We start from the raw sequence: 144,179 nt of genomic DNA on the forward strand, positions 1-144,179 counted from the left end.
AATTGAATACTACTATTCAATTCCTTACTTCAGTTCAGTGACTGTGTTACGCTTAGGAACAATAATAGATGTGTGGTTTAGGAGAGATAAGAACTGCGGCTGAGATTGGCAAGAAAATGGTAGTACTACAACATAGTAATTTAGATGAAATGCACAAATTCATAGAAACATACAAACTACTTAAACAGACTCAAAAAGATAGGGAAAATCTGCACTGATTTGTAACAAGGAGATCCAGTTAGTGATTTAAAAACTTCCCACAAAGAAAAGCCCAGCCCCAAAGGTACGCATCAAATTCCTTTCCTAAAACACTGCCACCTCCCCGACGAGGATATATATACAGCATATTAGTCACCCAAAAAGCACAGCCAGGGATCTCAGCTTGACTGCTCTTTAATTAGAAAAAAGTACTTAGAGAAGTAGAAATAGCAATTAGGACTGTCTTACATACAGATAAAACAACCTGCAAGAAGTTAAGTTTAAGGAGGCTGTTCCAGGTAACTTTTACGGTCCCTTTCAGCTCTGAAAGTTCAAGACTACATTTATGGGCAGAAGGTGATCAATTACATACCTGACTGTCTCAGTGGGCTAGAAAACCTAATCTGGAGAGGTAACAAATTACTCATCAAATCTGACATAAATAAGGAAACATTTTGAAATGTTAAAGTTTCAACTTTAGTGAAACAATACCTAATTTAAAAAGTTCTCTGCTTCCTGCTAGACTATAAAGGGCACACCTCTTAGAGGGCTCCCCATTCAGAGCACAGATTGTAAACCAGTCTGTTTCAATCCAAGACACTCCTATGCTGAAACTCCTTCAGGCAGAGGCGGGAAACACACCGTGTGATCTTCTGCAACATGATCATCTCCTAAAGATTACACCAACGCTACAGCCGCATAGTTTGGAAGTCCTTCTCAAGCAGAAGTTGGAAAAGGCACACTTCAGTTCTAAGTCACTGTTAAAATCAGCTTCTCCCTCTTTTTCCTCTTTCTCTTCTTTTCTTCCAAGTGGCTGGTAGCATCAGCAAAAAACATAACCTCGCTTTTCGCTTCACATTCCCTCTTGAGATAATCGAGACCTGCCATGTTGAAGCCGATAACATCCTGAGGAAGAATAGAAGAGAGATTAAACGGCCTTCCCCTCACTTCAGTTCAGTGTCACAGCATATGAGTCAGAGGAACCAAAGCTTCATGTGTTGTTACCCATCCCTCCCGGAAGTCTTGTTTTTTTTCCTCATGTCTACCAGCGCCAACAGAAAACTCATCTTAAATATATATGTATGTCAGGTCAGTATCACCAAAGACTGGGTACAGCACACCGTGCTACTTGTAAGTCACACACACACTAGAACCTCCCCTTCTTCTTCTATGGCTACCTCTACAAAGATACTTACCCGGACTTGGCTGACTTTTGAAATGGTTGTTTCCTTTAATTTTTCAATCACTGGCACAAGCATTTGGTTGCTAGTGATCTGGCCAAAGTGAATCCTAATAGAAAAATAACACCAAGCATTGTCACAAAGAATAGTGGTTTTGGCTATACCTCCTAGAACCAGCAAAGAAACAAATGTCAAAGCAAAAAAAAAAAAAAAAAAAAAAAATCATTTCACCCATCATGGGAATATAGAAATGCTTCTAGCAAAAAAAGCTAAAGAAGTTTCTTCCCTACTATTTAGCTCTATCTAATAATTTTAAAAGCTAGTTTCCTAACATCTAAAAAGCTGACTTTTCCCAGCAATCTATCAAGTGGCCACAGATTTTTAACAACAGTATTCTATAGGGATTTCAGAGGGAAAATGAGCCTTCTAAGAAACACTAACTCAAAGATTTATATTTCAGCAAAAAAAAAAAAAGAGAGATGATCAAATTCTGACCAAAAGTATCAACATGCCCTGGATGACTTCATGGTTTTTAACTTCCATGCTCACCCTCATCCAAGTTGTGAACTGCCATATCTACCTGTGAGGTAGCACCCATCTACAATCCCAACATGCTAGAAATATTCAGTGTTTCTCTTAGAATCAGTAACCCTGATTCAACATATGCCACAGCAATAAGAAATACACTGTAAACGTGTATATCTTCATTTGCTAATATCCTGAAAGAAAGAAAAAGGAATGAAGGGTTAAGGCTCATGAAAAAATGCCAATTTACCAAGTACACCATTTTCTTTTAATTACTTGGTACTGGCTGAGCAGTTCCTGCTGTTTCCCTAACAGCATTTTAAGCAATGTCCAAATTTGCCAATATTCCTGTTCTCTTACACAACAGCTTGAGACTGGGGGGCAGAGTGGGAGATAAGAATGTATTGTGTGTGTGCGCTATTCACCCAGTCATGTCTGACTTTCCATGACCCCATGGAGTGCAGCCCACCAGGCTCCCCTCTCCCTGGGATTCTCCAGGCAAGAATACTGGAATGGGCTGCCATTTCCTTTACCAAGAATATACTAAGCCTTTGTAAATACATTTTTCCTCTGTTACATATTTAATACAAATTCTTCCTATTTAAGAATATAATGTAATGAACATTTTCTTTATGTTTCTTGAATGCTTAGTTGTTCAAATGTGTCTGACTCTTTGCGATTCCATGGACTGCAGCCTGCCAGGCCCCTCTGTCTGTGGGGTTTCCCAGGCAAGAATACTGGAATGTGTAGCCATTCCCTTCTCCAGGGCATCTTCACAACCCAGGGATTGAAGCCAGGTCTCCTGCATTGCAGGCAGATCCTTTACTGTCCAAGCTACTGGGGAAGCAGTTATGTTTCTTGGTTCCCTCCAAAAACGCCACTGCTCTTCCATTTGCATTTGTAGAGGCCTGGGAAATAAGCTGACTACTCCTTAAAACTCTCTTACGGAAACAAAACCAAACCATTTAGTTTAAATTCAATAGTTTACAAAGAAACACCACTGAAGGAGACTGGTCATTCAGGGATGGGCTTTCAGCACCCTACCCAGAATTGGGGCCACTGCCTTAGACTGGAACTCGGAGACCTCCGCCTGCCTGAGCATCCTGAGCAGCGTAGTACCTCCCTTCTTCAGGAGGTACCTTCCCCTACCTTCAGGAGGTGGGTCATCACTATCGGCACTTTACGAGCAAGACTGACACCAAAGGATAAGAAATAATCTGTGCTGGGCAGCACTGAAATTCCTAACAGTCTCTGAAACTGAAGTGTCACATTTCTTAATCACAAAGTATGGAGAAAGCTTCAGGTGAGGCAGTACTGGAGGAGTTATGCTCATGAGACATCCGATGTTCTCTTGGGAAAGGACGTTACCTGAGGAGAAAGAAGAGGCACCTACACAGGAGTTCAATGTCGGAGCCCTGCTGGATGAATTCATTAAAGAGCCTGAGAATGTCTGGGACGTAAGAGAAAGGCAGCACGAGGAGAGATTCTTCCAGCTCGCTGGAGAGGGAAAAACAAACATTAAAAACGTCACGTTTCTTTACATGGTCAATTTAAAAATCTTTTCCCCTCCAATTTTTTTCTTCTCCTTTTATATACTTCAATAGATCTTACCCGTCCAGAGCTATCATCTATATTATGGATGGCTCTCTCTTTTCATTGTTTTATTTTTCTTATATTTAGTATTTTAACCTAGTTGATGCATTTTGATCCATAGCAGTGTAGGAGAATCTTTTTTTCTTTCAGATAACTCAGTTCTTCAAAGCTTTTTATTGAGTATCCTATCTTTGTATGATACTTCTTTTACCATTTATTGAGTCCTTCTGTACGACAGAGCCTGCTTCAGGGCTTTAGAGTCTGTTTTGATGATTGATTCTGACAATCCTGTACTGTTTCAATTTTGTTATTTTTATAGTTCTTTAAATCTCTTTCTTGTTCTGGGTTGGTTTGCTTACTTTTCTTGAGCTAGTTCTATTATCATTCCATCAATTCCAATTAGAATTCTCAAGAGACTTTCAATTGGGATCACAAACCTATAGATTAGCTTAAGAAAAACTAAATCTTTAAACACAGAGTCTTTCCATCTATGAATGTACCCTACCTCCATTAATCTAAATTCTACTTTACATTTCTCTAGCAAAGTTTCATTATCTTGGGTTCTATTTAATTCTTATATGTGACATATTCAGATATTGTGATCTGTATAAAAATGATAACTAAGTAGGTCAAACTCAAATAAAACCAAAAGATAAATCACAAACAAGAAACATTATTCCAAAAATGACAAAAGATATAAAAAAAATTCTTAACCAGTAAGAAAAACATCTATAAAGCACAAGAATGAGAAAGTAAAAATTCACAGGAAAAAATACAAATGGCCAATAAATATAATAAAATTTTAACTTTGTTAATAAAAAAATGAAAATGATACCACTTTTTGCCTATCAAACCAGCAAAGAATTTTTAAAAGCCTGGTGAAAGTCATTACAGGCACTCTGGAAAGTAAGCAACATAAACATTTGAAAAGTTAATGTCCATTAATTAGTTAACAGACTGCTAGGACCGTTGAGAAAATAATCAATGAGGATGGCAAAGATTTATATGTAAGGGTGTTCACTGAAGCAGTATTAATAATAGCAAAACCCTTATGCAACACCTAATAATAACTATATGTACAATGGAATATTTTGAATTAATTCAATGATGTATTTCTGAAGAAAATTACTAACGTGAGCAAATGCTCAGAACTATCCTGTGAAAAAGGACAGGATATAAAAATGTATACATATGATTTCAACTCTGTACGTACACAGAAAACAATTCAAAGGAAATATACAACAAAAAATGTTAATAGTTGGTACCTCTGACTGAATTGCAAATAATCTCATTACCTATGATGTAAAGTGGCACTGCCCTTCATTTGTCCTTAAAAGTATCTCCCTTCATATTTTAGGAGGAGGCTTGTAGTTCTAATTCAAAAAGAACATTATAATGAATTATTTTCCATCCAAGTTTGACATAGTTAACCCTCTAAGGAATAACCATAAATTAATCATCAATTATAATGTTCTTATCCCATGTGCAGTAAATGGTGTTAGCTGCCGACTTACAATAATCCGTGCACTGACACTCACCTGGATTTGATTCCTTTAAAAATCTCCAACACATAAGCTGAAGGCTAGAATGGAAGTGTGACGGCATTAGTGATACTTCTACTTCTTAACTGAAGCTCTCTAATCTCTACCTCCTAAAAACCAGGGATCTCTCTCAGGACAAACCGTGTTCTAAAAATGGCAATACGTGCATGGGCTTAGACTGAGTCAGCTCTGGGTTCACAATCCCACTCTGCCGCTTGCCAACTATGTTCCCTTCAGTCTGTAAGTCAGGACAGTCTCCTGTCTATAAAATGAAGACACTGATGTGTATCACTATTGTGAAGGATGAAATGCGAAAGCAAAGTATTGAGTAATTAAAGATTACCAGAAGTATACATTGTCCTGTTATTCTCCCTTTCTCCTCTTTTATCTGACTGATTTATAACAACTTTCTGTCCAAAAACTTCAGCTTCAATGAACAGAATCTGAAGACAGCTCTTTGGATACTAAACATAAATAAGCACTAAAAGAATACAAAAACAAAAAAAAAACCAGTCCAGTCCAACCAGAAAAGGTGACTTGAAAGTTATAATTAAATGGTCCTTTTGAAATACAAAATATCCTAAAGGATTCCAACAGTCAACAGAGATTTTTAGCAACAAAGTATTTCCCAATATGTCAATTCTCAAATCTAATGCCTCTTCACTTCCTCTCTTGTGCCTGCCTTAATTTAACCTTAGAATGGTGGTTAAACCTTAAGGGGGAAACCATTAAACATTCTACTTACAGAGATATTGCCATAAGCCATCAGGATGGGGTTGATGGGAAGAGGAACCTATGAAGAAATGATTAAATCAAGTAATTAAAAAATAAGCCTTTGATAGTGCTTATCTCAGGCAGGGTCATAATAGTATTTTATAGTTCTGAAGGAGACCCTAAAAACTGACGCTAAAGAATTATTATTTAAGAATATATTTTTAGTTTCAATAGGGCTTATGAATGAGTCTGGGTAATACATTTCATTTAGCAATCCAAAATGGCTCACCAGCCTCCCAAACTAAATCAGGAACCTGAGTTTCCAACTCAATACAGTAATCACCTCGATTTCAAATCAACTATCCTTGGCTTTTTATTGAGATAGAGCTTTTCAATTCTTTCTTTCTAATGTTTGAATTAGAAAAGATTCTATCACATCCATACAAATGATGTTTTTTCCTCAGCAATTATCTCTATAAATAAATGTCACTCCGGATGTAACAGTAGTGAGCTGCCTCACCTCTTTCCCTGCAGCTTTACAGATAGCTTTGTGTTCTCTCCTTTTTGCAGTTTCTTCTCGGTACAGCTCAACAGCCTCCATGATCCTCTCAGCCTACACAGACGATGACAAAGAATGGAAGTCACCACAACACACTCATCATCCCACAACACTGCAAGTGGAAGGCCTGACGAAAAGCTATCAAATTAAACTGCTTGAATCAGTTTAATAAAGATGTGCCAAGAGCATCCCAAACCGCATTCACAGATGTCTTTGGCTTTTGTTTTTTCATTTACAAGACTAAGTGTTGTGAATTCAGGTGAGACTGTAAGTGGACACCTTGAGCAGGGCAGCTCCCAGGGACACCTGACAGGTGATCAAACCTTCCTTTCTTAGAAACCACACACTGATTAAACAGACTCAGCACTGCTCAGGTCCTTGGTTACAAGGGAGGAAAAGAGAGATTATGATCTCCATCTATACATTTCATCATTCTTTTTGCCACAAAAGGGCTATTTGGTTGGGACCTTTTTAAAAATGAGATATGGGGCAGTGATCAAGATGGCGGAGTAGAGGAACATGAAGCTCACCTCCTCCCACAAGTACATCAAAAATACATCTACATGTTGGACTGTTCTCACAGAATATCTACTGAACGCTGGTGGGAGACCTCAGGCCTCTGAAAGAACAAGAAAATCTCCACATAAGCATAACCGGGGAGAACAAAAGACAAAAGAAAGTGAGAAAGGAACTGGGTTGGGACCTGCACCCCAGGGAGGGAGCTGTGAAAGAGGAAAGGTTCCTGCACCCTGGGAAGTCCCCTCACTAGTAGGAGGTCAGCCAGGACAGACGAGCGCTTCAGAGCCTCAGAGGAGAATACAGCAACTGGTCTGCAGCAGCTCGAATAGAGACAGGCCTGCACAGTGGGTCAGTGCCACCCCTCTACACCCCCAGCCTGAGACGTGTGTGCACTGGTGCCTGTGAGGGCTAGGTGTGGAAGCTCGGGCTTCAGGTCATTCCCAGGAAGAAGACTGGGGTGGGCTGTGCAAAAACAGTCTGAAGGGTCTGGAGTCTAGTGCAACCACACCTGAAGGCACATGCAGAGGAAGCCTGGGCCACCTTAGAGGCCAGGTGCTGTTGTGCGGCAGTGTGCGACGGGAGGTACGGTGTCCACCCTACAGCCTTTTTCTCTGAGGGACCGCGCAGGCTGTAGGACGCTGCCTCCATGAGCTCCAGGAGTGGCAGTGAGCCGCCACAAGGCCCCAGGCTCCAGGAGTGGCCGCCAGCCGCCTCTGCTCCCACTGTGAGCGCCAGGCGGCACCGGAGCCGCCACTGCCGCTGAGCACCCGGCGCACCAGCTGCTCTATCTGCGCGCCCCCATCAGGGGGATGACAGCCAGCACACACCGAGGGAAGAGGCAACAGGCATCCGCACTGAAACAGTCCTTGCACCAAAAGTATTAAACCCACACAAGCCACACAGGGACGGGCCCACATATAAACAGCCCGGCAAGACCACAGTAATAGACCTCTTCAGTCTAACAGACACCAACTTAAAGGAACTACCAATTATAAAGAGGAACCAAGAAAAATAAGAAAACTCATTTTTTGAGACAAAACTGAACTAAACACAGTAAGAGCAGAATAAACAATGCAGGATAAGTGACCCGGAAAAAAGAAGATGGAAATCACCCAACCAAGACAACAGACAGCCAAATAAAAGAAATGAAAGCAATATAAGAGACCTATGGGATAATAATAAAATGTGCCAATCTATACATAATACAGCTCCAGAAGGGGAAGAAAGAGAAAAGGGGATTATGTATTTGAAGAAATTATGGTTGAAAACCTCCCAAACCTAGAGAAACAAATATGCATGTACAGGAAGCACAGAAGGGCCCAAATAAAAGTAAACCCAAACAGACCTAAACCAAGACGTACTATAATAAAAACGGCAAAATAAAGAGGATTCTCAATGCAGCAAGAAAAAAAAAGTTCATCACAAGGGAACTCCCATAAGGCAATCAGCTGATTACTCTACAGAAGCACTGCAGGCCAGAAGGGAGTGGCAAGATATATTGAAAGTCCTAAAAGGGAAAAATCTGCATCCTAGGATACTCTACCCAGCAAGATTATATTTAGAATAGAAGGACATACAAAGAATTTCTCAGATAAGCAAAAACTAAAAGAATTCAGCAATACTAAATCCATCCTAAAGCAAATATTAAAGGTTTTCTCTAAATAGAAAACTAGTAAGAATAGATAGCAAAGAGAAAAATCACAACTGGAAAGTAAGTCACTTCAATAAATTAATATACAGATTAAAGAAAAAAAAAGAAAACATTTTTGTGAAAGTGATGGTATAACTAAAATGAACAGCAAAAGGATGAAGATGTGAAAGAGGACATCAAAATCATAAACTGTGGGACAAGAGAGTAAGAAAATGCAGGGTTTTTTGTTTTTTTTTTTTTTCACTTCCTGGAATGGGTTTGACCTATATGACTACCAATTGAAGCAAGTAGATATAGGATGGGGTCCACATACTTGAAACACAGGGCAACTTCAAAGCATACACTAGATTCAGAAAAACCAAAAAGAGAACATAATCAAAAGGGAAACAAACCACAAAAGAACAACACAAAGAAAAAGAGACAAAGAAAAAATGTAAAATCAATATGAAAACATACTTAAAATGACCATAAATATGTATCAATAATTACCTTAATTGTCAAACGTTGGACTAAATGCTCCCATCAAAAGACAGAATGGAAGACTGGATTAAAAAAAAAAAAAAAGCTACAATATGCTGCCTGCAAGAGACCTACTTTAGGGCAAAGGACACATATAGATTGAAAGTGAGGGCATGTAAAAAAGACAGCCCGTGCAAACACAAACGAGAGGAAAAGTGTGGGTTGCGATACTCCTATCAGACAAAATAGACTTTAAAACAAAGGCTCACCAGCCCAGGTTGGATGCATCAGACAAGTGTTCAGGGCTGGTGCACTGGGAAGACCCAAAGGGATCGGATGGGGAGGGAGGCGGGAGGGGGGATCGGGACGGGGAACGCATGTAAATCCATGGCTGATTCATGTCAATGTATGGCAAAAACCACTACAATATTGTAATTAGCCTCCAACTAATAAAAATAAATGAAAAATAAATAATAAAACAAAGGCCATAAAGAAAAAGAAGGACACTGTATAATAATAAAAGGGTCAACACACACACACACAAAAAAAGGGTCAACACAAGAAAAGGATTTTATACTCATCAACACATATGCAGCCAATGTATGAGTTCAGTTCAGTTCAGTCGCTCAGTCGTGTCCGACTGCGACCCCATGAATCGCAGCATGCCAGGCCTCCCTGTCCATCACCAACTCCCGGAGTTTACTCAAACTCATGCCCATCAAGTCAGTGATGCCATCCAGCCATCTCATCCTGTTGTCCCCTTCTCCTCCTGCCCCCAATCCCTCCCAGCATCAGGGTCTTTTCCAGTGAGTCAACTCTTCGCATGAGGTGGCCAAAATATTGGAGTTTCAACTTCAGCATCAGTCCTTCCAATGAATACCCAGGACTGATCTCCTTAGGATCGACTGGTTGGATCTCCTTGCAGTCCAGGGGACTCTCAAGAGTCTTCTCCAACACCACAGTTCAAAAGCATCAATTTTTCGGCTCTAAGCTTTCTTCACAGTCCGACTCTCACATCCATGCATGACCACTGGAAAAACCATAGCCTTGACCAGACGGACCTTTGTATAGGTGCACCCAAATACAAAAAACAGGCACTGATAGACTTAAAAGGATAAACTGACAAGAATATAGTAGTAGTAGGAGACTTTAACACCCCACTCACATCAATGGACAGATCTTTTAAAAAGATCAATAAAGCAAGAGATTCTAAACTATACAATAGAATAGTTAGATTTAATTGATATTTTCAGGACATTACATCCAAAACAACCAGAACACCTTTCAAATTCTCAATCCAAAAATAAAGTACTTAGCAGTAGACCCAACCAAGGAAATTAAAGACTTATACACTGACAACCATAAACTGTTAATAAAGAAAACTGAAGAGGATTCAAAGAAATGGGAAGATATCCCGTGCTCCTAGATTGGAAGAATTCATATTGTTAAAATGGCCACACTACCTAAGGCAATCTACAGATTTGAAGTGATCCCTAACGTTTGTTTTTCACAGAACAAAGAATCCTAAAATTTATGTGAAACCATAAAGATCCAGAATTGCTAAAGCAATCCTGAAGAAAAAGAACAGAGCAGGAGGCAGACTTCAGACAATACTTTTTGCACAAAGCTACAGTAATCAAAACAGTGTGGTACTGGCACAAAAACTGTTCCATATGGATCAATGGAACAGAACAGAGACTCAGAAATAAACCCACACATACACAGTCAATTAATCTTCAACAAGAGGCAAGAACATATGAGAAAAAGTCTTCAGCAAGTATTGGGAAGTTGGACAATTGCATGTAAATCAAAGTTAGAACACACCCTCTCACCATACACAAAAATAAACTCAAGATGTCTTAAACACTTAAAACATAAGACATGACTCCATGGAATACCTGGAAAAGATTATAGGCAAAACATTCTCTGACATAAATTGTACCAATGTTTTCTTAGGTCAGTCTCCCAAGGCAATAGAAATAAAAAAACAAATGGGAAAAACTTTTGGATAGCAAAGGAAACCATAAAAAACAAAAAGACAACCTACAGAATGGGAGAACACATCTGCAAATGATGTGACCAACAAAGGCTTAATTTCCAAAATACACAAACAGCTCCTACAACTCAACAACAAACAACCCAATCAAAGAAGTGGACAGAAGCTCTAAAGAGACATTTCTCCAAAGAAATACGGATGGTCAATAGGCACAAGAAAAGATGCTAAACACTGCTAATTATCAATGAAATGCAAATCAAAACTACAATGAGGTACCACCTCACACTGGTCAGAATGGTCATCATTAAAAACTCTACAAATAACAATTACCAGAGAGGATGTGGAAAAAACGGAAACCTCCTACACTGTTGGTGGAAATGTAAATTGGTACAGCCACTACAGAAAACAGTATGGAGGTTCCTCAGAATACTAAAAATCAAATTACCATATGACCCAGCAATCCCACTCCTGGGCATACAATCAAACCAAACTCTAATCTAAATAGATATACACAACCCTATGTTCATAGCAGGACTACTCACAAAAGCCAAGACATGGTAACAACCTAAATGTCCATTGACAGATGAATGGATAAAGATGATGTGGTACATATATACAAGGGAATACTACTCGGTCATAAAAAAAGAAGGAAATAATGCCATGTGCAGCAACATGGATGCAATTAGGAATTATCACACTAGGTAAGTCAGAAAGAGAAAGATAAACACCATATAATATTACTTGTATGTGGAATCTAAAATATGACAAAAGAACCTATCTATGAAACAGACTCATGGACATGCAGAACAGATTCATAGTTACTTTGGGGGAGGGATGGAGTGGCAAACGGGGCTTGGCAGATGCAAGCTACTGCATATGGACTGGATAAACAACAAGGTCCTACTGTACAGCACAGAAAACTATATTCAGTTTCCTATGATAAACCATAATGGAACAGAATATGAAAAAGAATGTGTGTGTATAGATACATATATATGAACTGAATGTATATAACTGAATCACTTTGCTATACAGCAGAAATTAACACAACACTGTAAATCAACTATACTTCAATTTTAAAAAAGCCTATGATAAAAAAAAGCAAACAAAAAAGCCACACTTATTGCTAACCCCACCCCTGTGGTTCAGATTCAGTAGATCTGGGGGCTCTACTCTGAGAACTACTGCCATAAAGTAGAGAGATTAGATTAGGGGCTCTTAAAGCTTATTTGGTGGTTTTAGGGTCAAATATGGGAACAGGGCAATTTCATGCTGTTTTTATTTCTTGTAATTATTTCCTTTGTTTTTCTTTAGATTTTAATAAAATACTTTTTGAAAATAAAAAATTAAAATGAGATACAACATTCTATATCAACTTACTGCTTTGACCGTTTCAATAGTTTTCTTTCCAGTGAAGTAATTGTCACCTTGAGTCTCTCCTGGAACCTGCCAGAAACAAAGAGATCCTTTTAACATAACACTGACAGGTGTTAAAGAAGCAACAAATTAATTTTATGTCCAGAAAAGAATAGACATACTGTGTTATGATGATTGTTGTTACATTGTGTTATCAGCTACCATTAAATGAGAAATTAGTAAGTGCCAGTGAAAGAAAGTGAAAAGTGTTAGTCACTCAATCATGCCCGACTCTGCAACCTCTTCAACTGTAGCCCACCAGGCTCCTCTATCCATGGAATTCTCCAGAAAAGAATAATGGAGTGGGCTGCCATTCTCTTCTCCAGGAGTAAGTGCCAGCCACTATGTTAAATGTGTTACATGCATTATCATAAGAATACTCTGCTCTACAACACATGATTAAAGAGATTGCTTAATTTTGCAATTCTTTTCTGATTTTTGATTTACAGTGAAACAGTTCCCTAGAGCCTCCTTTGGGGGCGGGTGGGGAGCCAGAATGACAATCATTTAATACCAAGTCATTTGTCCCATAAAATCAGGATATACAGCTGAATTAAGAAGGACTACACAGATTCTTTCCCATATCAGCTGCAGATGATTTTGGCATCTAGCCCCAGTCCTAATTCCATTAGAAATTCTTGAAATTACAGTAAATGCCAATAAGATAATGACAGGGCACAGAATGAGGATCCCGAAAGATCTACTTACTGCTGGTTGGTCTTCTTTGGCCACACTCTCTTCATATTCTGCTTCCCTTTGCTGTCAAGAGATGGATATAAGTTAATTTCAAAGATAAAACATGATCACCATGTGAAGTGAGACAGTGAGAAGTTGCTTCTTTCACAATCTAACCCCCTCATGGGATCTTTATCTCCACTTGGCTGCCCAAGTGGTGTCGGCAGTCTTGGAAACATCTTCTGGAGGCCAATGGGCTAGCACTGCATGTGAGGTGTGACAGAACTAGACAGGAACCTTCAGCCGAGACAGCGTGGCAGGGACTGAAACCCAGCAAGCCTGAAGTCCTTACCATCTCCTTTTCCTCCTCAAGAATAAGAGGCTCCCTTGTTCTCTCCCAAAGTCTCAGAGATTTGTCATGGGATGATGATACAACATAGTCCCCACTGGGGCTTACGGCCAAGCACCATATTTCCTGGTGGTGCCCCTGCAGACAGTAAAGACAAAACCTGAGTAATACCTTATTCATAGACTGCTACACTGGTGGGAAATCAATGCTCAGCCTTAAAAGAAGTTAAGTACTGAGCATGTCAAAGCAGGCAAGAGGTTACCTCTAGAGTCTGTATGTGTTCAAATTTGTCTGCATCCCACTGTTTAATCTTATGGTCTTTCCCAGCAGTGAAGAAGAGGTGAGACTTGGGCACAAACCTTAGGTACATCACACTGAAAAGGAAGAGAAATAATCAAACGTCATCAACTTCCTCATTATTAAAGTTTTAAACACACATAAATAGCTTTTGGACAGTTAGTCCTAGAGTTTTATTAATAGAATTTTAAATTTCTAACTATCTGAGAACACTAAAAGATGTTCCCAGGAAACGACATTGATAGGTAACCCAACAGGAGGTCTTTGAAAAGACGACATCTACCTGTCATCATGCGCAAACAGAGACTTATGGCAGTCCCCAAAGTCCAGACCCCAGATTTTCACGTTCCTGTCTGCGGAGCCAGTTGCTATCAGTGCTCCATCCTAGAAAGAAGAGAAGTGAAACACTGCTAGATCATCTGAAACCCTGATTAGATAGAGAAAAGCTAACCAGAACATTTATTCCATTTCTTTCAAAAATGTCAAAGTCAGCACCAAAAAATTAATTTCATCTCTTTATCAAGAGCACCCACATCCTTGCTCCTACCTACAAATCTATTTAAAGCTTGTTAAGTGAGCAAGAACTGTGTGGTTTAGATGTTTTTGGTCCTGCCACAGGGCAGTGTTGTGCTTTGATGTAGGTTATCTGTTTACTTTGTTAAAATTGATAGAATAAAGACTCTCTAATTTCTGTCACAGTTTGACAGAGTTTGGGGGGAGAAAAGAGGAAAAGAGAAGAATGAGCCTGGGAAAGAAGCTACTAGAATGCTTACGACCTAGACATCTTTATGCCATGTCTCCTATCACTGCTTCTCTATTTTAGCACCTAGTTCAAATGGCTGTCAATGTAAGAAGAAAAATATTTTCTGACACCAATTTATGCGGTTCATGCCCTGAGTGCAGATAGGTAAGGCAAGGTGGCCAGTTCCTTTTACACAGACTAGATTTTTTTTTTTAATTGGAAGATAATTGCTTTACAATATTGTGTTGGTTTCTGCCATACATCAACATGAATCAGCCACAGGTATACACATGTCCCCTTCCTCCCACTTCCCACCCCATCCCACCCCTCCATACTGCCACTCCTAATCATAACTAGACACTGCAAAACATATGACTTTGGTCAAAAGACTAAAAGTATACACAGTGCAAAATATCATAAATATTGCAAAGTTCCATTTTCCTTATGAGCATTATTATACTTCGGAACAAAGCAGGGATGCCTTTCTGAAAGTCCTTCACAATTTAGGGTATTCTACCAATTATAGTACTTTAGATAAGAAAATACTATTTGGGGAATCCAAACCAGGTAGTTAGTTATGAGAATTAATTCAGGTATCTGTGAAAACATTCTAAAGGATTAAAGAGATATATATTTAAGATATGATTATAATAAATATTTTTATAATTTTTTGAGGGTAGTCAGTTATACACCAGACTGAAAAACACTAAAATGAAGCTATCAAGCCTAGAACAAAGAAAGTGTTTAGAAAAGATAACTTGTTACTGAGAAACTATTTAAATAAATTTTACTTACATAAGAGATGTCCATACATATGACAGGCAGTTTGTGTCCATATAGTGAGAGAAAAAACTAAATATTAAAAAAAAAAAGAATATAAGTAACTCATGTCTGTCTATAAAATGCAGGTGTAATTTATTATACGTCGATCTAAACTATAACTCTAAATACAGTGCTAAACACTGTCCTGGATTGCTTTATGTCTGTGCATCAAAGAAGACAACAAACCACTGAAGGTCACTTGTACCCATACAACTTAGCATACAAACCCTGCATGCTCTTGCCAAGAACAGTGCAGTATAGTGAAGCCCGTGATGCTGCTGAGGCCTGCTCCCTCAGTCAGCACCCAGCACAGAGATGTTCTCCGGATCTCTTAGCTGAAGAGTCTTGGGAGCACTTGGTTCATGACAGTACGTCCAGGCCTAATACAGTTCCACCGAGACTCTGGCTATAGAGCCCAGTGATCCATATTTTTAAAAGCAACCCAAATGATCCTGATGTACCGCCAAGTGTGGGATCACTGCCTAGGACAGCTAGCAATGCTCTTAAAACTACTGGCTACAACAGGATTTCCTGTCCACAGATTTTTCTGAATGTGTGAAATATAATTTTCTTTAAACAAAATTGATGAACCAAAGGATTCTTTCAGAAGTCCATCCTTACTAGTGCACTTGCAATGTTTGGATTCACAAACAAGTTTTCAATAAACTACTACTGCTGGAAACAGTCAAGGCCACATCTATAGTCTCAACCCAAGTTCAGTCAGAAAGAAAACACCCATAGGCATAACCATCATACCTTTAAAGTGTCAACATAGAAAACTTTCACAGTGCAGTCCAGCAAAGACACAGCCAACAGCTTTTGATTGGGAGAGTAACTGACACACAGGACTTCTTCATCTAGTTGCAAGGTTCGGGTTTGCTTCACAGAAAGCCTAGCATCACAGAAAGCATCGAGAAAAATGAGTACTCTACAAAGGCAGACATCCCAAGACCCTCTAGCTGCTGCTGCTGCTAAGTCACTTCAGTTGTGTCCGACTCTGCACGACCCCATAGACGGCAGCCCACCAGGCTCCCCCGTCCCTGGGATTCTCCAGGCAAGAACACTGGAGTGGGTTGCCATTCCCTTCTCCAAAGCATGAAAGTGAAAAGTAAAGTGAAGTCGCTCAGTCGTGTCCGTCTCAGCGACCCCATGGACTGCAGCCTACCAGGCTTCTCTGTCCATGGGATTTTCCAGGCAAGAATGCTAGAGTGGGGTGCCATTGCCTTCTCCCTCTAGAGCTCAAGAGAAATACATGTGTCAAAAACCCACTCAGTGGTGCCTCATTTTCACTCCAACAAATGGACACAAATTTAAAAAAAAAAAGTCTACTCACCTTTTCTGGGTACTGTTTTCATCTTTCACCAACTCAAAATCCCAGAACTTGACAGATTTATCTGCACCACCTGTCACAAAGCCACGCTGAAAATCAAAGGACATTTCTGTTAGGAAAGTATCTTAGTACAGAAACTTTGATAATACAAATAATAATAATACAATAATACAAATACAATAATACAAAAGACCATTTTTATTTAAGGCATGGGATAAGAATTAAGATGTGTGGTTTTTCCTTAACCCCCTTTCTTGTTCTTTCAGGGCTGCCTCCACAGGTCTCATTTGAGAACTAACTCCTGGCATTGCCTAATGTAGTCAGATGATAACTGATGTAAAGTTCTAGTTACACTTTCATCCGGTGTCAGGAAGAAAGACTCAACAATACTACAGAGTAACGCAACAGTCAAAAGAATTCGCTGTGAAGTATTAAACTGGTCTCATCACATTTTAGGGTTAGTGTAAAGTGTAAGGAACACGGAGTAAGAAAACTAGATCTCAAATGTCTATTCTGCCATTTCAGAGATCTATAACATAGAAAGGAAACCTTACAATGATCCTTAGTGTTGCTAAAGAGATAAAGACTACCTAGTTTATAAAACCATTGTGAAAATAATAGTAAATGACATGATGGATGTGAAAACACTTTGGAAAATAGAACACTCCACAAACCCAGATGTTAACTACTATTTACATTTTAAAAGCTGCTTTATTTCTGTCCCCAATGGCATTACTCAATCTAAATTCCAGGTTCCATTTTTCCCAAAAATATCTACTTTCAGGGAATGCAGGTTTGCCACTACTGAGGACATTCAAATAAATGGGCTACAATCCCTTCAGGTATTGTCAAAAAAAAAAAAATCTGAAAATGTTCTGAGCAACAAATAGCATCATTTCAGGCCTCCAGAGTGACTCCTTTGAAAGGAAACACACTGCTGTTGACTGGAAAAAGCTCACAAACTGACTAAAAACCACTAGACTTGTATAGTCATAGATATATAGACTGAAGGGGGAGCAGAAAAGACTGCTCTAACTTCTGCATTGTGTTGTCCAAGGAAATATTTCCTCTTAAGAAGTATCACAAATCACTGGTAATGTAGGAGGATAAGTATTTTGATGTCATGTAGCTCATTATCAAGAGCAGTTGAACAAGAATTCAGATCATAGTGACAGTTCTTCGTATTACCAGGTACAAAATATGGCACCATATATAGAGATTACACAAAGAGTGGGCTTTCTTTAAATCCCTGTTAGGCAGCAGCAGAACTTGATATAAGAGATGGGAGGTACAGCCGGAGTACTCAAGTCCAGATCGTCACATCTGGTTCAGTTACCTGATCTGGAGAGAGAGACAGGGACCATAAAGCTCCATCGTGTGCCTCTATTGTCTCCAGCAGATTTCCCGAGGCCAAGTCATAAAGCTGCAGCTTCCCTGTCTATGGAAGACACAAGATGAACACGCCCGCAACCTCCACGATGCACATCTACAGCTTCATAATCAAGCAGCAACAATGGGGCCAACTGCTCAGGAAACGGCTTCCATGGTCTACCTGCTGGACTTCCTCTGTGAATAAGTGCTGTTAAATCTCCTACAGACATACTGGTTTCATCTTGGCAGGGTCACTATACTCTGCAACTATGGAATGGTACAACCTTGTAGTACAGGACTACGGTCACTTCCACTGGTTCCCCCAACTTCAAATGGGAAATATCACAGCCAGAGGTGTATCAAGAGTAAACATCATAGCAAATGGGGGACTTAAAAACCTTCAAAAATGTAATCAATCCTTTAAGTGGACTAACAACTCCTCTCCATCTAGTTTTGGCTTCCCCTCTAGAATATATTGACAGGAAGAAATACCACCCACAATGCTAGGGAGGACAATGAACTTGAAAAAAAAATCGTGGTAGCTTAGAAAACTATCAGCCTCGCTTCCTGTTTAGACCCTGTATACACTGTGGTCTTGGGACCAGCATAGAACAGAACACACACAGTGGCCAAGCATGCTGTGTGGTGAGTCTATAAACATGTGGTGGAAAGAATGTAAGCAGAAGACTGGAGTCCCAGGGCTGCCCCTCTCTAACTCTGACTATGGGTAAATTCATCTCCATGAGCCCGTTTTTCCATCTGAAAAATGGAGTTTATATTAACAACCTCTCTAACCAGTTGTAGGGATTAAATGAGATAATGTATGTTAACAGCTTAGCACAGAGACGAGGCTAGGGATTCTAAGTCATACAAATAGTTTTTGAAATGATTAATAGTGGATGAACATTTGGGGAATGAATGAAAAATGAGGGTACTTTTAACTAAAATTTAAAGTTCCCTGACATTGACTCTTGAACTCTCTCCAGCTTACTTTATACTTTTTGGTGGGCAAAAAAAATATTCACTGTGATAACAGGTTTTCTAATAAAATGCACATATGGCATTGGTTTAAGGAGATAATGATAAATACTTGCAAAGCACTTTTCAAGATATCCCATAGGCCTCTTACACTTTATTCCCACTACAACCCCGCCTATCACCGTTCACGCTACTTCTACTGCCAGCTCCTATTAGTTATTTTCTGGGAGCCAGTCTCTGTGCTAAGTGCTTTGCAGACTGTGAGGCAGGTCATTTACATATTTTACATTTAGATATCAAGGCTTACAGGGTGGAGTAACTTGCCCAACTCAGAGCTAGTGAGTAGAAGAGCTGGGATTCAAACCCAGGCAATTTGGCGCAAAAGGCTCTGTCAAAAAGCAAGTGCCATCATCTCTTAATACAGATAAGAAAACATACTAGGAGTTTATGCAACTTGCTCCAAGTTACCCATTTTGTAGGGGGAAGAATCTGAATCCAAATCCATGTTTGTGCATTCCCTCATGATTCTCTCCCCATGTGATTACAGCTGAAGACTTGGTCACTTGGTCTCTCTTTACTGAATGCTTCTATCTGCCACACCTGATGCTGCTACTTAATGTATTTTATTAGCCTTTTCAAAACACAATTACACGTGTGCTCATAAAAATATGCATGAAAGGCTGGTTGCCAAATTGTTAATGATAGTTATCTTGGGTCATGATTTTAATTTTCTTCATAATTTAACATATGGTTTGGTTTACAAAAAAAAAAAAAGAAAACTTAAAAAAATAAAAACCTCAAAAAAAGGGCAATGAACTATCACACTCTCATATTATCCAGCTCTAATACATTTCCCATATGCTAACAAAGGAAGCAGGTTTCTTAAGCAACTTGAAGAACATTGAGCAGAAAAGTCCCCTAAATCCATGGAAAAGTCTGTTTACCTTTGTTCCTATGACCACCTGCCGATCACCAGGTACAAAGAATGAGCAGAGCGCATATTCACAGGTCATTGTGCGAATACACTGCAGTGTAGATCTGTGAGGAAGAAGGAATAAAGAACTCACATGTTAAGAGAACCTGCTTCTCCACCTGCAAAGTCAGCATGTACACTTAATATTAATACACACTTAGCCACACATGCGGAGAAGGCCATGGCACCCCACTCCAGTACTCTTGCCTGGAAAATCCCATGGATGGAGGAGCCTGGTAGGCTGCAGTCCGTGGGGTCGAGAAGAGTCAGACACGACTGAGTGACTTCACTTTCCCTTTTCATTTTTATGAATTGGAGAAGGAAATGGCAACCCACTCCAGTGTTCTTGCCTGGAGAATCCCAGGGATGGGGTCGCACAGAGTCGGACACGACTGAAGTGACTTAGCAGTAGCAGCAGCCACACACGATGATCAACATAAGACAGGACAAAGTCTGAATACATGCATGCTAAGTCACTTCAGTCATGTTCAACTCATGTGACCCCACGGACCGTACCCACCAGGCTCCTCTGTCCATGGGATTCTGCAGGCAAGAATACTGGAGAGCGCTGCAATGCCCTCCTCCAGGGGATCTTCCTGACCCAGGGATCGAACCTGAGTCTCTTATGTCTCCTTCACTGGCAGGCAGATTCTTGACTTAATTATAGTCAGGGAGAAAACAGTAAACAGTCCCTAACTTTGTTTTCTTTATAGGAGGTTCCCAATCCTAAGGAACAGATTCTACAAAAACAGAGCTGAAAAAGCCATCTGCTGGGTTCAACAGAACCCGATCTGCTGCTACAAAGAAGTGTGTGAGCCCAGAGGACTAAGTCAAATTAGCATATTATATCCCTACAAGTCAAGTTCATTTTAGCGGACCATTAACATTCACCCATTCAGCAAATACCCACTCCCTCCAATATGTACTGAATGCCAGGTCCTGGTCCAGGTGCTGGAGATGAGACAGTGAGTTAAACACAAGACGCCCTGAATTCCATAAAGCTTAACAGCCTCTGGAAGTGAGACATGTATGGGTGGCTCAGATGCTAGCAGGTGTTGTGGAGAAGAGAAACGCAGAGCTGGGGGAAGGGGACTCAGAGTGCAAGGGCAGGAAGGGGACAGCAGGATGGCCGCGTGACGACAAGAGGGAGGACGGCCTGTAGCCGAGGGGGAAGCTGGTTCCAGGAAGAAAGAAGAGGGAGCACAAAGGCCACAGCACGGGCACGTTCTTGCTGCCTGGAAGGGGTCATGAAAAGGCCAGGGGGCGGCAGTGGAGAAGGCAAGAGTGGAGAGAGACAGCGGCTGGAAGGACTGTGACGGAATCCAGTTAGCATTAGATGGAGCTCCGGGAAGTGATGGAACTTCCATGATAAAAAGATTACATTGGCTGCCATGCTGAGAACAGACCACAGGGAGCAAGTAAGGAAGCATGGACGCCAGTCAGGAAGCTATTACCATCCCGATGAGAGGCGGTGGTGGTCTGAACACAATCATGGCAGTGAAGGTGATGAGATGTGGTTGAAATTTCAGGTACATTTTGAAGGTGGAGCTGACAGGTTTTGTTAATGAATTGGACATGGGACATGAGAGAGAAAATCAAGAATGGCTACAAGGATTTGTGCTTTTAACAACTGCAGGAAGTAGTTATTTACTAAGATGGGGGAGTCTGTAGGAACAGAGGGTGAGGAGGCTATTGAAGAAACGAAGATCACAAATTATATGCGGTTTAGACATACAAAAGTTTGAGATGCCTAATTAGATATCCAAAGTGAAAATGAGGTCGCTCGGTTGTGTCTGACTCTTTGTGACCCCATGGACTGTAGCCAGCCAGGCTCCTCTGTCCAGGCAAAAGTACTGGAGTGAGTTGCCATTTCCTTCTCCAGGGGATCTTCCCAACCCAGGGATCGAACCCGGGTCTCCCTCATTGCACACAGATGCTTTATCCTCTGAGCCACCAGGGAACCCCTAGATATCCAAGGGGTGATACAAAAAGGATTTGGATATGAGTCTGAAGTTTAGGGAGAGGCTGAGGCTAGAGACACAAATTCATGCGTCATCAGCACAGACAGCCACCTGACTAAAGAGCACAGAAAGTAAGTGAAGACAGAGAAGAGGTTCAAAAACTTTGCTCTGAAGCATTTCAACATTTACAGGTCAGTAAAGTACAAAGGATTCAGCCAAGACTGAGGAGAAACAGCCAGCAGAAGAAGAGGAAGTAATGAAATTCTGTATTTCAAAGAGGAGAAAAGTTACCAATTCAAGCAGAGTGTCAGACAAAGCTTCTCGGTCACTGGATTTAAAAACACGAAGACCACTGATGAGATGACAAGACCTGCTTTGGTTAAATGGTGGGGATAAAGGCCCGATGAAGAAAGGGATCAGCAGATGGGAGAGATAACTGGAGGGAGAGGTAAGGATGTGACAGCATGTTCTTTTAAGATGGGAGATATTATAGTATGCACATATGCATGCTAAATCACTTCAGTTGTGTCTGACTCTTTGCGACCCTTTGGACTGTAGCCCACCAGGCTCCTCTGTCCACTGGATTCTCCAGGCAAGAAACCTGGAGTGGGTTGCCATGGCCTCCTCCAGGGGGTCTTCCCTACCCAAGGATTGAACCCAAGTCTGTTTAATGTCTCCTGCATTGGCAGGCAGGTTCCTGACCATTAGTGCCTCCTCAGATATCTTTATGCTGATAGGAATGACCCAACAGAAGGAAAATTAATGATACAAGAGAGGGAGGAAAACTGGTAGAAGTAGATATATATAGGTTGTGATTAACTTTTGGTTAGGAGCACCACCAGTCTGCAGCTAAATTGCCAGTTGTAATGGGAGCATGTGAATGTTTTTGGATGATTCCATTACTTTGGCCACCTGATGAGAAGAACTGACTCACTGGAAAAGACCCTGATGCTGGGAAAGACTGAGGCAGGAGGAGAAGGGAACGACAGAGGCTAAGATGGTTGGATGGCATCACCAACTCAACGAACATGAGTTTGAGCAAATTCCGGGAGTTGGCGATAGACAGGGAAGCCTGGTGTGCTGCAGTCCATGAGGTTGCGAAGAGTCGGACACAACAGAGAGACTGAAATGAACTGATTTCTTCAGTGAACTAGGAAACAAGGTCATCAGCTTAAAGGGGCAAGAGGTGTGAGGTATGAGAAGTAAGAAGGTGTGACAGTCATCTAGAAAAGTGAGGAATTAGAAATCAAGATAAAGTTATTGGAAAGGACTAAAAGCCTACTTGAATTTAGAGTAGGTGGTATGATTGTGTCTAACCAAGTACAGCAATAAGCTTTAAACTTGTAATAAACTTGCATTTTTTGCACCAAATCTAAAAAGGCAATGTTTCCTACTCTAAACTCCACAGGTCTACAGTCAAAATGCACTGAAAATACATTTTCAAGGGACTGTACGTAGGGCCCTAAGGAAAACTAATCAAGAGTACTAAAAACTAATTCAAAGGGAAGAAAACTTTACTGAGTAGAGCTACAGAAGGGCATCACTTCACAAACCTGTTCCATATCTTAATGGAATCAGCAGCTGCTGAAAGGATAGCAATATTGTCTGAGCTGAATGACAAAGTCCGCACGTCACTGCGATGACCTCCGATGGTAATTCTGTTTGTCCGGACAGGCTGAGGACCCGGCATGGAAGCATTCAGTGAATATAATTCCACCAAGTTGTTCTGCAGCAGGAAAACCGCCTTTAACTCTCCTTGAGGAGTATGAATCAAGTCAAAGGATCTGCATGAGAAAATATTCACAGATGTTCAAATGTTCCAGCAACCATCTTCATTTTCAGCGTTAACTTTTTTCCAGGAGAAAGGCTTTGCAATGCCCTCCACTTATAAGTTAACAAGTGTAAAGGATTTTACTTATAAGAGTGCTCTGAGTATTGGACAGTAGTCAAGTACAGGCTACGTCCAAGAATCCTGAGCTCAGATACTGGATCTGATTTGTTTCTGTGTGTGTTTTCTAAGTGACCTAAAATCCTTTTGGAACACGGGTTATCCATTTTTCTTAGTAATTAGCAGCAGTAAAGAACTATAAATGAAAAGATAAAAGGCTATCATAATGAAACAAATAGAAGACGATGAATAAGTGAGGCCATGGTGAGCAGGAGAAGCTGAGTCCCACAACCACTGTGTCCAGATATAATTTGTAGCGACTGCTTACAAATACCATGAAAAGCTGATACAACTTTGCATCTTACTATTTCTACAACACTCCAGATACTTCAGCTACTACATTTTCACTCACTTGATTTTGGCAGAAGTTTTGATATTAGCCACCCGTTGGATTTCATCTTGCAGAGTCATTTTGACATTGACTTCAAGGTCTTCCTCCTCCTCATTGCAAGAATTTAATCTAAAGGAGAAAAGAAAAAAAGAGTATCATCCTATCACTTTTTTAGAAGTTATGCTATTACTCGAGTCAAATTTTGGTCCGAGACCAACAACCCATGTGGGAAAGTCATTTGACCACATGGAATTACCATGAAAATTAAACAATGAAGTGTATGTAGAAATGTATTGTGAACCACAATGCAATTAATATAAAGTATTATTCCATCTAACAGGTACCCTTAATAAATGGATTCCAAATGTAGAAGTCCATAAAATTGCTAGGGATGAGTATTCATAGTTCAAACTATTTCACTGATGTGTTTCTGGTAAGCTTATCTATCTTTGGGACTTTTTAGAAAATCCATTAGCCTACACTTAGCAACTCAACCATGTCAAATAAACCAGAGGTCTCACAAGATCTGCTCCAGCAAATAAAAAATTTAAGAAAGGATGACTTTTTGAGACTTGATAAATTTCAACCACTGAGAAACTGATTTCTAAGTTATAATGACCTATATAAGGTGATACTGTTCTAAACTTCAATTACGTAACTGTCCAACCAGTCTTCCTTCTCACAGACCCACGGGTCAGCACCAAGCAACCCAGTCCCCTTCTGTATAGGCTGCTGTCATTGAAGACACACTGCTAGCCTCTCAGAATTAAATCCTTTAGAAAACTCAAAGTCACTCAGTCGTGTTCCACTCTTTGTGACCCCCATGGACTATACAGTCCATGGAATTCTCTAGGCCAGATTACTGGACTGGGTAGCCTTTCCCTTCTCCAGGAGATCTTTCCAACCCAGGGATCAAACCCAGGTCTCCCACCTTGCAGGCAGATTCTTTACCAGCTGAGCCACAAGGGAAGCCCAAGAATACTGGAGTAGGTAGCCTATTCCTTCTCCAGCATATCTTTCCGACCCAGGAATCAAACCAGGGTCTCCTGCATTGCAGGCAGATTCTTTACCAACTGAGCCATCAGGGAAACCAAATTATTATGGTAAGTTAAAAACTATACGTAGAAATTAAAACTTGGACTACCAGCACACCTTAAAACCTTCCCTAGCATTTAATGATAATTGGAAACAGAGTAAATATTCCTTTAAAGAAGCCCCAGTTTTTCTATCAGTATAATGTGGCCCACCCAGGGTACTTTATTGTAGTAAATATTAAGAAAACACACTTCGCTTTCTTTTTAGTTTTCTTCATCTTCTTGTCCATTTTCTTCTGAATTTCCTCTTTGGAAAGGATACAAAACACTTCTAGCACAGAATCGGTTCCCTAGGAAAGGAAAAGGCTGATGTGAGCCCGGGAGAGGCAACTTGTTAATTTAGCTTTTTCTCTGTAAGAACATTTCTTTTTCTTCCCTATTGGTATTACCATGGACAATTTAATCTCTCTGCAATTGTCGTCTCATCTGTAAAGCAGAAATATACCACTTTCTACAATGCTCCTCTGAAGACTAAATAAGAAGCTAATGCTTTTAAATTGTTTAGAAAAGCAGGGATTTAATCAGTGTTTGCTAATAATAACAGTGATAATAGCAATTACTGTTATGCTAACAGAAGCTAGAGAGTAGAGATCCACAAGGTACCATATAATGAAATCTTAAAAGGACCAAAGAAAAATTCTCGTCCACACCAAATACTAAATAAGTCTCTGAAAGGAACAGCGGAGTCCTTGTTATTTTGTCCTGAGCTTGATACTCACATGGCAAGCAAGAATCCTGCCTGTCCTGTCAACTGCAAGGTTCACAACTCGGTCCCTTCCTTCCCGCATGATGGATCCAGCTTTTCCGCATGTAAGGATGCGCTGCAGGAGAAGCAAGAGAAAAGGTGAAGCCTAACAGTTACTTCTGTTGACCCCTGAAAAGACAGGGTTCCAAGAAATGCAGGTGACAAAGATCATCCCTAAAATGAATATCTTCCCAGCATTCAACTCAACTGAAAGTAAGAAACAAAAATTAATTACATCCTCAGGAGCTTCATCCATCTCAAGGGTACCATCCTCTGCTTCATGTGAGTCCTGTATACCAGGAGAAGACTCTTTAATTTTCTTGGGTTCTGGTTCTTCTGGGTCTTCAATCTGTTTTTATAAAAATGGGAAAATAAGAAGTGAAATAATTAGTTCCAGGAGGTGACTCTTACCCCTAATGACTTAGAAACCTGTCTTCATAGCTACTGATAACTTCCATTTAGTGACCTTTCTGATCAAGCCTCTTTGATGGCAGCACACTTATCAGAATGTACTAAAAACAGACTACATCAAACACAAACAAAACATTATTCATCACACTAGTTTTAATAACTTCCCATAGTATAAGGACTATTGTTCCATGACAGAGTGAAAAAATGATGACCTCATTAATTTTAAAACTTTCTTAGGTGAAACATCTACCATATTCTAGAAGGAAGGATTCAAACTGGCATTACAAATTGCAAACGCACTGTATTGGAGATTACATTTTCTTCTCATATAAAGGAAAGATAAACTCTAGCCTACTAATGTCCAACCCATCAGAACGGCTACTGGATACACCAGCACATATCTCATCCCAGTGAAACCCTGGATAAAAGGTACACCACCTTTTATCCACACAAAATCTTTGAGGATCTGAGAAAAAGTTATAGATCTTCTCAGAATATACATATTTATATAAACATATAGAAATTCTACATAGATATTTGTTTGAGAGAAGAGGATCACAGATATCCAGAAGTCCATCCATGGACACCGGACAATCAAGGACTATCAAGCCGAGAGCCCTAAAAACTAAAACATTAACATTACCGAGAGCTGTAAGCCTAAAGCTATCCTTCTTCCAAGTGCAAATGAGCACAGAAATAAAACACAGAATGAAGGAAACAAAATTGTGTGCAAGTCACAGGTTATCAGTAAGAGAAAATTCCAATACAATGTGTAAGTACTCAGTAATTACATCTGATTCTAAATTCAACAAAACTATGTAAATGCTGAAATATGACCCTGCCCGTGATCAGAAAATAAGCAATTACCTCTTGTAGATAAGATATGTCCCAAGCCCTCAGTTCACTGTCAGAAGCCCCAGTGATGAGTCGCTTTTCTTCCGACACCAGAACCAACCCCCACACCTACAGAGCATAAAAAGATTCAAATAATATGATTTAAGGGAATCCAGGATATAGGACACAGCATCCCAAAAATCTAAGTACACTGTAGTCAAATCACTTTGGCACTGCAAAGTCTAATATACTGCAACCTTTTCAAAAGACACTAAAAGAAAGCTCACTTTTAGAAACGAAATGATCTAGGGTAGAATTGTTGTTTATGTGATAGCTAGCAGTTTCTCTGTAATTTCCTATCCTTAGATTTAGATAATGGCTGTTCAGAATAAATCCTAATTAGAAGCCACTCAAGTGATAATTTTAAGTCTGGCATTTCTTTGCTTTCAGCAGTGCTTACAAATAAAAGGTGCTCCATTAATGTCTATCAGAGTATCATTTTTAGACTCAAACATGCATGAATAAACAGTGAAAATAACAGTATTGTTGCAAATCAACAAAAAAGTCTAATTTGCTTTTCCTCCTCATTAATTCTAGGATGTGTATTTTCCTCATACATTCTAGGGTGTATATACACATGCACATACATATATATACACATATAAATCTATATAACTGAGTTATAATTAACATACATATTATATTAGCTAAAGGCATATAACACAGTGATTCAATTTTTATATATTCTGAAATGATCACCATAGTAAGAAGAGTTACCATTCCACTGACATACAAAATTGTTACAATATTATTGACTGTGTGCCCTGTATATGCATTACATCCCACAACTGGAAGTTTTTACCCCTAATTCACCTTCACCTCTGTCTAATATGAACAAAGCACAGAGGATACAAAGATGTAAAATATTCCTTGATCTCTATGGAACATATCTATGTTCAGGTAACTATTATAATGGCTACAATTTGCTATTTACATGTCACCAGGCCAGGCACTTGCTTGTAGGGAAGTATCACTATATTTCCCTACCATCATAAATGTGGACACTTATAATTTAAAGTGATGAAACCCATATTCATGGTTAAAAACCAATGTCAGGCCAATATTTACAAATGCCAGAGCAGCTCTATCTGCTCTGACGGTTGGCACTTTGTCTACCATACCAACTTCTCTCAAGACAATAGGTACCGATTATTGTTAGCAGTAAAGAAATCCGCTCTTCCTTTCTGCCTTGCCATTCTTTCCCTGGCCCCATAACCCCACACGTACCTCAGTTCGGTGGCCAACCATTGTTTTAAAACAGTGCTGGGTATCAAGGTCCCACCATTTCACCATGGTATCTTTCCCACTAAAAGAAGAAATAGGAAAAAAATCTTATTAGGAAGAATCAAATGAATATGAAGATCAAGGACTCATTTGTTGCCTTAAAAAAACATAATATACAGCAATGATGTCTAATGTTAATATTTACCTTTCTTTTAAAAAAAGAATCCTAACTCTCAAAACACTTCCCTTCTTTCCTGGCAAGAACCGAGTCAATGAAAAGCCATGGACTCGTCGCTGATTATAGCCACCCAACTTCCTTTCCCCTCTATAAAAGTGTTCTTTTTCCCTTGCTGAGTGGGAATGAAATCGCAATTCTCTGCTGACCCTAAATAAATCCATTTTTGCTGGGGGGTAAGAAAAAAAGAATCCTAATTCTCTATATGGCTATTCTCAAGTAGAAAAAATGTTCCAAAAATAACCTTGAATTCAGAGTGCTACAGAACATAAAACTTGGGCTGTGACACATCATTTCCATAGCCACAGCATCAATATTCCTTCATACTGTCTAACTCAGAAACAGCATAGCCTCTCTTGCTCCCTTGTCTTCCAATGTTCAGCTAATCTCCAGGTCCTGAAAATGCCTCCTCTGGGAAGTCTCTAAGCCTTGATTCCTTCCAATCCATTTCTGTACACAAATCTGAATCTAAGTCCTATTGCCTGAATTATATTTTAGTAACTTATGTGGTCTCTGTCTATTCCCATTGCCTCATCACATCCAATACACCACTGGCAGATAATCTCAATTTTCTAACTTTGCACTAACTCAAGATTCTCTATGAAATCAAAATCAAGCTCTTCGGCACCATTCCCCAAACCTCCCATTAACTGGCTCTTAATCTCCCTGCCAACAGGCTCTACTCTTCTTGCCTCAAATGCCTGTTCTCTGCTTCTTCACCAGTAGAAATCTATCATAATGCTGGTACCAGGATTAAAATTGGAAATACCCTAAAACCCGATTTACAAAACCTCTCCTATACAATCCTACCTCCCGGTGTCATTTCCTTTTCCTTACATCCCCTAAGCTATCAGGTGTATATATATTCTAGCAGAACTCTAGAGTCACTGCCTCATGTTATCTGAACAAGACACACCGCCACCCCTGTATCCTACCCCACAGGGACAAATCCACCACTTGGACAACATTTTGTGCTGCTCCTCTACACCGCTTCTGGTTCTTCTGTGGTTCTTACTAATTACTATGGTCCTTCTAATTACTGCCTGGCAAAACTTCGGATCTCAAACTTTCCTGGGTGGCTATTCCTTAGGAATGGTAACTATTACATTTAGGCTGAACTATATGAAATTGCTGGTATCTGACATATCACTTTTAACCCATACAAATGGTTCAACCTATTAGATGTTCGGGAGCCCTAAGTATGGGGTAAATAAGTCTCTTTTAAAGAGGCAGGCTAAAACAAACATTTAGTAGTCACATCTGCCCACTGTTCCATATTCGGTTTTCCTGACTTTCTAGGGATCCAGAAAGTAGATAGTTCATGCATCTGTCAAAGAGTTAAGGAACATGGAAAAGCTGATATCAGGGGAAAACAATGACAAATCAGAAAAGGGAATTAAAAAATGCTATAAAGAACTCTGCATAGCATCCATGATACTGTTGGGGAGGGAAGGACGGGGGAGAGGAAAGCAGAGAGAAATGGAAACTAGCACATGAGCTTGAGTGTAGTGTGAAGAAGTGAGTAAGGAATCAAGCAAATTCCTTCTGTGAAAGCCTGGCTGTGAATTCACCTAGAAAAAGAACTGGACACGAAACTGCTACTACTACCTTACCTCGTAACCAGCAGGTTCTTTTCTCGTAGAAACAATGCTTGTGTGATGGCATCCTTGTGTCCCTTTAGACGGTAGAGGCCACTTTCATTGATCACATCCCACACGATAACATCCGTGTCCTAAAGGAATCAAATCACATAGAAGAACTTTCTTTATCACACAACGCCTAACTTGACAAACAACAGGGTGTAATAGTCTTATTAGAAAGTTGACATGTAGTTCTTATAGAAAACTTGGGAAGCATACAGAAAAACAGAGAAGAAACAAACGCCAGCTGATTTCACCACCCAGACATGATCAACATAGACATGTTTTGTACACTGCTCCAGTCTTTATGTGTACACACATGCTGGTAACTGAGATCACGCCATTACTACCATTTTAGAACCTTCTTTTTCTCCTTTAATATATTTCTCTATTTCCACGTCATCAAAGACTCTTCTCATTTTTAATAGTCATGTAGTAACCAACCTTAAGGATATATCATTATTTATTTTAAATTTTTTCTATTTCAGCCGTTTAGGTAGTTACCAATTTCTGCTATTATAAATATGTGGAAACGACCATTTGTGTACATCAATCTTTTATATATCTCTGATCAGAATAAAGACTAAAAAGGGACATTCTTGGGTTAAAAGGTATTTTTTCTATTTTAATACCTTCAAATAGAATAATAATTTTAATGGATTTAATTTGCAATTCAGGGTGATCTCCAGAAAGGTTGCAGCAATCTAACGGTCCACAGGGACTATGTGTGACAAGGCCAGTTTTCTCTCCCTTCAGCACTGGGTATTATCAGTTGATCAAAACCACTGCCAATTTCACAAGTTGAAGCTACCTCAATATTTGGTCTGCATTTCTGAATACCAATGAGAAATTCTGTACATGCTCTGTGGTGATTACTGGCCTTTCTGTACCTCCTGTGAACTGTCAAGTCATGTCTTTCATCTTCCTTTGGGTCTGTCTTACTTGTTTATTGTTATTAAGACATGATATTAATATTTGCCTTTTACACCAGAACAATTAAATACTTTCCTTTCTTCATTGTCCTTTATTTTTTTCAATTTTACTTAAAAATGATTGACATATATCACTGTATAAGTTTAAGGCATACAGCATGATGGTTTAATTTACATATATTGTGAAATGATTACCATAATAGGTTCAGCTAATACCCATCTTCTTCTTTAAATCCATTAAAAAGAGAAAAAATTTCTCCATGTGATGAAAACTCTTAGGATTTACTCTTAACAACTTTCTTATACTGTTTTAATGTTTTAAAATACATTGTAAATATTCAAATATTAAGCATTTAAATTCTCCTTTCTAATATTTTTCCTTACCGATAGGCTTGAAGTCTTTTTATCAGATTGAGATCAGATATTTTATCACCTTGATATTAGATATTTATTTATGTATCTTCTAGTTTACTTAAAATACCATGATTTAATATTTAAGTCTTTGAGAATTCTGGTACATGGCATGAGGTGAAGTTTTAACTTAAAATTCCCCCCCACGTGGAGAGCCTATTGTTTAAGTACTACTTCAGAAGTGATCCATCATTTTTCTACTCAAAAATGTCACCTTTAAAATAAACTAATTAGGAAATATATATATACACACACACACTAAGTAGGTATATCAAGTGGATATGTTTCTAGTATTCCCATTTGGTTGCAATAATCTGACTATTTTGTATTAATGCCAGCTTGATATAACAGATTATAAATTATGACTTCATAATGCATTGTAGTATCTGAAACCTCTTAAAAAAAATCCAACCCTGAAAAAAAATCTGAAACCGTTTTATTAATTTTTCCCAAAACTCTGCTGTTTATCACTCATTTGTTTTTACACATGTGCTTTTAAATCATTTGGTCATATTAAAAAAAAAGACAAAAAAAATCTTTGATATATTTAATCTGTTTTATCTATATAAACTAATTAGAACATAAGAGTATCATCTCAACACTTTGTCTTGCCATTCAAGAACATGGCTTGTTTCTCTACTCATTCAAGTCTTTGTTACATTCTTCAGTAAAGTTTCACAGTATTTTTGTGTCCATTACTTAACACACAATTGTAAATGGAATCATTTACATTCTAACTGATGACTGAGATATAGGAAAGTGAGATATTTTACCAAAAGGAATGGCCAAGAAGCATCATTTTGACTCTGCCTTTCTAATATGTCTCATCCACCCACTTGTGTACTGTTTTGGGTAGGCAAATGTACAATGATGTCACATGGTAATTATCATGGACAGCCTCATCTTGTTCCTATATTTTACAGGCTTTAATCAGAGAATCTGATTAAAAAAATGGACTGCCCAATTCAAATCCGTCTCACTCTATACTACCTTTGATACTATTTTGTACACAGAGTGCCCACTGTTTCAGCCAACAATTTTTGTGAACAACCTGCTTCAGCATTAGTCTTATGCTCCTTTGGCAAATCAAAGTCTGGGCACCTAATTCAAGGTCTCACCTTGGATCCAGAAGCCAGCCTGCCTCCTAGCTGATCATACTTCAAGGATGTGATGGCTGCTTTATGTCCATTGAAGGTCACATTTCCTTCTCCACTCAGGAGACTGAAGATTCGGATAGATCCATCCTCATAACCAACAGCTAAGTGCAGCCCATCTGGGGAGGGACACAAGCAAGTGACTTCATGTTTAAGCCCCTGAAGGATGAGGATCTGAAATAATAAAAATTGAAAATAATGTAGAGGATGTAAGCATGTCATCAAGGAAAAAGTATGGGACTAATCAGGCATGGTAAAATTAAAAGCATCAATAATTCCAAATCACTCTTATGAATAATAATGAAACTCTGCATTCAGTTTCAAGTTCTTTAATACAGAAACTACTATTTGCACTAGGTAATGAAACATTCAAGAAAAGGTAAAGGTATACTACACTATTTCTCCAAAGCTCTACATTAGCATAATACATGCCAAAATTTCCCAGGCAAAAGAATAAATTACTAAGTCCTTATTCTATGTCAACACCAAATGATTTTCCATAAAGGCTTATAAACACATCCTTGCTTTAACTGAGCCCCATCTCAGAAACCAATGTGCATGGCACTAGAGTGCTACAGTGGTTTCTCCCCACGGGACTTTGAGGGACAATAGGGATCAAAGTATTAACCTCTTGGGAGTCTCAAAGAGAGTGGACAAGATCAAAATGTCTGTATTTGGTTTGGCAGAAGTGGTAGGCTTAGGAATTCAGAGTTATACAAAATATCAAAGGCTAGTTTAACAAGCCTTTGGCCTCATCTGCCTAAGAAGATTCAGTCAACATATTCCTTTTAAATGCCTAATATTCTATAACTGAGCTTTGCTGGTGGCTAAACGGTAAAGAATCCACCTGCAATGAAGAAGATGCAGGTTTGATTCCTGGGTTGGGAAGATCCCCTAGAAAAGGAAGTGGCAACCCATTCCAGTATTCTTGCCTGGAAAATCCCATGGACAGAGAAGCCTGGCAAGCTACAGTCTATGGAGTTGCAAAAGAATCAGACATGACTTAGCGACTAAAACAACTATAACAATTCTACAATTGGTTCTGAGGGCAAGTAGAACTTGAAAAGTGGAGAACTGGCAGAGAAAAACAAACATGCTGGGAATAATGATTACAAATAATTACCTATAAACATCACTACAAAGAAATACCTAAGAGGTAAGCTCCAATTTGGTTGTGCTTTTCACAGTTTAGTGTAGAAGAACACAATAGAATCTTCTCCACTGTGTAAGAACACAAAGAATCTTTTCTATTGTGTTCTATTTCACAACACAATACTTGGCTCCCTCGATCCAAAGATCAAAAAAAACAATTTCTAGAGACACACACATTAAACAAAAAAAATCTGTGCATAATAAAACAGACCCCTCCCACTTCTGCCTCCACCCTCAAATACCCATAAATCAGTATCAACCTGAATGACTGCTGGCTTACCTTCTCTCCTTTCCGTAAGTCCCAGATGAAAACATGTTCACAGGCTGGCACTGCCACATAGCGTCCTTTTTCACCACGAAGTGTCACAAAGACAATGTTACCTTTCTGGCTGCCAATAAGCCCAAAGACGGCACTGGCAACATAGCGCAGGTACTGCTTGGTGAGTCCCATGTTTTAACATCTGATACCGAAAGTGAGGCAGCTGCACCTACAAACAAAGAAGACTTAGTACTTCAGGCACCTTGGTTCTGCTGAGCTGGTGAACACCAGCTCTTCATCCGGAGAAGGCAATGCCAACCCACACTAGGACTCTTGCCTGGAAAATCCCATGGACAGAGGAGCCTGGCAGGCTGCAGTCCATGGGGTTGCTAGGAGTCAGAAACGACTGAGTGACTTCACTTTCATGAGTTGGAGAAGGAAATGGCAACCTACTCCAGTATTCTTGCCTGGAGAATCCAAGGGACGGGGAAGCCTGCTGGGCTGCCAGCTATGGGGTCGCACAGAGTGGAACACAACTGAAGTGACTTAGCAGCAGCAGTAACAGCTATTCATCATGTGCTTAAAAGCCTTTGACCCCGTGGCTGCTAAACCTTCATTTACTCTGAATATACCATTGACATAAAATACCTGAACAGCTTCATTTTTCTTTCACGGGTGACTCAACATGTCATCTCTCATTCCTCAAGTTTCAAAATGGTCACACCGTCATGCCCACCTCACAAATATCTGACAGTTGTTTAGGCTTCGATGCACCTGAACAATTTGCTTCTGCCCCCCAAGTTCAACTACCAAAGATTTTACACTGAGATTGATAGTCTCAGACTGAAAATATTTATCAATGAGCATTTATTGTAAACCTACTAATAATTAGACAAGCACTGATCTAGATGCTAGAGATATGGTGTTGAGTAAAACAAAAATGCCTCATCTCGTGTCACTTATCTTTGAGCACAGCAGCTCTCAAATTCCGGACGGTATCTAACTCACCCAAGTGGTTATGAAAACAGACAGTAGGAACCACCTCCACCTCACCTCCCTAGTGTCTATTTCTGTTTCAGTAGGTCTGGGGTGGGGCCTTTCAAGTCTGACAAGATCCCAGGTAATGCTGCTGCAGTTCCTCATTTTGAGAAGTACTATATGTGTAGGTTGATCCTTGATTTCTACATCAGGGCAGCCACCTTCCCTTGGCACAAAAAAATAATACAAATTGCACACTATTTTTGGCAGATGCCATCGTTCCTGTGTGACTGAGTGGGACACTATGTGTGTGCTGCATGCTAGCTGCTCAGTCATATCCGACTCCTTGCAACCCCATGGAGTGTAGCCCACCAGGCTTCTCTGTCCATGGTAATTCTCCAGGCAAGAATACTGAAGTGGATTGCCATGTTCCCCTCCAGGGGATCTTCCCAAACCAAGGATCAAACCCAGGTCTCCTGCAATGCATGTGGATTCTTTATGGAATGAGCCACCAGGGAAGCCCGAAATTGCTAAGTCAGACAATACTCCCCTCTATCTGCCTCCTAATAGAAAAACTTTAGCCTCCTAAAGTTCCCTGAGTTCCAAAGAGCAAATTTAATCAAAAGTGAGAAAATGCAGAAACAAAGAAATTAATCAAGACAATATATTAATAATTTAGCCATTAAACAAAATCAAGGACCTTTAGTTTCCTCTCAAGGGCTATACAGATGATATTGAGTCATGCTGCTACTGCTAAGTCGCGTCAGTCGTGTCCGACTCTGTGCGACCCCATAGATGGCAGCCCACCAGGCTCCCCCATCCCTGGGATTCTCCAGGCAAGAACACTGGGGTGGGTTGCCATTTCCTTCTCCAAGGCGTGAAAGTGAAGTTGCTCAGTCGTGTCCAACTCTTAGGGACCCCATGGACTGCAGCCTACCAGGCTCCTCCGTCCATGGGATTTTCCAGGCAAGAGTACTGGAGTGGGTTGCCATTGCCTTCTCCAATACTGAGTCATATCCTTGAGCTATTTTTCAGATATTGCTATCCCCACCAGGAGGAAGAAGTTAACTGCATGCTGACCACCAGCATTTACACCCAAAACTGGCTGGACCAGGTTGATGGTGTCGACTCCCAATTATCATGTCCACCAGCTGATTACACATCCCACCTCCTCTCCCTCATTTTGTCTTTAAAAACCTTTACCTGAAAGCCAATTGTGTGTGTGTGCACGCGGATTGCCTCCTTCCACTACCCTCCCCCAACCACACCGCACCCCACCCTACCCCACCTTCTCCTTGTTTGGGCTCGAAATATAAATGTTGCTCTCTCCCTCACCACAACCCCATGTCAGGAGATTAGCTTGAGTGCTCATGGGTGAGCGGATCCAAGTTTGGTTTGGTAACAACTGCACTAAATCAATGGAGAAGGCAATGGCACCCCACTCCAGTACTCTTGCCTGGAGAATCCCAGGGATGGAGGAGCCTGGTGGGCTGCAGTTCATGAGGTCACTAAGAGTCGGATATGACCGAGTGACTTCACTTTCACTTTTCACTTTCATGCATTGGAGAAGGAAATGGCAACCCACTCCAGTGTTCTTGCCTGGAGAATCCCAGGGACAGGGGAGCCTGGTGGGCTTCCAACTATGGGGTCGCACAGATCAGACACGACTGAACTGACTTAGCAGCAGCAGCACTAAATCAAATTCACTGGAAACACTTGATTATGGAGGAAAGAGACAACAGGTGAGGGAGATAACAAGCTTGTCTGTTGTATGGAAATATGAAAAGTATTCCCTGAAACACCTGTGCAACTAAAAACCACAATACTAAACAGTTTTTCAGAGCTGTTTTTTTTTGTTGTTGATGGTGGTTCAGTTTGGTTTAATGCTACAGGGTGTCTCTTTCAGAGTACAACCTCTTGTTTTAGTCTACTTTAACAGGGAAATAGTCAGTGCTTTTGCTAATATTCCTCTTCGCTATATTTTAATGACCACCCAGTGGCTTCATTTTTCTTCTAGGAACCAACATAAAGGCAGTTAAAAATTAAAGAAAGATAATATTAACATGGCAATAATGCTCTTAACCTAGGCCATTTGATCGATTCTTTCCCAATTCATCTATTCTCCTGACCCCAGCCTCTTAACTGTAATTGTTTCTTGGTAGTCTCTGGCCATCTACCACAGTACTTTCCCCGGAGACTTCATATAGCATGCCTAGGCCCAGGGACTCCCACATCTCTATTTCCAGTCCTGCCCAAAGACATAATATTAACTACAGAGCTCTGAGAACTTATCAGACATCTCCATCCAAATACCTTATAGTGTCACATTTAGTATGTATAAAAACAAAACTAACTTGCTTCCTGAGCCCTATTCATTTTTTTTCTGATTCTGAGACACACAACTCTCCAAGCCATTCAGATGCAAAACTCTGTAGTAACCTGTGGCTCGTTAATAATACTATTTAAGCAACCAATACTTTAAGAGTGCTTACTATCTGGTAACTAATACATAAAATGTATATAACTGAGTAAACGTGCAGATAATTACATATAGTAGTTGAGTTAATTAAATGGGTTAATACATGTAAAGTGAAAGCCACTTAGTTGTGTCCGACTTTTTGTGACCCCATGGACGATACAGTCCATAGAATTCTCCGCCAGAATACTGGAGTGGGTTGACTTTCCCGTCTCCTGGGGATCTTCCCAACCCAGGGATCGAACCCACGTCTCCCTCATTGCAGGCGGATCCTTCACCAGCTGAGCCACAAGAGAAGCCCAAGAAAAGCGGAGTGGGTAGCCTATCCCTTCTCCAGGGGATTTACCCAACCCAGGAATCAAACCAGGGTCTCCTGCATTGCAGGCAGATTCTTTACCAACTGAGCTATCAGGGAAGCCCTAATACATGTAAAGCACTTTTAAAAGTCCTTCACTATTACCTTGCACAGTACTATTCTTACCCCATTTTACAGACAAGGAATCTAGGTAGAGAGATGTGAAATAGCTAGCCCAACATCATTCAGTTGGTTTTAAATGCCAAAGCCAGGTTAGAATCTAAACTCCAACAAATTTCTTCTTTTAACCACTAAACTAACTTCTCTTTGCCTCTGTCCTCTCTCTTCAGAAACTTGTTTCTCTGAAATAGGATCCTTTCTCTCTTTCCACTTCTTTCTGTTTCAGCTCTTTATCACTGGGTTCCTGCACTAATTTTCTATGTAGCACTCCCACCTCCAAGGTTTTCATTCTTTCCTTTTTAAAAGTCATTAATACTACCTGACTAATCTTTTCAAACATGCTGTTCCTACCCCGAAGCCCTGTAAGGGCCAAACCGCAGTTCCCAAGAATTCATCCTACCTATTCCTCTTTACATCTCGCATAACCTTGTCTGTCAGGCTAGTTGGTTTCCCTCCTTGTCCTGTTACCTTGCCTTTCTTCACACTGTACTTAGAATAACGAACATTCTCCCGTCTCCCTAAGTGTTTTCCTCTGAGACCCACTTCCTTCGAGGCTAAAGTCTTTTGTATAATATCAATATTAGTGCTGGTCACTTGTGTCTCACATGCATATATTTCTACTCTTTTTTGAGAGAGTTCACAACTTAACCTTTCTCTATGCTTCTGCCACCCCTTCTTCCTAACCCACAGTACCCTAAAACATGCTTCTATGATGCGCTGCAAGGCTGGACCGCGGTAACAGAACTGTCAGACGTCCCTAAACCACGTCTTTAGACAGGAGAGTCTGAGGTGGGGGTTCCGGACACCCACCACGCTGCCAGAGCATCTTTTAAGCGAGCCCTGCAGGCGACGGTCAACCCGCTCTACATCTCACCGGTGAACCTTTGGCGTCCGGCCGCGTCCTCCCGGGACTCATAGTAATCCAGGTGCTCCTCTACCCTCAAGACCGGCCCCAAATCCCCCTGCCTCGTCTGCTGCTAGGACCACGAAGGCCTCTGCTGGGACCAAGCAAATCCAAAGAGCCGAGCAAAGGCGTTCGACCGCAGCGCACCTACGGTACCTACCTGGGCCTCCACGCGGCTCGGAGCAGATTAAACCCGCCCACCGAACCCACCCCTTCCGGGTCCGCTCACGGACCCTCTTCCGCCCAACGTTCCCTTTGCCTTCTGGGGGAAATGACGTAAGAGCCGGGCCCCGATTGGTGAGCACCAGCCGGGAGCGGAAGGCGGTGTTTCGCAGCTCACGGCTCCTGCAGCTGGCCATTCCAATCTCTTGGGACTTTGGCTCGTCTTACCCGCCTAACGCCTGGCAGGGGCTGTCCGGCGATGCAGCTCGGCCGCTTTCCACGAGGAACTTAGCCCGTCACGCTTGCCGCCCGGATGGAACCGCCGGAATGCTGTGAGAGGCGGGACGGAGGCCGGGAGGAAAGGCGGGGCGGAGCGGGCCGGGGGCGCGGCGGGCGGCGCGCGGGACTTGGCCCCGGCTGTGGGTGCGGGAGGAGAAGGCTGGTTCTGTCCGTTCTCTGCAAAAAAGAGCCTGCTGCTTTTCTTGCTGCTGTTGCTCGGGCTCGTCTCGCCTGAGGCGCTGTCAGGGACAGACGATAGAGGGTAGGCAGAGCCAGGCACGGGGAACAGTGCTGCTCGTTGCCCCCGGGGAGACACGCGCCCTGGGGTGCAGATGAAATTGGGCGTCCGGGCGCCCTGCTGGTTGTGGCCCCAGAGTCGAGTCTGTGTGGTCGTCCGTGTGGACTGGGCGTTCCACGAATCGAGAGCGGCTCGAATCAGGGCTGAGTAGGCACCGAGCCCAGGATGCTGAGTTGTCTGGATCCCCGCAGTCCCTGGAGTGACATTGGTCTGGCTTTCGGTTTCCGCTCCTTGGCCGCAGGAGAGGGAAGTGACCAGCGCTGACTCCTCCTTGCTTGGTAATTGAGGTTTTAGGTACTCTGTTACCAAGTGGGAATTAGCTTTTTTCTCTTGTAGTTTCGTCCGATTTATTCTTGGGCTGCCTAGAAGTGTTCTGCACAGGAAGGAGTTCTGATGTCTGTAGCTGTGGAAAATTAAAGTTAACATAGAGCTATATAAAATAAGACTGTCCCTTCACTTATTGTACAGGATAGCTTCAGCCAGCCTAGAAATTAGACTTTTACCTATATTATCTGATTTTCTTCAGGCGTCTCTTGAGTTTTTAAGACATGTTCACCTAGTCTGTCGTTTTCAAGAAAATTGCCATAGTAGAGAATGGATACGATCAGCCTGTAAATAGATGTAAAAGTGTAGATGTTTGAAAGAAGCTTACTGTGGGTTGGATGAATGAGAAGGGAAGTAATTGTAGCAATAGGCTATTATTTCAGTAAGTGTGATGAGGAATGGAGCCTTTAGGTGAACGTGTATGGGAACCTGGGCTTCCCAGGTGGCGCTAGTGGTAAAGAACCCGCCTGCCAGTGCAGGAGACTTAAGAGATGTGGGTTGGATCCCTGAGTGGTTAAGATCCCCTGGAGAAGGAAATGGCAACCCACTCCAGTGTTCTTGCCTGGAGAATCCCCATGGTCAGAGGAGCCTAGCGGGCTCCAGTCCACAGGGTCACAAAGAGGCGGACATGACTGAAGCGACCTAGGACGAATCGAGGTATGGTTAGTATGTCTTAAGGTGATGTGCATTATATTACATACATGAAAATGTATTTATATATATGAGAAATAAATGTGCTTCACTAGTCTAGATTCAGTCTCGATGATACCCTTTGGATTATCTGATTCTAAGAAATCTATTTTACAGTTGTGTAAACTGTTGATAACTAATGTAAATACTAAATAATTTTGTCTATAGACATGGAAATGTCTCTTAGATGTTTGGTTTTGCCTCATATACTTTGGGTTCAGTATTCTGAATCTATTAATGTACCTGATTTATGGGCCTCCCTTTATCAGCCATCTGGCAGGTTCCTTTGTGAGTTAAAAATCTTAAACCATGTTCATTTTTGTATATGAATGAGTCATGATTTTCTCTCTTAAAAATTGATGTTATTATATATTATGGGGAGGGACAACCACAAATAGAAAAAATAATTTTAATAAAAGTTGTTTTAAGATCAATTATGAATGAGTGCTAAGATAATGCATCTTATAAATTCCCAATACACCATTTCAAGAGCATAAACTTAGTTTTCAAAGTTTCAGAATTGCTCAATGTATTAATATTGTAACTGAAACACAGTAATGTTCTTTTAATATAAAGTTGGTAGTACTAACTCACCATTGGAGCTTGTGCTTTGGCTGGTTTTGAATGATGGTGTTAGATTTGACCTGGGTCACTGACACAGCTAGAAATATTTTTGTTATACTGTATTTATTGTTGACATAATTTGACTGCTTCCATTTGTTCTTTTGTCTAAAAAACTCATTCTTTCTATTTGCCTAGAATGATTCTCAAATATAATAGATTTGGTGCTGGAGTAGGGGTATTGTGCAGAAGTATCTAATGTATCTTGAAATTTTAAATATTGAAATACAAAGACATAAAGAATAGTAAACCTATAGTTTATGCAAAAACAGTGAAATGGAGCTGGTAACTAGTGGAGATCAAAAGCACGGACCAGCAACTCTTTGTACTTTTATACAGGCCTGTCTAATCAATGTAAGCATTTTGAAAAAAAAGAAGACAGATTTGGAGTTCTTTTCTCTTTTAAATGATATAGTTTTCTCCTTATTCAGGCAAAATACTGGGTTTTTTTGAGACAGTGATCTAAGATGTTCTGCCTGATTCTGCCCTGTCTTGAACATTAAAAATCTGATCTCTCTAGCCAATCCAGTTATTCTTATAAAGCTCTATTTAGAGGACTTCTTAAACTAGAAGATGACAAGATTTTGAGAAAAAAGACAAGCTACACTGTAATAAGAACTATTTATACTCATTACAAATGTGAATTATAAAAGATACATTGTGAGTTCTCTTTATCCTCATCTAGACAGGTACTGAAGACAACCCTTAAGATACTATGGCTAAGGAAGTAGGCCTGATTCTGGAGTCTTCTGTTTGTTCTAGGTAAACTTTCAGATTCTGGTACATAAAAGTCTTGCTTCAGGAGCCTTTTTACTAAGGTTTTGTGTTTGCTTATGAACCTGTTTAAAAGACAGAAATGATCAATTGATTTTCAGTAGAAAGTCCCGCTCTTCTTTAATGCTTTCCAAAATTCTTTGTATGTGTGCTCAGTCATGTCCAACTCTTTGAAACACTATGGACTGTAGCCCACCAGGCTCCTCTTTCCATGGAATTTTCCAGGTAAGAATACTAGAGTGGGTTGCCATTTCCTACTCCAGGGGATCTTCCTGACCCAGGGATCAAACCCATGTCTCCTGCACTGGCATATGGATTCTTTACCACTGCGCCAGCTGGGAAGCCCTCTGAAATTCTGTATACAGAATTTATAGATTATTATAGCCTTTCTCTCCTTTCCATCACCTGAGCACTCTGTATTCTTTTATCAGTGGGATTGCTCATTGAGTCTGGAAAACTCCTCAGGTTTATTTCCAGATCAGTGCTTGTATGAGCTCATGTACTCACAGTTTGGTAAAAGGGTGTTTATCTGTCTCAAAGGGGTCTGTGACCCCAAGAATGTTAAGAAGCCCTGTTCCTGCAGGATCAGGGATCAGTTTGTCCTGACTAGCTTGGCTTTGCTGCTTCTTTTGCTTTATTGCCAAGGTGTGTGTGTTGAGGGAAGGGGGATTTAAATCTCTTTTTAATGAGAAAAATATGTTTCTATTTAAAGATGGAACTGAAAAAGAATTTACCCTTTGTTAAATACCATGACAGTTTCGTATAATGCCATTAAACTTTGCCCTGCAGTAAGAGCTCTGAATATTTCTTACTACTCATTTATAGTATACTGACAAGATGTGGTTGGAGATATAGGAGAACCACCAAAGTGTACTATCAAAGAAGATAATAGAGTTTCAAGGAGGGAATAATAAATAGTAGATGCAGCTAAAATTTAATTAAATTAGCTCTTGGACTTGACATTTGGAGAATTACTGTTGACCTTGAAGAAGCAGGTTTAGTGTTATTACAAAGATGGAAGCAGAACTGCAGTGGGTTGAGTACATGGAGGAAAAGAAAGGAGAGCTGTGAAACAGATGACTCTTAAAAACTTAAATGGTGAAATGTGGAGTTTGTTGGTATTCTGAAGAAATAGGTAGGAAAAAAAAATTGGAGTAGGAGCCTCAGGGGAAGGAGAGATCAGATGTTGTGAAGGGAAACTCGATGTTATTACCTTCCCTTAGAGGAGATCTAGTCAGGTGCAGTAAAAGGCTTAAATGAAGGTGATTTGGCAAGCTTAAAAGTATGAAATACACTGAAAATCCCTTGCAAGTTGAAAAGAGTGAATGAAGATAGAGACATTTTGATTTGTAGAGAAGTTAATTTGAACAATGACTTATCTTTTCTCTGAGCATCAGGAAAAGAAGGGAGGCAATGTGATATGATGTAATGGAAATGGCATTGGTTTTATTGTCAGCTGGTCTTCCATCTGGATCTCAAGGTACTACTTACTAGTTCTGTTACCTTGAGCTGGTAATTGAATCTCTGGTTCTTGGGGCCCTCATTGTAAAATAAGAGTTCTAATATCTACTTTGTGGGATTATTGTAAAGATTAGAAAGTGTATTTCTAACAGATCTGATACCTCGTGGCTCACCATACCTTCCATAGTGGCCTTCTTTTGTTTATTTAGTGTCTTAGGCTTTTTGGTACCTTAGGGCTCCCAGATGTCTGCTTTCTGCTGACTCTAGAACTCTTCTGCTACTTTTGGTCTCAACTCTCACTTTCTGGAAGAGACATTCTCTGCTTCTTCAGAGCCTCCCCTTCTTTGTTGTAACAGTATGTATTTATTGCTATAATTATAAGTTTCTGTGATTTTTGTGGAGCTATCTTTTCCACTAGAGACTCAGCACTTAACAGTGCTTGAATGAATGAATGCCTGGGACATAATTGGCAAATAAGCATTTATTACCTCACAGTTTTTATGGGTCAGGAATTCAAAAGTTGCTTAGTCGTGTGGGTCTGGCTCAGGGTTTCTCATGAGGTTGTGGTCAGGATGTCAGCTGGGGCTGGAGGATGCAAGGTGATTCATTCCTGTGTCTGGCAGTTGATGGTGGTTGTTATCAGGAACTCAGTTTCTCCACACAGGGGCCTTTTCATGAGCTGTGTGAGTGTGTCCCCACATCACAAGGGCTCACTTCCCCAGAACAGGCAGTCCAAATGAGCATGGCGGAAGCCCCAATATCTTTTATGATCCATCCTTGAAAGTCACACACTGTTGTTTCTGCAATGTCCAGTTGGGTACATTGGCCAGCCTTATTCATAAGGAAGAGGTCTACACAGGGGCATTCATATCAGAAAGCAGGTATCATTGAAAGACATCTTGAAGGCTGTCTACCACGGATGCTGTGTGGAGTAGCATAGTCATCCAAGAATGACTCAGACAGTTTTCTCTCAGTGTTGATGGAGGGCCCAGCTGACACAAGAAAACATGCATTTGTTTTGACAGCAGAGAGAATAATTTCTGATTTTTCTTTCCCTAGTGGCACAGGAGCAGAATCAGAGAAAACAGATGTTGGGTTGATCTAGATGTTTCAGGGATTAACAAATCATTATAAGGGCAGATAAATAAGAGTGTATCTTAATTCAGCAGTTTGTGTCTGGTTTATCTGGTGCTCACTAGGGAATCTTTTGACAGCGTGTTGGTCTTTGCCACATGTGAAAACATCTGTATCTCAACAATGGTGCAGGTGATTTTCATATTGACTGACAAGGTTATAACACGTAGCATTTATTGCGCCTCACTTTGTGCCAGGTGGTCTGCTGTGCAATTTTACAGATGATAATCATTTAATCCTCAAAAAGAATTGTCATTCTAGCTCTTTTAGAAATAAAAAACTCTGGTTCAGAGTCAAGGATAATGTAATTATTAAGTGGTAGGTCTTAGACCCAAACTCAGGCCTTCTGATAAGAGAAGTGTGAAGTGTTAGTCAGTCATGTCCAACTCTTTGTGACCCTGTGGACTGTAGCCCACCAGGCTCCTCCATCCATGAAATTCTCTAGACAAGAATACTGGAGTGGGTAGCCATTCCCTTCTCCAAGGGATCTTCCCAGCCAAGGATCAAACCCAAGTCTCCCGCATTGCAGGCCGATTCTTTACCATCTGAGCCACTGGGGAAGCCCAGAGCCCAAGCTTTTACCAACCTACTTCTACCTCAGAGTGCAATTTCATGTGGAAATTTTTACCTTAAAGTACTAAATAAACTGGATTCAAAATTGTATTATATGTACTTATCATAGAAAAAGGTAGGAACTACATCAGATTTTGAAAGTTTTTTCTCCCCTTTTGGGTATTTTTCAAGTGTTCTATGAGTATTACTTAGAATTGGAGAAAAACGTTAAAGTAAGTGGTTTTGTCCTGTAATTTGACATTCAAGTTTGCAAAATGAAAGTAAATTTTTAATGAATTTTTTAATATTTTGGTTAAGTGTCAGCATGAGTCTGTCACCGAAAACCTGGATAATTTTTGGAAAATATGAATTTCTACAGAGTGTCATTGTGTTGAACTCAAGGCAGTTAAGCCATAGATGGTGAATATAGCCTCCACATTTCCTCTATTCAGTTGTCCAGTTCCAGGCTGAATACTTGTGAACAGATCAACAGGACTTGTGGTTGCCTCTAGTTTCCTCTGGAATAGGAAATGGCAACCTACTCCAGTATTCCTTCCTGGAAAATTCCATGTACAGCGGAGCCTGGCAGGCTACAGTCCATGGGGCTGCAAAGAGTTGGACATGACTGAACACATACATACAGGCACACATTCTAGTTTCAAAGGCTGATTGGACAGGACTGAACATCAACTTCCAGATAGAATTTTTTTCTTTATTTTAAAATAACATAAAAGCAGTACTTAATAACAAATGAGAATAATCCTCTGATACAAAATTGGGCTTCCCTGGTGGCTCAGACGGTAAAGAATCTGCCTGCAATGCAGGAGACCTGGGGTCAGTCCCTGAGTCAGGACGATGTACTGGAGAAGGGAATGGCTACCCACTCCAGTATTCTTACCTGGGGAATCCCCATGGACAGAGAACCCTATGGCAGGCTACAGTCCATGGGGTTGCAAAGAGTCGCACACAACTGAGCGACTAACACTTTCACTACTTTCATAATCGACAAGACCTTCCTGAAATTGTTATATAAATGAGCACATTTCCTCCCACACAGTGTTGGTACAGGAATTAGGACATTGTATCAGATCTGTAGTTCATTCCAATTAGTATCCCATGTCTCTCAGCAAGAAACACCAAGAAATTAGGTATAGAAGGGCATGCTTGTTTTCCTTGACTCTTAACAAACATTAGGATCATACAGAAAAACTTCTGAGGAAGTTCACACACCAGCTGTCATTCCCTAATCATCTGTCTGCTCCCCTGTATGTACAGTGTTACCAGCAATCTTTCACTTACCATATGCACTAATTTTTAGTCCTACTCCATCTTTCAGTAGCATTTAACCCTGGATGATCCTTCTTGAGCATTCCATCTAAAGTTGTTTTCTTCACTTAGCTTTTATGTTTCCACACTTTTCCAGATCTTCCTTCCATTCTTATGAATCCTTTTCTATCTCTCTCTCTCTCTTTTTTTTCTTTCGCTTTTCTTCTTTTCCAGCCTCCAGATTTTGCCTTAGGACTGAGTCCTTGGATCTTTTCTTTATTTGCATTCTCTATCTCTGTGGTCTTGCCCAGTTCCCATAGGTTTAAATAGCATCTATATGCTGAGACCTCCAGTTTTACAAATTTAACCTGATTTCTTCTTTGAGCTCTAGCCTCAGATAACCAATTGCATGTCTAATACAAATACTTGAGCATATAATGGGCATTTCAAACCTAACACATGCAGAAACATAAAGGAAAAAAGACCTTGATTATTACTCCACCTGCAGCCTACTCCAGTCTTCTTTTTCTCTGTAAATAGCATTACCATGTTTGACTGCTCAAGAAGGATATCTAAGAGCAATCTTTGTTCTTTTCCCTCACCCCTCAGGTGCTTTTAGAAGGTCTTGTTGACTCTATCTTCAAAATTCATCCAATTCTAACCATTCCTCACCACCTTCATCGCCGTCTCAGCTGGATCACTCCACTTGTTTTCTCATGGTCTCTGGTTTACTCTTGCCCCCACTCAGTTTCACTGTAGCTAGAGTAATCTTTTCAAATATTATTTACACTGTCATTATCTTTACAGGGATCTTCTAATAGCTTGCCCTTATTTGTGTTAAGATCTAAACCTCTTATCATGACTTACAGACTGATTCATCTGACCTTCCCTTGCTCACCAAGTTCATCACCTGCTACTCATTATCTAGCTCATTCTACTCTAGCCAGACCAGCCTCCACACTCTTCCTGGAACAGAGTACCTTCCCTCCTGCCCTTTTGCCCTTTGTACTTGCTATTGCCTTGGTCTGGCACACCCCCCTAGAGCTGTACCTGGCTTGCGGTCTCTCTCTCTCTGCTCAATGCCACCTTTTTCCTCGTAACACTTACTGCCGCCAGCCGTTCTGTTAGACACCTGCTGCCTGCTTGTTTTTCACGTCCTTTCAAGGAAAGATGAGCTCTCTAAGGGACTGCTTAGGGACTGCTCTATCTTATTCACCCGTGTGTCCCCAGTGACTGAAGCAAGGCTTGACACCTAACGGATGCTTCCACAGATTTATTGAATGAGTGAATCTACCATTTTATTGAAACAGCTGTTTGACTTACTGGCAAATGAAGTATCCTTTTCTCATGTTAAATTTCCCATGAGCTCTTTGTGGTACTTGACACTGTGTGTCTTCCTATCACTCTTCTTTTTTAATTTCTACATTTCTGGACAACCAGCCTCCTACCACATCAGTGTCTCATACCCTATATTCTCTAAATCATCAGATCCTGTTAAGGCTTCCTTTGTATGTTGCCTCACAAATCTATGCTTTCCTCTCCTCCTCCTTCTCTACATAGTTCAGACCTTTGTTATCTCTTACTTACCTGATTGCAGTAACCTCCCTTCTTCTCACCCTCCACATTAGACTGAACTCTTTAAGTTGTACATATTATTTGTCTTTGTATCTCTTGCAACATCTAACACTCCCCTCACCCTGCCAGTAGCAGACACTCAAAGAATGTTGAGTGAATAGTCCTGTGTTTCTGAAAAGTAGAACTGGTGGGCCATGTGATTATTTAAATGACTAATGCTTTGCAAATAATTATGTTTAAATAATCTCTCTTTCTTTCTGTTTTTAAGAAAACAGTAGTAATTCATTGTTGTACATTTGATTTTTTAATGGACTATGTAAGTGACTATAATCACACAATGTCCTATTGGAGCATTTCACAGTAGAGTTTTGTCTTTTGCTCTAGTAGAAGTAAAGTAGTATCTGTGCTTCTGTATTTAAATGATTCTTTCTTTTCTCTTAAGCTAAAGTCTCCAGTGAATATTGAATTGCTGAGAAATTTGGGAGAAGACAAGCTGAAGTTTCCATTCCATGGATCCCTTGGGTGCACCTTCCCAGTTTGTGGATGTGGACACACTGCCAAGCTGGGGGAACTCTTGTGAAGATCAATTAAATGCTTCTGAGATTGCAGCTGAAACATACCAGGAAGAGACTATTAGATCACCTTTTCTTTATGATAAGGATATCAATGGAAAAGTGGTTCTTTGGTAATTCCTTGTTTAAATCATATCATGATATAATACTCTCATAATTTCTTCTAAATTCTTTTTTTTTATAGTTTTTTCTAAACTCTTTTTGTAAAGCCTCTCATTATTAAAATATTACTTTTCGTATACATTTACAGCTTTACTGAGACATAAGTGATATACAATAAACTGCACTTAAAGTGTACAGTTTGTTAAATTTTGACATGCATACACCTGTGATCCAGTCATCAGAATCAAGATAGTGAATATATTTATCACTCCCAAAAGTTTTTTGTGTATCTCTTAGTAATCCCTTTCTCCTGCTCCTCCCTGCTTCTACATCCCCAAGCAACCATTCATCTTTCTGTCACTATAGATTAGTTTGCATTTTCTATAAATGGAATCACATACTTTTTTTTTTAGTCTCACCTCTTTCGTTCAGCATAATTATTTGAGAATTGAGCTATATTGTTGCATGTATTGGTAGTAGTAGTACACTTCTCTTTATAAAAAACTGTTTTTAAGAGCTCTTTTTAAAAAAGCTTCATTGAGATGGAATTCATATATCATACATGCGTGCTCAATCACTTCAGTCATGTCCAACTCTTTGCAATTCTATGGACTGTAGTCCACCAGGCTCTTCTGTTCATGGGATTTTCCAGGCAAGAATCCTGGAGTGGGTTGCCGTGCCCTCCTCCAGGGGATCTTCCCAACCCAGGGATCGAACTCACATCTCCTGCATCTGCTGCATTGCAGGTGCATTCTTTACCCACTGAGCCAACTGGGAAGCACCAATTCATATATTATACAATTCACCAATTTAGATTGTACAAGTTAGTGGTTTTCAGTACATTCACAAAGTTGTACAGCCATCACCATGGACAGTTTTCATCAACCCAAAGTCCTGTACCCATTAGCTATCACTCCCTTAAGAAAGGGAGTCACATCTCTTAAAAAAGAAGCAAAAGAATGGCATAATGGTTTTGTGAATTTCAAGGTTTTAGCACTTGTATTCAAGATCTGATATGGTATATTAGCCTTTCTGAGGAACAACTTTTTTTTTAATATTGCTCAATCTTGTGAGCTAATAAATAAATGTACCCATCCCCAACTTTCTGCTCCAGTCAACCACTAATCTACTTCTTATCTCTAGATTTGCCTGTTCTGGACATTTAATAAATGGAATCAATTGTGATGTAGCATAACGTTCATAAGATTCATCTGTGTTTTAGTATGAATCAGTAATTTATTCCTTTTTACGGCCAAGTAATATTCCATTGCATGGGTGTACCACATTTAGTTCATCAGTTAGGAGATGGACACCTGGGTTGTTTCCACTTTTTGGCTATTAGGAATAGTGTTGCTATGTTTAAACTCTTTAAAAACCACCTAGTTACAGCTCTATAAGACTTCTGTTACAATGTAACAGGCATATGGAAGAAGCCAGGGAGTGACATGATAGTTTCATGGGTTTCACAGTTGTAGCACTTTCCATTCAGGATCTGTCTGAGATGCCTTATTAGCCTTTCTGAATTAGGACAACTTTTTAATATTGCTTAAGTTTGTGAACTAGTAAAACCAATGTTGTGAAGGCAGTGAAGACAAAATGTTTTGAAAGAATCAGAAACTAACATTCTTATCTGCCTCCTCTTCCCCACACTTGCTTTTAATTATTGTTTCCTCAGGAAAGGAGATGTGGCATTACTGAACTGTACGGCTATTGTGAATACCAGCAATGAAAGTCTTACGGATAAGAATCCTGTGTCAGAAAGTATCTTCATGCTTGCAGGGCCTGATTTGAAGGAGGACCTCCAGAAACTTAGAGGTAAGTGAACTTTCTTAGGTCTGTTAGTGCTTAGGAAGCATATATTTTGATGTTTGAAGAAGTATGGTTTTCATTCTTTTGTTATTAAATTACGGCCTCTGATAAACCCACAATGTGTTAATGCTGGGACCTTTACTCAGTAAAACTCTGTCATGTTCCTGAATTTTAAAATGACAGTTGTCATAGCCAGTTAGATCTTTGGTAACATTTTCTTGGCTGTATATTGTCTTGCACTGATAAGCCTTATAAAACGACTGTGCTTTGTCTAAACTGAAGCTTTTTTTGTTGAGTTTTGATATTGATAGAGAAATTTTTACATACCTTCTGGACATAAGAGCATTGCACTTTTGTAATGAAATTGAATTACTGGCAAAAAACCAAAGTGCATTTTAAGAGCAAATACACTCTGGGTTAATTCTGTACTTGCTGTTTTTGTTTGTTTTAACCAGAATATTGTTCTTCTGGGAATATTTCTTTGGAATTGGAAACAGGAGGAATCTTGTTTACTTTATTTGCATTTATTTTCTTAGTTTGCCAACCTGGCAACTTTTTGTTGTTGTTATTTGAGTGCAAAGAATATTGTGAAATTTAGTCATCCCATTTTATAAAAAATATTTATGAAATAAAGCAATTTTTCTTAAAATATAAACAATAAATCCCATCTATATAAAAGTCTTCATTTCTTAGACCACTGCCATTTAACACTGACTATTGGTTTCTAACCTAACAAAGATATTAGAATTCGAACAGGAACATTTATAATATTGACCATGAAAGAAGGGATAGAGAGAGAAGAGTTAGATTATCTGATCAAGAAACTAAATTTTGACTGTGAGGGGGGAAGTGGGGGAAAAGCCCTCAGTTTAACTAAAAGCATGATGCCATGAGAAACATGCAGAAATTGCAAAATGTATTAGGGATAAAACTAAGTTCTTTGAAAAGAGTAACAGAAACTGGTCTGGAAAAATTCCTGATGGCCTCTGTGTGTGTGTGTGTGTGTGTGTGTGTGTGTGTGCGTATTCTCACTAGCATCTTAAATCTGGACTTATGACTTTTAAAAAAATAAAATAATGAAATTTAAGTTTACAAAATAAAAACTCAATTTTTAGCAGCATATCTTTGGAGAGTCTTAAAGCTGGGGTTCATATTATAACTCTGTCCTTGACTGACTATGTGACTTAAGACTAGTTACTCTGCCTCTGAGCATCAGTTTTCTTATCTCTAATATGGGGATGATGATAGTAGTTCCTGATAATAATCCTGACCTCAGTTCCTGACACATAACAAGAGCTCAATGAATACTTGAAAATGGAAAAAATTATTATCATGAAAAATAAATTATGTATTGGATATTAAATGCTAGGCATGTCCTAAGTGTTCAGTATTACATATGGTGCTAGCTACACTCCTCAGTTGTATTGCTTAATGAATCAGTGCCATCCTGGAGAAAGATTATCAGTGATGCTAAATACTTAAGTCTGTCCTCTTCTTAACATTTTTAATAACAACTCAGTAAATGATTACAAAGTATGACTTACCGAATCTGTAGATGATAAAAATGGTAAGAGGAGTAACAAAGGAGAGACGGTAGGTTATAGACTAAAGATTCTTAAATATCTGAACTGACTAGAAGTATGAGCCAAAAAATGGAAAAATTGACAGGGACGAATATAAAAGTGTTGCAGTAAGTTTAAAACATTAATTACCCAAGTTCAGAATGGGAAAACGCAATCTAACAGCTTTTCTTAGGTGAGAATTTGCTATCTCATTAAAATGGCACTATCATCATCCACTGCATTTTTCATGCAAAAGTCTTCAGGGTTAACACTTTGCTCTCTCTTTTTCCCCACATGTCTGTCATTAAGCCCTAAATCAATCTTGAATCCCTTGTGTTACCACTGCCTCATCCTAGCCTGTGCTGCCGTCATCCCCGTCTGGCTTATTGCCTTCCTCCCAACTGGTCTCCCTACATCCATTGTTTTCTTAAATCTGTTTCCCACATACAGGAAGTATTTTCTTTTAAAATTGTAAATCCCTTCTTATTGCTCCCCTGCTTCAGACCATTTAGTGGCCTCTCATTACACTTAAAATAAAATCCTGACTCCTTATACTGGTCTCCAGGGGCTTGCAAGATCTCACGCACTCACTTCCAGGGCCCCTTTTACCTTCCTCAGTGTGCTTGAACTAAACTGATCTCCTGCTGCCTTGTCATCCAGCTCCTTTTCATTTTTGCATGTACTATTGTTCTCTCTTAATTCTTAACGCTTATTCTTAAGTCTTTGCTTACATCTCTTCCTCAAAGCACTGTTTTCTTTTACTTCAGAATTGATCATTCTACCCATGGTATAACTTTCAGCCTGCAGTACTTCTCTTGGAGCTCTTAATTGTAATTTTATGAATTGTTCATGTAATGATTATGTCCCCATTAAACTTTGAACTCCATGAGGACAGGAACTGCGTATCTTACTGTCCTCTGTGTTCCCAGTCCCAAGAACAGTAAAGGCATCCTTTCAGTAGCTAATAAATAGATGAGTAGATGTTCCCTGGGATTTTAACTTAGACTCAGAGGTGATAATGCATCATTTCTACTGAAAACACTAACAGTATCAGATGCATCACTTTATAACATCACAAGTGAAGGTTTATTATCAGCTTAAAATAGACAATTATATCTATAAGATGTTTGATGTAATCCTCATGATAACTACAAAGAAGAAACCTATGATAGATACACAAAAGATAATGAAATCAAAGCATACTAGTTAAAAAAAAAAGCAATACAGTAAGAGAGGAATAAAGGATAAAGGACTTAAAAAGAAAACCCATAAAACGGTTAGCAAAATGACAATAATCACTTATTAATAATAATTTTAAATGCAGAAGGGCTGAATTCTCCAACTAAAAGACACAGAGTAGCTGAAGGATTTAAAAAAAAAAATTCCAACAATATACTGTTTACAAGAGATTCGCTGTAGCTTTAATGACACATATAGGCTGAAAGTGAAGAGACTAAAAAAAGATAATCCATGCAAATGGAAACCAAAAGAGAGTAGGAATGGCTATACTTATATCGGATAAAATAGACTTCCTGTCAGAGTTGATCAGAAGAGACAGAGGTCACTATATGGTGGTAAAAGGATCAATTCATCAAGAGGATATAAGAGTTGTAAATATGTGTGCATCCAGCATTGAAGCACCTATGTATCAAACAGAAATATTAATAGAACTGAATGGAAAAGTAAGACAGCAATAGAGTAATAATTGAGGACATCAGTACCCTAATTTAAACACTGGATGGATCATCCAGACAGAAAACTAGTAAGGAGACAGCAAGCCTGAATAACACTATGGTCCAAATGAACCTAACAGACATGTACAAAAAATATCAGAATACACATTCTTCTCAAGCATACATGAGACATTCTCTCTGGTAAATTATATTAGGCCACAAAGCAAATCTTACCAAATTTAAGAAGACTGAAATCATGCAAAGAATCTTTCCTGACAACAATGGTGTGAAACTAGAAATCAATAACAAAAGGAAAATGAAAAAAAAAAAATCCCAAGTATGTGGAAATTAAGCACCATACTTCTGAAAAACCATTGGATCAAAAGGGAAATCAGAAAACTATCTTGAGACAAAGAAAATAAAACATGCCAAACTTATGGAATGTAAAAAAAAATTTTTAAACCCAATTATAAGAGAAATTTATAGCAATAGATGCCTACATTAAGAGAAGAGAAGAAGCTGAAGTTGAACAGTTCTGTGAAGACCTACAAGACCTTTTAGAACTAGCACCAAAAAAAGATGTCCTTTTCATTATAGGGGACTGGAATGCAAAAGTAGGAAGTCAACAGGCAAATTTGGCCTTGGAGTACAGAATGAAGCAAGGCAAAGGCTAACAGAGTTTTGCCAAGAGAACGCACTGGTCACAGCAAACACCCTCTTTCAACAACACAAGAGAAGATGCTACACATGGACATCACCAGGTGGTCAACACCGAAATCAGATATTCTTTGCAGCCGAAGATGGAGAAGCTCTATACAGTCAGCAAAAACAAGACTGGGAGCTGACTGGGGCTCAGATCATGAACTCCTTATTGCCAAATTCAGTTCCTTGGACTGCAAAGAGATCCAGCCAGTCCATCCTAAAGGAGATCAGTCCTGGGTGTTCACTGGAAGGACTGATGTTGAAACTGAACCTCCAGTACTTTGGCCACCTGATGCGAAGAGCTGACTCATTTGAAAAGACCCTGATGCTGGGAAAGATTGAGGGCAGGAGGACAAGGGGATGACAGAGGATGAGATGGTTAGATGGCATCACCGACTCAACAGACATGAGTTTGGGTAAACTCTGGGAGTTGGTGATGGACAGGGAGGCCTGGCGTGCTGCAGTTCATAGGGTTACAAAGATTCGGACACAACTGGGAGACTGAACTGAACTGAAGAAAAGAAAACAATCTCAAACAGCCTAATTTTAAGCCTCAAGGAATTAGGGGGAAAAAAAAGATCAGTCTAAACCTATAATTATCAAAGGGGGATGGAAATAATCAATATTAGAGCAGAAATAAAAGTTAGAAAATAAAGTTGAAAAAAAGCAATAAAGAGTTGACTTTAAAACTAAAAAAATTAAAACAAGAAGAAATGTTTATCCAGACTAACCAAAGAGGGAAAAAGGACTCAAACAAAATTCTAAATGCAAGTGGAGATGAGTATCACAGCTAACACTATAGAAAGACAAAGGATTATAAACGACTAGTATGAACAGTTGTTTGCCAACATGTTGGATAACCTAGAAAAAACATAACTTCCTAGTGAACATGCAATTTACCAAGACTAAACCATGATGCAATAGAAAATCTGAATGGATGGAAAGAATAAGGAGTTTAAATCAGCAATCAAAAACCTCCCAACAAAGATTACCCATGACCTGGTGGCTTCCCTGGTGAATTATACCATGTATATATACATATAGAGAAGAATTAATTTCAGTTCTTTTCAAACTCGGTCAAAAAGTCGAGTGCATAGTTCCAAACTTGTTTTACGAGACCTGAAAACAAAGCCAGACAAAGAAACTACAAGAAAAGAAAAATACAGACCTATATCCCTGATAAGTATAGATACAAAAACTCTCAACAGGATAGTAGCAAACCAAACACAGCAGCAAATTAATTATATCATCCTTTCAACAGATGAAGAAAAAGCATTTGACAAAATTCAGCACCTCTTTGCTGATAAAAATTCTCAAAATATTTGATGTAGAGGAAACATACCTCAACATAGCCAGAACAGTTAGATAAGAAAATGAAACAAAAGGCATCCAAAGCCAAAAGAAGTAAAACTGTTGCTGTGATGTTGTTAATATCCACTCAAAGCCATCTATAGGTTCAGTACACTCCCCATCCAAACCCCCATGGTGTTTTTCACAGAAATAGATAAAACAATTCTAAAACCTTATGGGACTACAAATGACTCCAAATAGCCAAAGAAATCTTAAGAAAGAAGAGCAAAGGTCGAGGCAACACACTTCCTGATTTCAAACTATACTACAAAGCTGTAATAATAAAACCAGTAACATCACTTGCCTTCCTCTGATGTAGTCCTTCATTTTTGTGAATAAATCCACCATAAGATTTGTGAGAAAGGTGGAAGGGGGCAAAACTATTGAGATCTTACTTCTACCTTCAAACTTAATTGGTAGTTTGGGTGGAAATAAAATTCTGGGTTAGAAATTATTTTCCAGACTTTTGAAGGCATTGCTCCATTGTTTTGTTTTCATTATTGCTCTTGAAAAATGTGATGTTATTATTCCAGATTCTTTGTATGTTACTGGTTTCTTTTCTGGAAACTTTTATGATCTCATCTTTATTTCTGATGCTCTTTTATTGTAATTTAAGTGATGTGGTGTGGTCTAGTTTGGTTATTCCATACACTCTTTGAGTCTAGAAACTTATATCTTTCTATTATAGGAAATTTCTTGTTTTATTTGTTTAATAATTTCCTTCCCTCTGTATTCTCTGTTCTGTCTTTGAAGAAACCTGATTGAATCTGTAGCTCCCATTTCATCCTGCAAGTTTTATATCTGTTATCTCTTGTCTTCCATCTGTTTATCTTTTGGTAGATCCCCTTAACTTTAACTTTGACTTGCCTATTGAACTTTTTATGCCTGCTGTCATATTTTTCACTTAGCTATAACAATTAGATAAATGCCTTTTCCTGTTCTCTGAATATTTCTTTTTTTAAATATAACCTTCTGCTTTTGTTTCAGATGTACTGTTTTCTTTATCTCTCCAAGAGCAGTAATTATGGTGTTGGGAGTTTTTTTGCTCATTTTTAAATTTTCCTTCCCAATATTGTCTTTTTTTTTTTTTTTCTGGCTGCTCTGAGTCTTTGTCATGGTGCATGGGCTTTATCTAGTTGTGGTACAAGGGCTTCTCGCTGTGGCATGTGGGCATAGTTGCTCCATAGCATGTGGGATCTTAGTTCCCTGACCAGGGATCAGATCAACGTCCCTTGCATTGGAAAGCAGATTCTTAACTACTGAACCACCAAGGAAGTCCCAACATTGTCTATGAAAGAGGGAGAGTGAAAAAGCTGTCTTAAATCCAAGCATTAAAAAAAACTAAGATCATGGCATCTGGTTCCATCACTTCATGGCAAATAGAAGGGGAAAAGTGGAAGCAATGACAGATTTTATTTTCTTGGTCTCCAAAATCTCTGTGGACAATGACTGCAGCCATGAAAATAAAAGACATTTGCCCCTTGGAAGGAGAGCTGTGCAGACCTAGTCGGCATGTTAAGAAGCAGAGACATCACTTTGCCAACAAAGATCAGTATATTCAGAGCTATGGTTTTTCCAGTAGCATTGTACAGGGGTGAGAGTTGGACCCTAAAGAAGGCTGAGCAGCAAAGAATTTATGCTTTTGAATTGTGGTGCTGGAGAAGACTCTTGAGAGTCCCTTGGAGTGCAGGAACATCAGACCAGTCCATCCTAAAGGAAATCAGTCCTGAATGTTCATTGGAAGGACTAATGCTCAAGTTGAAACTCCAATGCTTTGGCCACCTGATGTGAAGAGCCAACTCGTTGGAAAAGACCCTGAGTCTGGGAAAGTTGAAGACAAAAAGAGAAGGGGACAGCAGAGGATGAGATAGTTAGATAGCAAGACTGATGCAGTGGACATGGATTTGAGCAAACTTCAGGAGATAGTGGGAGACAGAGGAGCCTGGCTTGCTGCAGTCCATGGGGTGGTGAAGAGTTGGACACGGCTTAATAACTGAACAACAACAGAAACAGTTCCTCACTTCTGGTGATCCTCAAGTGTCAGCTTACTCAGCATGGAAGAATTGAGAAGCTGCTGGGAAGCTTTGTGTGCACAGGCAGGGGTCATTAATTGCTTGGTGGATCTTAAAGCAGATGATGAGCAGGAACCCTGTTGTTTCATTGAGGAACCATCCCTAATTTATCAGAATCCGTAGGCCCTTTGGTTTGAGCCTCTTAGTTTCCTGAAAGAGAATCTTCCAGGGGTGTAAACATGAATGTCTGTGTTAGAAGCCAGTTAGGAGCAGAGATCTGGAGCTATTACTCTAAGTATAACACTTTAATGAAATCCCATCTTTTCAGCCGTGCCTGGGGTTCTGGAGTTCAGAAACTCTCTAGTTCAGTATCTCCTGAGAATAAACCTTCCTTTGTGGTGGTGGTAAAGAAATCATCACCTCGCTGTGCTGGCTGAGTGAGAGGTTGTTGCAGATTAAATGTTTTTATATTTTAACTCAGACTCTTTTTAGTCCCACTTCACATTATAGTCTTTAGAAGTCCTTAGGACCTCCAATTTCTGAGCCTTTCTAGTGTTCTTCAGTAATAACAGCGACAATAATATTAATAGCTAATTTCTGAATTCACTTTGCATATATTAATAACTCATTTAATCCTGAGAATTAAGTACCACTAGTATCTCTCTTATATAGAAAATTGGAGGCCAAACCTTTGTCCAACGTATCATAGCAGGAACATGGTAGATTCAGGATTTGAATCAGACCAGTCTGTCTTCCCTCCAACACTGCCTTGCAGAGCACACCAGTTTGCTTCATACTGGTCATCCCATTTCTGCAAGCAGTTAGATTTCTCTGCTTTGCTTAATCAGTTGCTTCTAGTCCACTGACTTTATTCCTTCCAAAATTTTGTTGGTGTTTTTTTTCTGCTTCATGTTCTCTCCCACCCCCTTTGTCTCCATTTTTATACCTATTATATCGCTTTACTGTCATTTGGTGATTAGAGACAAATGTTTGTGTTCAGTCCATATTTTTAACTGAAATTTCTCGAAGTTCTTAATACTTTCTCTGTGTCATGCATTGTTCTGTTGGTTGGTTGTTCTTGTTTTTCCGAACAACTCCGCGACTTACATATTCTCCATTATTCCCAGGTTGCCGGACCGGTGAAGCAAAATTGACCAAAGGATTTAATCTAGCCGCCCGGTTCATCATTCACACGGTGGGACCTAAATACAAGAGCCGCTATCGCACCGCCGCTGAGAGTTCCCTGTACAGCTGCTACAGAAACGTCCTCCAGCTGGCCAAGTACGGCTAACTCAGTCCCTAGGCGTAGCACGCCATGTGATGTTAAAATGAAACCTAGCTTTGAAAGTCACATTTTGAGGAATTTAGATAATTTAGGAGGACCCTGAAAGTAGAATTCATCATCTTCTCAAACTTGACAGAATAAAAGGAGTAGATTTTGGTGACTTGAGGATTTAACCTGTTCCCATTTCACTTAATTCCCATTTTACTCAGAATGTATTTCCCCCAAATGGTGCAGTTAAGTTATATATTAATATAATTATTACATAGTGCAATTGGGTTAACTATGGCAGATTTGTTGAAGGGACAGGGAAGGGGAAATAAAGCTGCATTTTTTGTTTAGTTATTCTGAAGGTTGGTAGTATAATTTTTGTGTTTTCTGTTTGATTGCAGAGAGCAGTCCATGTCCTCTGTTGGATTCTGTGTCATCAACTCTGCAAAACGAGGTTACCCTTTAGAGGATGCAACACACATAGCACTTCGTAAGTAATGTTGGAGAAACTATATAAATTAGCATAACATTTCCTAAGTAGGATGGGGAATGCTATACATAAATTGAATTTAAAAAGAAAAGCTTTTTATCACTAGTTAAATAGTTATAGCTAAAGAAGGTTTGTTGAGTAACTGATCATGGCACCCTGGAGGTTTGTATTGACAGATTGCAGAGCTCTCAGTTTACTTTCTAGGTTTGACATTTTAATCCATTTGAATAAAGGCTTAGAAAAGTTACCTATTAAGTTTGAAAAATGATACCAAGCTGAGACACATTTGGTATTCAAATCATAATTCAGAATAATCTTAGCAGATTGCAACAATGATGTCAAACAGATTTTATAATATCAGATTGATATAGCACTTTGCAGTTTAAACAGTATTTCACATGTGCTATTTAAATATAAAACCCTGCATTTAGGTTTTTAAAAGACTAGACTCAATCATTATGAGGCAGAATGTCATATATGTTAGGTGAAAATATGATACTCAACTCTAGGGAGTCCCTGATCTTACTGTCTTATACAGGTTCAGACCACATATCGAGTTTTGTATATGGTTCTCCATATCATATCTCATGAGTCTGACAAATTGGAGGGCAAACAACTTGACACATTAGTAGGTAAGATGTGCAACTTAACAGGATAGGTCTAAGACCAAGTAACGGGGAAGATTTGGTCCCACCTGAAATGGACTATCTGCAATAGAAAGGTATTTTAAAATGTCATTCAGAATGTTCACACCGAGGCTAAATGATCATTTTATTTGGGAAGGATACTATATGAGATCATTTTACAACCCCTTTCTATTTCTGGAATTTAAAGATGTATTATATTAAATTAAATATTAAAGTATTATATTCACCAAAAAATTACAGAAGTGTATGAATGTATGAAATTATTATTACTATTACTAGGTTATATGTCTAGAATTTAGAGTGAGAGCATGTTCAATCTTAAATGTATTTGATGATTAGTTATTTTGAAAACTAAAATTCTTCTTATTCAAGGATTTTATAGTAAATTGATATATTTTATAGTTACAGCTTATATACATTATACTTACATTAAGTTTCTTGAGGAGCAGAGATCGTTTCTTATCATCTGTGTGTTTCTAGTACTTTATAAATGGTCCTTGCTGAAGAAATACGTATCTTAAAAGGAGATAAAGAAATTCCATTTTATTTCTTCCATTAACCCTGAGCTTTAAATAGTGTAGTATCTGTTTTACAAATAAAGAGGCTCAGAAATTTATCATGTTCTTAGAGTTATGCAACTCTAAGATACATACTCCTGGATATATTGGAACATATATCCAGGCCTTCTGACTCCCAAGTCTAGTAACCTGTGTCTTATACTACATAATTCATTATGCTTGAGTTAGGACTGCTTTGGTGGGAAACTATGTTATGGCTAGCCTGCGTGTATTCTGAGTGATCCCTTACCAAAGCAGAGTTCCTGCCTCTGTGTAATTCTTCTTGGCAAGGCTTTTGGCAGGTTTCAACTGTCTCTGGTTTCACTTAACCTGTGCCCCGTATCTCATAGCTTGAGATAGGCCTTTTGTGTGTCCATTTTTTAGTGAAGTAATCATATGGATTAGAATTTAAAGAGGCACCATTATTTTGGAGAAAAGGCTCTGAAAAACAATTTAAGACTACTGGTTTTTGGTCCCAGTTCTGCTAATCTAATTCTAGCTCTGTGGCCCCCAGAAAAGTCACTTGATGCAGTACCATAAAGGAGTCAGCTTTGAACAGTAATTGTAGAAACAGCAGATAAAGATCAAAAATAGTCATAAGGGACTTTGGTGAAGCAATTTCCGGAAATTTAATTAGCACAAAGGAAATGTAAAGCTTTAAGATAAGCATGTTAACTTGTATTTTAGAAGACCTGCTTGACTTATTACACCTTAAATCTAATAGCAAAACTATACCATTTCATTAAAAAATACACACACACACACAAACACAATTGTGCCCTTTGCCCATATGCTTTCTGAGCATCAGGGAAATAAATGGCCTTTAGGTTTTTATAGCATATACAGGCCAAAAACAAATCTAAGGATGTTACTCTTAAGTTCCTAGTTCCAAAAGCTGTCTCACTTATTAAACTATTATTGAAATTTATTTCATCTGAAGTCTAAGTAATATCTTCTTGATAGTTGTACCAAGGCTCTTTATCTTTTTATTTTTCCTTAGTTCATGTGCAGCTTAGTTTTTCTCCAGAAGAAACCTTAAAGAACCATCTGCATTTAGATAAATTTATTGGGTTATTTACTCATTCAACAGAAGTCTGAGTGACTACTGTGCTGTAAGCCGTGCTGTTTAGTAGAGAATACAATGGTGAGAGAAAAAGGCAATGATATCTTTACTGTGTTCCCAGGTTGAAAATTGTCTACATGTCATTCTCACCCGTTGTGAATGGTGAAAGTGCAAGTTGCTCAGTCGTGTCCGACTCTTTACAACCCCATAGACTATACAGTCCATGGAGTTCTCCAGGCCAGAATACTTGAGTGGGTAGCCTTTCCCTTCTCCAGGGGCTCTTCCCAACCCAGGAATTGAACCCAGGTCTCCCACATTGCAGGTGGATTCTTTACCAGCTGAGCCACAAGGGAATCCCAAGAATGCTGGAGTGGGTAGCCTATCCCTTCTCCAGCAGATCTTCCCAACCCAGGAATTGAACCGGGGTCTCCCATTGAACAGTTTTTACTAGAAGTTAGGCACTTGGCATTATGATTGGTTGTAGAGTACTAAAACCATGTAGCCATGATAGCACTCTTTTTTTTTTTCTCCTTTTTGCAGAATTACTTTTCTGAATGAACTCTGCTATTGAAAGAATTCAATTTGGTTACTAGTTAGTGTTGTATTTTGCCTCCCAAAGGAAATCCCACAGTTTTATGCTGCGAAACTATTGTGTTTAAACTTTAAAACTTGGTGTCAAAGTGAATAGGATGGAAGAAATTCTTTAAAAAAATTTTTTTTAATTATTAGAACAGAGGGAAAGATGAGAAATTTGTCCCCAGTGGAGAAAGAATTAGGAAGTTTTGTTCAGTCCTTCAACAAATGGGTCTCCTCTGTTAGGTTCTCGAGGTACAGTAGTGAGCAAGACAGGCTATACTATGTCAATAACGAGAACCATAAAATATTCATTCAGTTATTAGTTATTCTTGAATGATTGCTTGCCATATTCCTGAGGTGTGGTAGGCCTTCGTAATATTAATGTTAAGTTTACTTGGCATTCAGAAAGCTCACAGTCTAGCTATAAACTGCTGTGAGAAGTTCACAAAAGGAGGACTGTTCAGACGATTATAGGGGTAACATAAGGACGGATCGCGTTCTCTGCGAAGGAGATGGTCTTTGATTGGGTAGAGAGAAATGAGCAGGCGTTCGCTAAGAGAGGGTCATGGTGGATAAAGGGTGTTCTCGTCAAAGGTAACCGTGAAAGCAGAGGTAGGGGAACATCACAGCAAGTGGCATGTTCTGAGTCCAGCAAAGAAGCCAGTGGACGAAGCATATGCTATAGTTGGAAATAGAACTGAGGGGTGAAGGTGGAAGGGTGGTTAGTGGTCAGTGTGGAGAGCCATGCTGGGGCCTTTGGATCTGAACGTGTAAGCTGTGTGGAGCCATCAAAAATGTTTAGCAAGGTGGATAACATAAGATAACTTAGGGGCGACAGTGAATGTGCGGGCTGGGGAAAGAAACAAGAGAGCAGTTGAGAGCTCATTGCCAAAGTGTCTGTAAGCGGTGAGGGCCTGAGAGCAGCTGGGAGAGAGCAGGCGTGGCTGTGAGACGTGCCAGCAGGAGAATGTGAAGTACATGAGAACCCACTGAAAGTACAGGGTGGAGGAAGACGCGGAGGAAGTGTCCAGAGAATTCAGGATCCTCGCTTAGGTGAGGGGTTGGATGTCGCTGTGTAACTGAAATAAGGAGCGCGGTAAAGGAGCAGCAGTGTGGGGAGAAGCGGAAGTCAGGTCTGGTCCTGCTGGGATCAGGTTTGGACATGTTGAGTTTGAGGTCTCGGTGGGGAGTGGGGAATTTCAGGGTTTTTTTGTTCATTGAACAGAGTATAGAGAACAAACATGGATACCACGGAGGAAATAGTGGTGGCGAGGGGGTAGAAAGGGATGAATTGGGAAATTGTTACTGACATATGTACACCACTATGTATAAAATAGATAACTAATGAGGACCTACTGTGTAACACTGGACTCACAGCTCTGTGGTAACCTAAGTGGGAAGGAAACCAAAAAAAGAAGGGGTTTATATATACACATGGCTGATTCACTTTGCCCTATAGCAGAAACTGACATAGCAGTGTGAAGCAGCTGTGCTCCAATTTAAAAAAGAAGAAGAAAACAGTGTAAAAATTTGGGAGCCTTCAGCATTTGGAGTACTATCTAAGCATCAAATTAGTGAGCTCAAGAGAATATATATATAAAGAAAACAAAAAACGTGGAGGACAGAACCTGGAGAGGACAACATTTTTACAAAGTTGGGGCGTGACCATCTAGAAAGAAATCGCTGGTAAGTTACGGACTGAGAAAAGGCTACTCGGTCTCATTATTACCAAGTTTAGAGAAAGAATAAGACAGAAGTGAAGAAAAAATAATTCAGTTTTGGTTTGATAGGATATTGAGAGGACCACCTGATGCAAAGAGCCGACTCACTGGAAAAGACCCTGATGCAGGGAAGGACTGAAGGCAAAGGAGAAGGGGGACGACAGAGGATGAGATGGTTGGATGGCATCACCAACTCGATGGACATGAGTTTGAGCAGACTGCAGGAGATGGTGATGGACAGGGAGGCCTGGCGTGCTGCAGTCCATGGGGTCTCAGAAAAGTCAGACGCGTTTTAGCGACTGAACAGCAACAATAAAAGCGCTGAGTAGGGCATCTAATACTGTAACAGATGAATGGGAAGGCACTTGTGCTAGACCATTCTGGTCAGAGAGGGAGGCCCCAGAGAACAGAAGGAATTTACTAGATAAGGGAGAATTGTCTGGAGTCAGCATCTTCTATGGCCAGCCGCTGTTTACTGGCAATAAAGCAGTAAATAAAACAAAACTCTTGCTGTTGTCTGGATTTTTCATTCTAATGGATAGGGCAGGGACAGAGGGGGAGGATATACAATAAATAGGAAGCATCACAAAATATCTAAAATAGTTGCTGTGGAGGAAAGCAAAATCAAGGAAGAGTTTTTAGATAGGGTGGCCTGGGCAGGCCTTACTGATAAGGTGTCATTGAGTTCAAGCCTGAACGAATGGAGGAGTGGTCCGTTACAAAAATAAAACTTGAAAGGGACAGATTTTTCTTCACACATAAGTAACTTCTCATTTATTATTATTTATTAATAATCTTTCTGTTATTTTCTTTAGGCACTGTAAGGAGATTCCTCGAAATTCATGGAGAGACTCTTGAAAAAGTAGTATTTGCTGTCTCTGAACTAGAAGAGGTATTTTGCTAATTATCTTGCATTAAGTCTTATTTTTACTTGGGCTTGCCTTTGTGTCTTCATTATCTGTTAACTGAATTGCCAGCAGGCAAATCCTCATTATCTATGCATATATCTGGCAGTGGGACTTACCATCATTGCCATGAAAGACTGTATTAGAGACTAGAAGCAAGTCACGAGGAAGCATTTTGTTCATATTTTTCACCGGTAAATTGTTATCACATAGTGAAACCTCACAAGGCGGAGCTGCTCTGATTTACTCACATGTTAGCTCTCAAGACATCTCAAGGCATTACCTTGTGACCTAAGCCCTGGGCCCTTGGGGAGCAGAGCTGGAAAACAACCTCTACTGGAAAAACCCTGGTGTCTGCCTGACCTGGAAGCAGGTGACAGCCTAGCCTAGTGGCGAGTATTGCGTAAGTTATGAGGTTTATGTTTCATTGTATGTGGTGAGGTTTATTATATTTCAACTTAATTTAGAGCTGTTTTAGGAAATTAGCTCTTTTTAAAATCTTACTAAGCTTTGTTCAGCTGTAGTGTTCTCTGTCCCATTCAGCTTGTATTATTTCTGAATTTTGTGTCCTTGGGCAAGTTTTTAACCTCTGTGTGCTTGGATAAAATATGAATACTGACAGTACTTATATCACAGGAGTTTTGTAATTAATGAATTAGTACATGTATTTCACATATTTCTGTATTTCCATTCAGAGTATATATAGGTATATATGTGAGATATAAACCATCTTGAATTTGCTGAAGACAGACACATTTACCATGTTTGCTGTATCTCTTCTTGTTTTACCTGGTTTACCTATTCATTCATTCTCTCAGTGACCTTTTATTTTTGAATGTCTGGTGTATATCAGGTTTACTAGTCCCAGAACCTGACTACACCAGTGAATGAATCACAGTCATTGTCCCCAAGGAACCCACTGTCTGTTGGTGGGGACAGACAAGTCAGATAAGTTACAGTAATTGTGACAAGTGCACCAGTGGAAGCATGGGAAGGATAGGGGCACACAGCTCCAGTCTGGCGTGGGGTTAGGAAACACTTCCTGGAGGAAGTGATACGTAAGTTGAAATCATTGTAAAAGATAACTAAGATTTTCCAGAGGAAGGGCAAATAATTGTAGTCATACAAGTACAGGCACACACGTAAGAAATAGCAGAAAGGGTGTAATGTATTGCATAAAATGTGAGGCTGCTGCTGCTGCTAAGTCGCTTCGGTTGTGTCCAACTCTTTGCAACCCCATGGACTGTAGCCTACCAGGTTCCTCCATCCATGGGCTTTTCCAGGCAAGAGTACTGGAGTGGGTTGCCATTTCCTTCTCCAAAATTTGAGGCTAGGAGTGGCAAAATGACAATCTGGCTGTTCCTCAGAAAGTTAGAGATGCCACTCTATATGCAGAATAAAATTGAAAACATAAGTAAGTATTAGTTGCTCAGTCATGTCCGAACCTTTGTGACCCCATGGACTTTCACCCGCCAGGCTCCGCTGCCCATGGGAATTCACAGGCAAGAATACTGGAGTGGGTTGCCGTTTCCTTCTCCAGGGGTCTTCCCCACCCAGGGATCGAACCTGGGTCTCCTCCATTGCAGGCAGTCTTTACTGTCTGAGCCACCAGGGGAGCCCGTTGGAAACACATGTCTGCACAAAAACTTGCACAGAGACATTCGTATCAGCAATATTCATGGTAACCAAAAAGTGGAACCACCTAAATGTCGTTAAGGGTAGGTAGAGGTGCTATATACAAACAGTGGAATCTTACTAACCTGTAAAGAAGTGTGGAGTGATGGTATATCCTAATGGATAGGTGGGTGTGGTATATACAAACAGTGGAGTATTACTAACCTATAAAAAAAGTGTGGGGTGATTTCAACTTAATTTAGCATGGGTGAGCCTCAGAAACATATGCCACATGAAAGAGACTGGACACAAAAATCCATACACCATAGTCCATTTTAATGCAACGTGTATTCTGAAATAGGCGAATCCACACAACAGAAAGGTTAGTGGTTGCCAGGGGCTGGGGGAGGGAGGGATGGAGAATGACCTAACTAATGAATTTAGATTTCCTCTTTGAGATGATGAAATGTTCTGGAATTAATTGTGATGATTCCACAACTTCGTGAATATACTAAAACCCAGTGAATCGTATACTTTAAAATGTGAATTTTATGGTATGTGAATTTTATTTCGATTTTTTAAAAACGCTACAAAGATGGTGTCTCCAGTCTTTTTTTTTAATTATTATTTTTTAAATTGAGGTACAATTTTTTTTTAAATTGACTTACAATCCAGTCTTCTTATATGCCTCATGAAATGAAAATGAAAGCCGCTCAGTTGTGTCCGACTCTTTGCGACCCCATGGACTACACAGTCCATGGAATTCTCCAGGCCAGAATACTAGAGTGGGTAGCCTTTCCCTTCTCCAGGGGATCTTCCCAACCAAGGTATCGAACCCAGGTCTCCCACATTGCAGGCAGATTCTTTACCAGCTGAGCCTATATGCCTCATATATATATTTATATGCATGAAAGATGATGCAGTGTTGTGGGTGACACAGTAAGGAGACTGATGAATAATGATTGCTTCAGTGATTTCACTGTCCTTCTAGGCAGTTCCATCATTCTTTTGGTTTCTTATTATTCTGTTTTAGTTTGTTATAGTTCGTGATAATTGATGAGTAATGATAAAATGACTCTAGGATGATGAGAAAAAGAAAAATGCTTCAAGACTGAGGAAAAATAAGAGCACTAAGTATCCATAATGTATCCTGGATTTAGAATGAGTCCAGTGGACCAACCTGTATGGAAATTATAAGACACAGTGAATTTTATTCTAATTTTTTTTAAGTAAGATATCTCTTTATTGTTTGGGAAACCTCTAAGAAAGAATAAAAGTCAGGAAATAGCGATCCTCTCAGAGAAAACTGTTTAAAAGCAAAAATGTCAAAAATCAAATCTACGTCTCCTGGACCCTGATGGCACACTGAGGATTAAGGAAGTAGCCTCTGTGTCAGAGCTGACTCTTGAAAGACGGATGTCATTAGTGAGGTGAAGAAGGGGTTGGGGATGGGGGTTATATCCAGGACATATCCACTCCAGGCTCAGTGGCCTGGAGCTGTCAGGATCAGGACTCATGGGTCTACTTGAGTGACTGACAAATCCTGGTCTTTGACACAAAAGCTGACTGAGGGTCCCAGGCAGCATCCAGTCTGAGCTTAGACGTGCTGAGGTCTTAGTTCGTGATGGAGGCTGTCTTCACAGTATGTGGAGTGGCATGCCCTGCTGATGCCTGTTTCATCACTCCGGTATTTTTCACAGAATGTTTGGCTTTTCTTACACAGGCTACTTACCAAAAGCTGCTACCTCTGTACTTCCCAAGGTCACTGAAGGAGGAGAGTCGTTCGTTGCCATACCTACCTGCAGATATTGGCAATGCCGAAGGGGAGCCTGTGGTACCTGAACGGCAGATTAGAATAAGTGAAAAACCTGGTGCCCCGGAGGGTGAGTTCTCTCCTTTTCTTAACTTCCCTCTTCAGGAAGCAGAGGCTCTGATAAACATCAGCCACCAAAGATGTAGCAGGTTCAGCCTGTACTTTAGGAAGCTTTTAGTGTGACACTAACATTAGGACCAACTTAAGTGTTTTTAGAGTCTTATTCTTTTTAAGATTTACTCTTTAAATTATATATGTGATGTGAAGTCTTGTGTTAGGCAGTAGAGATTCAGAGGTGGGTATGACAATATTCGTACCCTAGTGAAGTTTATGGTTTCACACAGGACACTGTTGAGGAAACAATATATTATCATTAAAATTTTCAGCAGATTCAGCTATGTCCTCTGAAAGCCATACCTAAAACAAGAGTGCTGTAACCATGTGTTTTGCTTCTTCTGATTACGTACCAATGTAGATTGAAGTGATGGTAGAGCAGGGCAGGATGGGAGCCCCTCTGAGCTGTTCTGTGTGACAGCTTGTACTGATCTTCATGGATACATGTTCAAGATCATAGTTGGGAGACATGCCTCACAAGCTTCATCGCTGGGGCCTGATCTGAAAATTAAGCGGTTTAAGAATTACTGTGAGATTTCTACTGTGAACACTTTTAAATGAGCATCAAGTTAAAATCTGTTGAAGGCTACTCATCTCTTTTGTTACCAATACACAAATTTAAATCAAATGCAAGGAATAATAAATGGTATAGCATCAGAAAATGTCTGGTAACCAAGCTGTGCTGGAGGAGTACTTTAGGGAGACTCTAGTAAAGTACAGCCTTGAAGTATGTCCAGCATCATTCGGAAATCCTCAGAATTGTGACTGCCATGATAGAATATCATTTTTCTTAAATGCACAAAATGCATTTTGTATGAAAATGGGTAGTGAAGAGCAAAACCAGTTGAGGTGGCAGTGCTGGGTTGTCATTAGCCACAAGGTTCCCTTCTGTCCACCATCCTCAAACACTGCTTGACTTCCATCTGTATCTCAAAAAATATTCTTACCTCATAGGCTATAGTTTTCATAAATATTTTCAGATAGAACATTGAATCTGTTAAAGGAGACATAAAATCAGCTTGAGGGATTGAAAGAAGATTCATTTAGTGGTATTTTTTAATAAAAGCGAACACTGAAAATCTTGCCTTTTACACTTTGAGGAACAGTGATACAGACGTGAAGTCCCAGCTGAACAGCTCAGATGGTGGCATTGCCTTGGGAAGCCTGCCCCCAAGGATTCTGTTTGTTTGCTTTTCTTTCTTGAAAAAAAAGTGTTTTGTCTTAGGTTGGTTTTTTTTTCCCCTCAAAAAGATCTGGTGAGGCAGTGGGGAACACATTAAGAGGTGATCCATTCCCAAAGGATTAGCTGCTAACAACACATAAAATGATCATATATGGATAAATAGCCATAAGCTATTGATAGCTTTTTTGTTACAGATAACCAGGAAGAAGAGGACGAAGGCTTGGGAGTTGATCTCTCTTTCATTGGCTCTCATGCTTTTGCCCGAATGGAAGGAGATATTGACAAGCAAAGAAGACTGATCCTTCAGGGGCAGTTATCAGAGGCAGCTCTGCAGAAGCAGCATCAGAGAAAGTAAGACAAACCCTTTGGATAGACAGACACATAAGGACTAGAGAAACAAGATAGGGGCCACCTCTACTCAATGGTCTACATATAATGTGGTCTCATTTATTCTTCCTGACAATCCAGTAAGGAAGATACTGTCCCCACTTAGTAGATGCAGAAATTCAAAGTTAATTCATCAGTGATCACAGTTAATATGTGATGAAGTCAGTGTTCAAATGCACCTCTGATTTCAGAGCTTCTACACTTTCTATTGCAGTTGTAGTACCTCTATAAAATTATATTATATTCTAACAGCAGAAAGGGAAAAGGGGAAGCCAAATTACAAAGTTTTTACTTAACATTTCTATATTTGTAATTAAAGCATAGTCTATGGTTGTTGTATTAATGGTTAAAGAGCTTATTTCCCCCTGATTTATCCCAAGGACTTTCTAAAGTCATTGCATTTCTTTTAGGTGTTTTCTAAAACAATTCTGAATAAACCCTTTTTGAAACATAAAGAAAAGCAGCTTTGGTATTTCTGGGTAAGTTTGTCCAAGGACTAACAGATTATCCTTGGAAAACAAGCTGCTTTTCAAAAAAATTTTAGAGGAAAGGAAAAATCATAAACCATAATTGGTTAATATTCACAATCTTTTAGGGTTGATTGAGAGGGTAACATCTCTTAGGGTTATTGTGAGTTTGTTAAATAAGATAGTGTAATGGACTTAGCACAGTACCTGGTAATTCTAGCAAGCTCTTAAATTGGCCACTGCTGTTCTCTTTAATACTGAGCAAAATTTGACCTATTATGTACCTTTGAGCTTGGGTACTTGCCACCCCTTTTGACTGCATTACTCTTGTCCTTCAATTCGTTCTCCAGGTTTCAGCTCAGACTTGATTGCCTCCAGAAACTTAGCTCCCTGGAGATAAGTTGGAGTAGATGGAGCAGAAGTCTGCCTCTCCCATATGCTTTTTTCTTTACACCCTATACTTAACCAACCAAGCATAGCCTAGCACTTACTACACTATGCTGTGATGATGTGCGGTTGTCAGTCTCCATATATAAAGTGGAAGTTGTACTAGATGATCTCCAAGTCCCTTATAGAATTAAAATTTTGTTTTTCCTGAGTTCCTGCCCTTCCCTTTATTATCTTCATAAAGAAAAGCAAATTAGCCACTAGGGGGCATCAATAAACAAGCTTTTCCAAAGGCACACACCATCAAATGATAGCTTCAGTGGTTTCTGAGCTTGACCATGCGTAAGAATCATCTGGCAAACATTTTTCTTTAAATACAGTGACTGGCCTCACATGTCTGGGACTTTGGCCTTTATGTACATTTTGAAACTTTCATATCACGATTCATGCACTGCTAGATTTGGATACCTTTGTTTGGATTAGAGCTGTAGTTCTCAAACTGTTTGGTCTCAGGTCCGCTTTGCGTGCTTAAAAATTGTTGAGGACCCCGAAGAGCTTTTATCTTTACAGCTTGTACCCCTTGACATTTATTACATGATAAATTACTTGTTTGGGCTTCCCTAGTTGCTCAATGATAAAGAATCCACCTGCCAATGCAGGAGACATGGGTTCAATCCCTAGGTCAAGAAGATCCCTTGGAGAAGGAAATGGCAACCCACTCCAGTATTCTTTCCTCAGAAATCCCATAGACAGAGAGAAACCTTGCGGGCCGTAGTCCATGGGGTCTCAGAGAGTCAGACACAACTTAGCAACTAAACGATAACAACAGAATTATTTGTTAATTCATTTGAAAAATAACCCATTATGTTTTTATGAAAAAAATAACTATTTTTTAAGTTAGTAAGAAATGCATCGTTTTACATTTTTGCAAATATTTTAATGTTTGATTTAATAGAAAACAGCTGGATTCTAATATCAGCATTCAGACTGTTGCAATATGTTGTTTTGTGTGAAGTATATGAAGAAAATCTGACCTCACTAGATACATAATTGGAAAAAGAAGTATTTTTCTAGCCTTTTAAAATAGTTGGGGATATTCTTTGATATTACACCATAACTCAATAAATGGTACTTTAATAATGTTTAGTTGTAATATGGAATCTCACACTATATCTATGAATTTTTGTATTGTTATATTAGAATGTGTTGTTTTATCCTGCACTTTGAGTAGATTTTGTAATAGGAATTTATGACATGAATTTATAACATGGTGTATTGGCCTTTTGGAAAGTATTGACTCACTGAATTAATCAGTTTTTCCAAATATTGACACATTACATTACACAATATTAAAATATTATGTTTGTTAGTATCACCGCTGCTCTCATCAGCAAAGTCCTCAAGTATTAAGAATGGTTAGCTTCTGGTGATGGATACACATTTGCCAACATTTTATATATATATGTATATATGTGTGTGTGTGTATATATATATAAAAGCTCAAGTTTTATCACTGGTGGTAAATACTGTTGGTTGTTTTTCTCGATATGACAGGGTCACTTTATTCATTTTTGAGAAAATATCTGCCAGATACTCATATTGAATAATCACAGTTTGCCAGTCATTAGTTGAAGAAAAATGGTGTTTCATGAAAAAAAAGCAACTAGTTCAGTTAGCAGGTCAGACCCTTAATGCTTTACTTCAGAACAGCCTCAGGCTTCGGCCGGCAGAAATGCTTTGTGTGTTCTTCCCATTTTGTGACACATTAATATTAAAAAGATGTATTCCCAAGGGTTGATGTAATAAAATTAATAATTTTTTCTTCCTCATAAAAGACATTCTTAAATGAAACTGTCTTTTTTTCCCTGAGTTTTTTGACAGTTAAGAACACGATGACTACTAGTATGATCTGGTGCTTCCACCTGGAATCATGCTAACACAGCAGTTTCTTTTGTACCATCAGTGCATATGTCAACACAGTAAAAAAAAAAAAAAATGATGTTTTGGTTTTATTATGAAGACAGTTTGACCTTGCAGAGCCCCTGAAAATGTCTTCAGACTGTGGACCACACTTTGAGAACCACTGGTCTGGGTCTTCTAGCAGTACTTTATGGTTAAAAGGAGTTGTGGTAATTAACCTGATGTGGTTTTCTGAAATGTAGTATATAGCATTAGAATCACCAAGGGTACTTTCTAAAAATTCATAGGCCCCACACCAAACTTTTTGAATCAGAACCTCTGTGGGGAGGGCTCAGGGTCCATCCTTCTAAGGTTTCTTAAACGATTTCTTAGACTATTTTGTGCCTGATCTGGTCTGGTCCTTTTAACTTATAGAAGGGTAAATTGACCACCAAGAATGACTTGACCATAGTTACAACTAATTGAGGATGAGCTACAGAAGCTCATCTCCCTTCTCTACTACCATCTCCAGCCACCTACAAAGACCAGATTCAGAGAAGCTGGGGAAAGGACCAGGCATGTTCTGTATGCATGTGCAGAGAATTACATTGTCATCACCTTTCTCAAACCAATTACCCTAGTCTCTCTTCCTGTCTCCCTGTCTCTCTCTCTCTCACACACACACACCTTTTTCATTTCTCTGTGGGTAATACAGATAAACTGCCATTTGTTCATGTCTGGACTGGATACTTGCCTGTCTTGTGTCTTTTTAGTGAGGAGATGTGTTTCACTTAATAATGACTTGTTCAAGCCAGTATTATTAAAATAAATCTGTATTCACTGAGCCCGTGGTTTCTGGAAAGGGATCCTCAGCAAAGGGGTAGGTTAGAAAGGACTGTGAACGCAGCATCTAAAGCATTGCCCTTGGTAGAAAGTGATGATCTTGAGATTGAAATTAGTCTCAGAGTTGACAGTTTCTGTTCAGTTCAGGAAACATTGGATATTTACTCTATTCAAGATAATATTCTAGAACTGAAATAGACAGGTAAAGAAGGTAGTCCCTTTAGAAATTCATGAGTGAGCCACACTACCTTAACACGTCAGGGTGTGTTATGTGTGATGCTCTGGTTGTTGTGGACAACTAGTTAACACACAATAACCTACAGGCTTGGTGATGAGTACCACTTCTGGTTCTTAAAGCCTGGACCAAGAAACAAAGGGCAGTCTTCAGTTAGGAATATCTTTTTGAAAGCCTTCAGTTCTTGCTTCAGTAACAAAACTAATGGTCATATGGGTAGGTTATAGGATTAGTTCATTCCTTTTGTAGCATTGGCTTTTCTCTGTGTAATAATTCACTGTAACATCTAAAATAATTAGATAAGTTGTCTAATTCTTGATTATTATTTCCAGGACTTCCAGCCAATTGTGACACTAATCTGGGTGTATCATAAGATAGGAGTTGGCTTCCTTACAAAAATTAGCAAGCAATCTAGATATTCTTTTACAAAGATCCAGCTTTTAAAACTCTTAACTTGTTTTTCAAGTACTTTTTTCTTTTTTCCTTGGTTGGCTTAAGATCCAGTTGCCTATAACTCTTATGTCATTTCTCACAGTAAAAACTTTATCTCATTCATTATTAAATATTTATTGAACCCTTACTGTTGTGCCAAGCTAGAAACACAACAAAGTGACATGCAAGGCAAATCTAGCCCCAGGCCTCAATGAGCTTAAGGTCTTGCAGAGAAAAGAAATGTTAAACTAATTGCTGTATAAAGATGTATTTAAATTGTAGGATGCAATAAGAGTATATATAACAAGGGTTTTAACTAAGTCCGGTGTGGGACAGCTGCATGAGTCACGGCCGACTCTTTGCGACTCCATGGACTGTAGCCTGCCAGGCTCCCCTGTCCATGGAATTCTCCAGACAAGACTACTGGAGTGGGCAGCTGTTATTCAGGGGATCTTCCCAACCCAGGGACCGAACCAAGGTCTCCCACATTGCAGATGGATTCTTTACTGTCTGAGCCACCAGGGAAACCCAAGAATACTGGAATGGGCAGCCTGTTCCCTTCTGCATGGGACCTTCCCGACCCAGGAGTCAAACCGGGGCCTCCTGCATTGCAGGAGGATTCTTCATCAGCTGAGCTACCAGGAAGGCCCATTAGTATATGAAAATGTATTTAAATTACAGGATGCATTACAAGTATATATAACAAGAGGTTTAACTAAGTCCAATGTGGGACAGCTGCATGAGGTCAGGAAAAACTTTTGTTAATTTCAAAGTGAAAATTTTCCCTGGACTGTTGGTTGTATACCAATAAGTAGGTTAGTTAGTGGACTTTTAAGAGTAAGTTATCTTGAATTTTCTCCATTATTCAACACCTGGTTGTGCAGTTGGATGGTAATTTATTAACTAGGAAAAACGGCCTTGTGTTTGCTTTGTGAGGACAACATCCAACCTTAACTGACTGCAGTCTATTGAGAAACCATCTACTCAGTATATCTGCCTGGAGAGCACAGTAGTGGGTACTTTTGCTGCCATTGTGATGTATTTTGTGTGACTGTTAACCAGTGATTATATTTTGCCTATCAAAGTAATAAGCTTTTGAGGTTGGGGTGTTTTTTCTTGTTTGATTTTTAGCTTTTGTTTTGATTGTTGGATTAGGATGAAAGGTTCCATGTTTTCATTGAAGTAAAATGGAAACTAGCAAAAAGTGAGGTGCAGTTTTCAAGAAATACAACGAAAAGTTTAAAATATTCTTTGAATGTGGGGGTGGTAAGCAGGGATAATCAAAGCAAATTTACACAATCTATAGAATGGAGGGGACAGTTAGAATAAAGAAGAAACCAGATGAAGATGGCAGTTGTGAGTTGTCGCATTGGAATTCATCTCTGGGTTCTTAGAAACTATAACAGTTGCCAGTGTCTCAGCAGTGATTCTGAACCTTTTTTAAATCATAAAGCCTTTAAAAATCTGATATGAGTTGTAACCTTCTTCCATGATCATGTTCATAAGGATTTGCCTATCCTAGGATCTCAAGTTGTTAATTGCAGATGAAGTTGAAAACATTTTTGAGTTTACACTATTTCACTTCGTATTATGGGCTAAAGTTAATTTTAGATGGGTTAAAGACTTACATTTTTAAAAAATTAAAATTCATGGAAAGAGTCATAGGTTAGTATTCCTCATACCAATAAGAAAAAACAGGTTTCTTAAAATATAAAAAGCACTGACTACAAAAGAAAAATTAATCTTGACTATATTAAAGATAAGAACTACAGAAAGTGGGGCCATTAAGCTTAAAGAAAGTGAAAGGCAAATTGCAGAATATGAGTATTCAGAATATACACAACTGGCAAATGATTAGATAAAAAATATATGAAGAACTCCTACAAATAAGTGAGAAAAGAACAAACAACCCAATAGATAATGGACAAACAGTATGAACAGGCTTCTCACAGAAAAAGCCAGGAAATATGAACAGGATCTCAGCATCATTAGCAACCAGGAAAATGAAATAAGATTTCAAACCCAGCTGATTGACAATTAAAATATTTGCTCAGGTCAAATGTTGAAGAGGACATGGATTCTTAGAACCTCCTGTTCCATTGCTTGCAGAAATATAAACCGGTACAAAACTGGGGAAAACGGTTTGGACCTTGAAATGTTCCACTTCCATTCCTAGGAGTGTCCCCAAGAGAAATCAACACGCATACACCAGGAGATATGTAAAATAAGTTGGTTGCAGCACGTTCACAGTGGCAGAAGCCTGGGGGTAGCCTGAGTGCCTGTCAGTAGGAGAGTGGATGAAAACTGCAGTTTTCATGTAGTGTAAGTGCATTATGGGTAATAGTCAAAGAGAATGAACAACACTGATACCCAGCAATAGAGGTGAATTTTAGCAATATAATAAGTCCAAAAACCAGACCCCAAAAATTTTGTGATAAGCTTTTGTCTTTTTTGAGTAGTTAAAAACAGCCAAAAAGCTTTTTAGGAATATGTGTAGATGAATTAAGATGATATAAAAAGGAAGACTAGATGATGAGGAACCTGAGATTCCAGATGACAAGTGAGGAGAGGCAGTGGCTTGAATTGGAGGGAGGTGACCGTGGTGATTAGATGGAGGTTTGGGATCTTGGCGATCCGATGGAAGTTTGTGATGGTGCGTGCTTTTGTTTTGGGTAGATTTTGGAGTGCTTATTACATCATTAAAAGTAACTAACTAGATAACTACTTTTTAAAAGACAACCATGCCTGTACCAGTGATGAGAGTGTTTTGAAGCAAGGTGATTAGTTCTATTCTGTGCATCTGAGTTCCAGTTTAATTTTTTTTTTTTCTTTAGAGTTCACTATGAATACATAGTGACTGAGTGTCAGGAACTACCCTAGAGACTTGCTAGAAATATAGAGACAGTGAAGACATAGCCCCTGTCTTGAGGTCTAGCAGAATGGACACAGATACTGCAGTGAGTGGGGAAAGAAGCCTTGTGCTGATCTTTGTGATACGAAGCGGTAAGCAGTTCTACCACAGTTCTGGAACTTGCTTCCACCTGCTCCTCACTCTGCCCCGGACCCCTGCTCCTGCAGTCCCCCTCTTAGAGACATACTTGATTGATAGAGCATTTAGACGTCTGCTAGATTGCTTGTCTCATACTGTATTATTATAGTGTTAGTTGTCTTTGTAATATGTCTGTCTCATATGTTTAGCCTTAAACTCTGAATCCAAGGGCCTTTTGTTACTCTTCTCAGGGCTCCAAAATACCCTGAGTAATACTTATGTTTATTATTCCATTGAACAAAGATTTGAGTCCCTGCTATGATGCAGGCATTGCATTTTTGCAATAAGTCTTTGAAAAATGAGGTATTGAATACACAGAGTATAGAAATGAACAGATATTTACAGAATTCCTGTTACATGTTTGTGTAATGACCTGTGGTGCTCATAAGACACTTAAGATATACTAGTCTCTCTTTAGTCTTGATATGGAGATGGTTTAATCATAAAACAATTAGAAAGCAGTACAGTTGGGGGATTAGTGTAAATAACCTGGGAAATAGCTCTGTCTGAAAATATGGAATTGTATGTATGAATAGGGAGAACTAAAATAAACATAGATCCTTTCTTGACTTGCACATTATATCTTAAACTAACATTAAAAGCTGTTGACTTTAAATTAAGTTAGCACAGGTGGATATGTTTCTAAATTTAAAAAGGCAGACTATAGAACTGTGCAATACTAAGTGGTTGGTTTTTTTTTTTTTTCTTCCAGCTTTTAAAAAATGTTTGGCCATGCTGCGTGGCTTGTGGAATCTACATTCCCAGACCAGGAATCTAGCACAGAGTCCTAAACACTGGACTGCCAGGGAATTCCCAATACTAAGTTTATTTTTCACAAGCAACAATTTCCATGAAACTACCGGGCATATTGCTTGTTGATTACAATCCCTGTGTAATAGACTTCCTTTTAAATATCCTTAGTTGTGTGGTTTTATAGCTGAAGGGTGTTCTGCAGAAACACTGTTTTGCAGATCAGGAAACTGAGGTCCATAGAGCTGAGGTGTCTTTACTAAGGTTGCACAGAAAGTGGTGAGATGAGAACCCAAATATCTGCTCTCTTGGTTTAGTTTTCTTGTTGTTGTTGTTTTTAATGTTGTAGGATGTTGCTAAATGAGACCTAAAAGCTTCAGAGCCTAAAAGCTCTTTGAGATTTTTAATGTTTTTTCTGATTTTAACATTCTCTTAGCCAAAGCCAAAATGCAATCTCTATGATCTGGTATATGGAGTATCAGTAGAGCTAGTGTAATTAGTCATTAAATTAGCCTGGACTTCCCAGAAAAAATTTACGTAGTTTCTTTGTGATCTGGCAAAACATGTACAACACTTAGCTGTTTTTCTTCTGAAAAGTAAATTCCTTGAGTGTCTGACCATGTCTATTCACTAGAGTATTCTCAATACCTCTCGTGAAATAAGCAGTCAGTAAGTCTTCGTTGAACATTTCTTGTGGAAAACTGCTATTGCTTTAAGCTTTGTTTGAATTTTTTTTTCAAGTAGAGGAAAATAATAATATTTTTTTAATAGTAGTATTTTAAAAACAATGTTAGTTTGAGTACTTGGTATCTTAGCCAATTATATGAATAGTCTTCATTTGCTCAAAAAAATTTTTTTTAAGTCGTCTGGTGTGAACATCTTCCTTTCTCACTAACTCATTTGTTTTGTTTTTTAATAACAGAGATTCAGCATAGTGAACAGCCTCTTTAACTCCTTCCTCATTATAATAAAACATTCTTTAAGCTAAAAATAGGTCTCATTTATAGGTTTACAACTGTTTATTATAATTATCATATCCTTTATTTCTCTAGTTATAATCGCTGGTTGTGTCAAGCAAGATCTGAGGATCTATCTGATATTGCTTCTCTAAAAGCCTTATACCAAACAGGTGAGCTTAAGGACATAGTAACTTATTCTTTTACTGATTAAAAGACATTATTTGGCATGCTCTTATGGACTTCATTCTTCTCTGATTTTGCCCATTTTGTCTATATATAGATTTTTTTTTTGGTACAATAAAGATAGATTTTACTCATCACCAATATGTTAAAAATATCATAATCAACCTATAAGATTTTCAGCTAGTTATTCTATATTGGCGAACTTCATTTCTTCTCCTTTTTCTTCCTTTTTTGTGTCTTATAAATTTTTTTTCTAGTTTTAAAGTACCATAATCTCTTTATACAGAATTCAAACCTTACATAAATATATAACAGAGACCGTGAAAGTTATCAGATTCCCCCTTTATATTTCTTTTCCAGACAGTGCTTGTTAATTTTCAGATGTGAGTTCCATTTAGTTTTTCTTAGATCACTAATGTTATTAAAAGTTGTAGTTAACTTAAATAGAAAGCTATTTATAAAATGATCTTTACCCTGTGACCTTACCTTTGGTTTCCCCAGATTTAAAACCTGTAACAGGGCTTACCTTAAAAGCAAGGGCAGTCATCAAAACTTCATGAAGCTGAAAAAAATTAAAAAGTGGTTTTCCACATAGTGAAAGAAATCCAAAGACGAAATTTGAAAAGCTTATGTTCCCAGTTTTTACTCTTTTACATTTGTGTAGAATAGTTTTATAAGGTCAGAGCCCAGGACAAATAATACCCTTGGAATGAAGTTTCTGGGTGTTGATTACATTTCCTATTTGTAGGTGTGGATAACTGTGGTCGCACGGTGATGGTGGTAGTCGGAAGAAACATTCCTGTAACGTTGATAGATATGGACAAGGTAAGCCGTAAAAAGGCCTTGTTTTATAAATAACATTGATTTAAAAAAAATAAGTAGGGCATGAATTTGGAATCAGGGCTTAGAGTATGAGATGAGACAGAGTTGCGTGTCTGTGACTGAGTAGCAGCCCTGGTTCTACAAGTTGGCACATAGCATTTCAGTCAGTCAGGGGTCTGGACTTGTGTTCTAGGAGAAGCAGAATACCGAAATGCCACAATGTGATCTCTTAAAAACTCAGCTACTGTGTTTCAGACATGACGTAAATGGTAAGATTTTGGTTGGACTCATTCTGTATTATCTGCCTTTCTTGAAAAAAGAAACATAAACTTTTGAGAATCTATTTGAAGAGAAGAAACCAGAGATGTAGTTAACCCAAGATATCATCATTTCGTAATCCCTTCTTTTGAAGATAAAGGACAGAAACTGATGATTCATAGCAGAAGAAATCATATTACTAGTAAATAAGAAAATGTTCAACCTGATTAATAGTGAAAAAAAAATGAATTAAAATGAGGTATCTTTTTTCACCTTCAAAATTAGCCATTACTTTTATTTTTAATTTTTTAGCCATTACTTTTAAATAATAATCATTGTCATCAAAGATTAATTAAAACTATCAAAGTGACCTAGTAATTTCATTTCTGAGAATTTGTACTAACTACTAAGGAAGTAATCCTAGGAATGAAAATAGCTATAGGCCAAGAAACTGCCCAAATTGTGGAATACTTGGGCAAGGGACAGTCAAATCCAAAGGATAAATACATAGATCATCCTAGAACATCAGTTGTAATAGAAACTGACTGCAAAGGAAGAGACTCCCTTTAATAAATAATTTTTAACCATAGTAAAAAAAAAAAAAGTACTTAAAAATGTAAAAGCTGCATACAGTTTTAAGATAAAACACCATTGTGCAAAAGCAGATGATTACACCTGGTCCCTGGTGTTTAGATGAAAGAAAAAATTGTGAAAGCCTTGGATCTGGCATGTTACTTACAGGCTCATTTGTGACACAAAATAACAAATTCTGTTAAGTTAATTATTTTGCATCCATAAATGGAATGCTCTGTGACCCTGAAAAAATTATGGTTATAGAGTTATGTACTATAGAGAAATGTTTATGATATAGTATCAATAGAAGAAAAAGTGTTACACAGTGTGTATACATTGACCTTTTTTTGGGCGAGGGGAGCAGGACAGAAGTTTAAATATAAAGGTAAAAACTGGAAGTCAGTATCTTAAAATAGATTTCATAGTTTTAGGGAGAATTTGTTTGGGCAAGGGGAGCAGGACAGAAGTTTAAATATAAAGGTAAAAGCTGGAAGTCAGTATCTTAAAATGGATTTCATAGTTTTAGGGAGAATTTGTTTTCTATATTTTTCTGTCATGTGGCTATACTTCTTTATAAATGAAAAAATTTAAGTCAAAGATGGAAAATTTTAAGCTGAAAATGGATATCTTAATTGCCCTGGGCAGGAGGTGGTAAGTGGCCAGGAAAAGGACCAGAAGCAGTCTAGTAAGAGCAGAAATAATAAACACACACATACACACACACACCCCTTAAACACTCAACTATTTATAATAATCAGTATGACGTTTATTCACAGCGTTAATAATGTGATTCATACCAATAAAAGTGTGAACCCCTTTGATTCTGATGTGTATCTGCATGGTGTTCTGAATGTTTGTGATATATCATTTCATTTATATCTTGAGGTCCAAACCAGCCAACGACTGGAAATAAAATGTGTTTCCTTAGTGCTCTCCTCTGTCTGCTCTGGTAGCAGTTGAACCCATGCTAACTAATCCTTAGTAGTCCATTCATGTGAATGCCAAGGACTGCCCTGAGGCAAAAATGGGGAAGTAGCCTGCTTGATAGTAATCCTTCCGTTGCTGCCTCTTAGCGTCCTGTGTGTCATTGGTTACAGCTACCCCGGTGGGTCATGCTGGCCCTGCCCACGTTGTATCTCTGCTTTGTACTTAATGTTTCTCTTAAATTTCATCCTCCTTGTAATGGCATACTTTTCTAACTGATCCAGCTCTCATTAAGTTTGAGTCAGAGCAGAAGTGCTGCCCAGCCCACTGCCTTCTGCTCACTGAACCTGTTCTCATTTTCCTCATTCAGTTCAGTGTTAAAGATACTGAGCAGATTAGCCCTCAAAGTGAACCATGTGAGACATGAGTCCGTATCCCAGTGGAGACTGCAAAGACTTGTCACTGAATTCAGGTAGAACCTTCAAGAATGATTAAACGTCTAGAAATTCTCTAATAGTTTGAAATCATTATCCCAGAGAGAAAAGACCTGGTAGTTGACTGAAGAGCTCTTTTGTATATACACAGAGCTCATTTGAGAGGATCGAGATATTCTCTTCCATCACTTAGGACAGAAAGGGAACGTACCATAGCCTTATGGGAACTATATGGGAAGATCTTTTTGAAGAGATACTTGTTCTTGATGTCTGCAGTGTCTGGAGCATAGATTAGATTAAGCTCCTGGGTTTTTTCTCTCTCTTGGCTTCAGGTGGCACATTGGTAAAAGAATCCATCTGCCAGTGGAGGAGATACAAGAGATGTAGGTTCGATCCCTGGGTCAGGAAGATCCCCTGGAGTAAGAAATGGCAACCCACTTCAATATTCTTGCCTAGAAAATCCCATGGACAGAGGAGCCTGGCAGGCTATAGTCCATGGGGTCGCAGAGAATTAGACCCAACTGAGCACACATGCATTGTGAAATAGACTACTATACAAAATGATCATTGCTTTTATTCCTTTTTCTTCTAGGCTCTCTTATATTTTATCCATGTAATGGACCACATTGCTGTGAAGGAATATGTATTAGTGTATTTTCACACACTGACCAGCGAATACAATCACCTGGACTCAGACTTCCTGAAGAAACTCTATGATGTGGTTGATGTCAAGTTAGTTACTTTCTCAAATTTTGAAGGGGGACAATAGCTTTTTCCTTTCCTAGTATTGAGCAGTAGCAAACATTGTGGTGTATTCTGTGAAGGGATAGTTCATATAACAGATTTTTATAATATATAGATTGGATATTTTAATAATGGGAGGCTCCCCTTAATTCCAGTTTATTTTGTATCAGAGTAAATTCATATGTAAACTTTTTCCTGCTTCTAAATTCCTGGAGAAAGAGTTAATTGTTCTTAATGTTGATTGGTTTTAGGCATGGCTTATACTGACCCTTTTTTTGGTTTGTTTTGAATCAGGTACAAGAGGAATTTGAAGGCTGTTTATTTTGTTCATCCAACATTTCGTTCAAAGGTAGGTATTCTTCTTTCTGCTAAATCTCGAAGTTAAGTGCACTACATACCTGCGGATTAAGATATATTTTGTCATCTTAATTCTTGCTGTTACCGTTGTGACTGCTAATTTCCTTGTTTACCCTTCATTTTTAAGTGATCTCGAGTTGTGGTCCTAATGCTTTGGTCCCGTGTAACTCGGATATCTTTGTCAGTGACCTTTACAAGCCATTAGCCCCTGTCCTTGCTTGCCTCTCTGTGCTCTTTGTTTGGGCTTACCTGATGGCTCAGATGATAAAGAATCCGCCTACAATGCAGGAGACCTGGGTTCGATCCCTGGGTTCGAAAGATCCCCTGAAGGATGGCATGACAACCTACTTGAGTATTTTTGCCTGGAGAATCCCCATGGACAGAGAAACGTGGTGGGCTACAGTCCATGGGGTTGCAAAGAGGTCGGACATGACTGAGCGGCTAAGCACAGCTCTTAGTTAATCTGGGCTTTTTCCTGCCCCTGTTCCTGGCTAATTCCTATTTTATCCTTCAGATCTCAGCTCAACAATTACTTCATGTAAAAAAATGAAAAAAGAAACCTCTCTGACCAATCCTGCCACTAGTAGGTACTCCTACAAGTCATCAGATATAGCAGTCGTGGATTTGAATATAAATTTTGAGAGTCATCATCAAGTAAATAGAGTTTTAACTCTTTAAAAGTGTTAATGAATAAAATCACAGACTTAGACCAAAGACAACAGCTGAAGACAGAGCACTGGGGTCAGGGAAGGAGACCAAGAAGTAATCAAAAAAGCAACAGGATAACCAAGGTTGACTAATGCTGTGGAAGCCAGTGGATGGGCAAAGCATCAGAGATGGTAGAAATAGTTATTATTTTAAAGTGCTGTAGAGAAATTAAGTAAGGTAAATAGTGAAAAGTCCTCATTATATTTCATGACTGAGTGAAGACTTTGGTGAGAATGTTTTCCACTTTAGGAAATTTGTCACTGTGTACAAAATTGTTGTTTCTCTTTGAAATACCATCTTTAAATTTTGCATGAAGTGTTTTAAATAATTCTTTTTAAAGTTGCAAATTTCCTTTTGGTTCCTCAGTGTTAGAACAGCACAGTATTAAGTGCTACGCTTATGGGAGCACTGCTTGGTCAGGCTTTATTTAAAAACGTAAAATTTGTGAGGAGTCAGTTAAATCACTTATAATTGTCCTTCCTGCTCTTCTTTCAATTGACTTCTGACTACATAGTCTTACCAGATAGTATTCTATTAACTTGGGAAAAGTTAATTAATTAAAAGTTAATTTCATTATGTTCAGCAGGTGACTTATTTTTTTTTTCTATAGCACGGAAGTAATGCTTGACTATTTCCCAAAATTTCATCATCCATTTTCTTTTTTATTCATCCAGTAGCTACTGAAATTTTTTCTTAAATGGAGATACACAGAAGGATTAGCTTGATTTTTAGTATGCCTTTGCAAGAATGCCTGCTATTTCCCACTTGTACTCAGAATTGTACTAGAGGTTCTAGCCAGTGCAATATGGCAAGAAAAAGGACAAAAAGCATCTCAATTTAGAAAGGAGTAAATAAAACTGTCTTGATTGACAGATGACATGATTATCTATGTAGAAAACCGTGTAGTATCCTCAGAAAAGCTATTAATACTAGAGTTAATGAGTAACTTTTTAGCAAATTTTCAGGGTTTAAGATCAATATTCAGAAATCTATTATCCATATTAGAAACAATTTGAAATTTAAAAAGCATTATAATTTACACCAACATCAAAAATATTAAGTACTAAATGATAACTATGACAGAAAATGTGAAAGACTCATACACTGTACAAGTTAGTAACAGTAGTAGTAGTAGTTGCTCGGGTGTGTCTGACTCTTTGTGACCCAATGGACTGTAGCCCACTGTGTGCTGTAAAATATTGATGACGTACATTAAAACAGAACTAAATAAATGAAGACATATACTGTATTTAGGGGTTTTTTTTTCCATTTATTTTTATTAGTTGGAGGCTAATTACTTTACAATATTGTAGTGGTTTTTGCCATACATTGACATGAATCAGCCATGGATTTACATGTGTTCCCCATCCTGATCCCCCCTCCCACCTCCCTCCCCATCCCATCCCTCTGGGTCTTTATGGATTAGAAAGTTTAATATTGTTAAATTGTCATTTCTTGCTGAAGCTATAGATTCAGTTCAGTCCTAACCAAAATTTCAGGAAGCTTTTTTTTTTTTTTGGTAGAAATTGACCAATTAAAATGCAAAAAATCTAAAATAGCCAAAACAACTCAGGAAAAGAACAAGGTTGGAGGACCAACACTATCTGCTTTCAGTGCTAATTCTAAAGCTGCAATACTCAAGACAGTGAGGTATTGGCATGAAGGTAGACAAATTGATCAACAGAGCAGAATTAAGAACCCAGAAATAGATTCACATATATATGTGTAACTGATCTTTTTCAAAAGTGCAAAGTTGGGTCAGTGGAAAAAGGATAGTCTCTTCAACAAATGATATTGGAACAATTGGATATCAGTATGCAAAAAAAATAAACTTTGATCTGTGACTTGCATCATGTACAAAGTTAACTGAGAATGAATCAAGAACCTAAATGTAAAACATAAAACTTTTTAAACTTCTAGAAGAAAGTATAAGAGAAAAAGATTTGTGTGACCTTGAGTAAAGCAAGTTATTTCTTAAATTAACACCAAAAGCATAATCTATAAAAGAAATTGAACTTTATTAAAATTAAAAACTTCTGCTCTTTTGAAGATAGTTAAGAGAATGAAAAGATCAACTGCAGCCTAAGAGAAAATCTTTGTAAATTAAACATTTATCTAATAAAGGCCTTTTCTTTTGAATATATAAAGAAATCTCTAAGTAATAAGGAAACAGTTTAGAAATAGAAGATTTGTACAGAAATCTGGCTTCACCAGAAGACATACAGATGGCAAGTAAGCAGATGAAAAGATGTCAAGCAGAATTAGTTATTAGAAAAGTACAAATGAAAGCAACGTGAGATATTACATTCCTATTGGAATGGCTAAAATTTAAAAGATGTTTTTGTGGTCCTCAGTTCATAAAGCTAGAAAAAGTTGAATCCTATTAATTTATTATGAATGACAGAACTAATAAAAAACAATTTAGAAAAAGAAAACTTAAGGAAAATGTTAATGATTGTCTGAGTGGTTTCTGTACCTATGTTCTTTGTAAAATTCTTTCAACTTTGGTAAATGCTGGAACATTTTCATAATTTTTTCAATGGTCAAAATTGTTTTTTACTTCTATCACAAATTCAAACTTATCTAAAGAGTATTTCTTTGTGAATTCACCAGACATGAAAATATATAGCCACTGTTTGCTAAGATCTGACTTAGCCTCTCCTTCCCCACACGAGAGTCAGTGAACAGCTATCCTTCCCTCACTGTGACATCAGTGGATAAACATTACCAGAAGTTTCAGTGTTAGAGCCACTCGCTTTGGCTGTCACTAGAACTGCTTCATGTAGGAGTCTGTGCAAATGACAGGTTGGGCAGAGACTGAAGGGAAAATGTATGAAGTAAGAACCATTATGTTACCTTTCCATAATATTTTGGCATGGAGAAACCTTTGGAGGACTGAGAGAATAAAGCTCATATGTAAAGAAATCCACCATTATTTTATACTAAGTCAAAAACTGTAAATGGAGTGGTTGTAATTATAAAAGAATGAGATGAAAAGAAATCAAGAGATAATAAAACAATTGAATCACACTCTTCTGATTTCCGTACTTCTCAGATCTTTTCCAGTGCACTCCACCCAAAGTGATAATAAATTGACTGCTCGTATAAATCACCACTCTCTTTCTTTTTTGATATTTCCTAATAGAACGCAAACTAATAATATTTAAACCCACTGTTGACTCTGGCTTTATTAGATCACTTAAGAGCACACATGTGAACAATCTTTTCCTAGTTTATGTTGTTTTGTGATCCCATGTTCTTGGCTCTGCACTTGTGAATGATTGGGTGAAAGAATTTCTGGAATTCACAGAATATTCCAGGAGTCTTTTTTTCAAATGTTTAGTTTTCTTTGGGCTTCCCAGGTGGCTCAGATGGTAAAGAATCTGCCTCCATGTTTGGAAGACCTAGGTTCAATCCCTGGGTCGGGAAGAAAAAACTTCAAGAAGGGAATGGCTACCCACTCCAGTATTCTTACCTGGAAAGATTTCTTCAGTTTTTTAAAATAGTAGATACTGAGTAATGGAAGTTTACCTAAATAAATGTATATGTATGACTTATGTTATAAGTAATTGAAAATTACTGTTCATGGGGTTCTCAAGGCAAGAATACTGAAATGGTTTGCCATTCCCTTCTCCAGTGGACCACGTTTTGTCAGAACTCTCCACCATGACCCATCCATCTTGGGTGGCCCTACACAGCGTGGCTCATAGTTTCATTGAGTTAGACAAGGCTGTGGTCCATGTGATCAGACTGGCTAGTTTTCTGTGATTGTGGTTTTCAGTCTGTCTGACCTCTGATGGAGAAGGATAAGAGGCTTATGGAAGCTTCCTGATGGGAGAGACTGACTGAGGGGGAAACTGGGTCTTGTTCTAAAGGGCGGATGCTCAGTAAATCTTTAATCCAATTTTCTGTTGAAGGGCAGGGCTGTGTTCCCTCCCTGTTAATTGACCTGAGGCCAAACTATGGTGGAGGTAATGAAAAGAATGGCGACCTCCTTCAAAAGGTCCCATGCAGCACTGCTACACTCGGTGCCCCTGACCCTGCAGCAGGCCACCGCCGACCCACGCCTCTGTGCCACTGCTCCTTGAGAGTCCCTTGGACAGCAGAGAGATCCAACCAGTCCATCCTGAAGGAAATCAGCCCTGAATATTCATTGGAAGGGCTGATGCTGAAGCTGAAACTCCAATACTTTGGCCACCTGATGGGAAGAACTGACTCATTTGAAAAGACCCTGATGCCGGGAAAGATTGAAGGTGGGAGGAGAAGGGGACGGCAGAGGATGAGATGATTGGATGGCATCACCGACTCAATGGACATGAGTTTGAGTAAACTCTGGGAGTTGGGATGGACAGGGAGGCCTTGCATGCTGCAGTCCATGAGGTTGCAAAGAGTTAGACACAACTGAGCTACTAAACTGAACTGAATTGAAAATTAAAAGCCGAGCTTTATAAAAAAAAAACAAACAAAAAACTGAAGACAATGCTCTTGGGTCTCCCTGACAGAAAACTTTTAACTAAGTTTCAACTTCTGTCTGCTTTGAGTAACATTCTCTTATTAACGCCTGAAGAATGTAAGGGAGGTAATGAGGAAAAAATGCAATGGAGAAATGTTTGACCTTCAAATACTGAGTGTATATGATCACTGCCCATTCTTCCTAAACCCAGCCTTCTCTTTGAATTTACCACCATCCCTTACCATGTCAGTATGTGCAGTGTAGACGAGTCCTTTCAAAGAACTGTATAACTAAGAGGGACTTTAAAAATCATTCAGGTATAATTTCCTCATTTTGTAGATGAAGAGACTGGGCCCAGATTGAAGTACATTTGTTTTTATTATAGAATGGAGGACTATTAGACCATCTCTACATAGTAAAGTAGTGAGTCCAGAAACTCTTTGTTATTTCTTTCAACATATGTTGAATTCCTTACTTTTCATGTTGGGCTTTGATTAGACCCTATAAATACAGTGTTGAAGGAGACAGTCCCCACAGGGGGAATTGGTTGAAAGAATCGGCTACTACCACAGAGAATGTCAGTTACACGGTAATATGAGTAACATGGTGTTGTTGGAACTCTTAAGGAAAGCTGCGTCTTGCACTTTGGGTGGAGGGTGGTCAGTGAAAGCTTTCTCACGGAGGTAAATTCAGACCTGAGCTCTGAAGGACAGTTTTTCACCAGGCAAAGAATTGAAGAAAAGGGGTTTAGGAGTAAACAAAGCAGCATGTGAAAATGTCCTGAGGTAAGAGACCATGGAACACGAGTTCCCTGTGTAGTTTCTTCTGGCTCCATAATTTTATACTTTTATCCAAGTAGCACAGTGCCTTGCCTAGGATATGTAGTTGTATATGTCTTTGAACCATTCATTGCATTTAGTTTTTTTTTTTTTTTTTTTTTTTGCCTTAGGAGATCATTATTCTGCTTATGAGCTGGCTCCTTTACAGGAATCTAATTCCTCATTAGAGGAATGGCCATGTCTCCGTTGCCCTGTGTTGCTGACAGCTATGCACAGTGCTTAGAACTTAGTAGGTTCCCAGAACTTAGTAGATTCCTTGTGCAAATGCGTCTCCTAACACATCCTTGAGATACTTCTCTGTTCTGATTCTGCAGTCTTATTCTCTTGAACTCTTCCTAGGATCTCTAAAATCTCCATGGTGTCTCTGTAGCTCTTACTAATTTATCAGCTAACTCTTGGCTAGTTGTATCCTAATCTAGAATTTTCACTCATCTAGTTTGCAGCAGTTTATATCAGTTAGGTATATAACAGCTTGTATTTAAAAAAAAAAAAAAAGATGTAAAAAAACTGGGGATTGGTGTGTAATTAAATGACTGCCTAATTTGATTTCTATTAACTCGCTTTGTTCTGGAAAGGCTGAGTGTCTCCCCCTCCCCTCCACCACCCTCCGAATAAACTTGTTAAGGTGAGGGTGCAGGGGGTAATGTTAATATTGAGGCCTTATACCAGTCATTCATAGTACAGCCAAAATAAAATGGTGACCCAGGTCGTAAACCTCATTATGCAATAGACCTTATCTCCATTCATTCATTCATTTTCAATGAATGCATGGTTCTGTCTGTAGCTTTTAAAACTTCAGACCATTCTATGATTGTCTGCCAAGTGCTAGGGAAATTATAAGAAACTGTTTATATTCCTGTGAAATAGAAATAAGTGCTGTACATGAGATTTAAACATAAGGTTGTGAGAATTCAATAGATGGGATAATCTGTTTGGTGCTGTCATGGAGAAATGGAGATGGGTCTCTGCCAAGTCTGGAAGTTTGGGCAAGATTCTGATAAAGATAAGTTCAGTGTTGGCTCTGTTAGTCCGTGCTTTTTCTCATAAGTAAGCATGAAGAAAGTATTTTGCATTAGGGACTGGGAATATGTGAAAGGTTTGGAACAAGCCCTGAAAAACATGATAGGGTGTCAAAGAGAAACTAACAAAATGATTGGCAATTGCCCAAAGTGTCATGTAGTGTATTTATAATGTACCCAGTTATATCCTGGAGTGTGCTGTACCAGTACACCGAGAATTCATGTACACAGATTACCTTCTTTTATAAATGGGCATAGCAGTAACATTGTACCTACCGCACAGAACTGTTGTACAAGCCTGTGGTAAACATGACTATTTATGATTGTCCATTTGGGTAGATGAACAATAATTTGTAAGTTCTAGCTATTGCCTAGTTCATGCCAGTATTGTTTGCTGTCAAGAATTCTCTTTTTTTTTTTTTTTTTTTGCAATGAGCAAATTTTGCAGGTTAGCTTTCATAGAAAAATTAAATGTTGTGAAGTAAAATGAGCAAGGGTGGCTCTGCATCCACAGAAAATGGACTTTGAGAGATTGCGTGCCAAGTGTCAACTGAAAAATAAATGTCTCAAAAATTGGCAAAAAGTTTCCATCTCATTTTTTAAAGAGTGAGAGAGTTTCTGAGATTTGGAGATGTTAAACATTTTCACAGTACCAGTGAATCAATATTCCATCAGAGAGTGTAGTGGTTTTGACCACTGCCCACAGCAAAAAGCGCATTGTATCACATCACAAGACACTGCACGCACCGGAGCACACACACATATAACAGAAACCGAGGCTTCAGGAGACAGAGCTCATTCTCACTACATTCCTTAGTAGTTGTAGGCTAGCATGTTTCTTTTTGTTGTTTCTAATACTGTTCACAGTCCGCTAAACTTACTGCATAATTCAGTGACATAGTACAACCTGCATTTCAAAAAACACTGCTTATTACAAGATTTTTTTGATAGCAACTTCAGTTCTGAAATAGTTTTTATCTAGCATAAATTTTCAAGATCCTGTGTGTATTTCTGATTCTTGCCACTGGCTTAAATCATTTTTTTTTCTTCTATTAATCAGGTATCAACATGGTTTTTTACCACCTTTTCTGTCTCAGGACTGAAGGACAAAATCCACCATGTGGACAGCCTCCACCAGCTGTTTTCTGCCATCTCTCCAGAACAGATTGACTTTCCTCCTTTCGTCCTTGAATATGATGCCAGGGTAAGAAGTACCAGGAATTCTTCCTCACCTAGTATATTATTGTAACTATTTTATAATACAGGTCTAAGCACATAATCTTTTCATTATAAGATGCCATTAATACAATTAATGTGTTTTAGTAAATGTGATAGTATCATTTGACTTTTTTTTTTTTTTTGACATTCTTTTCCTAAGGTAATTTTTAGGAAAATGCTTGATTCTAAGAGAGGGCCTTCCCCCCTCTTTTCAGTGAGAAACATTTTTGCTGTAGGTATAAATCCAATCCTTGCTTGTATTGTCAGTTTTCCACCACCTCTGAGACATACCTCTGCCTAATTTTAAGACTAAATGACTTTTCATCTACATAAATAGAACCAGAAGAATCTGTTGGTATCCAGCATTTTTCAGCATTCATTGTAAGCCAAGTAGCCTATCTTAGTCTTTACCCTACTAAAAGTTCCATTTGTTAATGTTTGTAAGAGTGTCAACCAATAATATTAGCATTGTTACTTATATCAATCTATTAAACACTAAGAAATGGCTACTCTAGAATTTCATCAGAGCTCTAGTCCTTTGTGGTTATTCGCACTCACTTTAGTAGTTCGAAACAAAAAAGTCTAACATGCTTGCCAAATAAGGCAAGTGATAATAAGGCAATTATCATTTGCCTTATTTAACTGTTGCTGGTTGCATATTTTTGGGGCATGAAGCAGAGCATATATTTGTAGGTTATCTTAAGCTTAAAGTGAATTATTCTTCCTTAACTATTGTACAACATATATATAGTAAAGTAAACATTCTACAAGACATTTTTTTCTCTAGCATTTCTCCAACTTCAGTTGTGATTTCTGGTCCCCTTTATGTGATAGGTATGTGTGCTCAGTCATGTCTGACTGTTGTGATGTTATGGACTGTAGCCTGCCAGGCTTCTCTGTCCATCGGATTTTCCAGGCAAGAATACTGCAGTGGGTTCTTCCTGACACAGGGACCGAGTCCACATCTCCTGCACTGGCGGGCAGAGACTTTACCACTGAACCACGAGGGGAGCCCTTTCTATATACCTAAGGGCCCACAAAGAAGGCTTTCATTAGATATCGGCACCATCCTCAAGCTTCGTTTTTTCTGTCTTACATGTATGTGCTTTTAGGTTTTTGTTTTTTTGTTTGTTTGTTTTAAGATTTTATCTATCAAATACAGGCCTAATACATAATTTTATTAATCAAAATTAAATAACCTGCAATGTAACATCATCTCTGGATTATCGCTCTGTATCTGTGCTAGAGCTTTCTAAAACTGAAATATTAGGTGCTCTATACCTAAAGCCAAAGAGAGGAATAAGAAGAGAGAAGAAACAAAAGAAGGGTTCAGGAGATGATGTGGACTGAGCAGGCGGAGAGCACATCCGTAGATCCTGGGGATCCTAGGTCCCCTAGATCCTGTGCTGCAGTCCTTTGGTGCCTTTGTGGTCAGTGGAGAGTGTTGTACATGGAGAACTCGTGTGTTCCTGTTTAGAAAGATGGCTAAAGAAACCATGTAGAGAAGGATTAGACAGAGTAAGACCATAGGCAAGGAGACAAGTAAGAGGCTATTCGAGAAAGCCAGGGGAGACTTGAGACTAGAGGTCAGCGGTGATAGTGATATTGGTAAGGTTTGAAGATCTTAAGAGATAGTTAAAATTAGATATTTTAGAGAATAAAATGCCCAGCATTATGGTAACCAAGCAGCCAGCCACTGGGAGGAATAAAGGAGGAAAGAAGCCTGAGGTGACTGCCAACATTTCTGCTTTGGAAGACTTGGAGAATGTTATTGCCACCATACCAGAGAGGCAGTTTGGAGAAGTAGCACTGGGGAGCTCAGAGAGAGGAGACAGGTGGTCTCTTAAGTGTGTGACACATTAGGTTTGAGGTGCTGCGTGGGAGGAGAAGGGGGCAACACAGGATGAGATAATTGGATGGCATCATCAACTCAATGGACATCAGTTTGAGCACAATCCGGGAGATAGTGAAGGATGGGGAAGCCTGGCATGCTGCAGTCTATGGGGTTACGAACTGAGTGACTGAATAACAAATGAGACACTGAAGTGAAGGTCTAGAAATTGGATATTTCGTTGTAAAGAAATTTTTTTCCTTTCCTAGAAAGAATTAAAAATATGCTTAGAGAAAAAGAAATGAGTGTATTGTTGGTCAATTTGATTATCATGTTCAAGAATGCTTTGCCCATAGTAGATTACTTATTTGGTGAAGATTTGATACACTGTTCATTATTGGCCGTCAGCTTCTATTTTTCTGGATCTTATGTGACTTAGAATAGCAACATAAATTTTATAGGATTAAAAGGCACTTTTGATGGTAATTAGAAGGTAATTTTTATCTATCTAGATCAAAATGGTACTGAGACCATTTCAGAAAGGGAACTGGTCAGCATTCGTATAGTCAGAGAAGAGAGTGTAGAGATTTATCTGGTCACAATTCTTCAAAGTTTTACAGTTGTTTCCAGAAATAGAGACAATATTTGATTGCTCAGCAGGCTCTTCCACAGTGTGAGACTAATATAAAAGATCTATTTCATGGCATTAAGAATTAGATTTTCCCTTCCTACTTTATCACAATTTAATGTTGATATAGGAAGCTTAGAAAAATACCATAGTGGAATAAAATGGAGAAATCTTAAAGATGGATTGTGAACCGTTTCTTCTTAGTTGAACTTCAGGTTTTCTCTCTTCAAGTATGTATCTTAAGCATAGCATCTGTGCATATTGAGGATACTGGTGGGGTTAGTATAACAGATCTTGGTAGGAAATTCTAAAATTAAAAAAATTTTCCATTATTTTTTTTTCCAAGTATCCCAAAATGTAGCCAATCTTCTGATTTGGTTCTACCAAAAAAATTTTTTAAATCTTTTTGCTACCTGGTCAGAAAGTTTAAAAAAAGAAAGTTTTCCTATTCTCTTTGTTTTCCTGATTATGGTCTCAGATCAATTTCTGCTCCAAAGCGTCTGCCCTGAAGAATACAGAGCTTTGGATTAACTTAGTCACTCAAATAACATTTACCTTCCTACTGTGTTTAAGACTGAATAGATTTAATGCTCCAGAACTATAATGCAAATATACTTTCAAGCAGTACTGTTTTCACCCTACCTCATTCTTCATATCTAATTGTTATCTTACTTTGAGCATTTTTTGTTTATAGTTTACTAAAAAAAAGTTACTTGTCAAAGAAATACTTTAATAACACGAAGTGAATCTTAAATCTCATAAATCTAATTTAGAGTCCAGCTACCATAAAACTGTCTTGATTTTTAAGATAAAGTTAGCCAAGATAAAGTCAAAAACTTTCCCCTTACACTGATTTGTTGCTTTCTGCATTTGACAATAAAATTCTGGCATTTGATTCTCCATCTTGATCTTCAGTTCAGTTCAGTTCAGTCGCTCAGTTGTGTCCAACTCTTGCAACCCCATGAATCACGGCACGCCAGCCCTCCCTGTCCGTCACTAACTCCCGGACTTTACTCAAACTCATGTCCATTGAGTCAGTGATGCCATCCAGCCATCTCATTCTCTGTCATCCCCTTCTCCTCCTGCCCCCAATCCCTCCCAACATCAGGGTCTTTTCCAATGAGTCAGTTCTTCGCATCAGGTGGCCAAAGTATTGGAGTTTCAGCTTCAGTCCTTCCAATGAACACCCAGGAGTGATCTCCTTTAGGATGGACTGGTTGGATCTCCCTGCAGTCCAAGGGACTCTCACGAGTCTTCTCCAACACCACAGTTCAAAAGCATCAATTCTTCTGCGCTCAGCCTTCTTCACAGTCCAACTCTCACATCCATACATGACCACTGGAAAAATCACAGCCTTGACTAGACGGATCTTTGTTGGCAAAGTAATGTCTGCTTTTTAATATGCTATCTAAGTTGGTCATAACTTTCCTTCCAAGGAGTAAGTGTCTTTTAATTTCATGGCTGCAGTCACCATCTTCAGTGATTTTGGAATCTCCAAAAATAAAGTCTGATACTGTTTCCACTGTCTCCCCATCTATTTCCCATGAAGTGATGGGATCTTGAATGCCCTAAAAACTGTCCTTGTTAAAAGCCTTGCCACTCAGGCCTGTCATGGAGAAGCTCATTTCTGCCAATATGGTTATTAAATTCCTCAAGGAGAATTTTTGTTTCTTATCTCAAAGATTCAGCACACAGCAGGACAACACAGTCTAATACGAAAGAATCTGGGCTTTAGATTTGGATAGACATGGATTTAAATTCAGACTGTTTTGGTTGGCAGCTCAGTGACCTAATCTGTGTGACCCTCAGTTTTCTGTTCTGTAAAATGAGGATGTTACCTACTTCATGGCATTATGTGAGGATATTAAAGGATAATGAAAGAAAAGAACTGCTTAAGTGTCTGCATATTGAATGTTGATAAATGGTAATATTTTTAAGTATCATTATCCTGATTACCTCTGCCTACATTATAGCAATTCTGACTGACCCCAGTGGAATTGCTGTGTTGACAGAAACCTGCTCAGGGCCAAGCATGTGCTGGACATTTCACATACATTATATATTGACTCTAAATCCCTTTCTTTTATATTCCCAGTTACATTGGTCTTAGTGTTTAATGTTCTTGTCATTTTTCCTTTCTGCAGGAAAATGGGCCTTACTATACGTCTTATCTTCCATCACCAGATTTGTGACCTGCTGTCGTTCAGCGCTCCTGGTTTCTAAAGACTCCACTTTCTCCGCAGATCCACTCCCTGTTGAAGCGATGCTCCTTTTTGCTGTACAGCTCCAGAGAGCCTTTTGTCCCCCACCTCTCTGGTATTTTTTTATTGACTGTATATTTTCTGGCACATAGGCAATCTGAAAATGGTAGGCCATTCTGAACTGTACACTTATTTTAAATTTGTATATTTGTATCAAATGAAAATGTTCACTTTTAGAGGATTGTTAATAGCAATTGGGGAGCAACTTCTGAGTATCTTCAGTTTCCTGGAAGGACACTGGGTTCTCCATTAGACAAGCTGCAATATCATTCACATCATCCCTCTCACGTTGCACGCCTTCTGTGTATATGCAAGTGTTTCTCAAAATATATAGAACCAATGTATGCTGACCGGATGCATTGTTTGCTTCACATCCTGGCATTAACGTTTTATAACAGATAATTTGGTGAGGATAAAAGAGAATCATCTGGGATCAAGGATGTAGAAAAAAAATGTATCTGATCAAAAATGTCAGAAATCATTAGCAAGATACAGGTCTTAGATTTGACTGCACCAGTTAAGACAAAGACCTAAGGACTAAAGTTCCTGAGTTTGTATGATTTAAGATTGTCCCTGTTATGGTCTCAACAGTGAAGGAAAAACAAGAAGACTTCCTTCAGCATTTTTGCTACCGTCAGAGGTGGTTTGGTGTCCATGTTCAACAGGACAGCACATATTAGTCATCTTAGCAGAGGGTGTCTCCTGAGATGCCATCAGTGAGCCTTAGAGAGAGCACGGCTTTCCCAGAGTTGTGAATGATTTTATTTGGCTCTTAGGTCTACTTCCTCTGAGGATGTTTCCTAGCAGTGTGTCTTGAGTTGCCTACGTCGATATGAAGGAAGTGTGTTGACATGAACAAAGCGCCAGACCACTTTTGCAACTCAGGCCCTATTTGTGCCTTAGCTTGACTAAAAATTAGAATGATGCTAGCTACCTCACAGAGGTATCATGAGGATAGCATTCAGAAAGGGCTTTTGATGTCTTTGGATGAAAAATGCTGTGCAGTGGGGTGTCTTCAGTTAGTTTTTCAATGAGAGTAAATATCCTTGAGGGAGTGCTCCAGGACACTCCGCTTGTCCTTGGCACATTTTGAGTGACTTCCCTTTTCTTGGAACAAGAGCTGTTAGTGCAAAATCCCAACCCTTAGGATCCCCTCCTAGTTTGTCCAGGTGTCTTCTGGCCTACTCCTCCTCCAGCGCTACACTTTAGCGAGAGGCATGTGTTAGCCATTTTAAATGTTACTTGAATGAAGGTCACACCAACATCATTTCCATCTGGGTTTCTTCATACTCCTTTTAATTCCTGCATTCACCACTCCCCCTCATCTCCCTCACCCCATCATGTACACTGGCAGTTCAGAGAAGAAAAATTAGAATTCCTCTAACGTGCTCAGGATGGATGCTTCCAAGGGTCTCACTCCCTTAGGTCCAAATTAGTTCTTCAGTGGAGATAAAAAGGAACATCATTTTTCATTTATGATAGAAAAATGCCCCTGTAGTTGTGTTAACCCCATCCTCTGTTTTCCTGCATAAACAAGAAGGGCCTTTACATTTCTCAGAAAACCAGTCTTGTCTTTTGCATGTAATGGACACATCTGCTTTGTGCCAGTAATCAAAACCACTTGTTCCTTCCATATGCTTGTTTGTTAAGGACTTCCTTTTATGTTCCCTAGGTCATCAGGTCTAGACAGCCAGTCAAATGTCTGGTATTAAGCTTCATCTCAAACAGTACTACTTCAATCCTTTGAGCCTTGACTTTTAAAAATCTGAAAAATTAGCTTCATCTTCTCCAGTCAATTCTTAGATCATATTTGAGGTGGCATTTCACTAGGACCAGTTGTAAAAATACACCTACTTTTCTCTGTTATAGCTGGGCTTGGCTACCTCATGTTGGCATCCGGCCTGAATCATTTCCTTAGAGGGTTCAAGCTACTTTGCTGTTTGGAAAGAACCAAGTTTTATAGTTTCTTATAGGCAGTAATGTATAAAAGATGTCCCTTTGCAATATTCACAGCAATATATTAATGATTAATAACAAGCAGGAATGTTCAATCGATGTCCTAGAGTGTAAAGGTGGTATAGGGCTATGTACATATCAACTGCATTTAATAATTTAATGATGACTAAAGATAAGGTTGCTCTTAGTGAAACTGACTTTGGTATTGGACCAAGATATAGCTGTCTGAAATGTTATGTAATGAAGTTCTTTCAATGTACTAAATCCTAAGAGGGGAGCATAGTGACCTTGATGTTGCAATGATAAAGTAACGTTCAGGGTATATCTGCCTAGGTAACACATACCACTTTCAAGGATACACACATTAGAGAATAAATGGGTGATGACCCCTAGCATCTGATATTAATTCAAAGCATCCTCAAGTCCTTAAAATAATTAAATTTCTGCCCTGCCAAAATGCTAGTTGAATTGAGGGAGAAACTACTTATAAGCTGTTAAGTTAATTTAAATTAGTTCATGGAAGACATAATATGATTTTTAAAATAAGTATGTTTCTTGCTTTAGTATATATTTGGGTTCCTAACTCATCTATCTTCATCTTTAACTCATCTATTTTGCAGTTTCTTGATGGTGAAAAGACCTTCTGAGAAAAGCTCAATATTTATTAGACTCAAGGTTTAGAGACCAGGTGGTTCATATCTTAAAGATTTTTTTTTCTTTATTTAATATAAATCTTATTTCATTGACTGATGCTCCATTATATTTATTTTTTCTAAAGTAAACCCTCTATAATAGTTGAGACTAATAGAGGATTTTTAGATTACTTTTTAGGGTAAATGGATATAGATTTTTTTAATCAAATATCTGAAGTTCAAAATGATTTAATCTCTCTCATTTCTAGAGAGAGATGGGTATAATCACTGTAGTAGCAAAGCGTGGCTTGCCTGTTTCTACCGGTCTTCTCTTTGCTTAGATGTTATTTAATGAATTCAAACTATAGATAATGGTTTAATCTTTCCTTTGCTGCAGTTACTAGGAAAGCCAGAAAATGTAGGTTCAGTATGAGCTAAAAAAACCACTCCTGGTGTTTCCCCTGGCACACTGTCTGTGTGTGTGTATATATAGTTTAAATTGCTTAATATATGAACAGAAATTACTGGAATTTGCCCTGGAAAGAGGAAAGTTTTATGGTTCTAGTAACAGGGGTTGATTGTATTAAGGACCAAAAGTACAAGATAGCATGTAAACCTCTAAGATTAGAGTTAGCCAGTGACTTTCAGACTGTGGTTCTCTTAAGTTGCAGTCATCATAGTCAACAAGCACTAGAGGGTTTCACCTAGGTAGGTGCTAGTATACCTCAGAGTATGGGATGGACTCTTGGTTTGCAGTTGCCAAAGAACGTGAAAGATAAAGGAGGGTTTTAACCTGTGATCAAGGTCACATCATAAACACAGATTATGAGGATTGCCTAGAAGGTCTAACCATTTATACATGTATATCTATATCTACATACATATTTATATTTACACACAGTGATCTGGTTTGTTTTACACTCTTTGAATGTGGTTTAAATGGCCCATATGTAGAGAACATAAAGCAATAAATAGCCTAGTTTAAGCTTTGATTTTACCAAAATAGCCCTTGAAAAGATGATATCAAGGTCTTTTTAGATATTAGTGACTCCCTTGGATATTAGTTACTAACTTTGTTTTCTGTGTTTCTAAGAACAGTATCTCTGAATCTTAAGTACAACATGATTTAAATGTATAGGGCCTCTGAGTTCAGGTCTTCCCTCGTGGCTCAGACGATAGAGAAGCTACCTGCAGTGCAGGAAACCCAGGTTCAGTCCCTGGGTTGAGAAGATCCCCTGGAGAAGGGAATGGCTACCCACTCCAGTATTCTTGAGAATTCCATGGACAAAGGAGCCTAGCAGGCTACAGTCTATGGGATGTCAAGAGTCAGACATGACTGAGCAACTAACATGAACAAAGTCTGAGTTCAAGATGAAAAGGATAAATATTCTCTAGGTAAATTACACTGACAAAATCATAACTGCTGAATGTGAGCTAGTATTTTTGTTGAACAGTTAAAACCAACACATTTTGTATATACAATCATATCTTTTTTTTTTTTGGTGGTGTGTTTTGTTAGTGTAATCACACAGTCATCATAAACTGAGCCAAGACTTTGTCAAACCAGATGTTGTGGACCAAAACATTTAAACAAGAGCTGAACATATGTAAATGATTTTAATAGCTTTTGGGCAAAGGAGACCTAACAAAGTTTTGATTGATGTGATCTTGAGATTTGTTTATTCAAAACTCACAAGTTTTGAATATTTTTCATTTAAAAATATATTTTCTTCTTTTTGAATTAGAAGTTAGATCCCTTTTAAAGAGAGTCCCCCTCTATACAAATACAGCCATTAAGAGCTGGTTAGTAAAATGGTAATGTTTATATTGAACCGCAGGGTTAGGACAGTCTTTTATGGCCACTATACCTGGCATTTCCCTAATCACTTAAATTAGCCTACAGAGCAGTATGAAATGCAGTAAATTTTATTGTCAACCTTCTCTGTAGAGACCTAGGCTGGTGCTTCTCAAATTTTAATGTGCATATATTAAATCAGCCAGGAATACATTAAAATGCAGCTTCTGATATAGTAGGTCAGGGTGGAAGCCTGGGATTTTCAGTTTCTTTTTTTTTTGGCCATGCCACAGGGCACTTGGGATCTTAGTTCCCTGACCAAGGATTGAACATGTGCCTCTTGCCTTGGAAACCCAGAATCTCAACCACTGGACCACTGAGGAAGTTCCCAATTCTCAATTTCTAACAAGCTCTTAGGTGATATCAATACTCCTGGTTGAAAGACCACACTTCAAGAGCCTAGGCTATATTTAGCTTCCATATTGTCCCTGTTTCTGGTAAAAGAGATAGAACTTACCATTGTAATAATACCTTCTGCAGGCCAGGCATTCACACATTCCTTATATCATTTAATCCTCTTAACAAATCCTCTGAAGTACATGGTGATAGAAGTTCAGTGCTGCTAAAGCCCAAAGACACAAGCAGTGCAGTATAGAGAGGTATTTCTCAAACTTGAATAACGCACATCCCCTTTTAATACAGGAAAATTCTCTTAGCTCCTCAGTTTTTTACTTTATTTATTATAGTGTTATCTATGTATATATAAAGTTACATATAAATGCCTTATGCTTATAGCTCTTGCACAAGTATAAAATCAAAAGTTTACAGGTCAGAAACAAACTATGAAACTAATGCAATTTAAAATAACGTTGACTAAGTGGTGGATGATGGCGTTTTGCCAAGGGGAAGCTATGAAGTGATTACATACTGAGTGCTGTAACACAGCTCATATATTCAGCATGCCCCTACTGCCATGTGAGTGGCGACTCCGTTCTCCCGCTCTCTGTTCAGACTGTAGCATTTCTTTGTGTAGCACGTAGTGGTGGCGTTTGGTCTTCATGTAGCTTCAGTACATCATTCCCCTGTTAAATTAGTCTCTCTTCTCCATAAGCTTCCACAACTAGCGCAGATCCTGGCTTTACCATGCAAGTTAAATGATACAAACCGGGGCTGTGAAACATACTTGGCTTTAAGGCAGTTATTCAGATAATTCAGAACATGAATGCTGATATCTTAGAAGTTCCATCAACATGAAAACTGTCTAATTCTCATAGTAAACTCCTGAGGCTCTCATCCCACAAACATACACACAGAGACTCTTAATTCCCCTTTCCCCTCCTCTCTCTCCCAACAAGAATTTTTCATGGTGGTTAACAGCATTGGTCCTCTGGCTTCTGACACACCTGGATTCAGACCTGGGCATGTTTCTCAGCGTTTTCTGAATTCCACTGTTTTCATGTATTAAACAGGGATAATAATACTGATTGAACAGTTAAGAGAAATAAATGTAATCATATTCATAAAGCATGCATAGTGTTTATAATTGGTAGCTACCATAGCTTTGATTGGAAGTAGTAATAACTAACCTTTGGCGATTCGCTCTGTGCCTCTAATGCTGCTAAACTCTCTGCGTGTGTTCTCTTACGTACTGAGTTGTAGATGATTGTCGTTCAGCCACTAAGTCGTGTTCGACTCCGTGTGTCCACGTGGACTGCAGCACACCAGGCTCCCCTGTCCTTCACTGTCTCCCAGAGTTTGCTCACATTCATGCCCATTGAGTCCGTGATGCTATCTAACCATCTCATCCTCTGCTGCTGCCTTCTCCTTTTGCCTTCAGTCTTCCCCAGCATCAGGGTCTTTTCCAAATGAATCAGCTCTTTACATCAGGTGGACAAAGTATTGGGGCTTCAGTTGTAGGATTGAGGTTCAAATCCTGACTGCAAAGCTCATGCTTTTATAAAAAATAATTAATATAGAACGTCAGCACTAAGTTACTTATTTAAACAGTTATTTAATGTTAAATTGTACTTTCTCAAAAATTTTGTTATAGAATTAATGTTTCCCTGAAGGGGAAATGGCTTAGGTTCCTTTTAATAATTGTATGATGTGCTAATCAAATTGACACATAATAAATGTAAGTTTGTTTTAAAGGCTGTCATGCTAGGTTGTGGTCCAGTGAAGATACTAGGTCCATTAGGCTTCACTTGAGCATTATTGTTCTTTTGCATATTTAAGACCTGTAACTAATGGTCTTATATAACGTGAGATTCTTATTGAATCTCTCTCAATGCAGCTTTTTTGCAGAAAATAATTCCCTCTTCCCATGGTACTATCCTGGTATTCCTTGACAGTCTGAGAAATAATACACAAACATCTTAATTTTCACCTGTGAGACACATTTTTAAAAATTGTACTAACTGTTCTTTAAAATTGTTCCTGCTAGTACGTCTATCATTTCCTAGTTTTTGTTCAAAAAAAAAAGCTAGAGTTTTAAAAAATGAACAAACACATCTGTTGGCCAGATGTTTATTTCTTTTTTGTTTTGTTTTGCTCTTTTTTCTCTAATTAGGTGTTGGGAGAATATACTAGGAGGGAGTTGTAAGAGGAACTCATTTATTAACAAAGATAGTAAACATTTGGATAAATGATTAGAATTAGTTGGAGCCACACAAAATGTGAGGCTGTCATTGAATTTTATTAAAATCTATTGTAAAAATACTTCCCTTTATGCCATCTTACGTAGAAGCAGGATAATCTCTGTTGTGGAAGTTACTGATTCTTTTTCCAATCCAGCCTTTTTCCCCCCACCCCATCATCAAGATCTTTAAGTTCAATGAATGTGTGCCTCTCTGTCCACATGAGTTATCAAGATAAAAGCTGTGTTCTGTGTGTTACTTCACTGCCTCACCCCATAGCACAGCATAAAAATCTTTCTGTGGCTTCATATCACAGACATGGCCAAGTTCTACCTGATTTTCTCTGTTTTAGCAGTCTGTTAATTGATTTGGGTTATGAGCCCTTTCTCAGTTCACATTAGTCTCCTCTTCTATTAATTTTAAGACTGGTTCATTCTACCTTTTCTCTGGTTTTTTGCATCTTTAAAATCCAGATTTGTTCTCTGTAGGAGTAGGTATATGAAGCATTTGACTGTTTCATTATGTCTCCTAGTTCAGATGTGTCTGGCATTTTCACTCTGAAATACTAGTTATGAATTATAACATCATTGACTTTTTAAGCATAGGTGGGTTATGTTTTCTATGAATTTTATTTCTTGTAGTAAAAGTAGGTTTTTAAAATTTTATATGAAAGGGGGTATTGGTTCTCAAAGAGTAAAAAAACCACTGAACTCTCTCATCTTACTGATGAAGAAGTAGAGGCCCAGGCAAGTTAAAGCAGCCTGGATGCCTCACCAGATCCTGCGGTTTGCAGATTGTTTGAAGATGACCTTGACATCTATAGCTGGAGCTCTTTGGTTTAACTGTGTTTGCCCAGCTGCTTGATTTTCACATTCCCTCTTATGTCCTCCAAGGCAGATTTTTTTTTTTTTTATCATTTTTTATTTATGTTGCACTTGACTTAGCCAAGTTCCAGGGAAGGACCAAGTTCATGAATTAACAGCAGAGGTTATCAGTCATTCAGGGACTGTGAAAATATTTGGGGATGGGAGATAATTGTTCATTTGAAGTTATAGGTGTGTGATTTTAGTTTTTTACCCAACTATCCATTCACTCCCATTCACTGTCCACCTCTTAAGTAAAAATTCCTCCTTCCAACAAAACTGAACAAGAAAGCAGCTTTTAAAGCGTTTGATTTTAGAAACACTGAGAAAATGCCAATCTGAATATGATAAACATACACCACCTAGAGAACTGCACAGACTTTGGCAGTGCTACCCTATCCAGTGCCAAAGCACACCAAAATAGGCTCTGTATTAACATTGTGGAGGCTCTTGCAGGAGAAACTAAATTCTTATCTATGAGCCCATTTTTCTGTCATGTAGTTTTATAGCATAGAAATTCTCTACTTCTTCCTGAGTCAGTAAGCAAGATCACAGTACAGAGATCCTATACAGTACAGATGCTATACTTCTTCTACTCATTCAGTAAATAGTTCCTAAGGATCTGTATATTAAAATAATGCTGGCTGCCGTAACAAATAACAATGAACATGCTTAATGGCTTAAACACGTTAGAAAATGTATTTCTCTCATAAAGCCTGAATAGATATTACTGGTGAGCAAGCACTCCTAGTCCTGATTCAGAGACCTAAACTCCTTCAATTTTGTGGCTCCATCATCTTCAACATGTGGCTTTCAAATTGTTAGTTGTTCAGTCATGTCTGATTCTTTGTGATTCCATGGACTAGACATCCAGCCAGGCTCCTCCATCTGTGGAGTTTTCCGGGCAAGAATAAGGAGTGGATAGCCATTCCCTTCTCCAGGAAATCTTGACTCAGAGATCAAACCCCTGTCTCCTGCATTGCAGCCAGATTCTTTACCTTCTGAGCCATCAGGGAAGCTCCATGGCTTTCAAAGGATACACACTTTTCCATTTCAAGCTGGCAGAAGGGGAAGAACCCGGAGGACTTGTCACCTGGAAGTGACACATAGCACTTCCATTCATATTCCACTATTTAGAACTCAGTCATTGGCTATACCTAACAGCAAGGTCAGGAGCTGGGGAATGTAGACTAACTGGGGGCCCAGGAAGAGAGGCATAGGAACTTGGTGCCCAGCTTTTGGCAAGAATCTAAGCAGTCTACTACATGCTAGAAAAAATATTAAAAAATATGTTCCAACCACATAGGAATAAATTACCCTGCAATGAAAGAAATGCTCCACTAGAGAGATGTCAAACGTCAGAGAAGGGTGTTGGCACATGATCACAACTTTGCCTGAAACAAAATCCCATGGCATAGCTTAGGATGTATCTGTAAACTGAAGCTCCTGGTTCAGACCCTCTACACCAAATGTGCTTGTACCCTAGAGCAGAAAGAATATGGAGGCATCCAGATGCCTGTTACTGCATCTTACAATATCTTACTACTTCAATTTTGTGGATCAAGAGTATTGACTTCTTAGAAATGCATACTGTTCAGGCCCAACCCCAGAACTATGGAATCAAAATGTGCGTCTTATCAAGGTTCCCCCAGTGATTGGCATCCACATTAATTTTGAGAGTCACATTGTGATCCTGGCTCTGACACTTATTAGTGTGACTTTAGCTAAATTGCCGCAACTCTGTCCCCTCCCTTCATCTGTAGAGTAGGGGGTAATTGGATGTTGGGATATCTCTCTAGAGATAATGTACACAAATGTTAAATAACACCCAACAGTCAGCAAGCACTGGATATTTTCTTACACTAAGTATTTACTTTAAAAAACAACTGTAAGGAGATACAGCTCTTTGAACTGTTAACTCTTTGAACACATCCTCTTTCAACCCGTAGGACTTCAGCCCTTTGAAATGGTGAGAGGTCTTTTATTCACATGGTTTAGTGTTCCTTAGAAATGTATCAGCTCAGAAAAAATAAACATTTCCAAAGTCAGTGAATGGTGTTTGTCCCAGTAAGCCCTAATATAGACAGCAGCCATGATCTCAATCAATGAATTTTGTAAACTTTAAAGTATACACGGACGTGATCTACTTACATGCCCAACCTTGAGAGACAGTAAATTCTTAAGGAACTTTAGTTATATATAGTAACCTTAGATTAATTGAAACAGGAAAAACCATTTATTTATAAATTAAATAATTTGCTTCAACCAGAAAATAACTTGGTTTTCAGCCTTTTGGAAATGTGTTTTTCTTGTGTAATCTTTGTGTCTCATTTAGTAAGTGTAATATATGCATATTAAAGTTAATTTTTGCTTTATGTAATGATTTAAAATGCATATCTAGATCTGTCAGCACCTTGGGTTTATCTTTTTAATACTGTTTCCCTTAATCCTATGTGGTTAGTGGTTATGTGGTTAGAAATTTTTTCAGAGATAAGGCTGAATAGGTACTGCTCTAAGAATACAATCTGAGACTTAAAAACATCTTTAAAGTCAGATCCTAATACCAGCTTCTTTGATTTTTTTCCTCTTGCTCCTAAGTTACAATTTTAAAATTTCAATTTGAATAAGTTATGTTTATTGATGTTATGGGTGGCTTACTGTAGTTCATCAGATTATTTAAAACTGGGAAATAAATTGAAAGACTGATTATTATGGCTTTCACTGAAAGAAAGGAACAAGACAAGAACTACTTGCATTTTAGTTCAGATGGGAGCATCTAAGTCTAAGTTTGTATGTGCCCCTATGCATTTAGACCTGGCCTCACAAGTCATAGAGGAATCATCCTTCCCATGTGACAAGTGAGGTCGAAAATGTTGCAAGTTATTTGCTTTGTACAACACTTAGTGCAAGACCAGAACTAAGAGGCACTAACACTTTCCTGTTGAATCCATCTTGTTGGTATGTTGAACAAACAAATTCAGTTTTGAACCTCATCTAACCCCCACAGGAGTTACACAAGAAGTGGGAAAAAGGCAAAAATCCCATGTTTTAGTCACAATAGTGAAATGGCACAGTGTAAAGCCACTCTGCATCTAGTGTTTTTCTTGTTTGTTTTATCTTTATGTTTATAATTTATTATAACATGTACCAAAATCAGATTATAATATAATTCTATGTTATATTCTTTTTGAATATAAAGACTTCTATTTCTATTCTAATCTTATGGGGTATATCGTCTTTTGGTATGTTTATTTTTATTTTCTCTCTCCTTTTTTAAGCAGCTTTGAAAGTGAAAGTGTTAGGTGCTCAGTCAGGACTGATTGTTTGTGACCCCGTGGACTATAGTATAGCCCTCCAGGCTCCTCTGTCCATGGGATTTCCCAGGCAAGAATACTAAAGTGGGTAGCCGTTCCCTTCTCCAGGGGATCTTCCAAATCTAGGGGTCGAACCTGGGTCTCCTGCACTGCAGGCAGATTCTTTACCGTCTGAGCCACTAATAAAATATAGTTCTTGTATCATAAAATTCAAGCATTTAAAGTGTACAGTTCAGTGGCTTTTAGGACATTCAGAGTTGCACAACCATCACCATTGTCTACGTTGAGGCTGGCGGGCTATAGTCATAAGGTCATAAAGAGTCAGTCACGACTGCAGCAACTTAGCACACACACAGAGTGTCATCAGCGCCCTGAAGGAAACCCCATAGCCATTAACTGTCATTCCCCATTCCCACTCCTCTTCAGCCTCCCTCCTGCATCTGGATCTTACTGCCAAGTGTCCTGCCTCTAAGACACTTTGTGTTGCTCTTGTTGGCAGAAAGTCTCAGTAAATATTCGTTGAATAAGTTAATACCCACAAAGCCACCAGCCAGGGGGTGGCACCTTAGGAGTAATTGAAAGGGCAGTGGAATCCGTGTCAAAAGATTGGATTTAAATCCTGACTGATGCTCACTGGCAGTGCTATTCTGGGTTTAGAACCACTTTGCCTTTCTCTGTGTAGTGGAGAAGACTCTTGAGAGTCCCTTGGACAACAAGAAGATCAAACCAGTCAATCCTAAAGGAAATAAACCTGATTATTCATTGGAAGGACTGATGCTGAAGTTGAAGCTCCAATATTTTGGCCACCTGATGTAAAGAACCAACTCATTGGAAAAGACCATGAACCTGAGAAAGATTGAGGGCAGGAGGAGAAAGGGACGACAGGATGAGATGGTTGGATGGCATCATCGACTCAATGAACTTAAATTTGAGCAAACTCTGGGAAATAGATAGTAAAGGACAGGGAAACCTGGCATGCTGCAGTCCATGGGGTCACAGAGTCAGACACAACTAAGCGAGTGAACAACAAGCCCTTCTCACCCTCAGTTTTTACATCCATGACATGTAGATGGCAATATCTACTTCACAGGATGGTTGTGAGAATCTCTGGAGAAAATACAGTTACAGCACTGGACATAGTGCCCGACCCACACCATGAAGGCAATTATGTATTTGTTCATCGAGGAAAGAGAAACCCCTAGGGTGATGACCAGGGGAAATACCCGCCACCAGATTGCTCTGAAGCCTAATGAAAGTGAAACCCTTCACTTCAAAGTAGTGGCAATGCACTTTCTTGACCTCAGTCTCCCCAGTTTCCTTCCTCAAAGAAGAGGGAATTCTAGAGTGCAACTTACAGTTACTTTCCTTACCTCACAACTGCGGCCTCTCCCATTTCTGCATTGCCAGCTGTTTCCTCTACTGGTGCTGATGCTGAGTCTCGCGGAGGGCCCATACTGAGCACAGAAGCAAGCACTGCCCATCAGCTGTAAAAACAGACTGACCTTCCCAGGTGGGTTACAACACCCTCACCCCAACTTCAGCAGTATTTGTTGCTCCTTTCCATCACCAGGGTGCAGAAACCCTCTCTAGGAGGATAAGCTGCCTAATTTGGGCAGTTGGCAACCTCAGACTGATCGATAGGCTTTTCAGCGATTATGGCCCATATTTCACTTTCTCGGTCTTAGAGCTGCCACCTCCCCTCTGCCCCCAGAGTTACCTCAGCAGATTTGCTGTGCATGCATGTTGCAAAAGCATTTTTCACACAACAGTAATGAAATACTAGCAGCTGTCGACTACAGGATGCCAGGCATTGTAAATATGTTACCTCTCATCCTTAGGATAAAGCTTGCAAGCAGGTATCTCACCCATTTTATGAGGGGAGGGCGGAGAGTGGGATTCTTAAAGTGAAGAAACTGGCCATAGGGAATAGGTTTTGGTAGGGCAGAGAAGATTGGGTAACTACCAATACAAAGCATCTTTCTTAAACTCTTGGGCTGTCCATTAGTGACATCGGTCTGGCATACAGAAGCATAGTGTGTGTGTACAGGTGTGCTCAGTAGTGCCGCACTCTTTGAGAGGCTTCTATTCAAATCTGTATCTCAGCCATTCACTAGCTCTGTGACCTTGGACTTATTTCCCTATCTCTTTGAATTTCAGTTCTTTCATGTGTAAAAAGTACTTACCTCTTGGAGTTGTGAGTATCCAACGATTTAATAGTTCTAAAATTCTCAAATAGCTGATGTCTTCTTTAAATATTCTAAGTGCTATGATCAAAATGTCTCACCTTTGCAGACTGATGCACTTGGCCCCTTAATTTTAAGTTGTGTCATATCAGCAGAGATGTATGATATATTTGGTATGTATCTCCTTGAGAGGAAATGACATTTAAAATCAGGGGTTGGCAAACATTTTGGGGAAAGGACTAGATAGTAAATAGTTTAGGCTTTTCAGGCCATATGGTATCTTGTCAGAACTACTCATCTGTGCTGCTGTAATGTGAAAGCCGCCATAGACAATGCTTAAGCAAATGCGTGTGCCTGTGTTCCAGTAAGACTTTATTTACAGGGGCTGGAATTTAAATAATTTTCAAGTGTATTAAATTCTCTTTATTTTCAGCAGTGTAAAAATGTCAAAGTCACACTTACCTTGAAGGCCATATAAAGACAGGCAGTGGGCCTTAGTTTTGCCAACCTCTTTTTAAATAATTCAATAATTCTTTAAAGTTAATGAATCCAGCAAAGTTCTCACTAGGGAAAAGCAATGCAAAGGAAGAAAATTAAGAGCTAGTTGATCTATCAACTAGCTAGCCCAGGTCATAACTATATTAATCACTCCCTACTCTGACACAGTCATGCGGCCACTTTCAGCTTAACCTTTTTATCTACAAAAATGAAGTAATAACTCTCTGACCCACACCTACTTCTTCCTGGGGAAGGGAGTTTAATAATATTTATCGTTTATTCGTTAATTGAATTTATGCTTTTGTGCTGATACTTGAATCATTTTAGTTCCAATCTTATTATCCACATTTACAGATGGATGAATCTTATCTTCATTTACAGATGAAGAAATGGAGACTCAGAGGCAAATAATCTGCTCCAGATTATAGTACCAGGATACTGGTACCAGTATAGTACCAGTCTAAACCCAGGTGTCTGACTCCTATCAACCCTCTAAGCTTCTCTATAAAAAACACTCTATGACAGTGGGCACCTCATTGGACTTACTCTGTGCTAAATCCCGCAGTGCCTAGACTAGTACCTGGCATATAATAAACATTGCACAGATACTTAACTGAATTCATGAATGAATGAATTTATCCATTATGCCAGTGGTCCTTAATCTTTTTTAAGATCAGGGATACATTTGGGAAATAATTTAAAGTTCTGAACCATCTCTTCAGATAAATTTCAGACTGAGAAACCTTGCCTTAAGTATTTGGCTAGCTGCTGAAAGAAGATGCTGTTCACATAACTCTGAATAATACTGATTATAATTCTTACCCTAAATATGGAAACAGGATTTGGAGGTGTCTTGTTTCTTCTTGTCAAGATAACTTTAAATCATGATATTAAAAGTGTTAAGCAAGGCCTAAAACATTTTCTTCTCTACAGTTGCTCATAGCTCCCAGGCATACTTTTTAAAACTGGATTCTCTTACAAATCATAATTTTCAAAATATGTTACTTAAAAATGACTTTTATTGGGTCCAAGTTGCTTCAACATCAAAAGGGAGAAACCAAGCCCTATTAAGATGAACATGCAATCTTTTGCCCTCAGGAATACAGCTGAGAGAGCAGTGTCTGTTCCTCACTGCCGGATCTGAATCCAGTAAGTCACTCCGAAGAGGCCTTCTGCTGTTGCTTCTTGTCAGTCACTTACAGCTTTAATCTCCACCCCACCGCCTTCTGTGAAGTCAATGAGAAGGGGTTATTGATACTCCAATGTAATTAAATTCAGATGTTAACTGAATTTTGTTTTCTTCTATAAGGCAGCTATTCTTTATATACCCTTATCATTTACATCAGGACCTTAAGATCATGACTCACTCCAGATAAATAGTAAGATTAAGAATAAATTGTTTTCACAGAATGTTATACAAATAAAATCTGTTGATTATGGGGACTTAAAAACATTAGGGTACTACAATAACTTACTGTTCCCTTCCTACTTTCTTTCATTGCATTCTACCAAAGAAGTCCCATTCTGAAATTTGTGTATTTTCTTTTAGCGTTTTTGGAACCAGTCTCTCTATTCATACTTTGGTCATGTCATACCATTTAGTTTCTCCACATTGCACTTATTACCAGGATTCATATCGAGCCACATCAATTGTTAAAAATACTGGAATACTCTATATGTGTTGGTATATAGCTACTCTCCTGAGCCCTCCAAATATCCTTTGTTACACCAGCCCTCCCCCAGTTTCCTCTCTCTTTATAATCTAGCAGCTAAAGGGTTAATGCCACTTGCCCTTCTAGAACCCCACTCCAAGACTGTGACTAGTGTCTCTTCTGACGGGTTGGTTCCAATGCCACACCCATTTAAACATCACACTAGTGTATTACCACATGTGTTAGTTGCTCAGTCATTTCCCACCCTGTGACCCCATGGACTGTAGCCCACCAGGCTCCTCTGTCCATGGGATTTCGCAGGCAAGAAGAATACTGGAGTGGTTTGCCATTTCCTTCTCCAGGGGGTCTTTTGGAGCCAGAGATTAAACATGGGTTTCCTGCATTGCAAGCAGATTCGTTGCCATCTGAGCCACGAGCTGGGCTGTATTACTATATGTATTGTGTGTATGTGTGTATATATATATAATGTGTAAGAGTTCACACATTCATATGTACTATATAGTGTATATGAATAGATACATGAATACATATGAATGACTAGGGGTATAAACATTTCCTTTTTATGCATTGCCATATTCCCAGTGTCTCCTTGAACAGTCCCCAATGTGTAGTAGGCTTTTTAATAATTGTTAAAAGATTGTGTTTTGTGCTTATGTTATCAAAGAAGTTAGATCTAAAGCAGGAGAACCACTTGATGAATCAGGATTTGGGAATGATTTAATAAGGCATGGGAGCAGAAAGGACATGAGCCAAGTGCAAGTCAGGTCTCAGCCAAATGGCCTTTCCTTTGGTGAGCAGCCTTGCTTCACCACATTAGCTCTTAATAATTTGCTTTTTTTTTCCTGGAAAGGTGAATATAAGTGAGGATTGGGTTTCAGGTCCAAATTTGCCTCATTCATGATGAAATACTAGACCTGAAGGTAGCAGCCAACAAGGCATGGAAGCCTGAAGCAAGACTCTGAGATGATGCAGTAGGCCTGCCGAGGAGTTTTGTGCAGTCTTCTGTGATGGTGGAGATGGGGTCACCCAGAATAACTGAATTGAGCTGTAAAGCCTATGTGGACAGAGCTGTTCCTGCCCTTCCTAACAGCTGGGCATCTACACACAGAGAGAAAGAGTGGATGCTCACTGTCTCCCCTCTCCCCTTACTCTCAACTAAAGCTCACCTGCACCTACCTGGGTACCATATCAGTGTGTGTGTCTTGTCAAGCTAGGGATCAGAGAAGAAATGTGCATTTCACATCATTTTGGCAGAATCCAAAATTTAGTGTGGTACATGATTAAGAGTTCTCTAACACTTCCTGTCTGTCCTCAAAAGCCACTTCTGAATGTCCCTGAACTTCTGAAGCTGTTTCCAAACTGTGCTCTTACTTTTTATTTTTCAGTTCAATTCAGTTCAGTCGCTCAGTCGTGTCCGACTCTTTGAGACCCCATGAATCACAGCACACCAGGCCTCTCTGTCCATCACCAACTCCCGGTGTCTACCCAAACCCATGTCCATCGAGTCGGTGATGCCATCCAGCCATCTCATCCTCTGTCATCCCCTCCTCCTCCTGCCCCCAATCCCTCCAAGCATCTGGGTCTTTTCCAATGAGTCAACTCTTTGCATGAGGTGGCCAAAGAGTCCAAGGGACTCTCAAGAGTCTTCTCCAACACCACAGTTCAAAAGCATCAATTCTTCGGCGCTCAGCTTTCTTCACAGTCCAACTCTCACATCCATACATGACCACTGGAAAAACCATAGCCTTGACCAGACGGACCTTTGTTGGCAAAGTAATGTCTCTGCTTTTTAATATGCTATCTAGGTTGATCATAACTTGCCTTCCAAGGAGTAAGCGTCTTTTAATTTCATGGCTGCAGTCACCATCTGCAGTGATTTTGGAGCCCAGAAAATAAAGTCTGACACTGTTTCCATTGTCTCCGCATCTATTTCCCATTGAAGTGATGGGACCAGATGCCATGATCTTAGTTTTCTGAATGTTGAGCTTTAAGACAACTTTTTCACTCTCCTCTTTCACATTCATCAAGAGGCTTTTTAGTTCCTCTTCATTTTCTGCCATAAGGGTGGTGTCATCTGCATATCTGAGGTTATTGATATTTCTCCTGGCAATCTTGATTCCAGCCCATGCTTCTTCCAGCCCAGTGTTTCTCATGATGTACTCTGCATATAAGTTAAATAAGCAGGGTGATACTACAGCCTTGACGTACTCCTTTTCCTATTTGGAACCAGTCTGTTGTTCCATGTCCAGTTCCTGACCTGCATACAGGTTTCTCAAGAGACAAGTCAGATGGTCTGGTATTCCCATCTCTTTTAAGAATTTTCCACAGTTTATTGTGATTTTTATTTTTACTCTGTGATATAGAATCTTCTTTTTTTTTTTTTTCCTAAAAATGCCTTTTATAAGGTTTGAGAAATACCAGCTAAACAAAGCTTTTTACAGTTTGGTTTAAATTGTAAATTAAATTGTGCCACACTCATCTTCCTGTCTTGTGTCACCATCCCCAGATGGAAATAGCTCTTGATCAGGCCCCATGTTCTTGGGGAACTACAGGGCACCCAATGGTAACCACAGACTGCCTTCTGGGTCCATGACTCTTCTTAATCATACCAAAGAGGTTTTGTGTTTTCCTCCTCAGGACAGCAAAATAATTGATGTGGATCAAGGTGCTGCTTCTGCCTATGCATTTCAGGTCTCACACTATAAGCACATTTCCTTTCTGTGTTTATTTGTGCCATCTATTTGGCAGTTTTGCTCCTTATTGATTTCTCTGTTTAAAGTGGCTCCCAGAAGAGTGCTAAAGTGCTGTCTCATATTGCTAAATGCAAGAAGGCTACGGTGTGCTTTATGGAGAAAATAACTCCATAAAGTGTTGAATAAGCTTCATTCAGGCATCAGTTATGGTACTGTTGGCCATGAATTCAATGTTAATGAATCAACAGTCTATATCACACAAAGAATCTTTAAACAGAAACACACATAAAACAAAGTGACGAATTGATTGGTTGATGAAAATGTGACCAGAGGCTCAAAGGAACTTCATCTTTGTATTTCTCTTAGAAGTACTGTTTCATCTTTGTATTTCTCTTAGAAGTACTGTTTCACCAGATCTGAAAGAGACACGTGCACCCCAATGTTCATCGCAGCACTGTTTATAATAGCCAGGACATGGAAGCAACCTAGATGCCCATCAGCAGACAAATGGATAAGGAAGCTATGGTACATATACACCACGGAATATTACTCAGCAGTTAAAAAGAATTCATTTGAATCAGTTCTAATGAGATGGATGAAACTGGAGCCCATTATACAGAGTGAAGTAAGCCAGAAAGATAAAGACCAATACAGTATACTAACGAGTATATATGGAATTTAGAAAGATGGTAACAATAACCCTATATGCAAAACAGAAAAAGAGACACAGATGTATAGAACAGACTTTTGGACTCTGTGGGAGAAGGTGAGGGTGGAATGTTTCGAGAGATCAGCATTGAAACGTGTATCCTATCAAGGGTGAAACAGATCACCAGCCCAGGTTGGATGCATGAGACAAGTGCTCAGGCCTGGTGCACTGGGAAGACCCAGAGGGATCGGATAGAGAGGGAGGCGGGAGGGGGGATCGGGATGGGGAATACATGTAAATCCATGGCTGATTCATGTCAATGTATGGCAAAAACCACTACAATATTGTAATTAACCTCCAACTAATAAAAATAAATGGAAAAAAAAAAAAAGTACTGTTTCAGTGTTTAGTGTTTGCAGCAACTTTATAGAACATAAGGATCACAAATAATAGAATCAGCTGTAGTTGTGAGCAACTGAACCCACACTACTGCATCCTATTGGAGTTATAAGTTTACTACTTACTCAAAAAAATAATGGTCAAGCAGCAACTATGCCCTGAGCTCCTGGAATATAATCTTGTACAAGAGGGTCATAGTTCTAAACTTCATGCATCTCATAGCCTGGTAGGGATATTAAATTTTAAAATTTTCTTGTAAACATGCAGGACAAGTGTGAATCTGGTATTCATGATCAGTTCTCTTACAACAGGGGATGGACAAAATCCTTAGCCAGAGGGACTAAAGAAGTGTATATTCTGAGTCCTCCTTTCTGCATTAAAATGTGATCAGCTACCTGAAAGCTTCCCTTCGCAGTCCTGCATCCAATGAGAATCTTGATATGCAACAAGTTAGTAGGTCCCTCCCCACTCATAAGAGAGGTCTGGAAAAAGCTTAGTCCAAGTGTTGCAAAAAGCTTATGTTTTGGATACTAACTCTGATTACAGTTACTTGCATCACTGTGGTAAGAATGACCATGCTGTCCTCCTGGGCTGAGCAGGAGAAAATGCTGAAATCTAATAGTAACAGTTAATGTACCATGTATTTGCCCAGTTTTCCATGACTGCTGTATGTCTGGTATTTGAATGTCTGGAAGCACATAGACTCATTGACCCACTTACTGCAAGGTGATAAATAGGCTTTCTACTTAATCAGGGCCAGACCATAATTCTAGCCTTTCTTGCTGTGCATTTCACTGCTTCCACATCACTCTGAGAATTGTCCCTGTCCAGAACTTCCCGTGTCGCACTCTGAGATCTTTCTTTCTTTATATCTGGCTGCACTGTGTCTTTGCTGCTGCACGTGGGTTTTCCCTAGTTGGGGCGAGCAAGGGCTACTCTCTAGTTGCGGTGCACTGACTTATTGCAGTGGCTTCTCTTGTTGCGCAGCACAGGCTTCAGAAGTTGCAGGGTGTGCAGGCTTCAGTAGTTGTGGCTCATTGGCTCAGTAGTTGCACGTCACAGGCTCTAGAGCGAGGGCTCAATAGTTGTGGCACACAGGCGTAGTTGCTCCGTGAACCGGTATCCCCTGTACCGTAGATTCTCAACCACTGGACCACAAGGGAAGCGCCCCCCCCCCTCATCTTTCTTTAAATACTAGCATCTATCCTTTGAATGTGTTTGGAGACCACATGCCCATCCTCAGAAGGGGAGCCACCAACTCCCCATTTATGATGATTCAATCCCTGATAACACTTTCTTCTTCCAGCAGAATGTCACCATTAGGAGGCCAATACCTGATTCATGAGAGTCCTGTTTTTATTTAGATTCTGCTGGTCTGCATCATGCATATGCTTGTGGTATCCAGGTGGTCTATTAGAGACTGGTGACCTTCCTTTCACATAGCAACAAATTTCAGAGAGTTACTTGTCACTATGAGCAGTTTCTCTAGGTTCAAGCTTATAAATGTAAGATCTTTAGCAGCTGTATTTCTGTCACTGCAGTCGTCTCTCTACCTATTGGCAACTTGGGAAAACTTTATGGTATTCAGATTTGCCAAGCTTCATCAGTTCTGCAAATAGACCTCTGGATCCTGCCTGCCACAAAATATTTTCTTCATATTGCTGCAGTAATGAAAGGAACTGTGTTAACCTTCCATGTAGGTTTTGGCAAAAGACAACAGCTTCCCACCTAGACTATACCCTTCAGCAGGAGAAACCATGCAGGACCAGTTTTAAACACCCCAGTATCTACAGCGCTGAGCACAACACCTGCATTAAGTAATTTTTTCATGGACACTGAGCTAAGTGCCACTTTGGATTCTCACATTAATCAGAAGCCCTGCCCTTTATAGTTACTTCTGGCTATGACAATAAAAATATGCACTCCTTGACTACACCACATTTTATTTTATTTTTTTAATACAGAGAGTTTCTTTTGTTTTGTTCAGTCGGTAAGTCATGTCCGACTCTGTGACCCCATGAACTAGCACACCAGGCTTCCCTGTCCTTCACCATCTCCCAGAGTTTGCTCAAACTCAGGTCCTATTTATTTATTTGGCTGCCTTATATATGAGATCTTAGTTCCTCAACCAGGGATTGAAGCCGTTCCCCCTTCAGTGGAAACGTAGAATCTTAACCACTGAACTGCCCAGGAAGCCCCATACAACACATTTAAAAAATATCCTACTTCTTGCCAGGGATATGAGCAGTATTTAACAGTTTCACACCCATTTTTATGTTTTGTTTTACTTTATACTGTAATACTATCATGAAGAACAATTAGGCATGTATCTAGAAAGCCATGCATTTTAACTGGGGGGTGGAGAAGGTAGGAAGAAGAAGAGGCAGGAAAATCAATGTCTTGCTCTGCTTAAATATCTAAATGACTTTTTGTCTTCAATGAGTTATTTGTAAAAACATAAAGGATGGATATATTTTCACCAACATTGCATTCTTTGGTGAAAGAGAGCCTGCTCCTATTTATAAAGGCTTAATAGTATCCTGTTTTAAGAGCTGAAGATTCCTTTTCTCCTTGTCTTCCTTGTTTATAGCACTTAACTTGGTAGAATGTTGCAGAAAGAACATAGGCTCTGAAATTAGAAGACCTGGGTTTGAACCCCAACCTCTCAGTTTTTTTAAAAAATCTATCTGGCCCTTGTCTCTAAGCTTATTGTCTTCTTATATTTATACTTCATCACCTCAAAATGTAGCTGAAGATAAACTGTGAACTGGAAATCACAATCTACAACTAGTAAAGAAGCATCATCACATCCTTTATAAATTCAGTACCAACCCTTTGACTCTGGATACTGTAAGGATCTACTAGAATTTTATCTTTCAGCAATGACCTCTGGCCACTTAAGTCTAATATAATAAATGCAAGGACTTTGCCAAAGCAAATGCCTGAAAAGAACACAGTGCAACAGAAGAAGTTCATGAAGTTCTGTAAGTTTTAATCTATGATTACATCCTGCTGCTGTGTTAGCAAGGGCTGGCAACCAACCTGAAGACAGAGGAAAGAAGTGATGAAAATGTCAAGATTCCTCAAGTAGATATGTCATGGAATGAGGGGAGGAAGACAAGGATGTTGCATTCAGTGATAAAGACCAAGAGAACTGGCCATCTCCTCACCAAATTATTGCTATCTTATTTAAAGAATCCCACTTTGCTGTGAAGACTTGAAAATAAACACATTCCAGCAGAGAACTGTCAGTCCTGACCTTTGTTCTGGGTGACCTATGGACAGGAATAGCATATTGTAGTTTCATGTCTTAGAATTTTAGTACTTCCTTTCTTGTAAACATTTGGGACTCTAGGATATGACAGTCGCAGGTGAGCTTTTTGGAGACTAGAACTTCATTGGCATTTGAGGCTGTTCCGGAGATACTCCACAGTAATCACACTATACAGGATGTCCTTGTTTTGTCATGGTTCTGGTGAACTGTGGCCTTGCAGAGATTTTCCAGAGGGTCAGATCTGAAGGTATGTTGAACTCAACTGCATTTTTACCTTGTCTTAAGAGCATCTTAAGACAGGGCACTCATGAGTTGAAATTTTAACTCTCTTTCCTCCAAGTGTGAGCAAAGCACACAGGAATAGAAAATGCATGTTCTCTATATTTCCCAGAGGAAATTTTGCTGTTGAAAGTCTTCTACATGGTTCCCAAAACATTTTCTTTCATTGTGTAAACCAAGAAGCTCTGCACTCTCTTATCAACCTCTTATGAGAGACACAGATATTCTAACCCAAGTTATCAGGCTTTGAGCTCTGGCACATTTGCTCTGTTGTTCTTATTCTGTGACAGTTTGGACTGTAGCCTGCCAGGCTCCTTTGTCCATGGGATTTTTCGGGCAAGTATATTGGAGTGGGTTGCCATTTGCAGGTTCCCGGGGATCAAACCTGCATCTCCCATGTCACCTACAATTGCAGGCAGATCCTTTACCACTGAGCCATTGGGAACCCCCCCTCCTCCCCCCCATATGTGCATAAACACATAAAAAAATGGGCTGTGAAGGGAAGGAAAGAGAAACTGGCATCAGTGAACGAACCAAAGGAAAAAAAGGGAAAGGAACTAACAAGACATGGAAAAAGGCACATGGAAATGGGTTACATGATGGGTGAGGGGAAGAGTTTTCTCAAAGAACATGCTATTTTGGAGGATGACTGTGATCAGCTCAAAGGAAAAATTCTCACAGAACTTCTTTCTTCCTTCCCAGAGGTCTCTGATCATAGGATACACACCAGTGAGTCTAGAAGAAGTGGAAGTATACAGTCACATTTCTGAGCATCCTGAATTCTGTTTCCCAGTCATCTGAGTTTACTGAAACTGTGTTCTTGCCTTTTGTATTTAAAATCTTCAGTAAGCAGTGATATCCTTAGAGAGGCTGAAATATCATGGTGAAATGAGTAATAATAACAGTCAGTATGTATAATCCCTTATGTGCCAGGGGTTATTCTATCTAAGAACACATTTAATTCTCCCAAGAATCCTGTGAAACTAGTTATTATCCCCACTCTACAGATGAGGAAATTGAGGCACAATGAGAGTTAGGGCTCTGAGTCACATCAGTAGAAGGGCCAGAATTTGAACCTAATATTGAAGTCCCCAGGTTTCCAATTTTCCAACTAATAGAGTCAGGTCCTTCCCTAATGACACCCTGTGAATGGTAGTGGGGTCGATGGAATTCAGGCTCTCGGACTCCTCAAACAGCTTTACAAACTTTGCAACTGGCATCAATGTTAAAGTTTCTTAGGCATTGAAGTGTTTAATGTTGAACTTTATACAAGACAAAGAAGAATATATTAGCAGTTGAATGGGAATGTATATTTGACCTTAGAACTGAGTATGTCATATCATTAAACAACTGCCCTTCCTATAACAAAACTTGTCTTGGTCACCCCACAAATAACAGCATGTCCCAATATGAAACAAAAAATGGGTATTCTCCTGTGGTGACTTGAATGTTTTTGATTTGGAGAAACTGGATGCCAGACTTCAATGTATAGTAGTAATCAGAAAGAAAAAATCTTTAATAATATTTGGGGGCAAACTGAACCAGGAAGAAATAGAAGATCTTAAGAGATCCATCACAAGCAAGGAAATCAAAACTGTAATCAGAAATCTTCCAGCAAACAAAAGCCCAGGACCAGATTGCTTCACAGCTGAATTCTACCAAAAATTTAGAGAAGAGCTAACACCTATCTTACTCAAACTCTTCCAGAAAATTGCAGAAGAAGGCAAACTTCCAAACTCATTCTATGAGGCCACCATCACCCTAATTCCAAAACCAGACAAGAATGCCACAAAAAAAGAAAACTACAGGCCAATATCACTGATGAACATAGATGCAAAAATCCTTAATAAAATTTTAGAAAACAGAATCCAACAACATATTTAAAAGATCATACATCATGACCAAGTGGGCTTTATCCCAGGAATGCAAGGATTGTTTAATATCTGCAAATCAATCAATGTAATACACCACATTAACAAATTGAAAGATAAAAACCATATGATTATCTCAATAGATGCAGAAAAAGCCTTTGACAAAATTCAACATCCATTTATGATAAAAACTCTCCAGAAAGCAGGAATAGAAGCAACATACCTCAACATAATAAAAGCTATATATGACAAACCCACAGCAAACATCATCCTCAATGGTGAAAAATTGAAAGCATTTCCCTAAAAGTCAGGAACAAGACAATGGTGTCCACTCTCACCACTACTATTCAACATAGTTTTGGAAGTTTTGGCCCCAGCAATCAGAGCAGAAAAAGAAATAAAAGGAATCCAGATAGGAAAAGAAGAAGTAAAACTCTCATTGTTTGCAGACAACATGATCCTCTACATAGAAAACCCTAAAGACTCTACCAGAAAATTACTAGAGCTAATCAATGAATATAGTAATGTTGCAGGATATAAAATTAACACACAGAAATCCCTTGCATTCCTATACACTAACAATGAGAAAACAGAAAGAGAAATTAAGGAAACAATACCATTCACCATTGCAACAAAAAGAATAAAATACTTAGGAGTATATCTACCTAAAGAAACAAAAGACGTATATATAGAAAACTGTAAAACACTGATGAAAGAAATCAAAGAGGACACAAATAGGTGGAGAAATATACCATGTTCATGGATTGGAAGACTCAATATTGTGAAAATGGCTATACTACCCAAAGCAATCTATAGATTCAATACAATCCCTATCAAGCTACCAATGGTATTTCTCACAGAACTAGAACAAATAATTTCACAATTTGTATGGAAATACAAAAAACCTCGACTAGCCAAAGCAATCTTGAGAAAGAAGAATGGAACTGGAGGAATCAACCTGCCTGACTTCAGGCTCTACTACAAAGCCACAGTCATCAAGACAGTATGGTACTGGCACAAAGACAGAAATATAGATCAATGGAACAAAATAGAAAGCCCAGAGATAAATCCATGCACCTATGGACATCTTATCTTTGACAAAGGAGGCAAGGATATACAATGGAAAAAAGACAACCTCTTTAACAAGTGGTGCTGGGAAAACTGGTCAACCACTTGTAAAAGAATGAAACTAGAACACTTTCTAACACCATACACAAAAATAAACTCAAAATGGATTAAAGATCTAAATGTAAGACCAGAAACTATAAAACTCCTAGAGGAGAACATAGGCAAAACACTCTCTGACATAAATCACAGCAGGATCCTCTATGACTCACCTCCCAGAATATTGGAAATAAAAGCAAAAATAAACAAATGGGACCTAATGAAACTTAAAAGCTTTTGCACGACAAACGAAACTATAAGCAAGGTGAAAAGACAGCCCTCAGAATGGGAGAAAATAATAACAAATCAAGCAACAGACAAAGGATTCATCTCAAAAATATACAAGCAACTCCTGCAGCTCAATTCCAGAAAAATAAATGACCCAATCAAAAAATGGGCCAAAGAACTAAACAGACATTTCTCCAAGGAAGACATACAGATGGCTAACAAACACATGAAAAGATGCTCAACATCACTCATTATCAGAGAAATGTGAATCAAAACCACAATGAGGTACCATTACACGCCAGTCAGGATGGCTGCTATCCAAAAGTCTACAAGCAATAAATGCTGGAGAGGGTGTGGAGAAAAGGGAACCCTCTTACACTGTTGGTGGGAATGCAAACTAGTACAGCCACTATGGAGAACAGTGTGGAGATTTCTTAAAAAACTGGAAATAGAACTGCCATATGACCCAGCAATCCCACTCCTGGGCATACACACCAAGGAAACCAGATCTGAAAGAGACACGTGCACCCCAATGTTCATCGCAGCACTGTTTATAATAGCCAGGACATGGAAGCAACCTAGATGCCCATCAGCAGACGAATGGATAAGGAAGCTGTGGTACATATACACCATGGAATATTAGTCAGCCATTAAAAAGAATTCATTTGAATCAGTTCTAATGAGATGGATGAAACTGGAGCCCATTATACAGAGTGAAGTAAGCCAGAAAGATAAAGACCAATATGGTATACTAATGCATATATATGGAATTTAAAAAGATGGTAATGATAACCCAATATGCAAAAAAAAAAGAGACACAGATGGACAGAACAGACTTTGGGACTCTGTGGGAGAAGGCGAGGGTGGGATGATCTGAGAGAATAGCATTGAAACGTGTATCCTATCAAGGGTGAAACAGACCACTAGCCTAGGTTGGATGCATGAGACAAGTGCTCAGGGCTGGTGCACTGGGAAGACCCAGAGGGATGGGACGGGGAGGGAGGTGGGAGGGGGGATCGGGATGGGGAATACATGTAAATCCATGGCTGATTCATGTCAATGTATGTCAAAAACCACCAGAATATTGTAAAGTAATTAGCCTCCAACTAATAAAAATAAATGAAAAAAAATAATATTTGGGGGCTACTTATTTATTCTGTTTATAATTTCCAAATGTCTTTTGACCAAATTAATTGAATGATCCCCATTCGCTCCATTGGAGACCAGAACCTTACTTACACAATTTTAGGATGAAGGTGGGACTGCAGGACGCAAGCTAAATTGCATCCATCAACAAGCTAAATTGTCTCCATCATCTTTAGTTTTCCCAGTGTTAGTTTCTATGTGGCCTGTAAAGTATACAAGCTTTTCATCCAAATCTCAAGATCCCAGGATCCAGCCTATTTTTGCAGCCTCATCTTCTTACCAGTATTTCCTTTATCTTCAAACGTTTGAGCTGAATCTCACCCGCACTTCTCCATCTCTTATGTGATGGAGTCAGGATCATTGTGCTCTTGTCTCGGTCCCCCAACATTTTCTCAGGGGGAAAAATGTGTGTCTTACCCATCCCTGCCCTTCTTGTGGTGCTTCTTGAACCTGACAGCTTTCCTAAACAACTTGACTTTCCTCAGTGCCTTGCCACATATATACATTGTAAGGTGACATGTCATAGATGTCAAATGTTAACCAGGGAAGGGACCTTAGAGATGAACTAGTATCACCCTTTCATTGTATGGATGGGAAAACTGAGATGTGCCTGAGATAAGCTACCCAAGGTGAGATGGTGATAGAGCCAGGTCACCTGACTCCCTGCAGTTTACTACCTTCTAAAATGTAGAGGAGAATATGGTGTCAGGGCAAAATATTTGATGGTTATGAAATTCTATGGGTCATTTATGTCCTGATAGGACTAAGTAGAGCAGAGAGGGGGAAAATTGATGATATAATGATTGCGGGAGTGAAGTTGTTGAGTGAGGGGAGATGGAATCCAGTATTTGAAGAAAGGACTTAGGAAATGGCCTGAACAGTTTACCCATAGTGATAATAGGGGACATTGAGTGTGTGGGTGTATATGTAGATATACTGGCACATACCAAGAGCACGTGGAAGTTTTTTCCTGAACTCTTCTGGTTTTTTCTATTGAGTAAGAAATATGAGAGGTTTAGGACAAGATGGCGGAGGAGTAGGTGGAGGTGGAGTACGTCTTTCTCCACGGATACAACAGGAATACACCTTCAGACACAGAAGTACATGCAGGACACCAGCTGAGAAAGGGCAGGAGCACCTGACCAGAGGAAAAGAATATATAGACCCACGCAAAACTCGGTAGGGCAGAGGAACTAAGGAGAAAAACAGGAGTGTTAGTTTGGCGGACCTGCCCTTGGCGGGTGGGGGAACTGAAGCAGGGGTCCCATCCCCACATCAAGGCAGTTGTCTGAGTCAGAGCAGAAACATGTAAGGCTGAGAGTGAAGCTGATCTGGTGGCCTAAATGGAATGAGAATCACACAGTCCTTCCCCACGCCATACATACCCCAGACCGTGCAGCGGCTGGGAGCTGGAGTCCAGAGAGTGTGGAGCAATCCCTGGGTGAGAGCTGCTGTTGACTGTGGAAGGACAGCTGGAGGGAGTGTGAGGGAAGAGACTGTGGTGGGAAATGACTGTGGAGGAAAGCTGGGCAGCCATGGAAACAAGGAGATACTGCTGTCACACGGAGGGGGTGGAGCCATCACCATAGCCTCTCTCCCCCCACACGCCAGCGTTGGCAGCTGAACATCAGTGAGGCTGGCCCATCAAATGCCTGATGTACCCCATGGTGCTCCTTTAAGTGCCTGGCATGCCTATCTGCAGATTAGGACCCCAGTCAGGGGGGCCCCTTTATGTGCCTGATGCACTGAACCACATAGAAGGACCCCAGGCAAGGAAGCCCTCTAAGTGCCTGAACAGGTGGAGCTACAGAGAAAGACCGGCCAAAGGGGCCTTCTGATCACCAGCTACAAGAGGCTCGAAAAAAGACTCTGCTAGGGCCGTAACTCCTGCAGCGGAGGCAGTCCGTGTCCCTGCACTCTTCACACCATCAGGGTCCCCACAAGCCAAGCAGCTGTGCCACCTTCATGCTCAGCTCTCACTGGGGCAGAGCTGCCACTGGCAAAGAAAGTCTTGTGCCTCTGCGGCAGAGTTGCTTCAGCAGTGTCTGACTCTTTGCAATCCTGGAGACTGTGGCCTGCCAGGCTTCTCTGTCAGGGAGAGGGGTTCTCCAGGCAAGAATACTGGAGTGTATTGGCCAATACTGGTTGCCATACCCTTATAGGGCACTTATTTCCTGCTGCCCTAGCCTCCAACTCCCCTGAGAACCTGGTGCTGCCAGAACCCCTGCGACCCAAGCAGCTGTACCACCTCCACACCTGGCCCTCACAGGGGTAGACCCAAGTCCTCCAGGGCAGCCTCAGGAGCAAACCCCAGTGAACGACCCACATGCAGAGGTGGAAATAAAGCCACGGTTGAAACCCAGGGGCAATGTGGCTAAGGAAGAAGATCCAAAACCCTCCCACCAGCTGCACAAGCTGCAAATTAAATCCACATGATCATCTAGGCAGCCTCTGTGTCTATGGAATATATAAAAGGTCATTGAGAACTCCCACAAAAGAAAACACACTACTTCTGATCACTGTGGACCTTGGAGGCAAGAACACACAGGAGCAGGACCAGATTAGAATCTGAGCTGCCCCCACAGCAGGTCCAAAGACAGCACAGTGTTAGAGTGAATCCTAGGGAGGTGAGGTGGACTGTGACTCCCAGTGAGGGACAGGACTCTGACAGCAGTGACTCAAGAAAAGCATTTATTATTCTTTTGTTTTGACTTGTTCTCTAGATTCTTTTGGATTTTTTTTCCTTTTTATCCCCCATATGTTGTAGTTATCGATTTTACTGGCACTATGAAATCTAATTAAGCTTTTGAGCTTTTTTTTCTTTTCTCAGTCACATTTTTTTATTGTTATAAACCTCTGCCTCTACATTGGCCTTTTGCAGTTCTGGGGAGTTTTCCTTTTTTTTCTCTTTTTTTTTAAATTTTAACTTTTAAAACCTATTATTATTTTTTCTACATTTATTCCTTTGTTTGCTTTTCCTACTGTTCTTTTCCCCTTGCAGTTAATCTTTAATATATGTAAATCTTCATCTACCTCTATTTAACTTTGCGTATCTATTCTTTCTTTCTTTTCTTTCTTTCCTTTCCTCTCAACATATTTGTTAGTTTTATTTTCATTGCTTTATTCCCCAATTGGTACCTTGCTTTAGTTTTGTTTTCCAGTTTGTGCTTTAGTTAGTTTTGTTCTTAACTGGTAAATACAATTTTTTATTTTCTTTATTCACCAGGTCAATCTATTTTACTTTATTTTTGTTGGACTGTTTTGACTTTGCTCATGGTTGTATATGTATATGTGTATATTCCATTATTTTAATTATTATTTGCCTGATTTTGTAACTGCCATTTGTCAGGGGTTCATTTTTGGTTTCTCATTTTTGGATATTTGTTTTAATCTCACTTAATGCCATAACAAACCCCTTATGGAATCTTCGTTCCTGACCAGAGATCAAGCCTTTAGTGGGAGCACTAACTCCAAGACCCTAGACTACCAGAGAACTAACCCTAGGGGGTGTCAAATAGTGAGAACTCACACAAAGGAAACCACTGTAATAGAAGATCCAGCATCACCCAACCACCAGTAGCACCCTGTGCAGGATGCCTCATCTAAACAACAAGCAAAACAAAAATACAAACCCAGTCATCAGCAGACAGGATTACCACCTCACTCAGCCTTGCCCATCAGAGGAAAAGCAAACAAACAAAAACTCAGCACAAATCTCACCCTATACGAAGCTTACACAGACCACGGCACCAACATTAGGAGGGCAGAAACCAAAAGGAAGAAAGAATTCAACCTTGAAGCCTGGGAAAAGGAGACCTCAAGCACAATAAGTTAAAAAAAAAAATAATGAAAAGGCAGACAAATACTACACAAATGAAGGAATACACTAGAAACACAGAAGTCCAAATAAATGAAGAGGAAACAGGTGAACTACCTGAAAATGAATTCAGAAAGGTGATAGTAGAGATGATCAAAAACCTTGAAATCAAAACAGAGAAAATGCAGGAATCAATTAACAAAGACCTAGAAGAATTAAAGAATAAACATGCAGAGACAACACAATTACTGAAATAAAAAATACTCTAGAAGGAATCAATAGCAGAATATCTGAAGCAGAAGAATGACTCAGTGAGCTAGAAGATAAAATGGAATAACTTCTAAAGAGCAGAATAAAGTAAAAAGAATGAAAAGAATAGGATAGTCTCAGAAACCTCTGGGACAATATCAAATGCACCAACATTCGAATTATAGGGGTGGCAGAAGAAGAGAAAAAGAAAGGCTATGAGAAAATTTTTGAAGAGATTATAGTTGAAAATTTCCCCAACATGGAAAAGGAAATAGTCAATCAAGTCCAAGAGTCACGAGTCCCATACAGGAAAAACCCAAGGAGAAACACACCAAGACAAATACTAATCAAACTAACAAAGACTAAAAGCAAAGAAAGAATATTAAAAGCAGCAAGGGAGAAGCAACAAGTAACACGCAAGGGAAACCCCATATGCTTAACAGCTGATCTTTCAGCAGAAACTCTGCAGGCCAGAGGGGAATGGCAGGATATATTTAAAGTACTGAATGGAAAAAAAATCTACAACCAAGATTACTGTACCTGGCAAGAATCTCATTCCAAATTGATGAAGAAACAAAAATCTTCTCAGACAAGCAAAAGTTAAGCGAATTCAGTACCACCAAACCAGCTTTACAGCAAATCTTAAAGGGACTTACATAGTCAAGAAATAAAAGAGAAGAAAAAAGATCTACAGGATCAACCCCAAACAATAAGAAAATGCAATAGGAACATATGTATCAATAATTACTTTAAATGTAAATGGATTAAATGTTCCAACCAAAAGACACAGACTGGCTGAATGGATACAAAAACAAGACCCATATATATGCTGTCTGCAAGAAACCCACTTCAGACCTAAAGACACATACAGACTGAAATTGAGAGGATGGAAAAATATATTCCATGCAAATGGGAAGCAAAAGAAACCTGGAATAGCAATCCTTATATAAGACCAAATAGACCTTAAAATAAAGAAGATTACAAGAGATAAGGAAGGACACTACATAGTGATCAAGGGATTAATCCAAGAGGAAGACATAACAATTGTAAATATCTATATACCCAACAAAGGAGCTACTCAATACATAAGACAAACACTAACAGACATAAGAGGGAAAACTGACAGTAACACAATAATAGTAGGAGATTTTAACACTTTAACACCCCACTCACACCAATGGAAAGATCATCAAAACAGAAAATTAATAAGGAAATGCAAGTCTTAAATGATACATTAGATGAGATAGATCTCATTGATATCTTCAGGACATTCTATCCAAATGCAGAAGAATACACCTTCTTCTCAAGTGCACATGGAACATTCTCCAGGATAGACCACATCTTGGGTCACAAATCAAACCTCAGTACATTTAAGAAAATTGAAATCATATCAAGCATCTTCTCTGACCACAACACTATGAGACTAGATATCAATTACAAGAAAAAAGTATAAGAAACAAACACATGGAGATTAAACAACATGTTTCTAAATAACCAACAGGTTACTGAAGAAATCAAAAGGGAAATAAAAGAATTTCTAGAAACAAATGACAATGAAAACATGACAACTCAAAACCTATGGGATGCACTAAAAGCAGTCCTAAGAGGGAAGCTTATAACAATACAATCCTACCCCAAGAAACAAGAAAAACATCAAATAGACAATCTTTCACCTAAAACAACTGGAAAAAAGAACAATAAACCCCCAAAATTAGTAGAAGGAAAGAAATCATAAAGATCCAAGCAGAAATAAATGAAAAAGAAATGAAAGAAATAGTAGTAAAGATTAATAAAACTAAAAGCTTGCTCTTTGAGAAAATAAACAAAATTGACAACCTTTACCCAGACTTATCAAGAAAAGAAAGAATCCAATCAACAAAATTAGAAATGAAGAAGGAAAGGTTATATCAGATAATGCAGAAATACAAAGGACTATATGAGACTATTATGAACAACTATATGGCAATAAAATGGATAACCTGGAAGAAATGGACAGATCTTTAGAAAAGTTCAATCTTCCAAGACTGAACACCAGGAAGAAATAGAAATTATGAACAACTGAATTAGAAGCACTGAAATTGAAGCTGTGATCAAAAATCTCCCAAAAAACAAAAGCCCAGGACCAGATGGCTTCACAGGACAATTCTATCAAACATTTAGAGAAGAGCTAATGCCTACCCTTCTAAAACTCATCCAAAAAATTGTAAAGGAAGGAACACTTCCAAACTCATTCTATGAGGCCACCATCACCCTGATACCAAAACCAGACAAAGACAACACAGAAAAAGAAAACTGCAGGCCAATATCACTGATGAACATAGATCCAAAAATCCTCAACAAAGTTTTATCAAACAGACTTCAGCAACACATCAAAAAGCTCATACAACATGATCAAGTTGGGTTTATTCCAGGAATGCAAGGATTCTTCAATATATGCAAATTAATCAATGTGATACACCATATTAATAAACTGAAATATCAAAAACATATGATAATCTCAATAGATGCAGAAAAAGCCTTGGACAAAATTCAGCACCCATTTATGATTAAAACTCTTCAAAAAATGGGCATAGAAGGAAGCTACCTCAACATCATAAATGCCATATATGATAAGCCTACAACAAACATTATTCTCAATGGTGAAAAACTGAAAGTATTCCCCCTAAGACCAGGAACAAGACAAGTGTGTCCACTTTCACCACTGTTATTCACCATAGTTCTGGAAAGTCTTAGCTACAGCAATGAGCGAAGAAAAAGAAATAAAAGGAATCCAGATCAGAAAAGAAGTATAGCTCTCACTGTTTGCAGATGACATGATACTGTACATAGAAAACCCTAAAGATAGTATCAGAAAATTACCACAGCTAATCAATGAATTTAGCAAAGTTGCAGGATACAGAATCAATATGCAGAAATCAGTTGCATTTGTATATAGTAAAAATGAAAAATCAGAAAGAGAAATTAAGGAATCAATCCCATTCACCATTGCAACAAAAAGGAATTAAATATCTAAGAATGAACTTACCTAAGGAGACAAAAGAACTGTATGCAGAAAATTATAAGACACTAATGAAAGAAATCAAAGATGACATAAACAGATGTTTACAGGTAGGAAGAATCAATATTGTGAAAATGACTATACTACCAAACTCAGTGGACAGACTCAATGTGATCCTTATCAAATTAACAATAGCATTTTTCACAGAATTAGAACAAAAAATTTCACAGTTCATATGGAAACAAAAAAGACCCCAAATAGCCAAAGCAGTCTTGAGAAAGAAGAATGGAGCTGGAGGAATCAACTTTCCTGACTTCAGATTATACTACAAAGCTACAGTCATCAAGACAATATGGTACTGGCACAAACACAGAGATATAGACCAATGGAACAAGATAGAAAGCCCAGAAATAAACCCATGCACCTATGGGTACCTTATTTTTGACAAAGGAGCCAAGAATATACAATGGGGCAAAGAAAGCCTCTTCAATAAATGGTGTTGGGAAAACTGGACAGTTACATGTGAAAGAATGAAATTAGAACCCTTCCTAACACCATACAGAAAGATAAACTCAAGTGGATTAAAGACCTAAATGTAAGACCAGAAACTATAAAACTCTTAGAGGAAAACATAGGCAGCACACTCAATGACATAAATCAAAGCAAGATCCTCTATAACCCACCTTTTAGAGTAATAGAAATAAAAACAAAAATAAACAAATGGGACCTAATTAAACTTAAAAGCTTTTGCACAGTAAAGGAAACTATAAGTAAGGTAAAAAGACAACCCTCAGAATGGGAGAAAATAATAGCAAATGAAACAACTGACAAAGGATTAATTTCCAAAATATACAAGCAGCTCATACAACTCAATGCCAGAAAAAACAAACAACCCAATCAAAAAGTGGGAAAAAGACCTAAACAGACATTTCTCCAAAGAAGACATACAGATGGCTAACAAACACATGAAAAGATGCTCAACATCACTGATTATTAGAGAAATGCAAATCAAAACCACAATGAGATATCACCTCACACCAATCAGAATGGCCCTCATCAGAAAGTCTACAAACAATAAATGCTGGAGAGGGTGTGGAGAAAAGGGAACACTCTTGCACTGTTGGTGGAAATGTAAATTGATACAGCCACTATGGAAGACAGTATGGAGATTCCTTAAGAAACTAGCAATAAAATCACCATATGACCCAGCAATCCCATTTCTAGGCATATACTCTGAGGAAACCAAAATTGAAAAAGATACATGTATCCCATTGTTCATTGCAGCACTATTTACAATAGCTAGAACATGGAAGTAACCTAGATGTCTATGGACAGATGGATGGATAAAGAAGTTGTGGTACATATACACAATGACATATTACTCAGCCATAAAAAGGAACACATTTGATGAGGTGGATGGACCTAGAATCTATTATACAGAGTGAAGTGAGTCAGAAGAGAAAGATAAATATCCTATTCTAATACACATATATGGAATCTAGAAAAATGGTACTGAAGAATTTATTTACAGGGCAACAATGGAGAAACAGACATAGAGAATAGACTTATGGACATGGGGAGAGGGGAGGAGAGGGTGAGATGTATGGAGAGAGTAACATGGGAACTCACATTACCATATGTAAAATAGATAGCCAAGGGGAATTTGCTGTATTTCTCAGGAAACTCAAACAGGGGGTCTGTATCAACCTAGAGGGGTGGGATGGGGTGGGAGATGGGAGGAGGTTCAAAAGGGAGGGAATATATGTTGAGGTTTGACAGAAAACAACAAAACTCTGTAAAGCAATTATCCTTCAATTAAAAAAAATAAATTAGAAGAAAAAAAAAAGAAAAATGGTATTCAGCTGAAAATGAGGAGGAGAAAAATATGTTGGAGGTTTGAAGTGAGAAGAGATGGAAACTGCCAGGGGAGTGGGAAAGGGAATTGATGAAAGGCTCATAGGATGATTACAAAGCACTAACGTTTTAGATTCAATATCACAGTAATTCAAGTCTATGCCCCGGCCAGTAATGCTGAAGAAGCTGAAGTTGAACAGTTCTATGACAACCTACAAGACCTTCTAGAACTAACACCCATAAAAGATGTCCTTTTCATTATAGGGGACTAGAATGCAAAAGTAGGAAGTCAAAAAATACCTGGAGTAACAGGCAAATTTGGCCTTGGGGTACAGAATGAAGTAGGGCAAAGGTTAATAGAGTTTTGCCAAGAGAACACACTGATTATAGCAAACACCCTCTTCCAACAACACAAGAGAAGACTCTGCACATGGACATCACCAGATGGTCAACACTGAAATCAGATTGATTATGTTCCTTGCAGTCAAAGATGGAGAAGCTCTATACAGTCAGCAAAAACAAGACCAGGAGCTGACTGTAGCTCAGATCATGAACTCCTTAAGGCCAAATTCAAACTTAAATTGAAGAAAGTAGGGAAAACCACTAGACCATTCAGGTATGACCTAAATCAAATTCCTTATGATTATACAGTGGAAATGAGAAATAGATTCAAGGGTTTAGATATGATAGAGTGCCTGAAGATCTATGGACCGAGGTTCATGACATTGTACAGGAGGCAGGGATCAAGACCATCCCCAAGAAAAAGAAGTGAAAAAAGGCAAAATGGTTGTCTGAGGAGGCCTTAAAAATAGCTGTGAAAAGAAGAGAATTGAAAGGCAAAGGAGAAAAAGAAAGATATACCCATCTGAATGCAGAGTTCCAAAGACTAGCAAGGAGAGATAAGAAAGACTTCCTCAGTGATCAGTGCAAAGAAATAGAGGAAAACAAAAGAATGGGAAAGACTAGAGATCTCTTCAAGAAAATTAGAGATACCAAGGGAACTTTTCATGCAAAGATGGGCACAATAAAGGACAGAAATTGTATGGACCTAATGGAAGCAGAAGATATTAAAAAGAGGTGCAAGAATATACAGACGAACTGTACAAAAAGAGATCTTCATGACCCAGATAATCACAATGGTGTGATCATTCACCTAGAGCCACACATCCTGGAATGTGAGGTCAAGTGGGCCTTAGGAAGCATCACTATGAACAAAGCTAGTGGAGGTGATGGAATTCCAGTTGAGCTATTTCAAATCCTGAAAGATGATGCTGTGAAAGTGCTGCACTCAGTATGCCAGCAAATTTGGAAAACTCAGCAGTGGCCATGGGATTGGAAAATGTCAGTTTTCATTCCAATGCCAAAGAATGCTCAAGCTACCACACAATTACACTCATCTCACACACAAGCAAAGTAATGCTGAAAATTCTCTAAGCCAGGCTTCAACAGTACGTGAACCATGAACTTCCAGATGTTCAAGCTGGATTTAGAAAAGGCAGAGGAACCAAAGATCAAATTGCCAACATCCGCTGGATCATCAAAAAAGCAAGAGAGTTCTGGGAAAACATCTATTTCTGCTTTATTGGCTATGCCAAAGTCTTTGTGTGGATCACAACAAACTGTGGGAAATCCTTCAAGAGATGGGAACACCAGACCACCTGACCTGCCTCTTGAGAAATTTGTATGCAGGTCAGGAAGCAACAGTTAGAACTGGACATGGAACAACAGACTGGTTTCCAATCAGGAAAGGAGTATATCAAGGCTGTATATTGTCACCATGCTTATTTAACTTATAGGCAGAGTACATCATGAGAAATGCTGAAGTGGATGAAGCACAAGCTGGAATCAAGATTGCCGCCGCAAGAAATATCAGTAACCTCATATACACAGATGACACCACCATTATAGCAGAAAGCGAAGAAGAACTAAAGAGCCTCTTGATGAAAATGAAAGAGGAGAGTGAAAAAGTTGGCTTAAAGCTCAATATTCAGAAAACTAAGATCATGGCATCTGGTCCCATCATTTCATGGCAAATAGATTTGTAAACAATGAAAACAGTGATGGACTTCATTTTTAGAGGGCTCCAAAATCGCTGTAGATGGTGACTACAGCCATGAAATTAAAAGATGCTTGCTCCTTGGAAGAAAAGTTATGACCAACCTAGATAGCATATTGAAAAGCGGAGACATTACTTTGCCAACAGAGGTCCATCTAGTCAAAGCCATGGTTTTTCCAGTAGTTATCTTTGGATGTGAGAGTTGGACTATAAAGAAAGTTGTGCACTGAAGAATTGATGCTTTTGAACTGTGGTGTTGGAGAAGACTCTTGAGAATCCCTTGGACTGCAGGGAGATCCAACCAGTCCATCCTAAATGAAATCAGTCCTGAATATTCATTGGAAGGACTGATGCTGAAGCTGAAACTCCAATACTTTGGCCACCTGATGCAAAAAACTGACTCAACAAAAAAAGACCCTAATGCTGGGAAAGATTGAAGTCAGGAGGAGAAGGGAATGACAGAGGATGAGATGGTTGGATGGCCTCACTGACTCAATGGACATGTGTTTGAGTAAACTCTGGGAGTTGGTGATGGACAGGAACAACTTGCATGCTGCAGTCCATGGGATCACAAGAAGTCGGCCAAGACTGAGCAACTGAACTGAACTGAACACTTGAGATTTGTGATCAAGCAGTGTTTTTCAGTGGAGATGCAATTAGCCTTTGGGGAATGCCTGTTTTTCAGCATCTGGCATCCCTGGCCCTAAGTAATACCTATGTCATTGATTGTGATGATCAAAAATGTTCCCCACAAAATTTCCAGGGACCCTCTAGGGAGCCAAGCCATTACCAATTGAGAAGCACTGGGGACCAGTGACAAGATTATGGTATGCTTTTCTTCAGCAACTTGGGTACTGGTAGGAAACAGGCAGCAATCTGGGTTGATGTGTGTTGGGTTTAACAGACAAGAACATTGATGGAAGAGAGGGGCAGGGAAACTGAGGGTGTATGTCATGAACTGGTCATGACAGTCAGATTTACTGAACAACAAAGTACCCCTGTTGGCCCAGGGAAATTCTGTAACACCACAGTGGTGGAGGATCCCTGGCCACTGTTCCTACACATTTGGACATCTGATTGATTTCTGGCTATTGTGAATAAAGTACAATGAATACTCTTATACATATTTTTGGGCAGACATATGCATTCATTTCTTTTAGGAATATATCCAAGATGGATTTGATGGATCACAAAGAATATGTTATCCATTCAATACGTGATCCATTTGATATCCATTGAATATTAAGTTCAATTAAAAACTTCTGCTCAAAAAAAAAAAAAAAAACTTCTGCTCATTTCTTTAAAAGTTGCACATACATTAACATATGACTCAGCCATTCTGTTCCAAGTATTTACCCAAGAGAAATAGGCATCTATCCACACAAAGACTTGTACATTAATGTTCATAGAAGTTTATTTGTAATAGGAAAACCCAAACATTCACCAACAGATGAGTACATCAACAAATTGAGGTATAACCACATAATGGAATACTACTCAGCAATAAAAAAATGTACTATTGAAAGACACAGCAACATAGATAAATCTCAAAATAACTGAGTAAAAGAAGCTAGATAAAAAATACAATATGATTCCATGTATATAAAACTCTAGAAAAGGCAAACTAATTCATAGTGATAGAAAATAGATCAGTAATTGCCTAGGGATGGGGTTGCGGGGAGTAGAGAGGAAGGGATGGATTCCACAAGGCATGAGGAGACTTCTGGAGATGATGAACATATTCATTTTCTTGACTGTGGTAGTCATTTCATGGTTGCACACATAGGTCAAAACTCAGCCATCAAATTATATACATTAAAAATGTATAATTTATTGTACATGAATTTACCTCAGAGCTATTAAAAACTAAAAAGCCTACTGAATAATTTTCCAATGTGGTTAAACTAACTTATATTCCATCAGCAATGTGTAAGAATTCTAGTTGTCTGCCACATTTTTGCCAGCATTTGGTTTTATCCAGCCCTTTTAGTTTTAGCAGTACTCTGGTGGTATCACATTATGGTTTTAACTTATGTTTTTCTGATCAGATGACTTTGAGCACCTTTCCATATGTTTATTGGTCATTTGAATGTGTTTTTTTGTTAAGTACCTGTTTCAGGTGTTTTCCCATTTTCCATTGGATTGAAAGTCTTTTTCCTTTGACTTGTGCTTCTTTACATGTTCTGGATAAGTCCCTTATCATGGAGGGGGCAGGGTGGGCATGGGTAGGGAGGCAGAGAGAAACAGACACACAGGGAGAGGTTTTCTTTTCCCAGTCTCTCCCTTGCCTTTTCAGTCTCTTAATGTTGTCTTTTGATGAACTGTTCTTAATTTTAATGAACCAACATATTAAGTTTTTTTCTTATTTAGTGGTTTTTAAGAACTATTTTAAAATTTTTTGTCTACCTTAAATCACAGATATTCCCCCGTGGTTTTTTTTTTTTGTAACTTATAGCCTTAGGGTTTCTATGTAGGTCTATGTGTGCATGTTCAGTTCTGTCTGAATCTTTGCAACCCCATGGACTGGAGCCCAGCAGGCTCCTCTGTCCATTGGATTTCTCAGGCAAAAATACTGGAACAGGTTGTCATCTCCTACTCCAGAGGATCTTTTGGACCCAGGTATCAAACCTGAGTCTCCTATATTGCAGGCAGATTCTTTACCACTGTACCACCAGGGAAGCCTGTATAGGTCATCGCAGTCTTTTTTCTTTTTTTGGTATGGTGTGAACTAGAGGGTCAAGGCTTCTTTTTTATTTTAATGAGTTCTAACTGACCCAACATCATTTTTGAAAAGACTTTCCTGCACTGCAGTGTTATGGCATCTTTGTCACAAATCAGGTAGCCATATGAAAACCAGTTCTTACGACTTGCTTATAGTTTTATTCTGTCATCTTTACAGGTTTTGTATCAAGATTGTCCTAATCTCATAAAATAGAGACCAGAGAATCTCTTTTCTATGCCATGAAAAATATGTACTTTGGAAATTATTTGTTCCAAGGCACACATGTTTGAAATAATCATTAAAGCCATGTATATCAGTTAGTGTCCAATCAGCAAAACAGAAACCACTCAGAGTATTTAAAAAGAGGGGAATTAATTACACAAGTGATGGGAGGAGCCAAAAAGCCAAACAAGTGAAGTTACAATAGGAGGAAGCAACTGTTACCCCTAACCCAGAAGGAACAAAGGGAAGAGAAGATTTTACTGGAGTCGAAGGGATAAAGTCAGGAGCTGGAAACAGGAATTATGTTGGTGTAACTAACAGGAGCTTGAGTTGCAGAAAAGAAGTATCCAGTGTCAGGGGCCTCTATGAGGGGCACAATGGAATAGACAAGACCCTGGCTTCTCTCCAACTTCAGCATCCTATGTACCTCCCAGGACCTCCCGTGGCCTGAATGTACCAGAAGCCTGGGGACACAGGAGCTGGTGAGCACTGCCCACAGGAATGCACCTACCAAGGATGATGCATTCCTCTGATCCCTGTGTATCCTATAATTGATACATTAAGTCCAGAAGTTGAGGGCTTCCCAGGTGGTAGCAGTAGTTAAAAAACAAATAAACAAACAAAAAAACACCTGCCAATGCAGGAAAACAAGAGACTCAGTTTTGATCCCTGGGTTGGGAAAGTCCCCTGGAGAAGGAAATGGTAACCCACTCCAGTGTTCTTGTCTGGAAAATCCCATGGACAGAGGAGCCTGATGAGCTACAATCCATAGGACCGCAAAGAGTCAGATGCCACTGAGCACATGCAGCAGAAGCTGATCTAATTCAAGATCAATCATTTTGGTATGAATCCTTCACAGGCAGTGATGTGTACTTCCATCAGGGGACATCCAAATGTATTAATAAATGTATTTTTGATGTTAACAGCTATTGACCCACTGACACAACAGAGGTTACAAATGCTGATAAAATAATCTTATCCTTCTTTATCAGCTGGAAGACTTCTATAAAGAAACTATCCCTCATCACTGTGTAGTCACTCTTGGCTACCTTTTGACTTTCACTTTCAGATATCTGTCTTCCTTCACTGGAATAGTGATCTTTAATCTGAAGTTACAGACCTCAGAATTTTTGCAGAGATGCTCATATAAACTTAAATTTAATTTTTAAAATGTCATACAAAATTCAAAAGGTCCCAGAGGGCATAGAGTAAAAAGTAAGTCTTCTAGTCATTCAGTTCCCTCCTTTGAAGCAGCCATTGTTACAACTTTCTTATGACAGCTTCCAGAGACATTAAAACTATATATATTCATATGATAAAGCAAATGGGATAAAATGTTAACAGTAAGTGAATGAGTAAAGGGTATGTGAATTTCATTCATCTTTATTTTTACATAAAGATAAAAAATAAAGATTATATCTTTATTTTTACAACTTTGTAAGTTTTAAAGTATTTCTAAATAAAAAGGAATATGCATATTATATAATTATATTTTCTGTTTAATAACTCAAATGGCACTATACTATACACACTATCTTGCTCCTATCTTTTTTTTATTAAACATATATCCTGAAGATTTTTTCATGCTAGTACATTTAGAGATGTCTCATTCTTTTTAAAGGTTGTCATGATTGCATTGTATGGAAACACAGTATACCATAGTTTATTTAAATAGCAGTCTATAGGTGGACATTTAGTTTGTTTTAAATCCACTGGTAGTACAAAAATGCTGCAGTGAATGTCCTTTCACATGCATTGTTTCTCAAATGTGTGAGTATATCTATAGGATAAACATGTTGGAGTAAAATAGCCACATCAGAAGGTATGTGAACTTTTAATTTTAATGTGTGCGTGTGTGTGCTCAGTCACATCTGACTCTTTGCAACCCCCTGAATTGTAGCCTGCCAGGCTTCTTTGTCCATGAACTTTTCTAGGCAAGAAAACTGGCGCTGGTTGCCATTTCCTACTCCAAGGGATCTTCTCAACCCAGGAATCAAATCTGTGTCTCTTGCTTCTCCTGCATTGTAGGCAGATTCTTTACCACTGTGCCACCTGGGACGCCCTTAATTTTAATAAGTAATTTGGTGATGACCAAACTGTCCTCCCTAGAGGATATGCCAATACACGCTTCCACTACTTTTTGAGAGTGCTGGCTTCCTCATGCTCGGCAACACAGTGAACACAGTATGTTGTGGGACTCATTATATCCTGATAGTTGAAAACATTGAATTTCTTTGTAGTTTTAACTTGCATTGTTCTTTTGTTTTAAAAGTTGCTGTGTTTTCTTTTCTGTGAACTCTCTGCTTATATCTTTCACCCTCTCTGTTGGGTTACTGGCTTTTTAAGTTTGATTTGTAGAAGGTTTTTATGTGTTAAGACTTAAAAGTCAGTCTCTTGTTTGTGATTCTGTAACATTTTTGAAGCGGAAGTAATAACCTGACAGTAATCTAGTTCAGCCTATTGTATTACAAGTGCTTCCCTGGTGGCTCAGATGGTAAAGAATCTGCTTGCAATGCAGGATACCTGAGTTCAATCCCAGGGTTGGGAAAATCTCCTGAAGAAGGGAATGGCTACCCACTCCAGTATTCTTGCCTGGAGAATCCAATGGACAGAGGAGCCTGGTAGGCTGCAGTCCATGGGGTCACAAAGATTTGGACATGACTGAGCAACTCCCACTTTCACTTTTATCATGCTACAAATTTTTTAACTGATTTAAAGATGTTAAATCAAATCTGCAGCCAGGGATACTGAGTCCTAGTTTAGTCATTTTTACACCCCTAAATCAGAAAGAGCCAATATCCATCCTCACAGAATGTGAGATTGGAATTTAGGGGCTTTGCCCTTCTCCATGACTCCATTATTTCTCACTAATCCATTTAGGGACATATCTCCCCAATTTAACTTGCACTTTCTGGATTCCCCAGACTTGTCTTCATCAAATGTGTTACTCTCCGTAAGCACAATGATTTCTTGGCTTTTCCCACAGATTCTCATTCTTAAGTCAGTTCTTCATCCTGAATTTATTGAGCTCCTGGTAAATGAAGATCCCTGCATTGAGCAAGATAAGAGGATAAAACAGAAATAGAAAATTTAATCCCTGCCTTGGTTAATAGTCCCTTTGAAGAGACAAAGCAAACACCAAATTTATTTGAAAATGAGCTCATAATTACTTGTTAATGTTCAAGGTGTATAAATCAAGCAAATGATTAAATGTGTTTGTGTTAAGTGGAAAAATACTCCTGCAAGTTAAGTTTTTCCTTCAGATCTAGAAAGAAAGTGACATATTTAGATGATAACAATCCTAATTAATATCACACAGTACTTTCTAATAGCATCACAGACAGCATCTCTTTTCATCTGAACAGTGGGACTTTTTTCTTTCATTTTATACATGAGTAAACTATAGAATGATTGAGAGACCATATAACTTGTTCAGATGGCTTGAAAGGGCCCAGTGCTTCTCTCTGCAGGACCTATGAACTGTCCACTACACCAGACCGCTTCAGTTTGGCAGAAGAAGAGAAGGGAGTGAGTAGGGGATTCAGGGTGAATGAGTCACAGATCTGAATATTTTTAAGAAGCCACATGGTATAGTGAGAATACGAATTTTGGAGTCAGACAAGATTTGAATCTGTCTTGCTATTTACAAGCTGTGACCTTGGCAAGTTATTTATCTTCCAAACCTTCATGTTCTCAACTGAAAAATGGAAGTTAATAATATCTACTCTTTAAGGTTTCCTGACATATGGTAAGCATCTGATAAATGGTAGCTACTTTAGCTAGTACTGGGCTAGAGTAGAAATGTGGATCAATTTTTCCCACTTGAAAGCATTGGTGATTGACTTAAAGCAGAGTGAGTGAAGGGCAAAAGGCCCAAGAAACCAAAGTGTGTTGAATCCTGGGGAAAAGCACCACACTTGTTCTTCAGATTCTTCTCTTCTTGCCTACTTTCCTAGCAGGATGATTTTTGTAACTGTAAGGAGCAATTTCCAGAGAGAAGAGTTGAGAGGATTCTTACCTCTTTGGATGCAGTCCTAACAGGAATACACATGAGACAGTATGCATAGAGAAGGCACTGAACATTGTTAAATTGTTCAAGCTCTAGACTTGGTGGTGGAAGAGAGGACTTGACTTGCCTTTGCCACTTTCCAACTCTATGTTCTTCAATGAATCATTTAACCTCCTTGCTCCAGGGACACCTATGAAGTGGGGCTAGTAATCCCTACACCACAGAATTTCCAAGTGTCAAATTAGATCATTCAATTAACAAACACCTATAAAATACCCACTGTGATGCTTAATTTACTGTGTCACCTTGGAAAATGTTTGGGGATGAAATTACCTTTTAAAATGGTGAACTTTGAGGAAGCAGGTTGCCCACCATAATCTGGGTGGGTCTCATCCAATCAGTTGAAGGCCAGACTAGAACAAGATCAGCCTCTCCCATCAAGAGAGAATCCTCCAGCAGATTGCCTTCAGACTTCATCCACACCAGCGGCTCTTCTGGGTCTCCAGTCTGCTGGCCCACATTGTAGATTTTGGACTGACTAGCCTCCATAATCATGTTAGCCAATCCCTTATAATACCTGGGAGTAGTGTGAATAAAATACAAAACAGGGAGCTGATAGTGAAGGGTGAAGCTCCTTTGGATTGAGCGAATGTGAGTGAAGCATTGATATAGACAGGGGATCACAAAGTTTCTTAGGAATGACCTCAGGGTGCTTGGGCAGAGGGGAAGATGGTGTGCCTGGGAACAAGTGGGTGTGATAAAGAGTGGCAGGAGGGACTTCCCTGGTGGTCCAGTGGCTAAGACTCTGTGCTCCCAATGCAGGGGGCTTGTGTCCAATCCCTGGTCAAGGCACTAGATCCAGCATGCCACAACTGAGACCCAATGCAGTCAGAAAAATAAATACTGAAATAAAAAAAAAGTGGCAGGAGACGATATAGGTAAGGTTACAAGATCCATCAGGGAGACTACTATTCTCATGGTAAAGAATTTGAATTTTATTCTAAGTGCAGTGGGAAACCACTGAAGGGTTTTTCTGCCAGTATGTGACATGTTCTGATTTATACACACACATTTTTTTAAATTGAACTGAAAGTCATATAATATAAAATGAACCATTCTCAAGTGAACATTTCAGTGACATTCACAATGTTATACCATCACCACCAATTTATATTTTAAAAGATCATCCTGGTTGCTGTGTAGGAAATGGATGGTGTTCAAGAAGCAGGAGTCCAAAGCAGAAATATATTTGGAGGCTGGTGCTGAAGAGGTACTGGTGGCTAGACCAGTAGCAGAAAAGATGGAAAGAGTTGACAGAGCAATGGGGCATAATTTTGAGGAAGAGCCAACAGGACTTTCTCACAGACTCAATGTAGCCTGTGAAGATATACATAATGTACATAGAAGCACTTTGTAGAATTTGCCAACTGTAAAATGTTATCATTATCATGAATTGCTGTTGTTGTTCAGCCACTAAGTCATATTCAGCTCTTTGCGACCCCATGGAGTGCAGCACGCCAGGCTTCCCTGTCCTTCACTATCTCCTGGAGTTTGCTCAGATTCATATCCATTGAGTTGGTGATGCTATATAATCATCTCATACTCTGCCACCCCCTTCTCCACCTGTCTTCAATCCTTCCCAGCATCAGAGTCTTTTCCAATGAGTCAGCTCTTTGCATCAGGTGGCCACAGTATTGGAGCTTCAGCATTAGTCCTTCCGATGGATATTCAGGGTTGATTTCCTTTCAGACTGACTGGTTGGTCTCCTTGCTATCCAAGAGACTCCCGAGAGTCTTCTCCAGCACCACAGTTTGAAAGCATCAGTTCTTCAGTGCTCAGCCTTCTTTATGAATAGGATTTTATGATTATTAAAGAGAGCTTGACCAGATGGTCTCTAAAGGGTCCTCAGAGTTCTGAGATCCTCTGATGCCTTAAAGATGGGTAACTTGTCTTTGGGGAGAAAGAAAAGATTTAGTTGAAGATTTTCCTTATCCCATGCAGGACACAAGTGCCTCCAGAGCACAGTTCCAGGGCATTGTCCAACCAAATACTCTGTGAGAACAGGCAAAGGCTAGATTCCTCCAGCCAGCAGGGCTACATCATGGCCTGGAGGCGTGCATGGGAACTGGCAGGCTTGGGTTCAGCATCCCAGACACTACACTCTTAAGAAGGAAGTGCCCTGACGCCTGGGCTCTCAGACCTCCAAGATGTCCAGTAAAAACAGACTGGGTGGCAAGGCCCTGGGCCAGAGAAGGGAGAGTGCTTCCAGCAGCGCAGCACGGTGCAGATGACTCTTGCTAGCACTGAGCACGCCCCAGAATCCCAGGGGCTTGGAGTTTGAGATCTTGTTCA

The 144,179-nt window shown here is 39.1% G+C and overlaps 2 protein-coding genes across 4 annotated transcripts; one reads left to right on the plus strand and one right to left on the minus strand.

Moving 5' to 3' along the window:
- Positions 1 to 377: 377 nt before the first annotated feature.
- On the minus strand, positions 378 to 39,616 carry WDR3 (WD repeat domain 3). 2 transcript variants are annotated; one of them, XM_043875735.1, is made up of 27 exons: positions 39,504 to 39,616; positions 34,302 to 34,509; positions 32,834 to 33,043; positions 30,346 to 30,464; positions 28,501 to 28,579; positions 27,247 to 27,342; positions 26,204 to 26,317; positions 25,943 to 26,044; positions 25,416 to 25,513; positions 24,151 to 24,258; positions 23,404 to 23,634; positions 19,861 to 19,954; positions 17,904 to 18,005; positions 16,571 to 16,656; positions 15,994 to 16,129; positions 15,211 to 15,267; positions 13,957 to 14,057; positions 13,639 to 13,750; positions 13,380 to 13,514; positions 13,061 to 13,111; positions 12,317 to 12,382; positions 6,273 to 6,365; positions 5,784 to 5,831; positions 5,036 to 5,079; positions 3,273 to 3,401; positions 1,395 to 1,488; positions 378 to 1,104 (listed from the first exon to the last, which is right to left on the minus strand). In XM_043875735.1, the coding sequence occupies exons 2-27, from the start codon at positions 34,470 to 34,472 to the stop codon at positions 949 to 951; spliced, it is 2,832 nt and encodes a 943-aa protein (XP_043731670.1). In that variant the 5' UTR covers positions 34,473 to 34,509; positions 39,504 to 39,616; the 3' UTR covers positions 378 to 948. The 2 variants fall into 2 exon arrangements, with proteins under 2 accessions (XP_043731670.1, XP_043731671.1); XM_043875736.1 differs by lacking the exon at positions 39,504 to 39,616 and adding an exon at positions 39,274 to 39,330.
- Positions 39,411 to 97,729, plus strand: GDAP2 (ganglioside induced differentiation associated protein 2). Of its 2 annotated transcripts, none has more exons than XM_043875737.1 (14): positions 39,411 to 39,607; positions 48,692 to 48,934; positions 50,599 to 50,738; positions 59,159 to 59,312; positions 59,706 to 59,794; positions 65,174 to 65,250; positions 68,601 to 68,760; positions 70,182 to 70,338; positions 79,489 to 79,565; positions 80,327 to 80,403; positions 83,182 to 83,321; positions 83,628 to 83,682; positions 91,770 to 91,913; positions 96,531 to 97,729. In XM_043875737.1, the coding sequence occupies exons 2-14, from the start codon at positions 48,759 to 48,761 to the stop codon at positions 96,576 to 96,578; spliced, it is 1,494 nt and encodes a 497-aa protein (XP_043731672.1). In that variant the 5' UTR covers positions 39,411 to 39,607; positions 48,692 to 48,758; the 3' UTR covers positions 96,579 to 97,729. The 2 variants fall into 2 exon arrangements, with proteins under 2 accessions (XP_043731672.1, XP_043731673.1); XM_043875738.1 differs by lacking the exon at positions 39,411 to 39,607 and adding an exon at positions 40,816 to 40,833.
- The last annotated feature ends 46,450 nt before the right edge of the window (positions 97,730 to 144,179 follow it).

This window comes from Cervus elaphus, chromosome 20, assembly GCF_910594005.1.
Source record: "Cervus elaphus chromosome 20, mCerEla1.1, whole genome shotgun sequence".
Taxonomy (NCBI): Eukaryota; Metazoa; Chordata; class Mammalia; order Artiodactyla; family Cervidae; genus Cervus; species Cervus elaphus.

Excerpts from the sequence above, each read along its gene's own strand:
- GDAP2 (XM_043875737.1), top strand. The coding sequence starts at position 48,759 with ATGGATCCCTTGGGTGCACCTTCCCAGTTTGTGGATGTGGACACACTG. Across the intron at positions 48,935-50,598 it reads AATGGAAAAGTGGTTCTTTG|GAAAGGAGATGTGGCATTAC; the intron begins GTAATTCCTTGT and ends TTGTTTCCTCAG. Across the intron at positions 91,914-96,530 it reads TCCTTGAATATGATGCCAGG|GAAAATGGGCCTTACTATAC; the intron begins GTAAGAAGTACC and ends TCCTTTCTGCAG.
- WDR3 (XM_043875735.1), bottom strand. The coding sequence starts at position 34,472 with ATGGGACTCACCAAGCAGTACCTGCGCTATGTTGCCAGTGCCGTCTTT. Across the intron at positions 13,751-13,956 it reads CTGTTTGCGCATGATGACAG|TGTGATGTACCTAAGGTTTG; the intron begins GTAGATGTCGTC and ends CTTCCTTTTCAG. Across the intron at positions 1,105-1,394 it reads CAAAAGTCAGCCAAGTCCGG|GATGTTATCGGCTTCAACAT; the intron begins GTAAGTATCTTT and ends ATTCTTCCTCAG.